We start from the raw sequence: 144,179 nt of genomic DNA on the forward strand, positions 1-144,179 counted from the left end.
GTGTAATTTTTTAAGCGGGACATACTGGTCTCAGTGGCTGACAGTCCTGAAACAGAGACGGTTCTTCCCCTGCTGTCAGATCTCCCAAATGTTCTGACAAATGTTCCCACCCACGACTTAGTGATAAAGTGTCGCCTGGAGAGGAAACTGTGGGATGGAGGAGGCAGGTGGGCACACCTGGAGCCCACGTCCTATTTTCTTACCAACTCCCTTTTTTTTTTTTTTTTTTTGCATTATTTTGCTTTGAAAGTATCAAGAGAGTGGGAAGGTTGCACTTTGGCTAAAAGGATATGTTGTCTCCGCTGACTTGTTTTCTAGACCAGGTCTCTGCTGGGAAGTATGCTTGTGCTAATTCCTGCAGAATTAACTCCTGACCACATAACCCTCCACAGTGGCCTAATGTGTAGCTGGCGTTTCCCAAACATGGACGGATTCCCCTTGGCTGCAGAGCCAAGTAAGTGATTTCTGTGACTGGAAGAAAATGAGGACTCAAAATAGGTAGGTGCCAACTGCAAGCTGCGGGGGGAAAAAAGAAGAAATGAATGAAAAAAGTGAAGGGAAGGGGAGGGGAGATGTGTGCGGACAGCAGACCCTGGGGAGCATCAATTTTTCCTTTAGAAATTTGATGGGGAAGAAAAGGCCTTGGTTGTTGACTTCATTTGCTTTTCTTTGTTCACTAGTGAATTGAAGTTTGTTTTTTGTGAAGCGTGTGTGGCATATGCTCACTGGGCAAACTTGGCCTTTTGTGACGGGCCGGTTGCATCCTCTGTTGAAAAGCACATCCGATTTTCTGATTAGTTTGTAAGGACTCTACACTCCAGCTTCTGGGCGGGTTTACAAGTTGTGATCATATTTTGTGGCTCCTCCTTTTGAGAAGCTGTGGTGGATTTGCAGGTATTTACACATTATCAGCATGGGTCACACGTCTATGGCTGGAGCCTGGTTTTCAATTTCATGCGCGAGAAAAACTCATGTCACTGGGGATGATAAATTTCCTTCCCTCTAGAGTCTGGTAGAGTGTGGCTGAGAGTGCTTTGTGGGCCCGGAGAGGTCTGTGACACCCTTGCTCTTGGGTGAGGGAAGAGGAACGGCAGACAATCATGGCGTGACACGGAGAATAATGATGCGGACTTTAGATAGTGGGACAGAAGCCTCCTGGCTTGCAGTGAGATCTTGGCAAGAGCTGGAATTTCTGCTGGAGAGGGTGTGGAGAAAAGGGAACCCTCCTACACTGTTGGCAGGAATGGAAATTTGTGCAGCCACTGTGGAAAACAGTATGGAGGTTCCCTAAAAAACTAAAAATAGAGTTACCATATGATCCAGCAATCCCACTCATGGGCATATATCCGGAGAAAACTAAAATTCAAAAAGATACATGCATCCCAATGTACATTGCAGCACTATTTACAATAGCCAGGGCATGGAAGCAACCTAGATGTCCATCGACAGATGAATGGATACAGAAGATGTGGTACATCTATACAATGGAATATTACTCAGCCATAAAAAAGAATGAAATAATGCCATTTGCAGCAACATGGATGGACCTAGAGATTGTCATATTGAGTGACGTAAGTCAGACAGAGAGGGACAAATATCATGTAGAATATCACTTATATGTGGAATCTAAAAAAAAGTGGTACAAATGAACTTATTTACAAAAGCAGAAATAGAGTTACAGATGTAGAAAACAATCTTGTGATTAGCAAGAGGGAAAGGGGGGAAGGGATAAATTGGGAGATTGGGATTGGCACATACACACTACTATATATAAAATTGATAACTAATAAGGACCTACCGTACAGCACAGGGAACTCTACTCAATATTCTGTAATGCCTATATGGGAAAAGAATCTAAAAAATAGTGGATATATGTGTATGTATAACTGTTCACTTTGCTGTACAGCAGAGGCTAACACAACATTGTAAATCAACCATACCCCAGTAAAAACTAATAAAAAAAAAAAACTATATGCCAAAAAAACCAAAAACCAAAAACCAAAAATCTGAGGTTAGAAGTCAAAGCCAAGGATACTCGGCCTCTCTTGAGGCAACAAACGGCAGCCTCTTTAATGATGAAAGAGTCACAGGATAGAGAGGAAGTACGGAGAATAATGGCATTTCAAGATATGCTGCTTCATCAAGATCAACAGATGTAATGATTCATGTGTCTCAGAGCATGTTCAGGGAATAAGCAAAAAGAGGAAAGAAATAGAATTAAGCAACCTTGGCCCTACTTTGTCTCCTAACTTCTTCAATGTGACATGACATTTGTCATGTTTGTTTAGGCCACCTTTCCTCACGGCGCTAGGAACTTCTTGATCACTCTTAAGAGTGATACTGATTTTGATTACACCTTTGAAGGGCCTGATGATACCGTAATAAGGAGAAGAACGGATCAAAATGTAAACAAATGATTCATCGTGTGGAAACCGGCAATTGGTCCAGCCCTGTTACCACTGTGTGTGCAGCGCATTTCCCACAGTCAGGGAGAAAAAACACTTTGTACCTTCATACAAAATAAAAATAATACAGCCACTCTGTCTAGTTTTGGTCTCACCAAAGAACAAAATCTCGAGCATTTCTTGTAAGCCTGGACTCTCAGCAGGGACCACGTCATCCTGGCTTTGGGGTTAATGTCTGAGACAGTAACACACGTCAGCACGAGCTGATCCTTTCCCGCCATGAACAGACAGATGTAAACATGCAGTCTTGTGGGGTTTTATAACATTAGATACTTGTTGGATTTTTTATTGGATGAGCTGGTCTTATTGAAGTCTGGCTCCCTTCCCCTTTTTGCAAGTAAAAAAATTTTTTTCATTCTGAAGTACTTTTTGCCTCTGAACCTTGCCTTGACAAACTCAATGAATTTGATCTCACAGTTTTGAAAAGCCATACATGTCTCTCTTCGTAGAGCCATGTGGAACATCTAAGGGGCCCCAGAGCCCCAGTGCCTGCTTTCCCATGGCTCCATCCCAGGGCTGGCACCCTCCTTCACGGTGAAACTGGCATCAAGGCTCAAGGGACAGAAACGGCCTCATTGGAAGCCTGGAAACGCCACGGGGCTGCCTCTCTCAGCCCACTGTGTATTCCATGCAATTGACAGCGCTCAGCTTCATCTCCTTGCGAGAGTGTTAGCCCTGGGACTGCAGGTGGGCAAGATGTTGCTGGAGGAGTTTGGTGACCTTTGAACCAAGTCCCAGGGCCATTTGTAGGCATCCATGTATTTGAAAAGAAACATGGAGATGCATGGCCTGATCCCTGGACCAGCCACAACGTGTCTGAAACCACCTCTGCCCTGCAAATCCAGGGCTGTGCTCGCCCCAACAGTGTGTCTGCTTTCCATCGGGGCTCCTGGACCCGGGAGGCTGCCCTCACTAGAGGAAGCTCTGCAGGCGGCATCTCAGCTCTGACGGAGGGAGGGCCGTCCCATCAGTGTGTCTCTAGTTCAACGTCAAAGCTCCGGGGTTCTAAGGGTCCCCATGGTCCTGTGGCAGCTGCCTGTATCACGCCTGCGCTACACGGTAACTGAAGCCTTCTTACCATAGCAGGGGGTCGCTAGCAGAGCACCTGCCCCGTCCCTGCTGTTCAGCCTCAGTGAGAGGACCTGAGCGCTGACATCCGCCGCATGCACCCTTCTGCGGGAAGAAGGAGATCGGCTGCGCGCAGACCTGGCGGAAGCGCTGCGCGCGCCGCGCAAGCGCAGGACGGGTGCTGAGACTGGCGGGTGCTTTCTGGTAGCCGTCTGTCCGCACCTTTCTGTCCTCCTGGCGACTGGCCCTCGATGCTGCCCTGCACTGTCAATCACATTGTAGTGCAACACCCCCCCCCCCAACCTCGCCAAATCGGAACCGGGCACCTGACCTGGGATCAGCTGGAAGCAGCATTTGGTCCTGGACGAGCCCGTGATCCAAATGGTCCAGTCGTCGCCCAGATTGGTCTGTGGAGTGCAGAGATGGGGGCTGCTTCTGCGGGGCCGGGGCGTGCCACATAGGGGTGGTGGTGCTGTGCGGCTAGGACCCCGCCCGGGGAGGGAGCTGGGAGACAGAGAGACAGGTGGAGGCGCTCGGATCGGGTCTGAGGACCCAGTCGTGCCCGCATCCATTCCCATCGCTTGCGTGATGGGAATTTACTTCCTTCCCACCTTTGTTTGGCTTCAGCTAGTTTGATTTGGGTTTCTGTCATTTTCAACTAAAACAGTCCTAGCTGTCCCTTGTACCCAGGCAGCTACCTAGTGGTTAAAGGCACAGATGCCCGGGTTCTGATCCTGGTTCCACATCTCCAAGTGCAGGACTCTGACGCCCCAGCCCGTTTCCCCAGGTGTGAGGTGGCCCCGGTCGCTGTTAAAGAGCCAGTTGGTCATGCCCAGGTGATAACAGGTAAGAAAGCTTCCAACACCTGCCAATCATTATGAGTGGGTCCTTTCAAGGCCTCCAACTGTTAGGTGCTCCAAAGATGAGCTTTCCTTTGGAAAGAATGTTCTTATTTTTGAGGCAGTTTTAAGTGTAACTGGATTAACCCGAAGACCTCTACTTGCTTATTATAGGGAAATGTATCCAGAGGAAAGGAACACATTCCCATTACTCCAGAGAGCTCTTCAAGAAAGGAAATCCTCCTTTACCCCAAACTTTCTGCTAAATTCCAAGGCAGAGGTGTTTTAATTAAGTGTGTAATAAATACCTATCGTGGCCAGGACAGTAGTAGGTCATGTTCGTCATCCATCTGCAGAGCCTCTTTTAAGAGCTGCAGGACATTGTTTTGTAGAGTTCTGGTTGCTTTTTGTGAAATTGCTGTAGGCTTTCATTCCCATAGTGATTTGTATGCAAATCCTTGCAGGAGGCTGAAATGCTGTTTGTTTGCTTTTTTATTGTTTTTTTGTTTGTTTTTGTACACTTTCTTGTTCCAGAAAAGGTTTATGATAATTTATACAAGATTATAAAAGATAAAATAAAAACAAATAAGTGAAGAAATTGGACCATGGAGGGTGGAAAGCTAAGATAAATCTAGGAGTAAGATTTATAGGCAGGTATAAATAAACCATAAATTTAATTCTGAGCTTAGTAGCAGTTTACACAGAGAGGGAAATACAAGGAGGTATATGTTTGTGTTAATCATGCCTTTTTTTTTAACATCTTTATTGGAGTATAATTGCTTTATGATGTAATCATGCCTTTTTATTCTGATGCTTTGACATCTTGGGGTCTTGATGACCTTGTGAAGGCCCTCCCCCCCCTCCCCACAAGGGCTGGCTAATTCCTGGAGATAGTAAACAACTGGCCTTCAAGCACCTTCCAAATGCAAACCGACCAATGCCACACCCCAACTACCTCCTCTATGGGGCTCTCACTCTGGGCCACATCCCCCTGCCCTAATCACCCAGGGCCAGGTAGCAGACACCTAGGGACAGCTCCTTTGCCCCAAAGCCCACTGAGATTATTCCAACTCAGTTACTCAAAATCAAATTAGCCAGTATTACACCTGCTTCCCCTGCCTCTTCTTGTCTTGCTTGCAGAAACTACAATAAAGGCTCCTGGCTGAATTTTCCCCACTCCCTCTGTCTTCTGGTTGACCCTGGTACTTCCCTGTATGGTCGTGACTCTTATCTCTAGGGATTTGTGGATATACAAAAATTCTTCCTTCATGACAGATATTTCCACGTCTGCGTGTCTTACCATACCTGAGTAAAACAAATCCCTGGCACATTCTACAATAGTGCTTCATGACATCCAAGGAGAAAAACAAGCCAGTTGCTCAGAAGCACAATTATTCATAAAAGTGAGGCCAGAGGTAATTGTCTCCTGTGAGTCCTCTTAAAGAGGACATTGTGCCATGGTGTAAACAAAGCCTCAAAGGCAAATCCACACAGAATGCCTTTGTATCAGTTAGGACACTTTCAGCAGCAAGTGATAGAAAACTGACTGAAAGAGGAATAGACACCAAAAGTTCAGAGGTAGGGCGGTTCCACAGAATTTACAGCTCCAGGAGAGCTTGGTTTCTTTGTGATTCTTTGGGGTTTTTTTTTTTTTTTTTTTTGCTTCCCCACTGAACACTTTCTGAGACACAGTAGATCTGTTTATCTTAATGTAGTAAGAAAATATTTTGACATATTCACTGATCATTTTTACTTTTGGTATTCCTGTCTACCCCGTGGCCTTTCTTTTTAACATTAGAGGCTAAGTCCAGAGACAAAAAAATGGAGTCAGAATCTTAGCCTTGACTCTAAATAAAATAGGCTTGTGAAAACCAGAGCAGAGGTAATGTCTTGAAAACTAAGGATTTCAACTGACAAGAACCTGGCCTTTGGGGGAGGATCAAAAGGGTCACAGTGAAGAGCTGAGTGCATGACGTTTACCTGGAAATGACAACTGGAAGAACACCTACCAGCCCATTCTCTCCACCACAGAACGAGGGGAGGAAGGCCCTTTCTGGGCTACAGGGAGGAGAGTTTCTCCAAATTTCAGAGGGTAGGATAGTAGGGAAGGCTACTGATGCTGAGAGTCTCCGAGAAGGAACTCTGTGTCAAGCACACCCAGGCCGAATGAGTCATGATAATGACCCCTCGATAAGTTGGGTGGACCCCCGAGCACTGGGGTCTGTGCCCTAAGAAGTGGCCCGCGTGGACCAGGGCTCAGAGCATCATCTAAGCAGGGTCTGTGGGTGGCCAAGGCTATGGTTCTCAGGGTAGATCAGGGAAAGGTCCTGAGACTCCAGGAGGTCCCAGAGGTGCTGAGAGAACTGGGGGAGCCTCGTGGTTCTGGTGAGGGGGTGTAGCTACTTACAGAACTGGGGATCTGGCAACCAGGACCCTAGCAAGGCTGCGGGGGATGCAGAGGCGTGGGAAGGAGGACCCAGAGGGGCTAAGTGGGCAGAGATGGACTGAGGCCAGCACCTCCTCCTCCTCACAACTGCAGCACTTACCTGGGTCCCCCAGAGCCTTGACCCATCCCTAGGGCAGAGCAGGAGAGAAACATCTGAACTTAAATCCTGAAATGGCTCCATTGTTATTAATAGAGTTTGTCTGGAAATACCAAGATTATTTTTGCTCTTGGGAGAAAATAGGGGCTCAAGACAAAAGTAAACATGATCATGGAAAAATACTGTTTCGTTTTCTCATGGTTGAGCTCACAGGTCCTAGGGAAGCAAGGTGTAAGGTATTTTGGTATTTAGTAAAATAGTTGTTTCACTCCAACTAATACCCAATTATTGGTTATTAGCTGTAGGCAGGACTCAAATGAGTCTTAATTTTTCTCTTTTATCCTTATAGGAAAATAGTTTGCCTATATTTCCTCATTTTTATTAATTTTCTATAGTGAAAATTATTGCTGTGGCATTTATTCATTCAGTAAACACTACTGAGGACTTCTAGGCACCAAAGACATCATGCATCAGTTTGGCATGAGAGACAAAATATCGGTGACTTGAATGAGATAGAAAAGTATTTCTCTTTCTTATAAAATTCTGGGAATAGACAGTCCAGGACTGGAGTTGTGGCTCCACAACTCCACAAGGCCCTCATGCACTCAGGACTCTTCTCTTGCCGTGTATGGTCTCATTTCACATAATCACTTCCTGATCTAACATGGCTGCCCAGGTCCAGTCATCACACCCATATTCTGGCTAGTGGGAAGGAGGAAAACAAAGGACATGCCTAGCTGTCTTCTATGGAAAGCTCCTGGAGGCTGCCATGTGATACTGCTATTTACATTTCCTTGGGCAAACCTTGGTCAAAATGCATTGCTTTAAGAGTGAGGCAGCAGGGGACTTCCCTGCTGGTCCAGTGGGTAAGACTTCGCCCTCCCAATGGAGGGGGCTTGGGTTCAATCCCTGGTCAGGGAGCTGATCCGCATGCATGCCGCAACTAAGAGTCCGCATGCCGCAACTAAGACCCAGCGCAGCCTAAATAAATAAATAAATAATAAAATTAAAAAAAAAAATTGGATGTCAGTAGACATTTAAAAAAAAAAAAGAGTGACGCAGCAAAGTAATTTTTATTCTGAGTGGCCATGTGCTCAAAAAAGTGGCAGTTCTATAAAGATGTAAGAAAGGGGAATGATTTAAGGGGATAACTAACAATCTCTAACAAGCACTAACAAAATCTCTTGGCATGTTTCATTTATGTCAATTTAATTCAACAAACACTGATGGAGCATTTATCACAAGCCAGAAACTGGCAAGACAGGTGCCGGCGGGCTCCTCCTCGGCTGGCCTTCCTCCCACCGTGCTGCTCTCCCTCTGATCAGGCAACTGTCTTCTCATTTCCTTCTGATCTGATTTGGCTTTGCAGAGACAGATTTCTTTAAAAAATATTTTCCGCTAGCAATGTTGCCTAATGCTGAACTTTGAGGGTAAAGAATTGGTTTACTTACCTGCCACTTTGATTCTTTATGAGGAATCACCTAGCCTACAATTACCTCTGGGCTTTGAGTGCGAATCATCAATTGATACTAAATCTCTTAGACCCAGAATCACAGAATTTTAAAGCTAGAATGGTCTCAGAGAATACTGAGCCCACCCCACTCGTATACCCGGGGAGAGATGCAGAGGCTGGCCAGCGCCAGGGGGTGCCCGGGGTTTGTGGTCCTCTCCAGGCCCTCTGCCTAGCCCTCCACAGCGGGAGTGGCAGCATCCTGCGAGAGGCCAGTGCGCAGCACAATCCCAGGCCTCTGTCACATGTCAGCAGGCAGTGCAAAGGGAGGCTGTAATTGATGCTTCATTGTGCTCTTGCATCCCCAGGTGGCTTGTCCCAATTCTGCAGATACACATTTCCGAGCCCTGCTGGAGGCAAAGCTTGCTCCTTTGCGCCCTTCTCCATCCTCCTCCCCTCTCCTCATCTGAGCCTTCCAGCCACCCACGCCACCGTCCACCCCCTCAGCACTTGTCCATCTGTCTTTCTACCCATCCCTGGGTGCAGGGGGAGGGGGCAGAACTTCCCCGCACCCGGCCCGGGCAGCATGTCCTGAGTAGGTGGGTTGCGTGTAATTTGTTGTCCTAATAGTAAAAAAAATCTGGTGGTAAGTGATTGAGTGGGTATATAAAGAGTTAAAATTACCAAGGTCATTCTTACTTGGGCTGAAGTTACAGCCAGGAGGGCTGGGGATTAGCCTGGTCCTGGCACACCTGGAGGCTGAATCAGAGATGCTCCTGGCATCTCCCCCGAGCCCTGCCCCGGTACACACAGCCTCCCGCCTTCCATCGTGTCCCCCACCTGGCCGGCCGGCCGGCGCTCCCTGCCGCCCCTTCCCCGCGGTTTCCGTCCTCGGAGCGGAGCGCATCCTCTCCTCGGCCCCTCGCGGGCACCACCGACGCTTCGCTCGAGCTTTCCGGGCACGCGCGGGAGCCAGGGTGGCCAGCGTTCTCCCCTCCTGTGCGTGAGTAACCCAGAGGTGCAGACGGGGCAGCGGGACAGTTCGGGATAGAAAAAGACTATTGGAGCATCTCACTCACTCCAACGGATGCAAGATGAGTCCCCTTCCAGTCCCACCCTCCGCGAACTGGTCGTCAGATGTCTCCTTGACCCGGATTCATCTGACTCAAGGTCCCAACTGCTTGCCACAGGGCAGGGGTCGCTCAGGGCTGTCCTTCAAAGCACTGGGGCGGGGGTGTGCGATGGGGCGTAAACGTTGATAAGTGTTGGGGGAAGGGTTGTGTCTTTTCTCCACAACGAGGTTGAGAAAGTGTTGCCTGAGACGCAGAAACTCCTTTTTTCCACATGCTTTGTTGTTCTCTGTGTGTGTGTCTCGTGCATTTCAGAATTCCCCACAGAGAATCGAACCGGAAAGGAAAAAACAAATATTCCGAGCTGAAAAAGAAAGATGCTTCCCGGAAGTTATGATGGCATCGCATCGCGTGGGAGCGCCTTCCTTCTGTGGCCAAGAAAACGGAGGGCTATTAATGGATACAGATTGTGGGTGGCCTATTTCCTTGCAAGTCATCCTAAGTGGAAGGCCTAACTGTGCTCCCTCAAGCTCTTTTCCTCGAATTCGTTTGCAAAAAATTGCTTCCAGAGCTTCCCTGCAGAGGAAGAATACACCATATTATTTTAGAGAAGGCCAAACACCGCCCGAGAATTCCTGGTCCCCTAGCCTTGTCTTCCACACCCTTGTGCATCCTTGACTTCAGGCTTGCATCTACTTGGTGCTCACTGTCGCTGGCAGGCTGGGGTGGGGGAGGGCGGCCTCCGTTTCCAGGCTCTACCACTCTTTTAGGGCACAGATGAAGGAGGGCTGAAGTGTGTTGCTAGGCCCTCCTCCTCAACACAAAGGTCCTGGTCTAGTGCATTTTGGATGTGACTTCGAGAGACACCTATGTCCACAAAAATGGGCCCAGGTCGCAGTAGCCAGAGTCCGGGAAGGCCCTAGGGCCAGAGGTCCATTTGGCCACCTTGGCATCTGTCCTTAAGGCCACAGAACTGCCTCAGCTGGGGTCCCACTGCAGCCTGTACTTGCACTTTTTCTCCTTCTAGTGCCGATTCCCTATCAGAAACCTAGTGTTTAAGGTGGGAGGACGGAGGTGGTGAGGAGGAATTAGACTTGGTCAGTGAATCTTCTGTTTAGTCTGAGAAATAAGTGAAGATCTATTTCGGGTCATCTTCTCCTAGCTTTAGACTTAACAAGACAGGCTATCCAATGCCACAGGTGGAGGAGATGTTATTCATTGAAAGTTCTCTTAGGGGAACTTCTCTTAGGTATTTACTTGGAAGCATGTGTCCACAGAATGAAATCTGAAGGGTATAATGAAACCGCAGAAGGTGATTCCCAAACTGATACAAGACCAGAGGTACTTGCTTTGCTTGGTGGCGGAATGGGGATGGCTAGGGAGAGATAGAGGGAAAGGGGCCAGTGAAAAAAATGAGCCCTCTGCATTATCCCCAATCTTCAGAAAATACACTTTACTGATGAACTCACCAAATGCTCAGAGGCTGGGGGGGAGGAGGGTAATGGGGTCACAGACATTGGGGACTTCTATTCTGATGGGCCCCAAGATTGATAGTTGGGTTGGGGATGGGTCTCAGCCAAACAAACTTAGACCTTAGGGTGTAAGGGGATGCCAGTGGACATCTGTGTTCCATCACAAATAAACAAGTGAGTTTGGAATGAAAAGCAAAATCAACCTGCACTTTCCTTTTTATGCTACTTGAGAATGTCACCCATTTCCAAGAGGCAGGCTTTGGTCTTTGAGTGTGTTTGTGCTTGACAATGAGTGTCCAACATCCCTGCTCATCTATGTGGATCACGTGACACATGCACCCCTGTCCGTGGCAGGCAGGGTACAATTCTCAATCTGCCTCCTTGACTGAGAATTCACACCCAGGGCGCGACATTGTGCCTCCAAATACCTCCAACTTTTCCGGTGGTGACTTGGGTTTCCTTTTGAATCTTGCAGGACCCCCTTTCTGCCTTTTTCTCAATTCTCCCTCCCCCACAGTTGGGTCGGTGTGTCTCAAGTTTTTGGTGCAGAGTATTGCCCGGGGGTCCTATTAAAATGCAGGTTCGAATTCAGTAGATCCGGGTGGTCTGAGATTGTATTTTTAACACACTCCAGGTGAGGCGGGATGCTGGTTTGTGGACCACAGTTTCAGTGCTGACCCTGTAGATCCCAGTTGAATTTCTCAGCCCAGTGTGGTCCTCAAGCCGTCGGCATCAGAGCCCCGGGGAGGTGGGGTGGGGGGGAGGGACCGGGATCCACACAGAATCTGGGGAGGACACCTGGCACCCATAGTCTAATAAAGTCCCAGATGACGCTTGTGCAGACAGGCGTTGGTGAGCAGTTGCTCCAGGAGAAGGAAGGCTCACAGCCGGGCCCCCCGAGCCCCCAGCCCCGCCCCAGGCAGAGCCGAGGTCGCAGAGACCCATGGGCTTGTGCTGCTGCTACGTGCACAGCCTCCTCCACCTGGGCCCCCAGGTTTTGGCCTCCCGAGTCCTGGAAGCAGGAGATCGTCTTCGTGGGATGGCTCCAATAAGTAGCACTTCAGATCTTGGCACAAAGAAGCCCTCCTCGAGGGGAATACCACATGAAAGAAAAATCACCCAGGAAAGCACTGGAGGGGGCCAGGGTGGGGAAGGACCCTCCCCCGACTTTGTTCCATGGAGCATCCCTCAGCACAGGGGAATCCCCCAAGCCATCGCTGAGGCCGTGAGGATGGTGAGCCAGGCAGGGCTGGTCGGCAGGACACTGGCTGCCAACCCAGGATGCCGCCTCGGGGCAGCACCGGCACCCTCCATGGTGGACGCAGAACCTCCCAGGAGATGCGCCTTCCCACGGGGCAGAGACAGGCATTTAGCCCAGTAGACCCTGCCCTGCCCCAGCCCCCAGCAGAGCATGTACTGGATCCCATGCTTGAAAAACGCAGGTGACAAACCATGTACAAATCTGATCACATGAGTAGATGGTGTGCCCCCTTGGCACTCATACCTGGTGGCTGCTGAAACCCTAGAAAGAGAGTGTAATTAGAGCGTAATTACACCATGCTTGCTTCATACGTTCATTTCCCTTGTCAAGTGAGACGTCTCACCCTTAACCAATGGTTTTATCTTCCCTGAAGGCTGTCTGCCTGCCCAGCGTGGACCTGCGGATGATTTCCACTTTCATTTTAACGTAGATGTAATAACGACCCTAATGTTACCACCACCTCCCATAGCAATGATGGTGCCCCTCGTGTGTGAAAGGACTTGCACTTTGAAAGCATGGTTCCCAAGCGCCAGATCCCCAGAGATTCCCAGCCGCCTCCCTACCCCCTTCCTCCGAATAGGCAGGGTGCCTGCCAGGTGCGGGCGTGGAGAAGTGCAGAGACAGACAGCCAGTTAGAACCCCTGTGATGAGTGCGATGAGGAGGGCGCAGCGGGAGGGAGGCTTCTAGAAGCCCCCCATGCCTGGACTGAGCCCTGGAGACCGAGCAGAAGTTTTATAGGGAAACACACCAAGGCTGGAAGGTCTCTCCCATTCAGGGAACCGGAAGCAGCCAGCACTGCTGGCGCTGAAGATGAGCATGGGCTGGGGCAGGTGAGGAGAGAAGGGCAGGCAGGGGCCAGATCCGGAAAAGCTTCCTGTGTCCTGCCTAAGGCTTTGCCCCCTCCTTCCCCCCCACCCCCGCAGGAGCCCCTGTAAGGCCTTACGCAGAGGAGCCTTTAGGAGCGGGTCCTGGTGGAGGCACGAGCCGGCAGTGCGCGGCTGCCCGCCTGGAGAGGATGGCCTTGGCATGCATCAGTGCTGTGCTTGCACGGGCGGAGAGATCCTTGCAGACTTTGGTGCTTGGCTTTGCATAGGTCAGTTCCCCCACGACCCTTCACGCCCCAGCTGGTGCCCTGAATGGACCTAGAGTTCGCCATATGTCTGCGATGGTGGCGGCAGGACTGAGGGAACCCAGCCATCGGGTTCATTTTCAAACAATTGGCGGGGAAAATACTTGGCACAATTAGAGAAATGGTTAATATAGTCTTACTTAAGAAAATGGAAAATTGACCTTAAAAAAAAATCCAACAGAAAAACAAGCAAAGGACATGTGTAAACAAATAATTTAAGATAATATATAGAAGCACAAAGAACATAAATAAATACATAAAATAAACAATACACATGAAAAATATTTAATACTATTAGTGACCAAAGTCATGACCATTTAATCAGAGAGTTGCCACTTTTTGTATATCAATTTGGCCATATTTATGAAGCAAACACCCAATTCAGTACTGAGAAGAGTGCTGAGGTATGCCCTCCCCAACACTGGGGGCATGGAAACTGGAAACTTTTCTGAAAGCAATTGGGGAAATTAAAACCAAAAGCCATGACAATTTCTTGTTCTGTGATTTTACTTTCAGGAATTTCTCTTAAGGGAATAATAAATGAGGCAGCAGATGTATTCTCTGGGACACTGCAGTGTTAAGTGGTGAACCTTGGAACATAGAAGCTGAATGTTTGACAAACAAAACAAAACCAAGAAACACAAAAAGTCATCTATGAGGAAGTGTCTCAGGCCATGGGACAGGCCAAAGGGGAGTGCAGGCCACGGTCCACCAGCTCACGTCTGGGAGGAGGCATTCCCCAACCTGTGTTTCCTGATGCCATCCTGGATACATGACCCTGAAGAGTTAGGGCTGGTAATGAAAACCTGCCCCAGTGACCCTGGGTGCAGTTGGGGTCAGCCCTGGGCCCCCTAAGGAGCTGACTCCTTCTAGGGTGCAGTTGGGTCTAGGTAATGTTTATTAGGTGTTTGCCGAGTCCTGGCAAACCCACGGGGCAGGGGGCTTGTCTGTTTTGCTCACGGCCATACCCCCAGTGCCTGGAAGAATATCTGCCAGAGCAAGCCCATGGTCAGCGCCAGGACCGGGGTCCCTGGGCCTGAAGCTTGCACGATTTGGGAGAGCCTCTTTAAGAAGAAGAATTCAAAATTTAAAAAAAAAAAAGGTTCAAAATAAATAATTTATTTAGCATGAGAAAACATAGCACATTCTAAGATTTTAAAAGCCTACAAAGGCCACAAATACACAAGATACAGGATAATAGTAGAATCGTATTAACTAGCTGACTGACTCATCTCTAATATGTTCACACAGACCAGCTTCTGCCACCTAGTTTTGAGGCTGTGGCTCCACATCTTCCAGGGCTGGGCTCAGTAAGGTCCACTTTGTCACAGTGCTGTCTCGGTGCCGCGTGGTAGCCTCAGGGCCCCAGTGGGTCTGCAGGGGGCAGGGTCCCGGAGCCACCCCGAGATGACTAGCAAAGATGGAGGTGACCACGTACATAAGCACCCCCTCCAACTCAAACTCAAGCGTCCCCATCTCAACATCCCACCAGCCAGGTCCCAAATTACCAGCAGCCATCCCCATCCCATATGAAGCGAAATGCACTGGAAGGAAAGTTGTGGTTAAATATCTCACTTTTGCAAATTGCACCAAAATCTATGACTTTCTAAAAGTGTCGCTAGAGTCCCTCCCAGAGCTGGTCCCAATAGGGACCAGTTCAAGTGGGGGTCCCCGAAGCGAAAGACCACTTCTGTACTTAGTAAATACATGTTGTTTTGAGTAAAGGACACTGTGATATTGTGATTTGTAATAAGAAATACTCATTTGGTCTTTGTCCCTGATTCTGGCTCACAGCTCCCAAAACCCTTGGAATTTCCTGAACAGTAAGAGCCACAGGAGCATCTTTTGTTCTACTTGGTCTCTTGTCCTCTGAGCCACAAAGGTGACATGGGTGCCTTGTTATTCACAAGCATCTTTCCACCACTACTGGGTTTATGTCAATGAGGTGGCTTTTGGAAGCACCTGTGGATGGGGGCTGGTTGCCAGGGGAACCAACCGTAAACAGAGGGGTGTAAATTTCAGTCCCACCCCCTGATTTCCTGGGAGGAGAGGGGCTGGAGACTGACTCAATCACCAGTGGCCTATGACTTAATCATGCCTATGGAGTGAAGCCTCCGTAAAAACCCAAAAGGCCGGTTCAGAGAGCTTCTGCGTTGGGGAACGCATGGAGGTGTTGGAAAGCTCCACACCTTTCCCCCATGCCTCACCCTCTGCATCTCCTCCACCTGGCTATTCCTGGGTTATATCCTTTTATAAAAAACCAGTGATCTAGTAAGTAAAGGGTTTCTCTCATTTCTGTGAGCTGCTCTAGCAAATTAATCAAACCCCAGGAGGGTATCCTTGGAACCTCCAAATTACAGGCAGTTGGTCAGAAGCACAGCTGGACTTGCAGCTGGCGTCTGAAGTGGCGGCAGTCTTGTGGGGCTGAGTCCTCAGCCTGCGGGACCTGATGCCGTCTCCGGGTGGAGAGTGGCAGAACCGAGTTGAATTGTAGGACCCCCAGCTGCTGTCAGAGCGCTGCTTGTTGGCAGTGTAGGGAAAAGCTCCCCCCACGCTGGATTCGGTCCTAGAATCGTCAGACCTGCACCTGGCCTTGGAGGAGCTCTGGTTCCAGCGCTGAGACCCAGGGCATCTGGTCCAGGTTGGACTCCTGAGTCTTCCTGGGCATCACCTGGGCAGCAGGGACCCTGGAGCTGACCTCAAAGCCATCACAGGCCTGGGGCACTCGGACGTGGAACGCTGTTCACAGAGGTACTTGGGGTCCCTCGTTGCCTTGAATCTTGCTCCAGGGCAGGTCCTCACACTTACATCTGGGAACTCAGCCTTTGAGGCTGGGGGATGCTCCTCCTGCTTCTCCAGCCCGTGTGGTGGTCGGAAGGGGAAATGGGGGGATGCAGCATGTTTGCTCAAAGGACCAGCTGAAGTCTGAAGGCTCAGGTTCCTGAACTCTGAGTGGAAACCAGAGCCCTATGGGGCCCTCAGGTTACGACCGACAGACCTGGGGAAGGTATTTTCATGGACCCCTGCGGTGGTTTTGGGAACCAAGGTCATTAAGCTGGTGACCATCACGATTTAACTGTAGTGGGAGCAGAGGGGCCGGGGTCGGGGGGCCCCAAGAGAGGAAAGCCACGCAGTTTGCTTTCACCCATGCAGTTTGGCTGGTATCCACCGGCCCAGTGTACCCAGCTGTCTGACCTGCTGGCAGGAAAGCAATCTCAGGCACTCATTTAGAAATCAACACTCTTCCTCCGGCCCCCACGAGGGAGGTGGCCCTGAAAGTCCCCACTGGATGGATACTGTTCTCTGGGGACTGCAAACCTTGCACTCACCCAGCCCGGCTCCTGCATCACCCCTCGGCAGGGTGGCCATGCCCTCCCTGGGGGCCTACAGGGGACAGTCCCGGCCTCTCCCCACCCTGCTCCGGCTCAGGTGTGCCTCGCTTCTCGCAGGACCGAGGGGCAGGCTAGAACCTGGTCTGCTGCCCACTGCAGTTGGGCCTTGGTGCATCCCACACTCTGGTCCACACCTGTGGGGCTGTGGTCAGCGATAAACAGTGATGCTGACCCAGGGTGGCGGTTCTCCGGGTTGGGGTCCACACTGAAAGCAGCCTCCAGCTGAGCACACAAGCCGGCCATGCAGCTGCTCAGTGGGCAGTCAGTCAGCATCTTTGAGGCCTTAGACCTCCTCCACGGGTGACGTGTTTCTGTTTCAGACCACGGTCCTGGGTGCTTTACGAGCTGCCTGCGTTTGTGTAGAATACTACTGGGCAAGGATTTTGGCAGTTAGGATCCATCGATTCTGCTGGCCACTCTTCAGATAAATTCCCCAGTCAAATCCACCTTTGTTTCTCCAGAGAAACCGGATCTGGATCTTCAGCCCCCGTCAGTGAGAAGGTGCTAAGTCTGCCCTCCTGGCCGAGATGCCGGAGAGGACCAGGCTGAACATAGCGTCAGATCAGAAAGCAGAGAACCGGGTTCCAGCTTCTCAAAAAAATCAAGCCGTCAGCCTCTTCGGGAGCTAAGTCTTCTTTTCAACATCTCAGTTATTACACACCCCCCACACTTAGTTCCCTAACCTCTGAGAAAACTTCCGGTCCGGTGCTGACCATTGTTGTCAAACCCCCCAAATCTAACTTCTAAAGGGAGTTGATCTGAATATCCTCGGTTCTGTATGGGCTTGGTTCAATGCTTTTATTTCATGCAAAGCAACCGCTGAAGAAGGATAGCTATTTCCTTTGTGCCCAGGGGCCCCTGGCCCCTCCAGAGATGTTTGGAGCTATTTATAAATGTGACACACAATGATGCCTGCCTTGGCAAGCGGGTCATACAGAACTTGAAGTTTGGGGAAGTCGGAACAGATACCCCAGTCTGAATCTGGCCATGATGTCATTTGCCTTCTAATTCCAGGTGGCCTGCTGCCCGGGGAAGCCATCTGAGCCCTTGAGGGAACCAGGGCCCCGCGGGAAATTTCGGTCCCTGAGGACCCCCGCTGGTAGGTTGGGAAACGTCTGGACCTGTAACAGGTCCTGGGGTGGGAAGGCTCCAGCACTCCATTTTGTCAATTTATGCCCCCAGAGAAGTTCTCATGCGTTTTAATGGAAATGTTTCCCTCTGCCTCACCATCCTCTGCCTTGTCCTTTTAGGCAACAGCACAGCCCAGGGCAGAGCAAGATGCTTTAACCACCCAGACCCCAGACTCAGATAATCTACAGCTGGGCCTTCTAAGATGCTCCTGGATGTAATTTGGAACCCTTTTTTTTTTGGCGATTTTTAAGGCATCATTGAGAATGGTAGAAATGACAAAAAGATTAGAATCAGACAAGCATTTTTTTAAGGAAAATATAATAGATCCTAAGAAACTGTATGTCTGCTTGGCATTGCTTCCCAGAAAACTCCTGGGATTGATTGTTGAACATATGGTTTGTGACTATCATGAAGAGGACACAGAGATGGCTGGGGGTCTGCGCTAGATCAGAAAGAGCAGGCCATGCCAGCCTGGCACCCCTCCTTGTTCAGACCATGCTGTTCAGTTAGTACGTCAAGTGGAGCACATAGAGAGCATTTTTCTGATTTCATAAAATATGAAATATAAAGTATGAAGTAGATCAGATCAATGAATAAAATAACAACCAAGATGAAGGTAAAGTCTGGATTTCAAATTTTAAATATGAAAAAAAGAGTGGATATATGTATAACTGATTCACTTTGCTGTACACCTGAAACTAACATAAGATTGTAAATCAACTATATTCCAATAAAGATTCAAAACAAAACAAAACAAAAATTTTAAATATGGGAGAAACATGTTGGCAATTCATGGGAAAAATAATTGGGGAGTTGTTACATAAACCACAGTGTGGTGTGATTAAAAAGCACACATAAACCTGCCCTGCCTGCCTGAGCGGCTATGGCCTCCTTGAGGGTGGGTTCTGTTCACATTGTCACATCTGTTCCTACACCAGTGCCAGTCACACTCGGGGGGCTCAGCCGTTTCTGGCAGTTCCTGCCTCAGCCCTCGTGGGCTGCAGGGAGAGGGACAGCCCTGACCCCAAGGTGGGTCCCAAAGGCTGGGAGGAGAAGCGCTCGGTGTCCCCTGTGGGAGGCAGTGCAGCAGCTGGAGGTCCGAAGGCCTGCACTGAGCTTAGGGACAAGTCGGTGCTCGCCCCGGTGACAGCAGTCGGAGGGGCTCCAGGTGGAGCCGTGCAGAGGGGCCCGTTTGCAGGTCCAGGTCGCTGACCTTGGCAGACACAGTGCTCAGCGAACACCCACGGGCTTCTCTACATTTTCCTCTGCGGTTGGTTGAGTTCATGCGACCAGATCTAAAAAGCATGTGTCACCTCATGGCCACGGATGTTACGAGCTGGTGTGTCTCCTCCATCCCTCTGAAATTATAGAATATATATATATATACACATATATAGTCTCTGTCCCTGGTTCCAGTCACAGAACTCCTAAAATCCAGGTAAATTCCCGAGTGGTAAGAACACTTGGAGCATCCTTTGTTCTAATATTGGGTCTCTGACTTCCGTTCCTGGCACAGATCTCTTAAATACTGTGGAATTTCTTGGGCGATAGGCATGTCTGCTGTTCTAACGGGGCAACTTTTGGTGGGTTCCTGGGTGGCTTCCAGATGCGGACTGGTCACGAGAAAGGTCAAGCCATTCTAATCATGCTTAGAATGTTCAGCCCTACCCCTACATCCTCCGGGAAGGACAGAGAGCTGGAGATGGAGTTAATGATTGATCTTGCCTATATGATAAAGCCTGTATAAAGACTCCCAGAGTGTGGGGTTCTAAGAGCTTCCGGGTTGATGAACACATCTACGTGCAAGAAGGTGGTGGCCCCCCCCGACTCCACAGGGACAGAAACGCCTGTGCTCGGGACCCTTCTGGACCTTGCCTTATGTGTCTCTTCATCTAGCTGTTCATTCATATCTTCTACTATCTCCCTTTTAACGGACCAGCAAATGTAAATGTTTCCCTGAGTTCTGTGAGCCATTCTAGCAAATGATCAAATCCAAGGAGGGGCTCATGGGAACCTCTGATTTGCAGCCAAGTCGGACAGAAGGTGTGGGTCACCTGGGGACCAACTATGGGTTATTGGCATCTGAAGTGGAGGCAGTCTTGTGGGACTGAGCCCTTAACCTGTGGGGTCTGATGCTAAACTTCAGGTAGACAGGGTCAGAACTGAATTGCTGGACACCCAGCTGGTGTCACAGGTTTTCTTGATGTGTGGAAAGCCTACATTTCCGGTGTCGGGAGTGTTGTGAGTGAGTGGTATCGTGAGAGTGAAGGTGAAACACGCAGGGAATGATTTTCTCCAAGGAAACCCTCCCTTCCCTTCTCCTTGTGTCCTGGAAGCTATGTGTCGCGATGGCCATGTCACAAGATGAAGGGATCTGGTATCTCTGACTCACGCTGGGAGGACAGTCCCTCTTTGTTTGAGTGAGAAATAGACTTCTATTGTTTTTAATGCTGAGACTTTTTAAATTGAAGTAGAGTTGATTTACAGTGTTGTGTTAATTTCTCTTGTACAGCAAAGTGACTCAGTTATACATATATATACATTCTTTTTCATATTCTTTTCCATTATGGTTTATCATAGAATATTGAATATAATTCCCTGTGTTATACAGTAGGGTCTTGTTTATTCATCCTGTATATAATAGTTTGCATCTGCTAATCCCAAACTCCCAATCCATCCCTCCCCCACTCCCCTCCCCCTTGGCAACCACAAGTCTGTTCCCTATGTCTGTGAGTCTGTTTCTGTTTTGTAAATAAGTTCATGCGTATCATTTTTTTAGATTCCACATGTAAGTGATATCATATGGTATTTGTCTTTCTCTGTCTGACTTACTTCACTTAGTATGATAATCTCTAGGTCCATCCATGTTGCTGCAAATGGCATTATTTCATTCTTTTTTATGGCTGAGTAGTAAATACTGAGATGTTTGAATTTGTCTGCTATAGAAGCTGGTGGTTCCTTGTTCTGTCCAATACACTGACCAAGTAGAAAGTGTTTACAGGGACTATTATCTTATCCAGATGTGATGAAAGGCAGCCTGCTCAGATTTCCCTACTTTTCTAGAGAGTGAGGATTGTCACCTTGGTTTCGTCTATCTGCTTTACTGGTTCAAGCTCCTTTGGTCAGATTGTCTTTACTAAAAGGCTTCTGCTGTTTTTTCAAAAGGCATAAAATAAATGAAATTTTCTAGCATTTATGGAGGGCTTGTGAAGCCCCCAGTGTGCATCTTGCTTTATCCTCCCAGCAACCCTATGACACAGGTGCTGTTACCAGCCCCATTTTTCAGGTTCAGAAGCTGAGGTGACAGAGGCAGGTGGCTCCCCTGGGCACAGTGGAGGTAGATGGGGAGCTGGGTTCTCAGCCCTAGTCCATCTGACTGCAGAGCCCTCTCTCCTAAAGGCTAAGTGACTCCACTGATCTCATTTATCCTCCACTAATGCTTGAGTCCCCAACAAGTGCCTTCCGTAGTCTCCCTGGTGGAGCCCTCAAACGCATTTCTGGCCCATTTTAATTTGTCAGAAAGTTCTTTATCCTGAGGTGAAATCTGAGTCCCAGACCTCCAATAAATGAATCATGAAGCATTCATGAGTCATCGTTGTCCTGCTACACTATATTCTGTATGCACCTTTCCATTTTAAGAAGACAAAGAATCTGCACAGGAAAAGGAAAGAGCTAAAGGAGGGTTTCCAACCAGCCGTCCATTGCAGAGAGAGGCATCACACAACAGAACTGATGAGTATTACGTAGTGCATTTCAAAGTCATGGTGAGGGATGAAGGGTGATGTTCACCATTGGTCTCAGGATCTTGTGCTGTGCTTTTGTTGCTATTTGAACATCCTGTACATCGAAATTATTTTTTGAAACATCTTTATCATGAACCATAGACAACAGTATTCTTCGGAATCATCTTTGGGGTTTATAGCAGGTGGTTCTCACAGAATGTAATATATTTTCTTCCACGTGAATGAGTCAAATGAAGGAGTGGATTCTGCAGCTCTGTCAGTAAAGGTATGATCTTGGGACACTCACTTACCTTCACTAGGGCCTTGTAAATGTGCTCTCAGCTTTCAAGACTAATGGGATGTGGAGTAAGGAATATCTAAGCAGCCTCTGAATTTCAGAGGACCCATGAGGGAATATTTTTTATATTTAATCCCACCTCCACCGCTCCCAAACCCCACCAACAGGGATTCTAATTTAACTTTGCAGTCTTGATCAGAAGGCTCGGATACTTTTCCTCTACTATCTATGCTTTTTAATCAAGATTTCTTGATGACCTGTGTCCGTGTGTTTAATCTCTAGTAGTGAGAGGTTAGGGAGCACAGTTGACAAGACCACCTTCCCTTTGGACACTTGAGTTTGGTAATTCTCTAGAAAGATTCACAGAACTCATTGAAAGCCGATAGACTCATGGTTACAGTTTATAACAGCAAAAGGATGTAGATTAAAATCAGATAAGTGGAGAAGCGCATGGGCGGAGTCCAGGAGGGAGGGCTCCTGACTCGGGCCTTCCCGTCTCCTCTCCCCATGGAGTCATGAACAGTGTTAATTCCTCCCAGCAATGATGTGTGACAGTATGCAGGGAATATTGCCAACCAGGGAAGTTCACCCAAGCCTTGGTGTCCAGAGCCTTTATTGGAGCTCCAGGGTCAACTGTCAGTGTGGCTGACCTCAGTCTCTAAGCCTTCTGGAGGTTGAGCTGATACTGCATGACTCAAAACCCCCCACCATCAACACATTGCTAGACACTCTGGTGCAGTCCAGAACCCCAGGTCAACAAATGCCCCACTCATCGGTAGGGCATTCCAAAGGCTTAGAGATTACCCACCAGGGGGTGAGGGCAAAGGTCAGCCCTCCTATTGGTCAATGTTAAAATTCTTACTACATATGCAGAAATGTTTTCTTATAGATAAGCTTGCAAACACCAGTTTTTTTTTCTTTTTTTTAAATCTTGTTTTCTATTTGAGACAAAACAGTCAACGGCTTCATCCACAGTAAAGGCACTTTGAACACCTGCTATTGTGCTTGGAGAATCCTGTGTTAATTGTTGACATATTTTACCTTGCCATATCTCAGCCATGTCTTCTCTATCAGCAAGTCATGGCATGTGACATGTTACATGCACCAGGAGCACAAATGGATGGAGTTGTGGAAGGGTTACCACCCCTTGACCACAGAGTGGTCAAGGCTTAACCTGGCTTCTGACCAGTACTGTTATTTTGGTCGTGGTTGCCAATTCCCAGCGTTCTGAAAAGAAGGCATGATGAGATGCAGAACAATGTCAGCAGCCTCAAAATCTGCAGTTGATTTGTCACTGTCACTCGATTCCCTTTCACATAGCCGTTTTCTCCTTCTCTCCAGGCTCAGAAAATGGGCAACACTCTGGCTCCACAAGGCTAAGACCTCTGCCTGTGTGTGAGGTCTCATTTATCCCACTTTTAGCCCCTTTCTCTCCTGGATTTTTCCCCTTCTCCAAATATGAACAAGTTACTCCTGTCTCTGATAAACATTTTTATTTGACCTAATTATATCCCAATTTTCTGTTAGAGTTATTTATTTGCTTGTTTGTTAGATTAAACACAAGCCAAAGATTTATTTAACCCATGATTGAAGGAGCCAGTGAGCTGAGAGAGCTGGTCAAGGGGTTATGGGAGATACAGAAGTATTTATAGGCACAGAAAGAATGCTGGAAGAAGATTACAAAATTCCATACAAATTGGTTAATGTTCTATAGTGGAATAATAACTTTTGGAGTTTTCTTTTCTGTAAGGTATAAATCATTTGCATCTCTACAGGACAAAATTCTTTGGATAACAATAATTTGTGAGTGATATTAGCAAAATTATTTTGTACCTATTTCTGTTAAGCCACATACAAAATATCTTTTCTGATCACAATGGAATAAAACTAGAAGTCAATAACAAAATGAAAACTGGAAAATTCACAAATATATGGAAATTAAACTATACTCTCAAACAACCAATGAGTCAAGGAAAAAATTACAAGTGAAATTAGAAAATATCTTGCAAGAAATGAAAATGAAAACAAAACATAATTATGGGAGGCCAAAACTTATGGGAGGCAGCAAACACAATGCTAAGAGGGAAATCTCTAGCTGTAAACACATTTAAAAAGGAAGATTTCAATTCAACAACCTAACTTTACAGTTGAGAAAAAGAAGAAAAAACTAAACCCAAAGCTAACAAAAGGAAGGAAGTAATAAACATTAGAGTGGAGATAAATAAGATAGAGAATAGAAAAACAGTAGAAAATAATAAGTGAAACCAAAAGTTGGTTCTTGAAAAAGATGAACAAAATTGACAAATCTTTTTTTTTCTATATAAATTTATTTATTTATTTATATTTATTTTTGGCTGTGTTGGGTCTTCGTTGCTGTGCAATAGCTTTCTTTTAGTTGCGGTGAGCCGGGGCTACTCTTTGTTGCAGTGTGCGAGCTTCTCATTGTCGTGGCTTTTCTTGTTGCAGAGCACGGGCTCTAGGTGCGTGGGCTTCAGTAGTTGTGGCTTGCGGGCTCTAGAGCTCAGGCTCAGTAGTTGTGGTGTGCGGGCTTAGCTGCTCCGCGGCATGTGGGATCTTCCGAGGCCAGGTCTCGAACCCCTGTCCCTTGCATTAGCAGGCAGATTCTTAACCACTGTGCCACCAGGGAAGCCCAAAATTGACAAATCTTTAGCTAAGTTGATTAGGAAAAAAAGGGGAGAGAAGAAAAGTCAAGTTATGAAAGTCAGAAATGAAAGTGGGGCTGTTACTACTTATTTTATAGAAATAAAAAGGATTACAAGAGAGTAGTAGGAACAATTGTATGTCAACAAATTGAATAGCCTAGGTGAAATTTACAAATTCCTAGAAACACACAACCTACTGAGACTGAATCATGATGAAATAGGACATATAAATAGACCTCTAACTAGTAAGGAGATTGTATCAGTAATCAAAAATCTCCCAACACAGAAAAGCCCTGGGTCAGATTGCTTCTCTTGTGAATTCTAACAAACATTTAAAGAGGGATTAACACCAATCCTTCTCAAACTGTGCTGAAATATTGAAGAGGAGGGAACACTTCCTAACTTGTTCTATGAAACCAGAATTTCTCTGATACCAAAGCCAGACAAAGACATTACAAGAAAAGAAAACTACACACCTTTACTTTTGAATATTATGTAAAAATTCTTAACAAAATACTAGCAAACCAAAATTAGCAGCATGTTAAAAGGATTATACACTGTGACCAAGTGGGATTGTGGGATTTATTCTCAGAATGCAAGGATGGCTCAACATATGAAAATCAATTAATGTAATACATATTAACAGAATGACGGAAACAAATTGCATGATCATCTTAATTGATTCAGAAAAAGATTTTTGACAAAATTCAACACACTTTTATGATAAAAAGACTCAATAAACTAGTAATGGAAAGAAATTTCCTCAACATAATAAAGGCCATATATGAAAACCTACAGCTAACATCATATTCAATGGTGAAAGACTGAAAGCTTTTTCACTAAGGTCAGGAACAAGAAAAGGATGCCTATTTTTTGTCATTTCTTTTCAGAATAGTGTTGGAAGTTCTAGCCAGAACAATTAAGCAAAATCAATCAATCAATAAATGACATTTAAATTAGAAAGGAAGAAGTAAAATTATCTCTGTTCACAGATACCATGATCATATATGTAGAAAACCCTAAAGATTACACAAAAAAACCTGTCAGAACTAATCAATGAATTCAGCAAAATTGCAGGACACAAAATCAACATACAAAAATCCACAGTATTTCTATACAATAATAATGACAATCCAGAAAGGAAATTAAGAAAACAATTCTGTTTACAATAGCATCAGAAATAATAAAATACTTAGGAATAAACTTAATCAAGGTGGCAAAGGACTTGTACATTGAAAATTATAAAACATTGCTTAAAGAAATTAAAGAATACACAAATGAATGGGAAGACATCCTTTGTTCACAGATTGAAAAGACTTAATACTGTAAGATGCCAATACTACCCAAAGTGATCTACAGATTCAATGCAATCCTTATCAAAATCCCAATGATATTTTTCCAGAAATAGAAAAACTCATCTTCAAATTCAAGGAACCCTGAACAGCCAAAGCAATCTGACAAAGAAAAGCAAAGTTGGAGGACTCACAATTCTGGATTTCAAAACTTATTACAAACCTACAGTAATTTTAAAAAGTGTGATACTGGCATAAAGACATATATATAAGTGGAATAGAATAGACAGCCCCCAAATAAACCCTTTCACATAAATAAACCTTGGCACAAGGGTGCCAAGACCATTCAATAAGGAAAAGACAGATTTCTCAACAAATGGTGCTGAGAAAACTGGATATCCTCATGCAGAAGAATGAAGTTGTACCCTTACCTTACACCATATACAAAAAATCAACTCAAAATGGATCAAAGAGTTAACTGTAAGAGCTAAAACTATAAAACTCCTAGAAGAAAACGGAAAAGCTTCATAACATTAGCTTTGGCAACAATTTCCTGGCTATGCCACCGAAAGCACAAGCAACAAAAGAAAACATACATAAATTGGACTTCATCAAAATTTAAAATTTTGTGCATCAAAGTACACTATTAACAGAGGGAAAAGACAACCCACAGATTGGGAGAAAATATTTGCAAACCATATATCTGATAAGGGGTTAATATCCAGAATATATAAAGAATTCCTGCAACTTAACAACAATTAAAACAACCCGATTTAAACATAGGCAAAATACTTAAATAGACATATCTCCAAATAAGATATACAAAGGCCAATAAGCACATGAAAAAATGCTCTGCAGTCTACATTAATGACTGTTAGGGAAATACAAATCAAAACCACTATGCAATACCACTTCACACCCATTAGGAGTATTGGCAAGGATGTGGAGAAATTGAAATCCTTGTGCATCGCTGGTGGGATTGTAAAATGGTGAAGCTGCTGTATAAAACACAGAATCACTATATGACCCAGCAATTCCACTTCTGGGTATACACTCAAAAGAATTGAAAGCAGGGACTTGGACAGATATTTGTACACGCATGTTCGCAGCAGCATTAGTCATAATAGCCAAAAGGTGATAACAACACAAATGTCTATTGACGGATGAATGGGTGAACAAAATGTGGTCTACAAAACGTGGAATATTATTAAGCTTTAAAAAGGAAGGAAATTCTAATACATGCTACAAAATTGATGAACTTTCAAGACATTATGTTAATTGATATGTCAGTCACAGAAGGATAAATACCCTGTGATTCCACTTATATGAGGTGGAATTTGACTTAGAATAGTCAAAAGTCATAGAGATAGAAAGCAGAATGGTGGTTGCCAGGGGCTGGGGGAGGAGGGAAAGAGGAGTTAGTGTTTAATGTGTATGGAGTTTGAGTTTGGGAAGATGAAAAAGTTCTGGAGATGAGATTCACAACAATGTGAATGCACTTAATGTCACTACAATTAAAATGGTAAATTTTGGGTTACGTGTATTTTACCACAATAAACAATTATTTGCATTTTTACAAGTTGACACCAATCCTTACACAATTAAAAAATTTTAATCAATAACTAAGCAAGATACATACCACTAGCGCAGGGTTTCCCAACCTTGGCACTACTGATATTTTGGGCCAGATGATTAATTGTTGTGGGCATTGTCTTGTATATTGTAGGGTGTTTAGCAGCATCTCTGCCCTCTTCCCACTAAATGCCACTAGCACCCTTCTCCCCTTGTGACAACCAAAAATGTCTTCAGACATTGCCAAATGCCACATCTCTATTGGTTGGGAACCACTAATAAGGGTTCTGGAAATTCTGACTTAATCTCTGATATTGAATGTTGTCTAAGCAGCATCAGCTTGGAAGTCTATAGCCATAAATTTATTCCTTGAGCTATCGATCATTAGAAGTTTCTGGTGGAGTCCTTTCCACCAACATCCTTTAGACCATCATTCTGTGCTGTAATCCAACTTCCAGAGTCTGTAGTTTAGAGCAGAGCAAGTCTCTTCTCTCTGTCTCAGAGTGCCTGGCTGATTATTCCTCTGTCGAATTCCTTTTGTCTTAATCAATCCCTTCTAGCAACGTGAGTATTAACTCTGGAGCCAGCCATAGCTGAGTTCCAGTTCTATCTCTGTTACTTACTAGCTGTGTAATCTTGGTCAAGTTATTTATTAGGTCTAGTCCTCAGTTTCCTCATCTGTGAAATGGGTGTAATAGATTCTATTTCAAAGAGTTGCTGTGAGAATTAATTGAGACAGTGTAAGGAAAATGTCTGATATATAGTGGGCATTTGATGCCAGTTCTATTAGAAAGCTAATCATATATTGTTTTTCTCTTGAATACAGGATAGGGGCTCTTGTTCTGGGATCCATAAGCCAGCACGGGGAGAGGCTGACAGGCGGGCAAATGTCTTGTGTGTACCTGTATTTTTTTCTGGGGAGAAAGCCTACAGCTTTTATTATATTCCCAAGAGAGTATGGACCTCCCCGAAAGTTGGGAACCACTGAACTTTGAGTCCGGAGGTTGAGACCGGAGTCCTTCACATGTCCTGCCCTCAGCACAGCTGGGCCACAGCAGGACCTGGGTATTTCAGGTCTCCTCCCCGGAGCGCAGCGCTGGGCACACAGAAAGCTTTCAGCAACGAGCATGGAATTGAGTTCCACTGGAATTTAGCAGCTATGTCATGGCCTGGGACAGGGAGGTCCCTGATGTTACCAGCCTGTTCTCATTCCATTCAAAGATGCCCATGGTTAAAAGATTTCCAGACCACATCTTTAGTCCAATAACAATATTTTAAAGCTGAATATCCCAAATGCTGCATTGGAAAAGGATACTGATTACATCAATCAAGCTGCACTATGACGTTTATTGCTAGCTGACTACTACATGGGTGGAGGGGATGACTGTTTGTATGGCAAGTCTCTATTATCCCTCTTTGCCCTGACTTCACTGGAGTACCTTAAAATAATAGCAGCTATCATGTAAAGAGTAGAAACACAAACTATTCATTTTAATTTTTATCCTTCTACTTGGGGTTTGTTATACCCATCCCCAATTCAAAAAGGATTCATACATACATATATATATATACACACACACACACATATATATATTTATTTTTTGAAGTATAGTTGATTTACAATGTTGTGTTAGTTTCAGGTATACAGCAAAGTGATTCATTTACGCATACATATATATGTATATGTGTGTATATATATGTAGGCATAATGAATAGATATACATATATACATATACAGGATTCACATATATTTAGCTATTGATTTCCAATTAAGGTATTTAATATATCTTATGTATCTTATATATCTATATGAGATATGTGTAGTTTTATATTACACATTTCCTGCAAGTCTCACTGAATTAAAAAGTTCACATTTTACACGAATTCTGGAAAATAAATAACAATTTTCAAACATTTAAAAAAGCATTTAAGTCAGCTTCCAAAATACACATGATACAAAAGGATCAAATCCATAAGAGGGGAAATCAGAGTGAGGAAAAGAATATAAAATAGAATAAAATCGTGGTATGTTAATGTACAAAATTGGGACACAAATTTGGCTCTATACTTTATAGCAGCTGAAGCAAAGAAAAAAACCAAAAACCAAAAAAAAAAAACCCAAAAAACCCCCAGAATTTCCAGTGTCCAAAATGTAAAAAACTAGTCAGCTTGTCAATAAAAGCCCGAGACGAATTTCTGCCATGAGTTGTCACAGGGGGTCACAGGCGAAGCGTGGACCAGGTCACCTCCCTTCATGGATCTAACAGTTCCGTCTGCCTGTTTCTGGTCCAGTGCCTCAGGGAAGCTGATGCCCTGACACTAAGTGCAATTCAGAAAAAGCAATTCTGTGAGGGGCTGGAGCAGTGCTCTTGAAGTACACTGTTTTCTAGTAAATTGGCTAGAGTGCAAGGGAAAAAAAAAATAGACTTTGGAATCCTAGAGCAATGGAGAGAGTGCATATACCTTAGCAAGCCTCCATGAAGGATATTTTCTTGCTCCCCAGCCTGGCGCTGTTCTCTAGGGGGAAAACCTGAAGCGTAGGGAGTCTGTGCTGCTCAACTAAGAATGTCATCCTCTCATGAATATTCTGAAGCCTCAGAAAATGATCAGTATCCTGATGTGCATGGTGACGGGCTGATGGAGTATGGGCAGTATGGTCGAGAATGCCTTCAGAAATGCGCACAACTAGGCAGCCCAGGGCTCAGCATTCCACCACACAGAGCAAGACAGCTGGAATTCGAGTCTGGGCACGCCCTCAAAGCAGGCGTTCCGGATGCTGCCAGAGGACACACACGTAGAAATCCGTGCTCTGATGAATTGTCATGGTAATCACACTGCTTTTCTGGATTTGATGGCTTATTATCCAGTAGTCAAGGTAATTGGGGATATTTTGGCTTCTCTGTTAGATGGGACCGAGAGTGGGAACAGCAGGGAAGGGGAGTTTTCTGGAGGGAGACAGAGGCACTGCTGGAAGTGGAGGGGGGGGAGGGAGGGGTAGGGAGGGGGAGGAGGGGGAGAGCTGGGGGGCTGTGCAGGAGATACTATAGAAGATAAGAAGCGGCAGCGGCGGAGGAAGGGCAGAGGACAAGTGTTGCTATGGTCTGAATGTCCACGTCTCCCTAAAATTCATATGTGAAGCCTACTCCCCAAGGTGATGGTATTAAGAGGTGGGGCCTTTGGGAGGTGATTCAGTGCTGAGGGTGGAGCCCTCATGAATGGGATTCCTGCTCTAAGAGAAAAAGCCCCAGAGAGCTCCCTGGCCCCTTTGCCCACCATGTGAGGGCCCAGTCTGTGAGAAGGAGGAAGCGGATTCTCCCCAGAACTCGACCATGCTGGCGGGCACCTTGATGTCAGCGCTGTCAGAAATAAATGTCTGTTGTTGATAAGCCGCCCAACTTGTGGCACTTCGTTATAGTGGCCCGATCGGACAGAGACGGGGGTCTTCACCTGAGAGCCCGTCCCAGGGTGGAGTAGCCTCTCAGGGAAGGGCTCAGCTGGTGGTCCAGGTCGGGGTCTGTGGTCAGTGGGTGCCAGCACAGAGCCTCTCTTTGCCTCTTCTCAGGAAGTGAAGGACTCCAGAAGGCCCTGAGATAAGCAGGGGTCTGGGCACTCTCACTGCTGCATAGACAGAGAGTGTGCTCTGCACTGAGGCTGGGGTTTGCTGTTTGGGAACCCTCTTCCCATGAACAGCGCTCCAGGCTATCAAGTTGGGGGTATTTCCCCCAGGCTTCTTGGTAGGAACTCAAGCTAAGTACTTCGTTGTTTTCAATGCATATTCTTGATTTTTCCTGTGGCCAGTATGGCCTTGAGACAAAAGGTTATGACCCACCAGGACTAATCCAGTTACGCAAAGGCTTTGCCCAGACCTTGTCCACATAAAAGGAACTGTTCATATGTATTTTTCTACATGATAGTCCCTGGCTACATCCACTGTAGACAAGAAGGGAAAGAGGGCAGTTAAACAGTACAGAGCTGCACTTGAGGATTTTTTGGTTTTAATATTATTTTTCTTTGCCGTCATTGAGCAGTCTGGACCAGCCTGTGGCTCTGACAGCCCCCTCTGGGGCCATGGGAGTGGCTTCCCAGCAGTCGTGCATGGGGGCGGGGCTGAGGGTGCAGTCACTAGCCGGGCCTGCTCGGGCTGCAAACCCCTTGTTTGGATCAGGTCCTCGCTCTCTGCAGGGCCGCTAAGGGGGCTTGATGCTTGTGAGCGTGCCCCCATCCCCGACCAAGGTGATAAGGGGAGGGGGGATGGACATGTGAGACACCACCTGATGGACATGATCGCCCCAGCCAGTGATTGCATGTGGGCTCAAGGATGACCCTGACATTTTGACCCTGTGACTGGGAGAATGAAAATGCCGTTAACAGAAATGGGGAAAGGAGACAAAGGGATTGGTGGGGAGAGCAAGATGGTAAATATGAACAACGAACGTGAGCTGTTGGCAAGCTATGCACCAGGGGAGAATGGCCAGTGAGCTGGACGGTGGTCTGTGGGGTGGGGGCCATGGAGGTATTGATGCCCCGGTATAGAGCAGTAATCTCTGCTATGTGGTCCCTTGTGCAGAGATGGCAGGCGGAGAGAGGTGAGGAAAGAATGAGGAATCCTTAGCTTAAGAAAGAGGAGGAGGAGGAATAAGAAGCTGCTAAGGAAACCGGAAGCCGATCAGAGAGGAGGAAGGAGTCAGGACAGACCAGTGTATCGAACGAAGTGCTCCATTGCTCTCAGAGAAATCAACTCTGCTCATTTCAGCAGAAAAGACACATATTTAAAAGTCACTTGGGCGGCTTCCAGAATCTCTGGAAGAGGTCTGGGGCTCTGAGAGGAAGAACACCAATGGAGACCAATGGGGCTTGCATCGCGGACACCATTGGCTCTGGACGCTGGCATTTCTGCAAGCACTGGGGCCACTTCTGCTCCAGGAACTCGGTTCTGAAACTGGCATTTCAGCCAAAGAGAGACCCTCCTGGTCCTTGCTTCTCTGCACCAGCAGACCCTGATTCTAAGCCTGGGGGCAGGAGTATCTGATTAGCAGAGTTTAGGTCTCAGGACTACTCTAGCTGCAAGGGAGGCTGGGGGAAATATAGCATCTGTAGCTTCCACACTGGGAGATAGGTTTATAAAAAGGGTAGAAGGGATAGGGGACTCCTGAGTCTGTTTGTGTTTGGAGAGAGAAGGGGAGGGAAAAGGCGAGGGAGAGGGAGGGAGGGAGAGAGACAGAGACAGAGACAGAGAGAGGCGAAGTCCAGAGACGAATGGGAAGACGGAGGCTGATGGAGGGAGCACTGGCTGGGAGGGGTCAGGAGAGGCAGGAGGCGAGCATATGACATGGAAAGAACAACTTGGGAGGAAGGAAGGGTGAAGTCAGGGAAGCTCTTGGAAGATGGCCTCCCTTGGCTCAGAAGGATACGGATTGACACAGGATGGGATGGCACCCTGAGGGGAGGGAGTGACAGTGCCAGGGGCGGCAGGTGGCAGGGCTCTGGAAGTAGGGAGGGCAGGAAGTTCAGCCCAGCACCCCAGAAGGAGGACAGGCTGCGGGGCTCGCCACTTTGTGAGGCTGCCATCCCAGTGCTGCCAGACTTAGTCAGTAGCAGGCTTCTTATATGGAATCTGTACGTCTATGTAGCAAATCTCTATTATCTTTCTATGATCTTTCAGGAGTCCGGCATTGACTTTCCTTTCTATTGGCTCCGACTCTCCCTCATGGAGGGGCCCGCCCAGGGTTGCCTCTCACTGAAGGCTCCTTCTACCAAAGTCCTCTCCTCTCCATGCAGGGACCCTGCTGCCCGGCCTCTGAGGTCCCTTTGGTGCCTGCCCATTTTCTACTCTCTCTGTTTCTTCTGTGAGCTCCTTAGGCCAGTCCTAAAGTTTCCCTCTTGCTTCAGAAACCAGTTGCAAGTCCACAACATTTGCCACAGTTGTGTCTTGTAATCTCTGCTCATTGGTCCTGATTCTACCTGCAGAACAAATCGATACCGTCATCCACACGGGCAGTCCTTCAGTGCCATATGAACAGAGGATTCTCTGGAGGAAAGGTTTACCTCTCCTGATATAGAAATACAACTTTGTAGTTACTGGTTATGATTGTATTCAATTTCTTAACAGCCATACTTTACTTATGGTCAAATAGATCCCAGACTTCCCCTCACAAATGCTGTCAAATTAGATCTTTCTCATCCTGTTATTCTAAACACAAAGACGAATATATAGATGGGCATATGTTGTTTTGTCTGCCTACCGCTCCTTCCTCTGGGAAGCCACTTCTTCCTTGTTCCTTGTGGTTCACCTGTCAATTTCAGCCTCCCACCCTATCCCCATTTACAGGGATGGGCACGTGACCCATGCCTGGCCGATCACATCACCTCCTACCCCTGGCAACAGCTAAGCATGTGACTGAAGAATCTGTCTCTATAATTGGAATACCAAGAAGTTCTTTTTTGCTGGTGGTCCTCAGCGAAGACAACATAAGCTTGGGGTACAAGCGGCACTTTCTCCAGCTGTGTGGAGGAAGTCCATTGCAGTGGGAGAAGAGGCCAGCCCTCCTCCCACCCTCACCCCCCAGGAAAGCAGAGGTCAAAAAACCAAGAGAAAGAAGTAGAGTCCCAGTAACATTGATGGATCCCCGGGTCTAGGTCTGCCGGAGCCAATAAATATTCTTTCTGTTTAAGCTGGTTGAATTGGGTTTTTGTCACTTCCAAGTGGATGAGCCCTGACTAATAATAACACTTTACAAAATTAGAATGAATGTAATACACTTAACTGTGCAAAATAGGGAAAAGTAAAACAAAACAAAACAAAATCATTCCTAACCCTATTTTTCAGTTATACAAAAAATGGTGTCATACCTTATATACTTTGTGTGTGTGTGGTTGTGATTGTAAGATATAGCCACACATTCCTCCATCCAGTATGCATGCCCCTTTGCAACGTAAGTTTGCTGCTGCTACTCCCGTGGAGGGGTGGAATTTCTCTCTCCCCGAATCTGGGCTAGCCTTGTGACTTATCTGAGCATTAGAATGCAGCAGAAGAGATGTATATGACCTTCAGAGGCCTTCCAACTTCTGCTATTAACCTCTTGGAAGAAAGGGCCAGGTGAAGAAGCCAGGCTAACCTCCTGGAGGATGAGACCGCAAGGAGGAGATCAAGACAGCCCAGCCCACAGCCAGCCTAGCCCACAGCCAGCCTCAGTGCCAGGTGTGTGAGTGAGGCCATCTTGAACCTTCCAGCCCAGCTCTCCCTCCAGCTGAACGCAACTGTTTAAATGAGTCTAAAGCAGCAGAGGAACTGCCCAGCTAACCCATAGAATCGTGAGAAATAATACACCTTAGTTGTTTTAAACCACAACAGGTGGTTAATTATGCAACCAAAGCTAACTGAAACAGATTGTGTTCTGAATTTTTCGTGTAACTGCACATCGTCATTTCCCCCACGTTATTAATATATTTATTAAGGTTCTTTTGTTTGCAACCATGGGAAACCAGTTTAAATAAAAGGGGGATACATTAGAAGGTTCCTGGGGTATTTCAAGCTACAGAAGATAAAGTTGGGGAGGGGAGAAGTCAGGGCCACCATGGGGGTGTCAACAGTAGGAGGTCACAAGTGTCTCTCCAGAAAACTGCCATTAACAATTAGTGTTAATGACTTCTGGACAACTAACTTCAAGTTCTCAGAACAGGCTTGGGCCGCGCGTCTACCTCTGGATCTTTTGGCTATGATGGGGGGCGGGGCAGGATGCAGAGACAGGAGACAGAATGGAAAACAGCCGTGAGTCGGTGGAAATCCAGTATGGAAGCGAGAACCGGGTAACTTATCGCGGCCCGGGCCTTTTTTTCATCTGCTAATGTTTTGATTTCCCCGAACTTCTTTTCTTTCAGATCTTTTTGTTACTAATGTATCCAGGCTCCTTTTAATAAAGGGGAAGAATCTGCATGGGGCCACGTTGGAAACTGTAACAACCAGAGCAACGTTGTATACCTAGCACGACGCAACAGAGTCGGCCAAGGTCTTCTGTGCAAACGAGCCTCTGAGAGGGTGGCTTGGCAGTTTGAATCAATAGCTTCAAAAATGTTCGGGGTGTAGACGAGAAAGGAGTTGTACCAAAGCGTTGAAAAGGGGTTAAAGCCAGAGTAACAGGTGCTGTGAACAGAGAGAAGGAAGCAAGAGCCAACGTGCGGACTTGGGGTTGTTTCTGGGAAGCGCGACCGGCGCAGGTGTCGCGAAGAGAACACAGAACGTCGCGGGCTGGGGGGGGCGGCCTCGTTCCCGGACGCGTCCTGCGGCGGCGGGGGCCCGGGCCAGCCGAGTCGCCCGCGTCCCTGCGCGCAGCGCCGAAGCCGCCGCCCACACCGAGCGGGGCGGGGGCCGGGGGCCGGGGCCCGGGGCCCGGGAGCGCGCGCGGGAGTCGTCTGCTCCCGGGACTGAGGCGGCGCCGTGCCCTCCCGCCTGCTGCAGGAGCGCGGGCCGCCGCGCCGGCGGCGACATCTTGCTCGGCAGGAAAGCGCGGGGAGAGCGGGCAGCTCCGGGCTGCTGCGCCACGCGCGCAGAGGACCGGCCGGCGCCGCGGGGCCGGGGGCGCACGGAGAAGGTAAGCGGGTCCGACCCTCCTACCCGCACGCTGCACTCGAAGGGCTCTCCTGGGACCCCGAGGCCGCCCCGCTCCCCGCGCCCACGCCTCCTTCGCCTCCCTCCTCCACCGGCCATCCGCGGGCTCCCCCGGCTTCTGGCTTCTGAGCTCCGGAGCCGCCCTCCCGGCTGACCCCCCACACGCCCCGCAGCCGCTGCCACTCGGCCCCCACCCCCGCCGGGGCCGCCCGCCCGGGTCCCCGCCCCTCCCCCTCCCCTCCCCCTCCCCTTCCCCTCCCCTCCCCGTCCCCCTCCCCCTCCCCCTCCCCGTCCCCCTCCCCCTCCCCTGGCAGGCCGCGCGCTCCCTCCGCCCCTCGCCCCGCCCACCGCCCCGGCCCGCCCCCGCCGTGCCCGCCCCCACGCCCCGCCCCCGCCCGCGCTCCAGGCCCCACGCCCCGCCCCGTGCGGGCGGGGCTCCGGGTTTAAACGTCGCGGCGGGCCGGGCGAGTGGAGGGGTGGGGCGCGCCTCTGTGTCGTGCCGCGGGTTCCGTAGGCGACAGCGCGGCGCGGAACGGCGGGCACTCGGGGCCGGCGGGCAGCACCATGTCCCCGGGGACCGGCGTGAAGAGCGAGTACATGAAGCGCTACCAGAAGCCGCGCTGGGACGAGTACGGGCCGTGCTACCGCGCGCTGCTCCACTACCGCCTGGGCCGCCGGCTGCTGGAGCAGGCGCACGCGCCCTGGCTCTGGGACGACTGGGGCCCGGCCTGCGCCTCGGACGACTCGGCGTCGTCGGCGTCCTCGGGCGCCGGGGCCCCCGCGCCCCAGTGCGCCCCGGCCTCGCCGCCGCCGCCCGTGGAGCCAGCGGCGCGCGAGGAGCCGGAGCAGCGGGCGCGCGCGGCCCCGGAGGAGGAGCGGGGCGCGGAGGCCGCGGGGGACGCGGAGGCCAGGGACGCGGAGGACGCGGAGGACTCGGCGCTGCCAGGTACCTGGCCGGGGAGGGCCCCGCTCGCGGGACTGGATTTGCTCTTGGGTCGCCTCTGAACCGCCCAGCTGTTTGTCGCAGCGCTCAGAGCAGGCGCTTCCTTGATTTTATTTAATCTAGGTATTTTGGGTAGGCGGAGAATGCGCCTCCCTTGACAAAATAAGGAAGGTGGCTGCCCCGCCTCCGCCCTCCTACCCTTTATTTCCGTAATGAGGTGGCTCTGGGTTGAGCCCAATGTGAACGCCTTTGACGTGTCCCTGGCGAAGTCCCCGGGTCTTCATCTGGTGGCCTTGGCCTCTGGACCACTGAACTGCCATCTGTTTATTTCTGAGGGCCTGTTTGTTTATGAGAGGCGCCCAGCTTTCATCAGATTCTCGAAGGTGACCGCCAGAGGTTAGGAACCACTGAGCTAAGCGCTCTGTCTTGTGAATGGGGCCGTTGTTTTCTGTGTTAACTCCCTGACCTCGCCGCGCTGTCCCTAAGGAGTATTTTGCATTTGTTTACGCAGATTGTTGCGTAACTCCCGGCTGGTGGGAGGTAATCCTTGTAAGCGCCGGGTTCCCTCCGCTTCTCGCCTCCCCTCCTCCGGCTGCTGCTCTGAGCGGGAGGAGCGGCAGCTGGAAAATGGCTCTTGGGGGCGGTGCATCTGCAGTTGCTGCCGGGGCCCCGCGCCTTCTCTCCTGCCCGGAGGAGCGCGGAGCTGGGGGGACCCTCGGCGTGTGAGGCGGGCTGGCTGGTCACTGGTGCTAAGGGCCAAGTTGAATGGATGCCCCAGATACAGCCTGGAGGAGCCCCCGCTTTCTTCCTGATACTCTAACGTGGGCCAGGCACCACCAGGCGTCGCTCAGTTTTAAAGAGGCTCTGGTGAGCAAAATAGCTAAAAGGTACTGAGAGCTTGTCATGCATCCAGGCGCTGATCTTAGAATATGTATTTTCTCATTCAACGTTCAAAACAATTCTAAGAGATAGGACCATAGCTTTTATCTCAGTTTTATAGATGAAACTCAGAATAAATGATCAGTGATTTTGGTTGCCAAATTGCAAGTGGTACTCAGTCAAACTCTCATCCTAGCTTCTCTGTGAGATGCTGAGGAGGAGAGGAAATTGAGTCTTGTTACACTGTTTTCAGCTACTCTCAGTTCATCATCTGTGGCAGAGCTGCCCCTCCATTCTCATGTTACTTGTGAATTCCCACCCATTCCTAACCTTTGCTAGAAGTTCGAATAACAGAAGGTGGAGAGGGTAAGGGGGCACTGATCTACCAGCTCAGTTATGAGATGTACTTTATCAGACTGAATGGGCTTTTCTCTCCCCGCCTCTCCCCCTTCATTGTTTGCAAAAGAGCTGTCAGTTATTTCCATGCGTATATAAATGCAGTTTTTAGACAGCACTGTAGTATGGGTGGGGTCTGTGTTTGCAAGGGTTCGTGATTATTTTGATTTCCTCAGAGACACTAAATCCTCCCAGTGGCTAAGGTAGTTACTTCTCCTCTGCTAATATTTCTGGTTTAGGCATCCAGGAGAAGAAAGGATGTTTCTGCTTTCAGGACTCCCAATCCCAGGATCTTTGCCTGTCACAGCCCCTGTCTATCCCGGTGTCTGGCAGGATTGAAAGTCCTTGTTTTTAAGTGGACGGTCTTTCTGGAATGATGGGCACGCTTTTGAGTTTCTATAAAACGTAAGCGCTTAGTCCTTGTCTTTACTGAAGCCATGTGTACGCACAGAATCGTGCAGCTCTATATGGCTGAGTACAGTACAGCAGCTCCCCTCCCCACCAACTGCCTATTCCCTAGGCGGCCACTTCCCACTCCTCTGGTTTTCCTTGATGTGTATTTCTGTTTCTCCAGGTAACATGGCTTTTATTGATACTTGATCTTTTTCAGTTTTTAGCACCATCTATTGGCTTTAATTCTTTTTAGTGATCTCCTAACCCACACACATGGCCTATCCCCACCCTCTCAGTACCGTCATCATAGAGTTTTGTTAGATTCACAGTTAGTGCCTGTGGAAAGGTGGCTCACAGCTGCCCTATATTGTTTTTGCCGTGATTCCCTTTTCTTTCTTTTGCAACACCACGGACACAGCAGGTTCACTGTCACCCTCTGCATCTTAAGACGTCCCTCCCGGGGCCTCTGACCTACTTTCATCTGGCCTGGTTGCATCTTGGGACGGCCCTTGGCCACCGCCCCAGGGACTCCCTGGCTTCTCTCTTGGGTAGGACCCTCTGTTGTGTGGCTCTCACATCGTCTTCTTTCTTGGTTTACCCTCTCCTGACAAAGATTATCTTCTAGTACCTTCCTGAGAAAGGGTGTGTGAGAGGTTTAACTTCCTGAGACCTTGCATGTCAAAAGATTCTACCCTCACTATTCAGTAGTTTGTGGCTGGGCATGAAATTCTAGGTTAGAAGTAATTGTCTCTAAAAAATCTGGAGGCGTTGCTGTCCAGTGTTGGAACTTCTGATGTTGCCATTACACTCCCGTGTCGTTCTGACTCTTAATCCTTTGTTGATAACCCGTTCCCCGCCTCGGGAAGCTTTTCAGGCCTTCTCTTCGTCCTCTGTGTTCTGAAAAGTTTCCCCGATCCAGGCCTGTTTTCCTCCAATGTGCTTTCATGGGTCCTTGCAGTCAAACTCATGTTTTGTAATTCTGGGAAGTTTTCTTGAATTGTTTTCTCATTTCTTTTCTTTCTTTTTTTTTTTTTTTTCCGTTCCTTTCTTTTTGAACTCCTTAGTTGGATGTCAGACTTCACAAATGTATCCTATGATTTTCTACCCTGGCTCCCATTCCATCTGTCTTTTTCTTCTATTTTTCTGGGCAGTATTCTCAACCTCATCTTCCAACTCTTCGATTACATTTTTCAAAATGTATTCGTATACATATTTTTTTGAATTTTGTCATATATATTTGTGTATATATATATATATCTGAATTACTTTGCTGTACACCTGAAACTAACAGAATATTGTAAATCAACTATACTTCAATTAAAAAAAAAGTTTTTAAATTTCAAAACTGGAGATTTAAAAAAGTAATTTATTTTTGTTGTTGTATCTAGCTTAATTACATGACAGTCAGAGAATACATTCTATATGATTTCAATTTTGTAAATGTATTAAGATTTGCTTTATGACCTTGCTTGGATAAGTAGATTTTTGTAAGTGTTCCACATGTGCTTGACAAGATTGTATATTCTCTGCAGTTGTTGGGTGCAGTGTTCTGTGTATACCCCTTGGGTCAAATGTGTTAATTCTGTTGTTCAGATAGTTTAAAAAACCAATCTGTTCAAGCAGACTTTCTGCGATGAGGGGCAGGTTCTCTGTCTGCACCACCCAGCGTGGCAGCCATGAGCCGCGTGTGGGAATTGAGCACTTCAACTCTGATTGGTGTAACTGAGGAGCGGAATATTTATTTTTACTTAATTTTAATTAATTTAAACTTATATTTAACAGCCACATGTGGTTAATGACTTTTGTATTGCACAGCATAGTCCTAAATCAAGACTGAGCTTATTTTTCAGTTACTGAGAAAGGGGGTATTAGAATTTTTCACAGTAACTGGTGGTGACACTGTTTTTTTTGTCTGTCTGGAAATGTCTTTATTTAAAACTTTGAATAGGATTTTGAAACATATACGGGTATACACTTATCTTGTACCAGGCACTATTTCAAGAGTTTCATAAATATTAGTTTTATAGTTATAAGTTCTGTCTCTTCTGTGTTTCCCATCTTTTGTCTCCCGCTACAGATCTTTTTGAGCTTGTATTTTTTTTTTAAGTACAGAGCGTGAACACGGTTGTTTTATGGTCAGTGATCATCCCATTATCCCAAGTCTCTCGCTCCTGCTGGGCCTTCCTTACTGTCTTGTCTCTTGTGTGCCTGGTCACCGTCCCAGGACACTCATCGTTGTGTTTGGAAGATTATCTGTAGGAATAATCTGAGGCCTAGGCTCTCCAGAGAGGATTTTAGTTTCTTGCGTTGGGTGCTTGTGGACCCTGCTGTTTTCAGTGTCAGCCCTTTAGTGCTCCGTGGTGAGGAGAGTGGGTCCACTACCTGCATTGGGCTCTCCCCACCCTTCACTCCGCAGCCTGCTGTGACCTGCTTCCCCACCCCTCCCCCCATGCTCCCCTACATCCCCCGTGAGACAGCCTGGCTGCCCAGTGCTGACTCTTTCTTTAAAAAAAAAAAAACAAACTGAATACTTTTATGTTTAATTGTGCTAAAACACACCTAACATAAAAGTTACCATCCTGTTTTTTTTGTTGTTGAGGTATAGTTGATTCACAATATTATATAAGTTTCAGGTGTACAACATAGTGATTCACAGTTTTAAAGGTTACGCTCCGTCTGTAATAGTTACGAGGTGTCGGCTGTATTCCCTGTGCTGTGCTGTGCAGTACACCCTTGCAGCCACTCATTTTTTACGCAGTAGTTGCTGCGTCATAAGCCCCTGCGCCTCGAATACCCCGTCTCTTTTCTTCTGCCTCCTCCCGCCCTCTCTGCAGTGTTTGGCCCTGTTCACCGCTCTCTCCTTTTCTGAGAGTCCTTCTCCGGCTTCTCTCCTGGAAGCTTTTCGACTTTGCTGGCTGTCCTCGCCCTGGCTCCTCCCGGGGCCGCCCTGCGCCCCCTCTCCCCTCACTCCCAGCGCCGGCTCCGCGTGCGTCCCCGCTGGGGGACCTGCTCTCCGTCTGAGCCTCGGCCCCCACCCGCCCGCTCATGACCTCCTCCCATTCCACGTTCTCTTCTCGGCCCCGGATTAAGGGTCCAGCTGCTGCCTTCTTGGTGGCTCCAGGGGCATCTCACACCCGGGGCGTCAAGCACCCTTTCCCCATCCTTTGGCGGCCTTCGACCGGAGGACGGCATGACTAGCCACTCCCAAGCCCTGAGGACGCAGACTCCCCTTTGCCTGCCAGCATCCTCGCGGTGTCCGTCGCCCGCTCCGCTGTCCACCTCGCCCTCTGCCGCTGGGCTCTCCGCGCTGCGGTCTGATCAGTGCGCAGTTCACAGGTGCCCGGGTGAGTCTGAGCACCGGCCGGGTGTGGTGGACGCTCTTCTGGTCTTTCTCACCGCTCCGCCCCTGCCATCACTGTGGGATCCCCTCCCCTCCCCGGACCCTGCTGTTTTTCCCTAGCTGTCCTTTCTGTCCCCACCTCTGTGATCTAACCCGTCCTTCACGTTCGTTGCTAGAGACCTCATTCCCGAAATGCAAATAGGACCACATCATTTTTCAGCCTAAAATCCTTCAGTGATTCTTCTTCATTTTCAGGAAAAAATAAAACTTCTGAGTTTGGCACAGAAAGTCTTTTCTCCCCACTGCTACCCGCCACCCCCCGCCCCGTGCCTTCATCCCTAGACTCTCTGTGTGCCTTTCATTTTGAACTACGTATATTCTTTCTTCTGTCCAGGCCGTTTAACAAGCCAGTCCCTCTTTCTGGAATTCACTTTCCTAACCTCTTCGTGGCTGGCGTTACCTTGTCCTTTGAACCAAATCATTATTGTCTTCTCTGGGCAGGCTCCCCACGTGGGTTAGAGGAAGAGAAGGAAGGGAAATGAATCGATGAAGATGATTTAGGTTGTTCCCCTCTCTCTCAGTGTTGTGACTACACCAGCCTCGGTCCCCCTTCTACTCTCTGTTGTCTTGGTCCTGATGGGCTCTTTCCTCTTTTCCTACATCCAGGGAAGAGAAGAGGACAAGGTGTGGACACAGCACTCAGAGGGGTGTGTGAGTGATGGGTGGATTTGGGTTCTCATGATACAGTGGAAGGCTGGCATCTCACCTCATCCCCAGGCAGCACAGGGCTGGGTTTATGGATATGGCGCATGGGGGTGCAAAGCACTGAGCCCCAGGGTTGGACGCAGGCTGTCTGCTCCCTAAAATGCTTAGTAATAAATGAAACAGTTTGGTAGATCAGGGTCATTGCTGAAGACAGAAATGACGGTGATCTGTCAGGGTTCACACGTGTGCATTTTGTGTGAGGGCCTCTACTTCCACAGGGACATGGATGTCGGCAGGGAGGGATCCACTAAAGGAGTGAGGGACCCGAGTGTGTCCTAAAAGTGATGGGGTTTGGGAATAGCAACCTGGAAAATCATCACCTAGAGCCAAATTCTGGAGCCTCGGAAACGAGGGGTTTCCCACAGAGGTGAACAAGGGGGTCCGTGAAGTGGAGCCTGGATGCACAAGGAGCTCTAATTCGGACATAAGTTTAGTCTGAGATGAAACACAGGCTCACTAGGGGTTTACACAAAGAATACAACCTTTACAAGATCATAAAGTGCTTATAAAAATAATGAATGGAAAGTTATGAAGGGTAATTAAGGGAAATAGTTACGTTTTGGAGTGTGTTCTTAGTGTCTGAGTTCACCTCAGGCGGGCAGTCTGTTCCCCACTGGAGTTTCCCCAGCCCCGCTGAGAGATTTAGGACTGTGTAGACCAGGGGCCCTGGTTCACGTCAAGAACTAGAGCCCCCTTCCCAGCTCCTCACACTGGGGGTGCCCAGCTGTGTGTGTGTGTGTGTGTGTGAGTAGCTATGGAAACCCTCCCTATTGTGATGGAGGGCTTTTGAAGATAAGGTCACTGGCCACCTCTTACAAGGAGCACAGGAGAGCTGAGAGGAGTGTTTTCCATAATCATGGAGCATCACAAGGAAATGCAGTCCTGGAACTCCAGTTGAGTAACTTGAAAACTAACCTTCTGCAGCTGTTGAATGATTGTCACAGGTCCAGATCTGCCCCTGAAGCAAGACGATAAGATGATGGGACTTATCATGGGGAAAGCCATTAGGCAGAGTTGCTTTCTAGCTTTTAGTTCTTAATTAAGATGCTTAACCTCAGAATGCGAGTGATAGTTGTTACTTTTGAATAGGCTTGGTTCAATCTTGGTGTATTTATTGTTGATGTTAAAATGGGATAGACTGAAAATTACTATACTAACGTGTTTGTCCTTCCGTTTTAAGTGAAACTTGTGAATTGAGCTATAAGTGAAAAAGTTACTGACTTCATTAAGCATTATGAATTTTTCATCCCAAATATTTAAATCATATGTAATTATATGTAAACTGGAATTTAAAGCATTCATCTTATTTTATCTCCTTTTTCAAAAAGCACTGCCAGTGAAAGACATAAAAGAAAAACCTGAACGACAGATCAGGACCAGAGAGCCTGACAAATTACCCAGCAGTACCGAACCTCAACAACCACCAAGTGCCTTACCTGCCAGAGGAAGTAGGAGAGCGGTCAAGAGTCCTCAGAGGTCATCAACTAAAATTAAAGAACATAAGCATCCGTTTGCCCTTTATGGGTGGGGAGAAAAACAGACGGATACAGGAAGCCAAAAAACTCACAACGTCTGTGCTTCTGCCTCAGTGCACGAGGTGGGTGCCAGTGAACGGGCTTCTCTGCTTTCCCCCTGGAGGATGGGGGATGGCCTCGCTTCTGTCATTGGCTGTCATATCCTGTGGTCACTGTGATGCTTTGGGACATGGTAGGTCTTAGGTGGCCCAAGGAAAGCCTAGAACTGGGCATCTGATTTGCAAACAGGATGCAGGATGTTAGCTGCCTGGAGGTCAGGGGGTTTTGCTGGTACCTGGAAGGGTTTACCGACACCGAGCCAGGTGGAGAAGTGCCAGGACTCGGGGTTCTCAAGTTCTTGGGGGGCGAGGAGGTGCAGCCGAGGGGCACGGTCAGGGCTGGCGGCTGCCCGTCTAGATTTGCCTCTGGCCTCCTGAGAGGCTCCTGCTCCATCAGCCTTGATAGCTGGTATCCATCCCCTTGACCCCTTTGTTGCTGTCTGTCTGTTAGATCACATCTCCTGCATTCCCGACATCTATCTAGACTCTCGTTTTCTCTTTGGATTAAATTAGAGTGATTGCGTTTTCCCTGCTCATCCATCCCCCGGAGGCCTGGTTCTCCTCGGACTCAGCCCCGAGGACACGCAGACGAGGGGGCCTCACGTGTGGAGCCACAGAGCAATGACTGCGTTAGCACTAACACCGTCACTCCAGCCCAAAGCAAAGAGGAAGGAAAAGAAGCAGAAGGTTCAGGCTGTTGGAATTCTGGTTAAATACCAGGATCCAGCGTTCACCGAACAGACTTCTGAGCCGTAGCAGACGGTTTTGTTTAGAGTGATACTTGAGACAACGGAAGTGTCCTGTGGCAACCCGGTGGGATTAAGTTGAACAGGGTTCATTAGACGTCTTAGCTGGTACAATCCTTTGAGATTTGTTAGTATTTTGCTGTAAGACGTTATTTATTTTTTAAGTATTTTTTTTTTTAATTTATTTTTTGGCTGCGTTGGGTCTTCGCTGCTGCGCGCGGGCTTTCTCCAGTTGCGGCGAGCGCGGGCTTCTCATTGCGGTGGCTTCTCGTTGCGGAGCACGGGCTCTAGGCACGTGGGCATCAGTAGTTGCGGTGCATGGGCTCAGTAGTTGTGGCTCGTGGGCTCTAGAGTGCAGGCTCAGTAGTTGTGGCTCACGGGCTTCGTTGCTCCGCGGCACGTGGGATCTTCCCAGACCAGGGCTCGAACCCGTGTTCCCCGCATTGGCAGGCGGATTCCTAACCACTGCGCCACCAGGGAAGTCCCTGTAAAACATTTAAATTCCTTCAATGGAATACTGATCCATGCTTAATGCTAAGCAGTTCCAATAATATTCCAGAGCCAGTTTCTCGAGGCACCTGCAGATTAGTTGCTTACCATTTATATCTGAAATTTAGTCCAGTGGACATTTTCTGTTGCCTAGTTTCTTTATTGCTGACGATGGGTAAGACAGAATCCAGGGCAGTGGCCCTTCTGGAGAAGCCTCTATACACAGAAGTCCTGAATGTGGTGAGTCTGGCTTGCCTCTGCCCTGCTCCAGGTGACGTGGGGGAAGCTTCACTGTAAATGTTCTGGAAAACTAGCGCCAAAGCCACCCGAGTGAGTGTGCGTGTATTCTGCCTCCCTTAGATTCATGAGTCGGCCCTGCGAGCCAAGAGCAGAAGGCAGGTGGAGAAGAGGCGGCTGGCGGCGCAGCGGCAGCGGGCTCACTCCGCCGCCGAGGACAGAGCCAGGCGGCTCAGGCCTGCCTCGTCGGAGAGCCCGTGGGTGACGGAGTACATGAGGTGCTACTCCGCCAGAGCTTGAGGGCCGGGACAGCTGCTCGGACAACCTCTTTTAAAAAGCGTAAATGAAAGAGAGGAAAAAACAAAACGAAAACCGTCGAAAGAAACTGGACACAGGTTTAAGAAACCAACTGATTATGCAAGATTTTTCTTAGGGAATTTCCAAAAGATTGTCTCTTTTGATGAATCCCGGTCACCTACCTCAGCAGTAGGGTGACAGCTGAAAGCCATAGACATTTGGTTATTTATGAGAATTCCCTAAATCTTTGATATTCTTATAAGGGTTTTGTTTTCAAGCATCTTAATCTTTTAAGATACTGACACCAAATGCCTTTACATGGCTTACAGATTCTTAACTTCAGTATCTTCCCTCAGTTTAGGTGGAGCCTGTGTTGCTCTGTTCTGAACGAGTTCTGAGATTCCGTAGCTGGTAAGATCACACCAGCTGCGGCAGAAGACTCATTTTCCTTATGTGTAGATTTCTTTGTGAAAGAATATCACGCTAAAAGTGAGTTTCAACGCTAGTACTGATGCCATGTATAGTGAAAGTAGAGCTTTGGTAGTTCCTAACAATTAAACCTGCTTTTGCATTTCAGTTCAGCACCACTTCATGTGGGCTGTGATATTTAAGAATTATTGGGCTGGGTGAGGGTCATCTTTTCTCTTTAAATTGTCATCTAGGCACTTATTAATAGTTTAATAGTTCAAGTGCATTCCAGTAAACGAAGTGCCAGTGCAGTGTGCTTAGAAGTAGTACTGGTTTCTTTTGAGTCAAAGACTGTCACTTTTGATTGGGAGATTTCTTAAGAACACATAATGGGGTACCGTTCATTTGCTGCGGTCTGGCCCTCTGACACACACCCACTGTGGACTTTTGCCTCCTTTCTGATAGTTTGGCGATGACATTTAGAATTTAATCGTCCTGCCCATTGGGGATGGGGACAGATTTTAAGATACCCATTAGAGATGTGGACCACCCCTACTTTCTCCTCCATAGAACTCACCAGTAACAAAGGCTTGATGATGTACATTGTTGAGACTTTTGGTTGAAATACATTCCTCCTAGGTTGCTAGCCGGAAGGTCTTGTGTAGAACCTAACGCGAGAGGATGCTGGTGTGTGCGTGGGCAGAGGTGTATGTAAATGAAGTGCTCCTTTTCTCTAGTACATTTGCTTTTGTGGTAGAAAGTGATTTTGAGGAACACTGCTTTCCATCCAGGAGAGACAGGACTCTTCAGGAAGGATGAATGGTAAACTCCTCATAGGAGAGAAGGAAGTACTTTGCCAACTTAGCACGTGCAGGCGTGTGAATGAAAATCTGGTGTTTGATGTGAGTTTGAGCATTTCCTTGACATTTTTACTCTGGGTCTTTGAAGTATTATGGTCAATTTCTAGAACACAGATGTTTTATTCCATGTAATATCTTCACACAGTATCATCTTACACAACTGTATTAAGTTTTGCAAACTCATACTGAAGAATCATGAGCTTTTTAAAAAAAAAAAACAACTTTTAAAATATTTGCATTGTTTTTAGGTGAATACATCGTGAGCTCTCCTGGTCACTGCGATGTATATTTAGTACGAAGAAGGTCTGTGTGTTGTCCAAAACCACCTCGCTAGTGATTCTGGTGAATCTTGCTGTTATTATAGTCCTTAAACATTGCAGGTACCTAAAGATGAAATTCCTGTGGCGTCGTGATGGTGGAAACTGTTTCTTTAAAATCACTTCCCGCATGTTCGGTTTCAGCCACCGGCTCTGGCATTCCATTCCCGTTGCAGCTGACAATCTTAGGAAGAGGCCAAGGGGAGTAGCTCGGGTCCCCACGGATGGACTGTCTTAGAAAGCCGACCCTTCGAGGCTCTGAGCAAGCCAGACTCTCTCCTTTAGAAAACAGACTCATATTCAATGTGCTTACTTATTACTGCAAATTCCAGATGCAGATCTGGAAGAACCTAGAGGGCAATACTGGCCAATTTTTCCCCATTTTTAAGTAGAGGACAAATGAACACAATTTTTAAAGTACTTTTAATGTGCATGAACAATGAATGAGTCAATATGAAGTACTTGTGAGTCCCCTTCCTATGTCCAGGTCATTAGTTGGTTAGGGTTTCTTTACTTTTCTTTCTCTTTAGGGATAAAGATGATCTTTTAAGCCTACAAAATTTTTTAAGTTGTAACAATTTGGTGTCCTACTTTTTCCTTCTCATTCTAGAAACTGATGTGATCATGTTCCCATTTCTTTGGACAACTTATAAGACGGCAAGGTAGTTTAAAATTACCTATCATGTTGAAAAGTCTGAAACTGAGAATCCAGTGATATTTAAAATATAGAATAAAATAATTGCTACATAGGACTCTCTTTTTAAAATTTTGGTTTTAAGTTCTTTTTTTTTTCTTTTTTTTCTTTTTTTTAAACATCTTTATTGAAGTATAATTGCTTTACAATGGTGTGTTACTTTCTGCTTTATAACAAAGTGAATCAGTTATACATATACATATGTTCCCATATCTCTTCCCTCTTGCATCTCCCTCCCTCCCACCCTCCCTATCCCACCCCTCTAGGTGGTCACAAAGCACCGAGCTGATCTCCCTGTGCTCTGCGGCTACTTCCCACTAGCTAGCTATTTTACATTTGGTAGTGTATATATGTCCATGCCACTCTCTTACCCTGTCACATCTCACCCCTCCCCCTCCCCATATCCTCAAGTCCATTCTCTAGTAGGTCTGTGTCTTTATTCCTGTCTTGCCGGTTTTAAGTTCTTAATTAAAACAATTTGCCATAAACATGTTTTCTGTGTTACTTTTATTAAAAGCAATAATAGAATATTGGGTGACACCTGAAAACCTCCACTGGGCCGAGGTGAGTGAGAACTAAATAGGAATCTGTCCGTTTTCTTTCTTTTAAAACCTAAAAGACCGCTCTCATTTAGGAGGTGTCAAAACGCTTGTACTCCCCTACGGTCAGAAAATTTCCAAGCACATATATACATTTTTTCAAGTTTACTAAAAGTAACGTAGGGCATAGGCTATCTGAATTAACTTGTAGGGTAGTACACACACATTTGTGGTGCTTCTTATGAAATAGCTTTGTCACGGATTCATCAAATGTAAATTGCTAGTAACCTGAAAGGTGTGTATACTGGGTCACATAAACTCAACCAACTAAACTGCACAAAAGAAAAGGTGGCTTTTGAGTTCTAAGGCTGTGCTGGCCGTAAACTTTATCAACGGAAGGTTAGTAATTGATAATCAATGTGTTCAAACGTATTATTGGCAAAGAGGGAGACAGGCCAAGCATATGTTAGAAGTAAAAACAGCTTTCCTTGTTGACTGCTTCAGTAGAAAATAGTGGATAGTTTTACATTTCACTGGACTAGATACAAAATGGTGCTAATATTTTACACAGTCTGATTCTGTAGTTGGTTTGGGATCAAACTGTCAATGCCTGACTCATAAGGTTCTTACTATAGTCTTGTGATCAGCTAAATAATATTTAAAAAGTGATCCTAAAAGTGTGACCTTGTATTTGAAATGGATTTTGTACAATAGGATGAATAGGGAGCTCTTCAATGTAAGGTGTGTGCTTAATACCAAATTCTGTGCAAGGAGTGACGTCTAGGTTTTGGGCCCAGATTTGCTCCCTTTTTGAAAGTCAGGACACCTGAGTGAAGACAGTAGAGGCCTCTTTTTGGATTTCTTTTATAATTAGCAAAACTGTATTTAAGAACAGTCTCCCTGTGTTGTTATTGTATATTTATTTTGAGCACTGCATTCACTTTAACATTCTGAAGAACAAAGGCTGGGCACTTATCATCACAAGGCTCAGGCAGTGGGAATTTGGGGCTGTGTTTTCTAAGAACTATGTATTGCTTTTCGCTTGTACTGAATATTGCAGTTACTTGGAAAAATGTGAATAAAATTCATTAATGTTACAGGCTGAAACTTCTGTTTTGTGGAAAATAATTCTGATTAGCACATAAATGGTTGAAGAAAGTGGATGATCACATTGACCCCTGAATGGATTTTTCATTAGATAAATGTTTAACAAGATACGTTAGATACATCCAGGAAAAGACACGTTCTGTGTATATACTTTGCGTTAAATGCCACATTTTCCCCAGTCTTTCCCTCATACCTTCTTATTGTTTTGAAAATTACAAAAGTGATAGGGCATGGGTAAAGTAACTCAAAGAGAAGTTATAGAGTAAAAAGTGCAAGTTCCTTTCAGTACCACCCCCTCACCAAAATTCTACACCCCTCCTTAGAGGAAACCAGTGTTAAGTTTGGTGTGTTTCCAGACCTTTTTTCCAGGCACTTGGAGGTACATACACACTTTTTCTTTTTTTTTTTTTGCACAAATATGGAATAATGTTATACACATTTTGTAACTCCCCAGCTTTCCCCCACCTGCTCCCCTTGTTCACACGTCCCCCTGTGGAGCTGATCCTAATTAGCCTACCAAGCACCCTTGAGACTGGCCTGGCAGACCCCTCCTCAGGTCTCAGACTGACCACAAGATGGTGTACACGTGGGGCAGGTCCAGATAGCACTGCCAAAGCTTTGAAGACTGAACTGACATTGGAACCAACACCCACAGGACTTGGGGCCTGAGCCTAAATAGGTTGATTACTTACTAAAACAAAAATACAAGCATTCTCCACAGGACTTGGTCATGTCTCATCATGTAATATTCAGATGCCTAAGATTCAATCCCAAGTTACTCAGCACATGAAAACCATGAAAATGGCTCTCACGGAAAAAGACAATCAGTAGCTGCCCTCATAGGCTTGAAGGAAGCTATTATTGAAAAGTTCAAACGAGCAATCACCCTCTTGAAATAAGCATTGAAATAGAAATTATCAGTAGAGAAACAGATGATAGGAGAACTAAATGAAAATATTAGAACTGAAAAATACTCCAACTGAAATAATTAAAAAAACCTTACTGGATAGACTCAATGGAAGATTGAAGATGACAAAATAATCAATACAAATCATCCAGTCTGAACAACAGAGAGAAAAAAGGGCTGAAGAAGAAGTTTCCGGGTTGTGTTACAGGAGTCCTAGAAGGATAAGAGGGAGAGTGTAGTGCTTTAAAAAGATGTGCAGAAATGATGGCTAAAAACCTCCCAAGTAAGCTGAGTGAAGCTGAAACAGGATAAACCCAAAGAAATCCAAGCCTAGATAAATCGAAAACTGTTGAAAACTAACAGACATCTTGAAAGCAGCCAGAGAAAAATGAAAGATGACCTACAAGGGAACAACAATTCAAATGCCTGTGCGTTTTTTCATCAGAAACTACGGAGGCCAGAAGGAAGTGGCACGTTTCTTAAAGTGCTGAAAGAAAAGAACTGTCAACTCAGAATTGTGTATCCAGTGAAATATCCCTCAGGAATGAGGGAGAAATAAGGATATACTCATATGCAGGAAGACTAAGAATTGATAGCCAGGAGACCTGCTTTAAAGGAATAGTCAAAGGATGTGCTTCAGACAGAAGAGAAGTGATACCAAAAGGAAACTGGGAACATGGGGAATGAGAACAACAGTTCTAGAACTTGGTCTTTTGTTCTCGGTTCCTGAAACAGCTCCAGAGCCAGAAAGGTGAAAGGAGTGCCTTGTCATTCATAACAAGCCCCTTCCCAACACACCTTTTGAGATGACTTTTGGCCAGACCCTAAGAACGGGGGCTGGTTGCCAGGGAAACCAACTGGGAGGAGAGGGTTGGAACTTTCAGTCCCATCCCTGACCTCTGGGGAGGACAGAGGGGCTGGAGATTGAGTCAATCACCAATGGCCAATGACTTAATCACTCACACCTATGTGATGAAGCCTCCGTAAAACCCAGAAGGACGGGGTTCGTAGAGATTCCAGGGTGGCGAACAGATGGAGATGTGAGGAAAGTGGTACCCACAGAGCATGTAAACTGCACTCTTTCTCTGTACTGTGCCCCATGCATCTCTTCCATCTGGCTGTTCTTGAGTTATATCCTCTACAATAAAGCAGTAATCCAGTAAGTAAACTGTTTTCCTGATTTCTGTGAGCTGCTCTAGCAAATTAATTGAACCCAAGGGAGGGGGTCCTGGGACCTTCCAATTTACAGCTGGTTGGTCAGAAGCACAGGCAACAACCTGGACCTGTGATTGGCGTCTGAAGTTGGGGCGGGGGGCAGTCTTGTGGGGCTGCGCCCTTAACCTGTGGGACCCACCACTGTCTCCCAGTAGACAGTGTCAGAACTGACCTGAATTGTAGGACACCCAGCTGGTGTCAAAGGATTGCTTGATGTGTGGGAAGCTCCCACTCACCTGGGGTCAGAGGTGGAAGAGTGCTGGCATGGAGGAGACACAGCAGTGGATTTTTCCTGAGAACCTAACAAGAGCTTCCAAACAGACGAGGGTCTGAGCCCACAGTGAATGAGTGTGAGCGTGTGAACATTCCTAAAACCTGGCAGGCTCCTATGGGAAGCACGGCAGACATCATCCCTACAAAATGACAGAATGCAAGAGCAACAAGGGTTCTCTGCATGCACGGGGAAAGCCGCACTACGAAAGTAAACAGAGTGGCTACGGAGGGCAGATTAAGCTGATCTTCTGGGAAAAAGGCTAAAACTACAAAGAAGACTGTCCTGAGGCAAAATACAATATATGAAGGAACATCTGACCCCCGAAAGGACAACTAGACAAATTTACAATTATAGTTAGAGACATCAACACACCTATCAGTAACAGAACTAGTAGACAAAAGATTGGTGAAGACACAGAAGAGCTAAACAACACCATTAACCAAATCACTCTGACATTTATAGAACTACCCAGCAAAAGCAGAACACAGGATTTTCACGTTCACGTGGAACATTCATCAAGACAGTTCAGATCCTGGTTATTAAAATAACCTAAAATTTAAAATCATACAAAGTATGTTTCTGACTATAATGGAATTAAACTAGAAATCAGTAAAGATAGGAAAATCTCAAATCAGTCGGAAATTAAACAACCTGCTCATAAATAAATCCACCAAAAAGATGGTCTCAAGAGGAATTAGAAGATATTTTAAATGGAAGAAAAATGAAATTACAATGTATTAAAATTTGTGGACACAGTTAAAGAAAGTAGTACTTAGAAGGAATGTATAGCATTGAGAGCTTATATTAGGAAAGCAGGCCTCAGATCAATAATCTAAGCTTCCATCTTAAGACAAAAGTAAGCCCACATCTTCCAGAATGAAGGAAAAAGCAGAAATCAATAAAATTGATAACCAAAACAAATGAAGCCAAAAGCTGGTTCTTTGAAAAGATGAGTAAAATTGATAAGCCTCTAGCAAGCTTGACAAAAAAGAACAAGCCATACGTTAGCAATATCAGGAATAAAATGTGATTATCTGAATTTGCATTTCACTATTAGTGAGGGTTACCTTCTTTTTCATGTTTATCAATCATCTATTTCTTTGATGAATGGCCTATTTATGTGCTTTGCCAAGCTTAAAATTATTTTGGGAAAACTAGAAAAGCACACTGCCTCCCCCCCCCCACCCCCAGTGGGTATCTGTTTGTTTAACTAGCTAGGATCTCTGTATTATCTATCTGACCCCAATCTTATGTCAAACGTGTTGCAAATGCTTTGTCATAGCCCGTTGCTGACTGCATGCTTTCTTTTGTATAGAAAATACTAATTTGCAGAGTCAAACCTCAAACCCTTTCTTTATGGGGTATTTTGAGTCACCTACAGAAAGATTCACCCTTTGGTCATAAAAAAATTCTTATGTTCTTCCAATGCCTTTAAAAAAGTCTTACCTTTTGCTTTTAGATCTTTAATCCAACTGGAATTAACTTTTTTGGTGAATATGAATTAGGGATCCAACCTTTTTAAAAAAAATTCAATTAAATGGGAAGAAAAAGGGCCTAACACCATCCAGTGAAGAGCCCTTACTGATATAAAATGTCACATCATACTTTTTCATAAATTGCCACAGATACAAGGGAAAGTTTCTAGATGCTGCTCTTCTGTGGATCAACTGGTCTACACCTGAGCTCACAGCATTGTTTTAACTTAATTTTGCAGTGCATTTTAGTATTTGGTATGGCAAGTCTCCCTACCCTCCCTCGTTCTTTGCTTTCCTTGGCAATTTTCTTTTTTATATGAACTTTAGAATGAGCTTGTCGATTTCTATTTTAACATTCCATTTGGGAATTTTATTAAACTGCATTGCATTTACTAATTTTGGAGGACTGACATCTTTATCATATTGACTCTTTCTATCCCCAAATAGAGTATGTCTCCATTTAAGTTGGTCTTCTTATATTTATTTCAATAAAGTTTTCATCAAAAAGGTCTTTCACGTTTCTTGCTGGACCTTTTTTCCCCCTTCCATCAAATTTTGTAAATGCTTCTTGCCTCTGCATAGGAAAGGGGCTGAACTGGGAGGAATGCTGTTACTTTTTCTAATGAATGAAGGAAGGAGACAGAAATGTGGGTGAAGACAGAAGTTGACGATGCTATCATTAATCATGTATTTTGGAATTACCTCAAAAGAACCAGGGAATTGGAAATGACCCAATTGTTTATAAGCAAGGAAGTGGTTAAAGAAAACATGGCATATTCACACAATGGACCATTATTCAGCCTTCGATAAGAAGGAGAAAGCTCTCAATGTGCCCAGACGTGCCAAGAGCTCCAAGATGCAGTACAGATGGAAAAAGACAGTGTGTGTAACGTGTTGCCTTTTGTTTAAGGAAGGGAGGAGGAATAATACCTGTATCCACATTAAGGAACTCTGCAAGGATACACTCACTAGCCAGTGGTAAAGTTACTGTAGGTGTGGGGTGAGGAGGGAGTGAGGGAGAGGCAAGGAGGCCCCAGGGTGACCTTCCATCCTGCTTTGATTTTTGACATGTAAGAATGTATTAGCTATTTTTAAAAATCCTAGAGAAAACAGGAAAAAAAAAACAAACCCAAAACTGAATACCCACTCTTTGAAGATATGTCTACCCCTGAAAACTCCAAGCTGTGTGTGGTTAAGCTAGGCTGACGGCAGAGCCAGCTAGGGGCCTGTAGGGCCAGCAATTGCAGCCCCCCTCTCCTGGGCCTGAAGCTGGCTGGAAGGGTACTTTGAACCTTCTTACCATATTCAAAACACGGAGATTTTTGGATAGTGAGGTGTAAATCCTGAATTTCCACCAAAATGACTAACCTTTCCTAGGAATAAAATTTGAACTTGATTACACCAACAATAGAAGCTTATTGAGGTTTTCAGAAGGCCCAGGGCTTGCTTAGGTGGGCCAGGCTGCTGGCTTTTCCATGTGTTCTCATTGGGACACACAGACTCTGCTCCACTTTCCTCCACAGCAGGACTGATTTCCCAGGGATGCCCGTGGTGTGCCCTTCATAACAACAGTGCTCCTGTAGCCTGTGACTGCTGTTTATAGATTAAAGGACACCTTCTTCATGACTGCTACAGTATGTATGGCAAAGGTTAAAATTTAATAAAACAAAATATAAACCTTAATTTTTTAAAAAATGGCTTTTTCTTACATACAGCATGGATTTAAGTTTGGGCCTCCTGCACTATTAGTGGGAGGGTAAATTGGTACAAGTTCTCTGGAGGGCAGTTTGGCTTTACGGCTCTTAAAAAGGAGCACATCTTTGACTTGGCAATTCTACTCCTAAGTGTTTCCCCACATACCCACGTGGGCCCAGGGAGGTGACCACAGCGCAGCGTCCCGGGCAGACGGGGCACATCCGCACGCTGCCCCCATCGGAGCGCCTACGGTGGTGGGGAATGAGGAAAGGGAAGTGCGGGCAGCCCTGAGCATCTGGAAGACCCAGCGGACGCCCTGTGCTCACGTCTGCACAGGTTCAGGAAGCCTGGTGGCCCACGGGCAGGGGACACCACGCCTGCTGCCTGGGATCTTGCTGTGAGCGTGGCTTCAACTTAAACCCAAAACACTGGCCGTGTTGGCTGTGAGCGGTAGTCTGAACCAGTTAAGAGTGACTGCTTGTGACAGCTAACATCGCCATTAACCCATCTTCTACTGGTTTTATGACCTAGGTGTTGACCAGGGCCCGAGACAGCCAGCCTGTTTCACTTGAGGGTTTCAAGGGAACCGGAGGTTCTTCTGTCTCTGTGCTGCCTTCTGCTTCTTGAGAGGAATCCTGGGGGTCAGGACCAAATGCCTGCTTCCTGCCAAGAGCCCCCTCCACCAGCCCGCCTTGCTGGGGGCCCCGGCCTGGCACCACACCCCCCTCCCTCATGGATGGTTCCCAACACTGCCCGCTATGCTTTCTACGACGTTTTCCGTGGACTCGACTCGTACCCACGCCCAGCCGAGTGCTCTGCTGTGTGGCGTCAGCCTGTGAGAACGGCTCTGACAATGGGTGAGACACCATCTCACCGGGACGTCCCCGAGGACAAACACCAGACCCGGCCTAAAGCCGAGGCCGCTACATCGAGGATCCCAAAACGTAACTACATTGGGTAAAGGTCTGAAGTCAAGGGCTAGTGCTTAAAGCCAACATTACTCCTGGAAACAAAAAGAGGAAGACAGGAAGGCCAGAATACAGTAATCGGATAGTCACAGATCAAGTAAAAAAAAATCCGAGTACCTAAAGACATTTTTCTTCTATTCTTGCTCAAGGACTCAGTCGAATAAACAGAGAAGAGAAGCAACACAGGCTAGGGCCAGCCGGGGCAGGAGTTTACTGGCAGACAGCACAGGGCGTTGCCACAGTAACAGCAGACATTAGATGCTGCCGGGCGAGGGGCGTCAGGCAGAGAGCACCCTCCTGCGGGCAAAGGGCGACAGCCACGGCACAGGCCCCCAGGCACTGCCTCACCTTCACAGAGAAATACCCGACTCACAAGCAACTTCGGTACAGCTTTAGCCACCAGATACAAAACGACAATGGCAAGCATTCAAAAACCAGTTGGCATGCATGTTCAGTCATGCATTTTTAATTGATAATATTTTCAGTGTACTGAAGGCAGGGACAAAAAGGCAAGTTATCAAGCTTGCAGGTTTTTCTTTTCTTTTTAAATCAACGCATGGTTTCACAGTGATGAAATGAACTTATTTCCCACCTCCAACAACTTGGCACTAAAGGTATGTTAAACATGGAAAATACTCTTACCAGTTAAAATAAGAACGCTTTATAGTCCTTGAAATTCCAGTAAACACGTGTGTTTGAAATTTCCATGAATTTTGAAGAAAAAAAGGTGCCAGTCAACAGAAATCCCGGTGCCTTGTCCTACCGTGCCTTGCTGTGGAGACCACAGGGCTGCCCCCCCCGGGGCCCACCGTCCACTTCCTGGGGGTGGCAGCCCTGGCCTCTGCATCTCGGGCCCCTGTACTCTGAGCCACTGCAAAGGGCTATTTTGAAGGTTAAATCAGATGTTAAATGTGAGAACACCTTTAAGTTGTAAAAAAGTGTTATGCCCCTTCGAGGCTTTACAATAGACATTTCAAATGACAGTATTAAAAATGAGGAATCTGCTAAACAAAAATTCTCCAGTAATTTCTCAATAAACTATGTTTTTTTTTTAAAAGAAGAAAAGAAAAGTGGGCATGAAATCCTATACTTTGATCGGAGACACACTGAACAACCAACGCAGCACTTGGGTACTGGATTTCTCCAAGTGCAGAAGTATATTTCTCACGGCTCAGATAGGGCTAAAGTTTGAAGAATCAGGTAAAAACATGGATAAACAACCTAAATAGAAAACCAAATTTAAAAGCTTCAGGTGAAATCATTTCATCTTAAAATTAGAGTAGGAAAACTATTATTTGCCATTCCTCTCCTACTGCTTTGAAAAGGCGGCAGTTACTGAGTTTTTATAGCTCTGGCTTCTGCTTCAATGTCAGGACCTGTCAACTGTAACAGAGTGTGTGTAATCAACAGAATTGAGAGATTCGACACATTTCACCCCAAGCATTTATGGCCCATCCTACAAGTCTTGGACAGCTGAGCAGGCCTAGGCCTGAAAGCAGACGTTTATTGACAAATCGTCTGTTCCATTGCTTCTCACAGCCTCAAGTGACTGGTCAGTGCACACGGACAGCACAGCAGTCTGGGTGCCTGCTTGCCCACAGGCTGTACCGTCAGGTACCAAGAGGCCAGCTAAGAGTGCACAGACAGCGTTCCCAAGAACTACCGATCCAAACAACAAAACCTGCAACCTAAACAGCAAAGCTCTTAACCCTAGAATGTAGAACAAGACAACTGGGTAACTAGGCACTGAAGTCAACAGTCGCAAACGAAGAGGCTGCTCTGAGAGTTACGATTTCAGACAGTTTCATTACCATGTGTCTTGGAAAGAGAGTTGTGGACTGAAACTTGGACTCCAAATGCCTCCCAAGGTTTGGGAAGTTCTCAGCCATCATTTCTTTAAACAAGCTTCCCGCCCTCCCTCCCTCTCTTCTCCTCCCGGGGCTCCAGTGATGTGTAGACTGTCTCTTAACAGTGTCTTGTAAGTCCTGGAGGCTTTTCATTCTTTTCCCCCCCTTTGCTTCTCTGTTTGAATAATTTCAAATGATATGTCTTCAAGCTCACTGCTTCTTTCTTCTGTTGCTGTTGAAGCTCTGTATTAAATTCTTCGGTTCAGTCGTTGTATTCTTCAGCTCCAAAATGTCTGTTTGGTTCTTTTTTATGTTTTCTATCTCTTTGTTGAACTTCTCATTTTGTTCTTGTATTGTTTTCCTGATTTTGTTAAGTTGTTTTATCTGTGTTCTCTTGTAGCTCTCTGAGCATTTTTGGAACAATTATTTTGAATTCTTTGTTGGCCAACTCATGCGTCCGCATTTCTTTGGGGAGAGTTACTGTAAGTTTGCCGTGTTCCTTTGGTGGTCTCACGATTCCCTGATTCTCTGTGATCCCTGAAGTCTTGCTATTAATAGGTATCTGTGCACTTGAAGAAGCAGCCATCTCTTCCAGACTTTATGGGCTGACTTTGGTATAAGGAAAGACCTTCACCTGCAGGTGGGGGCATGCTGGAGTGTGCTGTGATCCCAGGCCTAGTGGTGCAGGGTGCCAAGTTCAGGGTCAGGGGGTACTCTGGGTGGGAGGGATATTGTGCCATTGGCTCAGGCCACTGAGGGTCACAGCATCGACTGTGTGGTTCCTGGCAAGCACTGTGCGGGCTCTGCAGTGGCTGCAAGGGCCGGTGGGTTCCTCAGCGGCACCTCCAGATTCAGCTGCTCGGGCACAGGTCAGGAAGCAGTGATGGCCAGAGTTGGAGGTGTGCGCACACCTGGCTGTGGAGACCAGCTGCAGGTGCCTGTGTAGTGGCAGGGGCTGGTCGCAGACTCACATGTAGTGGTGGGGAACAGGGCCAGTCGCAAGGGCTTGGGCCAAGCGTGGGCCCACAGCAGCTGCGGGGGCCCTGGCAGGGGGTGTACTTTACTAGAGCTGCAGAATCTCCCCACAGGTGTGTACACAACAGCGGAGGTTGGTGACGGGGATCAGCCTGGGGGCGCGCAGGTGCACAGCTGGGAGGGGCTGGCCACACTGCGCACCCGGCAACGGGGGTCAGCCGCAGGGCCCTAGGCGGGCATCTCGCACCTACGTAGCTGGGCAGGCTGCCAGTGCAGATCCTGGGCCCTGGTGGGGCCGGGGAGGATGGGGAGGGACTCAGGCAGCAGGTGCCCAGGAATGGGAGTACCCATGGGGTGATAACTACTGAAGGCTGGCGGGCTCCTCTGCGGAGCAGGGCACTAGGAACCGTGGTTGTTCCAGCTGCATGGCTGACACTTCGCTCCACGTCTCAGGGTTGCTGGTCTCTAGGTGGGGTGAAACTGAACAGGTCCTGCCCCAAAAGGCTGGGGAAGCTGGTCGCTCACAGCACCCCCCCTTTCCTGGGGAGGAGAACTCTTTCTAGCTGGGGAGTTCCCTCCTGGTGCTGAGCAGTGCTGGCCTGGGGGATGGGGTGATGCAGACAAAATGAAGCTGTTCTTCCTTCCCTTTCTGTGTGATGATTTTCAGGTTTTTGTTCCACTGAGCAGCTGAAATTTCTTAAGTGGACTCCCGAGTTCTCCCAGAGCTGCTTTTCTCTGTGGATAGCTAACTGTTGATCTTTGTTGGGAGGCGGGGGGGGGGATGGAGGCCGGGGTCTCGGTGATATCATTTGAAAGTGAGCTCTAGGAGTTCTGAAACTCCCTCCCACAAAGGAAGGGACTGAGTAGGATCATATAAACACCTTTTGGGAGATTTGGCAAAACAGGCATCTTGCAGTGGATAGGCTCGATATCCAGGTACTTTAGAAGGACTTGGGGACACAGCTGACTCTGATCATCTGTCCTCTCCACAAGCACTGGAGTCCCTTCTATTTGCCAGGCCCTAGGCACACAGAAGGTGGCCCTTTCCTAGGGAAGTCTCAGCCCAGTAGAGAAGACAAAGAAAGACAATCTACGGATCGACGTGACCAATACCAAAAGCAAGGTCAGGACAGCGCAGGACTGGAGCAGCGTGTCTGCACGTGTCAGGAGTGGGAGAGGGTTACTGAAGGCTCCCAGCTGCACCCGTCAGGACAAGGGGGCTGCAGCCTGACAGACCTGGACCGCCTGCAGGGTGCGTTACAGGTGAGGGCAATGAAACAGTCCATGCAAAGGCAGAGAGGCGATGAGAAAGCAAGGGGCATTCAGAGCAACACAAGAGTGTCCTGTAAAAGCACCATTTTCCCCAGGAAATAGGCACAGCATGAGGGCATGTGACAGATGTTTATGGCCACAGAAACCAACACGGTGACTTTTCCGGAAAGGAGAATGGTGTGGTGGACTTACCCCAAATTAATCACATCACAAATTTTCCTAGTCAGTGTAAAATGATTTGACGGCTCCCCACCCAACATACAGAACTTAGCACTTTACTCTCATACAGAGTTAGTTGGCCCTTAAATATTTAGTGAACATAATTATTTCTATGGCATTTTGGAATGTGACATACTCAGAAATTTCGTGTTTGTTTTCTTAAAATGTTAGTTTTTCTTTAAAATGAAATTTACACATGACATCAAGAAGTTAGAGAAAGGAGCTGTCAGAGCACAGGCGTATTATCTATTATTCCTCCAGTTCCCACAGGTGAAGGACAACATCCTCTAGGATGAAGGAGCATGCTGACATTATTGTAAGCTCGACCCACTTCATACTTGGTTAGCGTTAACTTCCGGAGATGCATGGGTCAAGTTCAATACATCCTTCATGTAGACACGCTGAGATGATTGAATTAGGTGCGCCTCACATTACTACAGTGGCAAGGGTGATACTGAGACGGTCTAACAACCAGTTCGGTGAGGGGTCCCACCACTCTGAAGCTGTGCTGGCTGTGGGTGGCAGGCTGGCTGCCCCGTGTCCCTGCTGAAGGTACAACTGTCCCCTGGGCTCGGGGACAGAACTTCCAGTACAATTAGCCACATGTTGGGAAATGACCTCCCGTAATACTGGATTAAAGATGTGCATCTCGCTTCTTCAATACATGCCAGAAAGACAACTTTATATAATTGCAAGAAAAAAACCATAGCCATTCTTGGCTTGTAACAGTATCTTTTATGAAGTTCCCAATGGTATGTTGATTATATAAAATTAAAGAAATATATTCTTGTCGGAGATGCATACTGAACTATTTTTGGGTGAAATGACAGATGTTTTGGGTGTTTCCAAATATTACAGCATAAAAAAAGTGGGGCAAAGGTACAATAGATAAGACAAGATTGGCATAATGTGGACAATTGTGGAAGCTAGCTGATATAGTGGTTCTATGTGCTATTTTCTCCATACTTGTGTATGTCCAAAAACTCCCATAAGTCAGTTGCTAACCTTAGAGGGTGATGGCCGACAAATGACTCCTCTTCCTGAAGCTGGCAAGTTGCGTGTTCTCAGATAAATCCCTCTACAATTCTAAAAGCAACTCCTTAAAGAAGTAAATACAATCAGGAAGCAACCAAGCAACAACTGGGATAAACTCAGATTGTTTGTAGGTGCATAGGTAGACTGATTAGTAAAGAGAAATCACTTTACAACTAGCACAAAAAATTATTTTAAACTTTACAGGTGTTTTAAAGTCCCTCTAATTTTCCCCTCCAAAAAAAGCAAAAAAAAAAAAAAAAAAAAGGACAAATTTGACAGAAAATAAAGAACCATCTACTGTGTCACGGTATGAATTATAAATCATTTAAATTACTGATTTTAGCATTTTCTTCACTCTGAATAATACTGATCTGCTAGGAATCAATGTTCTTAAAGATTTCAAAAACTCTTACATAAGTCACAAGTAATATGTTTTCAAAAAACCATTATAGTATCCCAAATTGTGATGTTTTCATTTTCACTTAAATGCTGGACTGTGAAAGAATAAATTATAATCTCAAGTCCAGATGGAGTGTAGAATCTTTTTCTAGGAAGACTGAGAAAATGCTTTTCTAGATATGTAAATTAAGAGCATCCTGAAAACTTAATAAGTTGTGGGAAATACATACATAACATTTGTTACTAGATATATTTGGTCTTTATCTCTGGTTCCCGACACAAAGCTCCTAAAGCCCTTAGAATTTCCTGAGTTTTAGGGGTCCCTTGTGAGCAGAGTTTATGCTAATGAATTGACTTCAGGTGTGTCCCCTAGAGAGCCTCAGTGTGGGGCTGGTCACCAGAAAGATCGAAGGAACTTTTAGCTCCACCCACTGGCCTCAGGGAAGGGGGGTGCTGGAGAGCAAGCTCTAGAAAAATTCTTGAACAGCAAGATTTGAGGAGCTTCTGCGCTTCCGGGTTGGTGAACAGGAAGACATCCATGTGCCGCGAGGGTGGTGCACACCAAACTCCACGGGGACAGACGCTCCTGTGCTCGGTACCCTTCCAGACCTGGCCCTATGTATCTCCTCGTCTGCTGTTCATTTGTATCCTTTAATATCCTTTGCAAAAAACCAGTAATCTCATAAGGAAACTGTTTCTCTCAGTCCTGTGAGCTGCTCTAGAAGTTAATCAAACCCAAGGAGGGGGTCGTGGGAACCTCAGACTTAGTGCTGACTTAACCTCAGCACTTAACCTGTGCTGGTAGGTCAGAAGCACAGGTAACAACCTGGACCTGTGACTGGCATCTGCAGTGTGTGTCTGGGCGGGTGGTGGTGGTGGTGGTGATGCCGACTCAGCCCTTAACCTGTGGGATCTGATGCCATGTCCGGGTAGACAGGGTCAGAACAGAACCCATCTGGTGTGTGAAGAGCCAGAGGATTGGTTGGTGGTGTTGGAAAACACTCCATGGACCAAATACCACATTTTCTCCCCTCTTCATTTTTCCTAAAGGCCTTTATTAAGAACCACCATGGTTTGGTTCTCCAGCAACTTTTATTGGTCAAGGGATGTGGAATTATACGCAGTACCTGGGGTGTCATTAACAGGCTCACTTATAAATCAACTTAACATTTATCTTATTTAAAAAAATGTTTGCTTTTGAATAAACTGATGTGGTCAAACAGACATGCTCCTACCCCATGCAAAAAGCTGTTCAAAAACGAGCAGCTTGCAAACCCACTGTAAATGAGATACTGAATGAAACATTCTTCTAGCGAGGTCCAAGAAGCAGTTCAGTCTGAGAATTTGCTTCATATTCTGACTTTTCAAAATCAAATATTCAAGACATAAAAGAAGCAAAATTAAAGTACCGAAAACAGCTATATCCTGATATTTTTATCCAAGTCACTTCCCAGAGTTTGTAGTGCTGCTGTGCTCTGTTGGTTAAAACAAAACAACAAAAGCAGTAGGCAGCTTCCAACTTAAAGGTAATGAAATTTACCAGTTTGCAGCTAAAAGTCACAGTGGAAGAACACATATAAGGTGAAGAATGCTTTTAAACCTTTCAGCTTTAAATAGTACTGTATTTTAACTTTAAAGAAAAGTTCTATTATATATTTTTTGCATAAACATTTTAAAATAGTAGAACAAGTCTTTGTAATACAATATATATTAGACTTCAATATAACTCATGTGAATTAAAAACATGTTAACTCGGTAACTGTCCTAAGGCAAAAGCTGTACAGAAACTTCTTAGTGGTGTCCCTTTAAAATTAACTTGATTTAGCGGGTTGCCTTAAAATGAACACAAAACAATAAAAGACTAAAAAGGAGGCAGTGATGCTCTAATACTGAATTCCGGAAAAAGCACAGTAGCAAACGATGTGTTTCCTAACAGGAAGACAGGTGGTTCAGCAAACTGGGACCAGGTGAGCAGCCCCTGGTACGTGGTTCATCTGTTGCGCTGAGCAGATGCTGAGAGTAGATCGGTTGCCTAGGAAGTTTGGTTCAAGGCACCAGCATCTTCAGCACTGATCACAGCGCCTGAGACAGAGCAGGTGCTCAGCTCTACTTCCTGAACTGATCTGATGAAGATGCTTTAGAGTCAACAGGGTGCCGGACAGTGTAAAGTTCATGGAAAAACTCCATTTTTCATTTTATTTTGGTATGTGAGTAACTACCGATCTAGTATTTCGAGTGTGGCTCACATGACACCTTGTGGACTGTGGTAAATGGAATGAACTAAGCACTGCGTCGGCGATCAATGCCAGAGTCTCTGAATATCAGGTCATAAACATAACCAACTGTGCAATATAACCGACACAATGATCAAAGCACACCTCACAATGAACAGATTTTAGTTCAGACGATTAAAAAAAAATAAAGTTAATACTGCATTTAGTGCAACGCTCTATCAATCATACCATACGTCAGATACCATGCTGTGGAGACGCACTGGACTAGCATATATACAGTACAGAGCCAGGATTCAAACCAGGGTGAAAGGGCGGATACGGAACAGAACATTTTTACATACATGTGTACATTTAATGGTCTTGTCCACTGAATTGGATTTATTATACGTTTGCTGTGCCACATCTACTAGCTTGCATAACAACCCAAGTTATTTTTTTTGCACAAAGATCTACTTCCATATAAAGTAGAAAAAGACGGTGGTTAAAAAAAAAAAAACTTCTTCAAGCTCCAACAACTGTGTCCCAAATACCACTGTATGAACACCTAAAAAATATTAAGAACAATTTAGAAATATGCATAACTAAAAATGTACAAACATCGATTCAAGTCACAAAGGGAACTAGTGAATGAATACTTCCAATTTTTATTTAAACTTACCTAGGCATATTAGATAATGCTGACTATACAGAAAAAAGAGGAAGCTTTAGAAAGTTAAAATCTCTACTTGCAAATTTTATAAATGAGCCTTAGCTACAGGCACATTCATTTAGACTTCAATGAACCCAGGAAAAGACTCGTCACTGACATAAAGGGAGAAGAACCTCTCACTCAATCACTCCCATCAACTTTCCTTTCTCAGCAAGAGTATAAGGATTTCCCACAAATTCTTTCAAGCAGAGGATCTAAGTTTTGTTTTAATTGGTAAGGCTGGGTTTAATCTAGCATTTTGCTATTTGTTTTATATTTTCCCCATCTGTTCTTTACTTCCTTTTTTCCTCTTTTCCTGCCTTCTTTTGGATTTATTTAGATTAATTATGTATTTATTCCATTTTAATTCCCATGTTGGCTTATTAGCCAAAACTCTTCATTGTGTTGTTTCAGTGGTTGCTTTAGGATTTTTTTCTTAAGATTTTATTTTTTTAGAGCAGTTTTAGGTTCAAAGCAAAATTGAGGCGGGAAAAGTATGTAGAATTCCCAAAGCCGCCCTGCCTTCACACATACACAGCCTCCCCCGTTACCAGCGTCCCCACCAGATGGTACATTTGTGACAGCTGATAAGCCTACACTGACAATTCGTAACCACCCCAAATCCATAGTTAAATTACAGTTCACTCTTGGTGTTCTATGTTCTAGGGATTTGGACAAATAAATGATGACACGTATCCAGCACATGGTATTATACAGAGTATTTTCGCTCTCCTAAAAATCCTCTGTGTTCTGCCTATTCATCCCTCCCATCCCCAGCCCCTGATCTTTTTCCTGTCTCCATAGTCTTGCCTTTTCCAGGATGTCACATAGTTGGAATCATGCAGTATGTAGCCTTTTCAGATTGGCTTCTTTGTTTTTTTTTGGCCGCACCGCATGGCATGTGGGATCTTAGTTCCCCGACCAAGGATTGAACCTGTGCCCCCTGCAGTGGAAGCGCAGAGTCTTAACCACTGGACCACCAGGGAAATCCCCAGATTGGCTTCTTTCACTTAGTTATATGCCTTGAAGGCTTGACAGCTCATTTCTTTTTAGTGCTGAATAATATTCCATTGTCTGGATGGACCGCAGTTTACCCACTTGCCTTCCGAAGGACATCCTGTTTGCTTGCAAGCTTTGGAAATTATGAATAATGCTGCTATAAACATCCATGTGCAGGGTTTTGTGTGGACATAAGTTTTCAACTCCTTGGGTTAATAGCAAGGAGTGAGACTGCTGGATCATACAGTAAGAGTAAGTTTAGTTTCATCTATCTATCTATCTAATGGTTTTACACGTGTTATACGATTGACAGTTTAAACACTGATTATAAACATGTCTTGCTAATTTATTTATTTTTAAGCATTACTCTTTCTTTTTAAATTTAATTTTTATTTTTGGCTGCGCTGGGTCTTTGTTGCAGTACACAGGCTTCTCATTGCGGTGGCTTCTCTTGTTGCAGAGCACGGGCTCTAGGAGAACGGGCTTCAGTATTTGTAGCATTCGGGCTCAGTAGTTGTGGCACATGGGCTTAGTTGCTCCGCGGCATGTGGGATCTTCCTAGACCAGGGATCGAACCTGTGTCCCCTGCATTGGCAGGTGGATTCTTAAGCACTGTGCCACCAGGGAAGTCCTAAGGTCAGTTTTACAAGAAAATGCCAAGCTGTCTTCCAAAGTGGCTGCACCATTTTGCATTCCCACCAGCAATGAACGAGAATTCCTATTGTTCTACGTCCTCACCAGCATTTGGTGTTGTCAGCGTCTTGGATTGTGGCCATTCTAATAGGCTTGTAGTGACATCTCATTGTTTTACTTTGCTTTTTCCTTGATGGCATATGATTTGGCGTATGTTTTCGTATACTTATTGCCATCTGGATATCTTCTTTGGTGAGGTGTCTGTTAAGGTCTTTGGCCCATTTTTAAATTGGGTTGTTTGTTTTCTTACTGTTGCGTTTTAAGAGGTCTTTGTGTATTTAGGATAACAGTCCTTTATCAGGTATGTGTGTCACAAATATTTTCTCCTGGTCTATAGCTTGTCTACTAATTCTCCTGACGTCTTTTGCAGAGCAGAAGTTTTTATTTTTCATGAAGTCCAGCTTACCAATTATTTCTTTCATGGATTGTGTCTTTGGTGCTGTGTCTAAAAAGTCATCACCATACCCTAGGTCATCTACATTTTCTTTTATCTTCTAGGAGTTTTATAGTTTTGCATTTTACATTTAGGTCTATGATCCATTTTGAGTTAATTTTTGTGACGGGTACAAGGTCTGGTATGTAGATTCATTTTTTTGCATGGATGTCCAGTTGTTCTAGCACCATTTGTTGAAAAGACTATTTTTGCTCCATTGTATTGCCTTTGCTCCTTTATCAAACATCAGTATGTGGGTGTATTTCTGGGCTCTCTATTCTGTCCCATTGATCTACTTGTCTATTATTTCACCAATACCATACTATCTTGACTACTGTGGCTTTATAGTGTTTTGAAGCTGGGTAGTAACAGTCCTTCAACTTTGTTCTTCTCCCTCAATACTGTGTTGGCTATTATGGGTCTTTTGTCTCTTCTCCACATAAACTGCAGAATCAGTTTGGTTTTCCTCATACAGATGTTGTTAGAGTTCTACCTAACTATTTCCTTTTTGGGGGGATGCTAACGGAAATGGTATTGTGTTTTTCATTTCGAATTGCACTTGTTCATTGCTGGTATAGAGAAAAGTGATGGACTTTTGTATATTAACCTTGTATGTTGCAACTGTGCTATATAATCATTTATATAGAGTTTGTGGATTTTTTGGATTTTCTACACAGATTATCATCAGCCAACAAAGTTAGTTAATTTCTTCCTTCCCAGTCTGTATACCTTTTATTTCCTTTTCTTATTGCATTAGCTAGGACTTCCAGTATGATGGTGAGAGGGGACCTCCTTGCCTTGATATTAACAGGAAAGCTTCAACTTTCTCACCATTAAGCAGGATGTTAGGAGTAGGTTTTGGGTAGATTTTCTTTATTAAGTTGAGGAGATTCCCCTCTACTCCTACTTTACTGAGAGCTTTCATTGTGAATGGATATTGGATTTTGTCAAATGATTTTTCTGCATCTCTTGATGAAATCATGTGATTTTTGTTCCCTGTTGATGTGACGATTACATTAATTGATTTTGGAATGTTGAACCAGCCTTGCATACCTGGGATAAATCCCACTTGGAAGGATGTAATTCTTTTTATACATTGGTGGATTCAATCTAACATTTTGTTGAGAATTTTTGCATCTATGTTCACAGGAGATACTAGTGTGTAGTTTTCTTTTCTTGTAATGTCTTTGTCTGGTTTTGGAATTAGGGTAATGCTGGCCTCATAGAATGAGTTGGGAAGTGTTCTGTCTGCTTTTCTGTGAAAGAGACTGAAGAGAATTGGTATAGTTTCTTCCTTAAATGTTTGGTGGAATTCACCAATGAACCCGTGTGGGCCTGGTGCTTTCTGTTTTGGAAGATTATTAATTATTGGTTCAATTTCTGTAATAGATATAGGCCTATTCAGATTGTGTATTTGTTCTTGTATAAGTTTTGGCAAATTGTGTCTTTGATAGAATTGGTTTATTTCATGTAGGTTATCAAATTTGTGGGCATAGAGTTGTTCATAGCATTCCTTTATTATCCTTTTAATGTCCACAGAATCTGCAGTGATGTCCCCGCTTTCATTTCTGATATTAGTAATTTATATATATATATACATATATATATATATATATATATATTTTTTTTTTTTTTCCCCTTAGCCTGGCTAGAGTCACTGATTTTACTGGTCTTTTTCAAGGAACCAGCTTTGGTTTCGTTGATTTTTCTCTACTGATTTCCTGCTCTAATTTTTATTATTTCTTTTCTTCTGCCGACTCTGGCTTTAATTTGCTCTTCTTTTTCTGGTTTTCTATGGTGGACACTTATATGATGGTATTTAGACCTTTCTTCTTTTCTAATACATGCATTTAATGCTATAAATTTCACTCTAAGTACTGTTTGTGTTGAATCTTCCCAAATTTTGATAAGTTGTGTTTTTTCATTTAGTTCAAAATATTCTTAAATTTCTCTTGAGATTTCTTCTTTCGCTCATGTGTTATTTAGAAGTGTGCTGTTTAATCCCCGCGTATTTTGGATTTTCCAGTTATCTTTCTGTTACTGATTTCTAGTTTAATTCCACTGTGGTCTGAGAGCAGACACTGGATGATTTCTATTCTTTTAAATGTGTTCAGGTGTGTGTTATGGTCCAGGATGTGGTCTGTTTTGGTGAGTGTTCCACGTGAGCTTGAGAGGAATGTGTGAGCAGAGGTTCTCACTGCTGAGAATCTCTAACTTTGAAATATGCAATCCCCTCTCCTTTTCATAACGTAGCTGCAAAAAGCAGTGAGAGCCTCCACCTCTGAGCCTGCACGGGGCTCTGGGTAGCAAACCAGGGGCGAGGCCGAGGGCGGTGGGGCCGCCACGACGCAGGCACCTACCTGTGTACCCGCGCTGCTTCAGCAGCCACACTCCTGCGCGCTCGGGGCCTGTGCGCGGCGTGGAGACCGCAGCTGTCTCAAGGCAGCATCTCCATACTGAATCCCTGAGCCCATTCTTTCTGGGTCCAGCTCACCTGAGGACCAAGCAAGTCTTTAGAAAAAGTTTTCATGCTTCTGTGATCCCCACAATATATTAAGTGAAAAAAGCAAAGTGCAGAACACAGTGCATATACAACACAATTTTGAATAAAGAGGAAAAAATACGCACGTTTGCTTGTATGGGCATAAAAACCTCTTTGGACGGATACATGAAGAACTGGTAATAATGGTTGACTTCAAGAAAGAGCTCTAGATAGCTAGGGGACAGGAGACGGGGTAACAGAGGGTGACTCACTGTATCTTCTTCTGCACTTTCTGAATTTGGAATTATGTGAATATATTATGTCTACAAAGATTTAACTTAAAATTAAACCACAAAGATACCATTTTTCACTTATGAGACTGGTAAAAACCCACGTATGATAACACACCCTGTGGGTGTGGCTTTAGTGAAATAAACACCTTCATTCACTACTAGTGGGATGATAAACTGCTACAACCCCGATGGAGGAATTTGACAGCCTCTACCTAAATTCCAAATGCTTGTGTTCTTTGACGCAGCAAATCCACTTCTGGGAATTTATCCTATACATACACTCACACACATGTGAAATGATATACAAAAGGTTATTTACTGCAACATGTTTTGTTACAGCTAAATACTGGCAACAACTCAAATGTCCAAAGTAGACTGGTTAAATAAATTATGGCAATACACAAAATTGAACACTACACACACACACGCACTATGTGTGTATACGTACATTAGCATATATATGTATATGGAAGTCTCTAAATACTGATTTGTCATCACCGGTAGGTATAGTAAGTGCAGAGTTCATAGTACGCTAACTTTTGTGTAAAAAGGAGGGGAGAAAATAATGGTTTTTGAACCATACGAATGTACTGCCTCTTTAGAAAACTAAAATTAAAAAGTACTGCTGAAATGGATAAACAACAAGGTCCTACTGGGGGACAGGGAACTATATTCAATATCCTGTGACAAACCATAATGGAAAAGAATATGAAAATACATATATATATGTATAACTGAATCACTTTGCTGTACAGCAGAAATTAACACAACATTGTAAATCAACTATACTTCAATAAAATCTAAAAAAAAAAAAGTACTGCTGGAGAATTCTAACACATCCTTATTGTTTTTCATCTGATGTAACTATGATTTGGATGATCTCAGAAGAAAAAGATCCTGAAAGCTTTATATGAATTAACTCACACACACTGTATTCATGGGTGGATACCAAAGGGGGAAGGTAATCTAAATAAAAGCTCATGTTGGGCTTGCTAATACTCAACATCACACCAATTTTAATGATAAGTATTTATGCTCTCGTCTTTAAAAATAACAGTTCTGTACCAGGTTGAGTAACTTTTTTTTGCTGTTTTCAGATCAAAAGACCACAGAAGGGTGAAGCGGCCCTCTTCCTGCTGAGACCAGCCCTCGGTCTGGGACCCTGACGCTCTCCCACTACCTCACCCGCCCCTACCTTCTCCGTCCGCTCCCCTCCACCTTCCTCTCTTCTCTCGCGTCATTTACAGGTGCTAAGACTTCTTCTGTTGCTGAAACCTCTCATTAAATTAACCCTCCTCCAGGGAGGCGCCCAGGCTCTGCTTCCTCTCCTCCTCTCTGTGCTCAGATGCTCCCTGTCTTCTCCCTTTGTCATTCTGCTGGTAAAGATGACCGGTGACTTCCTACTGCCCGCCCCACGGGATACTTTTCAGCTCAAGTCTTAGCTTATGAGACTTTCCTTTGATGCATTTGATAATGAACAACCCTTTGGCTGAACCTCGGCTAAAGTGATACCCACGTTCCCGGGTCTCTTCATATACCTCTGCCTTTTCCCCTCCTTCTCTTGCTCATCCTCTGGTCTCCAGGGCTTCGCTCTGGGCCACTGCCCTGCCCACTCTCCACCGATCGCTGAATGATCTCGTTCCTTCCAGAGTTGCCACTGCTCCTGCAGATGGATGGCTCCCAAGCAGACGCTGCCAGCCAGGAATTCTCGCCACAGCTTCCTGGATGCCTCCTCCTGTTAGTTCCAGTGACGCTGCCCAGTGAACACTCCACAACAGAACCATCTTGCTTCCCTTGAACCGGCTTACCCTCTGGCTCTGCCATGACCCTCTGGGTCACCGAGTTACCCGGCTGTGACGTCGAGTTACCCTCGGCTCCCCCTCCCTTCCTGACCCCACCTCTTCAGCCCCCTCCCCAGAGTCAATGGCCCTGCCCTGCTATTTAGCATCTGAGTCACGACGCCACTGCCAAAACGTTTCTTGGATTCACCTATGTCTCTTCATCTCCGCTTCCACATCCTCGATAAAGCTTTAATCAGGCATCTTTTTTTCGGATTACTCAAACATGCCTTAGTTGCTATCCTGGCCATCGGCCCTGGGCTCCCTTCAGTATGTCCCTGATGTGACCACCCACACACACAGGATTTGCCTCCAGCCGCAATCTGACCACATCATTCACTGCCCCCGCCCCTGAATGGCCACTCACTCCTACCGCAGTGGTCCTCAATCTTGGACGAACATCAGAATTAATCACACGAGAGAGCTTTTTAAAACCTGATGCTGAGGGCTTAATTCAGCATCTCTAGAGGTGGGTCTTGGGATTCAAACTTTTATGCATCCCAGGAGACTCTAGCATACAGGCAGGGTGGAGACTCGGTCACCACAGGGTAAAGTTCTAGATCCCGGATCACGATCCCTGGGCTGGCTGCTGCCTCTCCTCAGCCTTCTCTCCTGCCATTCCCCGCTGTGGTCCTTCTGTTCTAGTAACTTCAACTTCTCCCCCAGTCTCCACTCGTGCTGTCCCTGCTGGCCTCCCCTCCTCCCCACTCCCCTGCCCGCCTCCTCCTCCTCACATTTGACAGCCTGAGCTCAGTCGGCACCTCCTCCTGGAAGCCCCTCCTGATATCACCTCCTAAACAGGTAGGTTCTCCTTCTTCGTGTGCCCCAAGATCCTGTGTGCTTCTCAGTTACTGTATCGACCACACCGTATTATAATTATCTTTTGACTGCTTCCCATGAAAGACAGTTTCTTGAGGGCAAGGGTTGTGATTAATTTATTTCTGTATCCTAGCACCTGACAAAGAATAGGCATTCAGATATTTGAATGAATCAATTAAAAACTGAATGTCCACATATAATTTTGGTGATATTTAAATAAAAAGTAACTCTAATAAATGGCAACTACATATTAGTTTGTCAGCTGCCTAAATTAGGGGTCTTGTAAATTTATTTTCACTGAAGCGACAAACAGAACAATGATGAGACAGGTTACTACTGAGGCACGCTCAGTGAGCTTCGGGAGTAAATTCTCCCCGATGCCTGATCTCAACCAGCGGCACCCCGCGAGGTGCCCATAAATCACGTCAAGCCACACGGCTGGTGCCTCTCCACCACACATGACCGCTGGCCCAGCAGAGTCCGAGGTGCTGACGGAGCGCGGACAAAGGTCCGTTCTTCCTGAAGTGATGGCTCCAACAAAGGCTGTGGTTCTAAAAGCAAACACGCCCTGACACCCTGACTCTGTCCCTTCCATCACTGGGGCCAAGGAGGTGGCTGTGAAGGAGGCGTGGGCTCCCACCTCAGCCGCGGACAAGACCTTCAAGCCCGTGAGTGGCGACTGCAGGTCGGCAGGGGGAGAGAGGCCACTCTGACCAAATCACTCCTGGAAGTACTGAAAAGTGACACTATTGAGCTAGAGAGGAAACTATGCTAAAGGAAAGTTTATTAATGGAAAGCCTTTTACCTGATTCAATTTTGTTAAGTATTTTTCTCGCACACTGTACAAAGGCCTCTTCCACGTTCTCCCCGGTTAGTGCGCTCGTTTCCAGAAACATCAGTTCTAAAATCGACATCAAACAAAACACGAAGCCATATTTAGAAGACAATCACAATGATTCAATTCATAACTGCCAGCTTAGTACACTCTTAGAATAGCAGACGAAATAGAATTTAGTACTTAAAGCCAGGTATTTCTGCAAATATGAAATCAATAAATGTCAAGATATTTTTTTAAATATTAGAAGAAATCTAACTTTTTATGAAAAGTAACTAGTATTTTGTGCTAGCACTTAAATGTGTTGAAGAAACTAAGCAAGCAGGATGCTGGTAAGGAAGCAGGCTGGCTGAAGGCACCCAGCTGTTCATATAAGACAAAGTAGCAATTGCCTTTCCGATAGTCTTCACGTCACCACAAATACAACCTACAAGTGCTGACATTTGGTGTGCCGCCCTGACAGTGGGGGGATCTTACACGAACGAGCCCTCTTCTCATTCACAGCTGGTGACTCATGCGGCAGAAGGGTGCTCTCCTTGCTTCTGTGAGCAAACCACAACCTCTCCAGACCCTTGTTTCCTTCCTTGTAAAGATGAGTTTCATTTAAATGACAGATAAATTCCTTTTGAGCTTTAACATTCTAAGCGTGCATATTTCTAAACAGCTTCTTTACAAACTCATGAAGGCGTATGTTTTTATCGCATGTTTATTTTCTTAGCAGAAAACCTGTTCGTTTGTGAGAGTGTAAGTTGGTAGTCCTGGAGTCCAACTGGAAGTTGATATTAGGATATTTTAGTTATTGATTGCTTCTAAAAATTAAAGTTATTTTAAAATGTCTGAATTCTTCTCATTCAGCCGTCTATAAGCAACCGTTAATTTTATGTGTCATCCTTATGTATTCTATATGGAAATTCAGAGAAGTTTCAAAGGCATCTTTAGCCAAATGACTTAAATTTAATGTAAGTGAAATAAGGCCAATTAGTCCAGTATGTCTTCTACTGCTTCCCTTTCTATTTACATCTAATATTTCACTAACTTAGCTTCAAATTACATTTTATAAAAGATGACATCATCTGATTAGGGACTTTAAAGACTGTTATAAATTTCACTTTAAACCAAGACCTGTGATATTCAAAGATCCTAGACTGAAAAGTCACCACAGAATGCTAAGAGATTAGCTTTTATCATCATAGTAACCTTTTTTTTTTTTTTTGGCCACACCACGGGGCATGCGGGATCTCAGTTCCCCGACCAGGGATCGAACCTGCGCCCCCTGCAGTGGAAGCACAGAGTCTGAACCGCTGGACCACCAGGGAAGTCCCTCATCATAGTAACCTTCGTAGGCAGAATGCAGTAGGGTGAAACCATGCTAAATGAGTCTAATGTACAGTAAAAACAATAGGAAGTTCCACACTTCCTAACTACAGCTGCATCTGAAACCTCCAGCAGGTGTGACAGGTGAAAGGCCACTTGCCATTTTCCTGAGCAAAGCGGGAGGCTTCTAGGAAGGTGACCTCCCGATCGGCGTCCAGGTCCTTCTTGTTCCCACAGAGAATGATGACGATGCTCTGACTCGCGAGCATTCTGGCATCTGTTAACCAATTAGTAAGCGCATTGTAGGTTTCTCGGCTGCGTAATATAAGATTGTGAAAACAGTACATGTATTTTATAAAGCTAGCAACTCTTTCCAGTCACTCACACCACTCACAGCGCTTCGACACACACAGGGCAATGCCCACAACCTTTAAGGTAACTCAGATGACCTGGATGCCCCAGGTGTACACCACACCCACAGGGTGCATTTCATCTTGTTTCCATGAAAATGAGGCAGCAAGTCAGACAGCTTGCTGTCTGTTGTTTGCCCAAGCAGGGTGCAGTATTTACTGGGCTCTTGGTTCATGCAACACGTGAGCAAGACCTAAGGCTAACTGCTGCCACTCAATGGATCCGTGTGACACGCTGGTACTTTGCTTCACGGGAATTTAACACACTGATTCTAAGGACTCTGTGACACAGACTCTTTATCTCCTGTTTCCACAAGAAACCTGAGGCCCAGAGAGACTAAGTTGTCCAAAGTCACACAAGCAGCCAGTGGCAGGGCCGGGACTTGATCAGGTGCATCCACCTTCAGGACTGTTTTCAGCCCTCATCTATCTAAGGATAAAATCCTCGTATATTCTAAGGACTGAGCAAGGAACTGAATTTTAAATTTAATTGTGATACCTGGGTGATAGCTACACGCAGGACAGTGCACTCAGATCCTTATGATGGGCCAAGAGCTCTGTATGAACCAAATCAACCACCAAACAACCTCGCGAGTATTACGTGGTCATGACTCCATGGAACAGACAAGGAAACTAAAGTCCAGACGGTGGAGCACCTCGCCGGAGGACTCAGACCGCTGGTGATGGGAACTGGGATTTGAACCCAGGCCATCCCAGCCTAGAGCCTGTGCTTGATGGAGGTCCGTTACTTCTAATAATTTACCACACGCAAAGCTTCACTTTGCAAACCTTAAGAAAAGTATCAAAACATCATGTTAAGAAACATAATGACACTGGGGATGCTTATCTATCTGAAGCTTGGGAACACGCTGCTTTACATGGTAAAGTGGTGGAAGGGGCTGCTTCGAAAACCCCCAAGACCCCCAGGGAAAGGGCTGAGGGGCTTCCCGACCCACAGCCCTGCCACCGATGTGCCCAGCACACCCGCGGGGAGGCTCGGACCTCGGGGAGCACAGGCCGGGGAGGGGTGTCATTACCTGGTGATGTCATAGACGAGCAGCGCCCCTGCCGCACCCCTGTAGTAGCTTCTCGTCACAGACCTGGAAGAGTTACAGGCTTTCACTTTCCACCACGCAGAGCCCGTACCCCTGAGCACCATCTTCCCACACAAAACACCCATTTTTGCCTTGGAAACCACAACATGGGGACAGAGGTGGCTTTACAGAGAAATGATTCAAAGTTATCTGAACATGGGCACGAAGGGCTGTCCTGCCTGAAATCGTGTCACAGGAGCGACGGGGAGGTGGGGACACGAGGCTGGGATGAGTGTGATCCTCCCTGCAGGGCGTGAGGCTGCCCCGCACAACTGAGGGTGCCTTTGAGAACGTCGGGGGAGGGGCAGAAAGGGGGCATCACAGAGTCACAGGGCACGGAGCCCCCGGCAGCCCCTCTGCTTGCTCGGGGCCCGTGCCTTCCTGTGGACGCGGGGCAGCGCGCGGCTGCGCCCCCGACGCCCGGCCGCGCTGCCCGCGCTCGCGCCCCCGCGGCCTCACCTGTCTTCAGTGAGCCCCCACCCTAGCGCCTCTCGCCCGTCCCCACAAGCTCCAGGATTTCTCCTGCAGTAACACACTTCCCCTCCTGCATCTCGACTCTCTCCCCGTGTGGCAGATTTTCCCACTAGCAGAATACAGTGTGCTCCTCCGGCACCTCCCGTCCTGGACGAGAACCAGGCTCCCGCTACCGTCCCATCGTGGGCTCCTCCCGCACCCAAACTTCCCAGGAGCTGCTTCGCCAGCACCGCCTCCTCCTGCTCCGTGGACACAGCAGCTCCACCGACCCCGCGGCACCTGCCCTCCCCGGCTGCCTGGACCCCTCCCCCTCCCCCCAGGCCGCAGCCCCACTCCCTCCCGTCTCCTCTCACACCAGCTACTCTGGACCATTCCTCTGAATCTGCCCCGTTGGTCCTGGAGCTCCTTCCCCAAGGCTGGGTCCTGGGCTCTCTTTTCTACCAACACTCTCAACTCTGGTTTAATCCTCAGCTCAGACTTCTTCCGTAAGAGCCATGCGCTAGCCCAGCAACTCCGTGTGACCACGATGCACGCGTCACAGTCAACATGTCAGGCAGAACTCTTCGGCTCCCGGCCTACAGGCCCCTCCTGGAGGGGGCCCCACCACCCACTCCGTTTACACAGCCAGAAATCTCTCCACCCACTCTGTGCCCATCACAAAGTGGTGTGACGCAACGTGTCCCACAGTGGACGCATCAGTCAGGACCCGTCTCACCAACCGGTCAGGTCCTGTACCGTGCACGTCTCTACACCTTCACCAGCACCGTCCTGATCCGAACCACCAGCTCTGCCTGGACCCCTGCCACGTGGTCCCCTCTGTCACCCGTGTCCCTCAGTCCATCCTCCAGGTCCTCCTCGAGGCCTACAAGGCCCTGGTGCTCAGGGACGGGGGCTCAAGTTCAACCCCCAATGGTCAGTGATCTAATCGATCGTGCCTACAGACTGGAACCTCCCGAAGGAGCCCTAAGAAACGGGGCTCAGACAGCTCCCGCCACCTCCCTGTTCCCCAGGCTGGGGCCCCGGTGGCTCCACCTTCCTCTCTTGGTTCCTCCCTTGTGCTGGTGAAGTATATCCTCCTGAAGTTTCTAAGAGAGAATATATGAAAGACAACCTTTGTTTCCCTCCATGCTTGTATAACTGAAGGTATTTTGATTTTATTCTCACACTTAATGGATAGTTTGGCTGAGTTTAGAATTTTAGGTTGGAAAAAACATTTTTCACGTTGAGTTCTGAAGGCAAGGATTTAATTACCTTCTAGCTTCCAAGCGTTGCTGCTGGATAGTCCAGTGCAATTCTCATTTTCGATTCTTGATATGTGATTTGCTTTCCCCTCTTGGAACCTTTTGGTATCTTCACTTCATCCCTGGTGTTCTGAAATTTTACGTGGCAGACCCTGGTCTGGATTTTCCCCCCTCATCTGTGTTTGGTGTTAGGTGGAATCTTACAGAGTCTCATTCCCCTAGTGGAAAATTTTCTTCAATTGTTTCTTTTACTGTTTCTGTCTTCGGGAAGGCTTAACTGGTCAGGCCTTAAGCTTCCTGGACTAACTCTGTATGATTTTTTATGTTGTCTCTTCCCTTTCTCATCTCAAGTTTACTGTTTAACTTTCTGGAAGAGCACTACTCTATTTAATATATTAATTGCTCTTTTTAAATTATAATTTTGTTCTTATTCCCTGAATGCAATATCTACTCTTATTTGTGAGGATACTGTAGTTTTAGTTTTTGTCTATTCCCTGAAACTTTCTATTTTCTTTATTTTGGGCTCTTTCTCTTATCTTAAAAACCTTCATCAAGTGTCTGGTGATTCTTGGTTGATCATTTATATTCAAGAACAAGGAATGCCAAACTCTAAAAGATGCTCTTTATGTGTGGGCTATTCACTGTGAGGCAGCTGGACAGAAATTGGGCTATTTCATTGGGGAAACCAAAATGTTAGTATCTTTAAGCCTTTTCTTTGGGGCTATTTTTCTGCAGATAAGAATCGTTTCTCCTGCCTGAGACATACACACCTGGCTGCCAGCAGCTAAGGAAGAGGTGGGGGAAGAGGGTGAGGGTCAGCAGACTTTCACTTAATTTCTGTCTTTCCAGTCCTTGCCTCACTCATCCCTGCCCTCGGCTGGGCCTCTTTTAGTTTTTAGAGGAACCTCCATACTGTTCTCCATAGTGGCTGCATCAACTTACATTCTCACCAACAGCATAGGAGGGGTTCCCTTTTCTCCACACCCTCTACAGCATTTATTGTTTGTGGACTTTTTGATGTTGGCCATTCTGACCAGTGTGAGGTGGTACCTCACTGTAGTTCTGATTTATTTGATTGGGTTGTTTGTTTTTTTTTGATATGGAGCTGTATGAGCTGTTTGTATATTTTGGAGATTAATCCTTTGTCAGTTGGTTCGTTTGCAAATATTTTCTCCCATTCTGAGGGTGGTCTTTTTGTCTTGTTTATGGTTTCCTTTGCTGCGCAAAAGCTTTTAAGTTTAATTAGGTCTCATTTGTTTATTTTTGCTTTTATTTTCATTATTCAAGGAGACAGATCAAAATAGATATTGCTGCGATTTATGTCAATGAGCGTTCTGCCTCTGCTTTTCCTGCAGGAGTTTTACAGTACCTGGTCTTACATTTAGGTCTTCAATCCATTTTGAGTTCATTTTTGTGTATGGCGTTAGGGAGTGTTCTAATTTCATTCTTTTACATGTAGCTGTCCAGTTTTCCCAGCACCACTTATCGAAGAGACTCTCTTTTCTCCATTGTATATTCTTGCCTCCTCTGTGGAAGATTAATTGACCATCGGTGTGTGGGTTTATTTCTGGGCTCTCTATTCTGTTCCACTCACCCATATGTCCATTTTTCTGCCAGTACCACGCTGTATTTTTTTTTTAAATAAGAAAGTTCTTCTAAGTCTGTCCAAGGTACTTTCTTTTTTTTTAAAAATAAATTTATATATTTATTTATTTTTGGCTGCGTTGGGTCTTCGTTGCTGCACGTGGGCCTTCTGTAGTTGCGGCAAGCGGGGGCTACTCTTCGTTGTGGTGTGCGGGCTTCTCATTGCAGTGGCTTCTCTTGTGGCAGAACACAGGCTCTAGGCGTGCAGGCTTCAGGAGTTGCAGCACGTGGGCTCAGTAGTTGTGGCTCGCAGGCTCTAGAACACAGGCTCAGTAGTTGGTGGCGCATGGGCTTAGTTGCTCCGCAGCATATGGGATCTTGCCAGACCAGGGATCGAACCCATGTCCCCCGCATTGGCAGGCAGATTCTTAACCACTGCGCCACCAGGGAAGTCATACCACGATGTTCTGATTACTACAGCTTTATAGTAATATTGTCTGAAGTCTAGTTATGATACTTTCGAAGCAAACAATTATTCAGCATTTAAAATATTATACCTGACTTTAAGTGAAATGCTTGCACTGGGACTGAGTTTTATTTAACTGAATTTTGAAACTGTGAATATCTGTTCTGTTTGACTTTCTGTATCTATTCAAAAAAACATAACTAAAATATTAATCTACTTTCCTGCTTTAGTAGTTACAGAATATCAAACATGGAACCTATCTGCTGTGGACTTCGGTCATCATTCTAAACGTCGATTATGACTTCAGTGTAATGCAAGTGCTGAGTAGAGAATATTCTGTGGAATGTTTTAATGTAAAGCAAAACCAACCCCCAAAGAGGTTTTAAAAAATTCTCCTTTTAAAGTGAAATATAGAGAAAAATTGTCTGTGCTACTACTTTGCCTTGGTTTTAATCTAAAAGTAAATTGTGGAATATGCAATGCCACGACCTCCTAAATGTACCACTAGGTCCCAAAGAATAAATTAGCCTCCAAATTAGGCCGTGTGCACTCGGAAGAGATTCTAATGTATTCTTTTGTAAATCAATGCTGTGTGGAGAAAAACTGACTTTTAGCTTGTCTTAAAGCTTCCAGAGGTGAACTTTCTAAAATCTGTGAGGGTGGGGGAGGGAGGAGGGGACCACGTACATTAAGAGAATATAATTGATTATTTCAAACCCAATTTTCAAATATTTTTATTAAGTTAGAGAAAAAGCTACCTGAATCGTTCTTGGCCTGCTGTGTCCCATATCTGTAACTTTACATATTTACCACCAACATTTATTATCTTTGAGCCAAATTCCACTCCTATTGTGTGATTTGAGTCATCTTTGACTGAAAAAGAAAAAGAAATTTAATTTTAGAACATTAGGGAAACAGGCTTATAGATTTATACAAGTAACATTAAAATCAAGAGTTCTTTCTGTCAATGGAAAATGTAATTTACTGTCGCCATTCATTTCCCCAACAGTCAGATGATAATAAGCACTCACTGTTTTAAACAGAATACACACAGTTCCTGTTCTCAAAGAGACAATAAAGCTTTTTCTCAAAACACCTAAACAAGCCATATATTTAAAGCTGAGGCTTGGTGGCCACGCCATATAAGACCATATCTACCTGACCACCGCTAAGGTTCTCATGACTGGCAACTGCACAAAATACTGGGTACCATCTTGGAGGGCTTACTGCCCAGTGACAGACTGCAACTTGGCCAACGATAGTTTCAACTATTCGGACAAACATTCTAAAGAAATAAAAGTAAAGGGAAGGAAAAGCACCGTAGCCCAAGAAAGAAACTTGATGCTCACCAAAGATTAAGGGAAAAAGAGGAAAAGATAGAGTAAAAAACTCAGAACAAACACACCCCAAACCAAGACCTCTATGCATGTTACAGCTGTTGAGTTTCATGAACTCGAGTATTGTGTGTGGCAATCATTTGGAATGAATTTGCTGGAGAAATCAATACTGTCTGAATGGGCAGGGAGGTTGGCAAAGTAAGTAGTTTGCTAAACCCAACTGGAATAAGCTGTCTTATAAAAGAAAATTTCTGTGATGTGAAAGGAAAAGAAAAAACAAATATCCTGGCTACACAGTCCATTGACTGGTTTATATTTTATAACTGTAGGATAAAATTTAATTGTACCAGAAACCAGGGCGCCATCCGACAGCTGTGTTCATTGCTCCCTGGGGGCCTGGGGGAGGAAAGGGTCTGATTCCAGCAGCTTGTCTCGGGCCCAGACAGTGCAGACCGGCGTGGACATCCGCTGGTGTCCAGCTACTGGGCCAGCCTGGCAGGAAAAGCCTTCAAAGGCAGTAACGAAAGGCCAAGGGCATCCTGATTAAGACACAGCTACGAGAGCAATACAGTGAAGCCTCGTTACATCATTACTGTGGTCGTGAGGCGTGAGGGGAGGATGTGAAGGGAGAGCGTCCGCTGAGGCCGGGCACCTGGCCCAGCGTCCCCTCTTCTGAGATGGAACAATGCAAAGTCTGGGTAACTCATACAGAACCCCAGGCCGCCCAGCGGGTGAACGCCTGTCAAATTCAAGAGGGACTGAGCCACGCTGGGTCCGTGTCACTACATGAAGGTTCCAACAAGCTCCTGGTCGATGGAAATGGAAGCAGCAGAAAACACTTCTAGAATCTTATTCTTCAGAGCTCTTTCCCAGGACACCCTTTGCTGCCTCTGTCTCCACCGCCCGCCACCTAATGCATCTCACGCATTCTTACTTAAGAGGCACTTCATTAAGTGAGATTAATTTTCTGTGTTCGGGCCTTCACCTGACTACCTCTAGATAGACAGGTAGGTCATTCTCCACAATCCTTTCCATTACTATATAAGCACGGCTTATTTTAAGGGCCTTTCAAACCTACCGTCTTTTACAGTAGCTTGGAATACAAAATTCAACCTCTCTCACCAACACAGGGCGAGTCAACGGCACAAGATATTTTCTGTGGTCGAAAGGCCTGGGTTTGAGTCTAACATGCACCGTTACTAGGTGACCATCCCGAGTGCACACACCAAGTCCTGTAAACCTCTGTTTATTTACCTGTAAAACAGGACTGATGACAATAGCTGCCTTAAGCACAATACAAGGCCGCTGGGGACCAAATGCTATCTTATCCAAAATGCACAACTAGGGTTCTCGGGCCACTCCTGCCAGGAAACAGAATTCCACAGCACCATACTGTATTTTAGTATCTGGAAAATGTACAGGACAATTCACTACATAATGAACAATGACCCACTACGAAACTGAAACGCTAAATAAAAAATCAGATTACTAAACGTTTAATAACATAAACATTTTATGTCCTTTAAAAATATTTTTAAACTATGACATTTTCCCTGAAAACATATTCGGAAGTTTTGTCCTAAACAAATCTGCACAAGAGCGCGCCCTCGGGAGAAGACGTGCAGGAAGCGCCGACCATGTGACGTCACTTACATTTTTTTTCAATAAACTGATGAAGCAAGCAAGACTTGCCGGTGCCTGCGTTCCCAATAACCAAGAATTTAAACAAAAAATCTGAAAGACAAAAAGAGACTGTGAAACATAACTTCAGAACAGGTGCTGTGAACTTAGACTACAATCATAAAATTTAATGAAATCTCAGTTAATGTAAAAGAAAAAAGAGGTAACTGAATATTTTGTGAAAATGGCAATAAACACACTGACTTACCTTTCCACCTTTTCGATATATGGCTTATATGCTAACCCAATGCCTTTTCAAACTGCTCTGGGGACAATTTCTTTTGATACTGGAAGTTTGAAAACTCCTCTTGTAATGACTGAACTCTCTTTGCTATTCAAATAAATACACACGCAGTGACAAGCAAAAATCGCCTAGAAATTGCAATTTTTCTGTACAAAAGAAAAAACCTGGTAGGCTTATAGGCTTTGAGAAGTCCACTCCTTTCTTCTTTCAAAAACAGGTGTAAGTTCTCCCTGCACTTGGCAGACTTCTGTGGCCTTGCCTTTATTCCTGTGTCTATGACCTTTGGGAAGGCCGGCCTAAGCCCAGGGGTTTGGGTCAGTACTCCGCGTGTGATATTTGTCCCATTCAATATAAAGAGAGCTCTTCACTTCTTCTTTACACAGGGGAATAGATTTAATTTGGGATCCTACTTTCCATAAACTGGAAATAGAGGCTTTCTACAATGCAATCTGTGAATCGGAATGATGGGGCATCGGTAGCCTGACACTGACTTGGTGATTCCTGTTGCTTTTTCTGGTGGCGAAGAACTCTAGTTCTGTTCAGCCTAGCGCTGCAGGCACCAAGCCCCTCTCCACCCTCACACTTTGACCCTGACCCACATTTGCTGACCCCCGGCTGCCAGGCTCATCCTGTGGCCCTGAAGGGCCTGCTCCACATTCCTGGTTCTGTCGGGGGCACCTCTGAAGGCATCACCTCCACACTCCTGTTTCAGACCCGACCACGCACTCCCAGCCCTGGCTCCTTCTCCCCCCGCCCACCCAGTGAAGCACAAACGGTCAATTTCTTTGCTGGTGCTTGGTCCAGCCCTGTTCCTAAGAACTACATTCCTTATCACCCAAAGGTCAAGCCTATTCAACCTCTCATGCTTTTCAAATAGTTACAGGCAATTAAACTTGTAGGATAGTGCTATTAACAATTGTTAGCATTTAAAAATACCTACAGTTTTATGCATCTCACTGCCTGTTTTAAAAGCATGCCACACCAGTGTTCATAACAGCACTAGTCACGGTCGCCAGAAGATGGAAGCAACCCAAATATCCATTGATGGATAAACGATAAACAAAATGTGGTACATACATACATTGGAATATTATTCAGCCTTAAAAAGGAAGGAAATTCTGATACATGCTACAACATGGATGAACTCTGTGCTAAGTGAACTAAGCCAGTCACTAAAGGAGAAATACCACAAGATTCCATTTATATGAGGTACCCAGCGTGGTCAAACTCACAGAGACAGAAAGTAGAAGGCTGGTTGCGAGGAGGCTGGGAGAGGGGAAATGGGGAGTTAGGGTTCAATGGATATGAATATCGGTTTAAGAAGATGAAAAAGTTCTGGAGATGGATGGTGGTGATAGTTGTACAACAATGTGAATGTACTTAAAGCCACTGAACTGTTGATTTTAAAATGACAAATCTCATGCTATGTATATTTTACCACACATACAAAATAAAATACGCAAGTCTCATCATTGTCATTGAACAGCTTTTACAGCCCAAGAAATTAAGGTTGTCAGGTTAAAATGAAAATACTGAAATTTCTCAATCTTGTTCAATATCCTCTTCTATTTAAGAAATAAAGCCCAATACATTACATACATTACATAGGTTGTAAACATTGGAAGATGAGAACCAGGTAAAGATGCTGCCAATATATAGGCAAAAGTAAGCCTTGAGAGCAAAAATAATTTATATATACAAATGCGAATGTTTCTCATGTTTTATATGCACATAGTAAAAGGAGTTTCACAAATCCATCTAATCCTGAAACAAAAACTCATAGATCTAAGCACAGACTTTGGCTTAATGCTTGTTCCATTATTATTTTCTGCTTTGGAAGTTTTGCTTAAATGGACTCTATTATGGTAATCGCTTTCCAGATTATACCACAACCTCAACAGGTAAAAGGGTAACATATCAACTGACTTGCACCTTGCTGGACAAAAGACAAGTAAGATGTGTAATTTCCATATGTAAAAATATTTAATTCCTCCAAAAAACTCTTCACACTCTGAATCTTGTAGCTCCAAGAGGTAAGTTTTCATACTTAAATAGAAAACCCTTTTTTTGAAAACCCTCTTGGGTTAAACAACTAGAAATGCTGGAAAAAATATATCATATTAAAAATAAATACATAGTTGACCTTTCAGGAAAGAAAAGGAAATCTCTAGATGCTTGGAATTGGAAAAAGCAGTAGGGGCCCCAGATGGAGGGTTGTCAGTATTGAGTTTTAACATCTGTGGGACAGGATTCAAGAGCCTGTGCCCACGTGAAGGAAGGAGTAGAGAGCTGAATCTGAACAAGTGAAGGACAACCTGGAAAAATCCTCTCACCAGCTCAGGAGGACAAGGAACCTTCTCTGACTCTGCCCGACCTCTCAGCAGGATCAGCAGGAAAACATTACCCTCTGAAGATTTATTATGGGCTGGCTCCACAGGTGAGTGTGAAATTCAAACTTAAAAAACATGTTGACAATGAACCTCCAAGTCAAGAAATTTAAAACAATAAAAATGGCCTTAGAAAGTGATATCAACAGGATGCGTGGAAGATGCAAATGCAGATCACTCTGGAAGGACACATCCTCAAACCGGGATACACAGGAGTCCCATGCTTACAGCTCCTCGAAGATGAGCAATCCTCACAATCTAAAATTACAAAACACTCAAACAATCCATCATGAGTGAGTCAGCAATCCAAAGACATTACAATTTCAAGAATTTGATAAAAAAAAGAACCTGACAAAGTATACTCAGGATGATTAATACCATAAAAAAGGAACTGAATCCATAAGAAAAGATTAATCCATAAAAAATGATATAAAAGAAAAGGTAGATTTCCAGAATGTGTCTGTCTAGAAATAAAAACTGCAGTCATTAAAAATAAATAGTCAATGGATGAATTAAAGAGTAGAATCAACAAAACTAAGGGGAAAATTAGTGAACTGCAATCCAGACTGGAGAAAATTACTAGGAGGCAGAACAAAGAAATGAAGAGAGAGAAAATATGAGAGTTTAAGAAAAATGCAGAATTGAAGGAAAAGGGCCAACATATAGGTCTAGTACATATTCTGGAATGGAAAAAAAACCAAAACAAAACAGAGAATGAGGTAGAGTCAATATTAAACTGTAAAAGCAATCAGCAAGAAAGGAAAAACTCCCTATTAAGGAACGAGGTTCCTTAACCCCAAAGGTCACCATCTTCACAGTGTTGGGGCAGGAGCACAAAAATAAGGAACTGTCTAATGTAGAATTCGATGTGCAAAAAATGATCCTTAACACCAAGGTGGACTTCTGCTTCCAAGAAGATGGAGTAGAAGTACTTTTCCCCATTCTGCCTGCTCAGGACAACTTAGAACCCTAGACACTACATACAAAAGAAACATAAGAAGACTTTGAAAAGTGTAGAGAAGGTGGCAAACTGGCCAGGGATCTTGGGGCCTGAGGAATGACACAGCGATGAGTCCCTTGGGTTTTTCCTTTTCCCTCGTATTTCCCAGACTTGGAGCTGAACAAGCTGGCAGCCTGGAAATGCCAATGGAGGCAGATTTTAAGAAGCCCCAACAAAAGCCTGCTCTCTCAAGTCATCGAACCAGGAAAGGGCTACCTAGCAAGAGAGAAACCTTTTACACAAAACTGCTCTACTCCAGACAAACACTACAGGAAAAACTGTGGCCTCATGCCACCAATGCCAGCAAAGGCTGAGTGGGGAGCCTGGACCACCACCCTTCCGAGGCTGCAGTGAGGTTCCCTGACGCCCCCAGCAGGGTGGTGTCCCAAGGCCAGGTATGGAGCCACAGTGACCGTGGGGACATGTGGTCATGGGGTGTGGGAGGCCGGACACTGGGGCTCTCACTCCGGCCCAGCAGTACAAGGAACAGCCCTGGCCCTGGGTGTCCATGGGAGCTCGGTGGGCAGCCTGGGCTTCCACCTCACCCAGCAGTCACGGAGCGGCGCCCAAGAGCAGAGACGAGTTAAACAAGAGATTTAAATAAAAATCTAAGGTCTCATAACATAATGCAACAATGCCCAGGATTCAAACGGAAATCCTTCATTATATCAAGAACCACGAAGATTTCAAACAGAAAGAAAAAATATTATCAACAGATTCCAGTGCCAAGATGATAGAGACGTCTGAAATATCTGACAAAGATTGTAAAGCAGCCATCATGAATGCTTCAACAAGCAATACCAACATGACTGAAACAAATGAAAAGGAGAAATCTTCAGCAAAAAGAAAGGCTTAATAAAGAAGAAGAAGATATAAAGAAGAACAAAATGGACGTTTTGGAATTGAAAAATACAATAACTGATGTATGTAGCTCAGTGGATGGGCTCAAAACAAAATGGGACACAGGAAACAATCAGTGAACTGGACTTCAAAATGATAGAAAATATCTAATCTGAACAACAAACAGAAAACAGCCTGAAAATATATTAATAGAGCCTCATGAAGTTTTGAGATTATAAAAAAAAAAAAAAAATCTAACTTTCATGAGTCGCAGAAGGAGAGAAAAAAGAGGATGGGTTTGAAAAAGTATTCAAAGAAATAATGGCTGAAAACTTCCTAAATTTGGCAAGACACATAAATCCAGATTCGCAAAGCTTACTGAATTCAAACAGCTAGATTCTTCCGAACAAAAGTCCAAATACATCCATGCCAAAATACATAATTAAATTTCTAAAAACTAAAAACAAATAAACAAAAAAAATCTTGAAAGCAGCCAGAGAGAAATGATACCTTACCTACAGGAAAAAAACAATCCAAATGACAACAGATTTCTCATCAGAAACCACTGAGGCCAGAAGTGGCACCAATATTTTTCAAGGGCTGAAAGAAAAGAACTCTCAATACAGAATCTTATATCCTAAAAATATCCTAGAATGAAGGAGAGATCAAGACATTCTTAGAGGAAAAAAAGAACTAACGAATTTGTCACCAACAGATCTACCCTAAAAGATGGCTAAAGGAAGCTCTCTAAATCAAAAGGAAAGGAGTTCCCTGGTGGTCCAGTGGTTAGGATTCCGGCCTTTCACTGCTGGGGCCCGGGTTCAACCCCTAGTTGGGGAACTAAGATCCTGCAAGCTGTGCAGCGTGGCAAAAAACAAACAAACAAAAAAACCTGAAAGGAAATGATAAAAGGAATCATGGAACATCATGAAGGAAGGAAGAACATGGTAAATAAAAATATGGGTAATTACAATAGGCTTTTCTTCTTCTCTTCTTGAGTATTCTAAAGTATGTTTGGGTGTTTAAGCAAAAAGGGTAACACTGCTTGATGTGACTAAATATAAGAGAAGGAAATATTTAAGATGATTATATTTAAGATGATTATATTACAAGTGGGGTCTACCTGTGGGGTAGCACAGGTCTACCCCAGAGATACTGCGGGTTCAGTTCCAGACCACTGCAATAAAGCAAAAATCACAATAAAGTGAGTGACACAACTGTTTTGGTTTCCCAGTGCATATAAAGTTATGTTTACACTATCTTGTAGTCTATTAAGTGTGCAATAGCATTCTGTCTAAAAAAAAATGTACATACTTTAATTTAAAAAATACTTTGTTGGTAAAAACCACTAACCATCATCTGAACCTTCAGCAAGTCATAGTCTTTTTGCCACAGGAACATCAAAGATCACTGATCACCATAACAAATATAATAATAATGAAAAAGTCTAAAATATTCTGATTATTACCAAAACGTGACCCAGAGACAAAGTGAACAAATGCTGTTGGAAAAACGATACCAACAGACTTGCTCAGTGTAGAGTTGCCACAAACTTCAATTTGTAAAAAACGCAGTCTCTGAGGAAGCACAGTAAAACAAGGTATGCCTGTAAGAGAAGGCAAGGTTTTTATATTTCATTCGAACGTAAAATGATGACACCAGTAGACTGTGATATGTATATATAATGTGATACCTAGAGCAACCACTAAAAAAGCAATGCAAAGAGATATACTCAAAAACATTATAGGTAAATCAAATGGAATTCTAAAAAATGTTCACATAAACCACAGAAGGACTAGAAAAAGAAAAAAGGAAAATGAAAAACAGAACAGAAAGCAAAAATACAAAATGGCAAAAATAAATTCTAATAGATCAATTATATTAAATGTAAACTATATAAATATATCAAGTAAAAGACAGATTGGCAGATTAGTTGAAAAAATATGACCCAACTATAAGCGGCCTACAAGAAACTCCCTTCAATTATGATGTTCAGGCAGGGTGAAAGTGAAAGGATGGAAAAAGGTATATCACACAAATATTAATCAAAGTAAATCATTATCATTATCAGCTAAAACAGTCTTCAGGGCAAAGGAAATGACCCGAGAAAGAAAGTGTCACTATATAATGAAAAAAGGGTATTCCACCAATAAGACATAGGAAGCCTCAATGTGTGCACCAGAAAACAGAGCTACAAAATACATCAAACTAAAGCTTGATAGAACTGAAAGGAGAAACAAACCCACGATTATGGCTGAGACTTCAACACCCCTCTCTCAACACTGATAGAACAGCTAGACAGAAAATCAGCAAAGACACAGAAGAACTCAGCTTAGTCAACCAAGAGGATGGAGTCAACATTTACAGAACACTCTGCCAACAAGAGTGGGACACATATTCTTTCCAAGGGACGACGGGACGCAAATCAAGATGGACTATACCCGTGGCCATAAAACAAACCTCAGCAAATTTAAAAGAACTGAAATCATATAAAGTGTGTTCTCCAACCACAAGGGAATCAAACTAGAAATTCAAAATATAAAGACAATAGGAAAATCTCCAAATACTTGGATACTAACCAATCCATGTCTAAATAACCCATGATTTAAAGATGAAGTCTCCTGGGAAACAGAAAAATACACTGAGCTGAATGGAAATGAAAATATAGCTTATCAAGATTTGTGGGTTACAACTAAAGCAATGCTGAAAGGAAAATTCAGAGCACTAAATGCATATATTAGAAAAGAGGAAAAGTCTCAATCAATTATCTAAGCTCCTACTCTCAAGAACACAGAAAAAGAAGAGCAAAATAAATAAAGCAAGCAGAAGGAAGGAAAAAAAGAGCAGACATCAATGAAACTGAAAACAGAAAAAGAAAGAAAATCCATAAAACAAAGAACTGGTTCCTTGAAAAGATCATTAAAATTGATAAACCTCTAGCAAAACTGGTGAGTTCAAGGTCTGGGGGCAGATCAAGGAAAAAGACAGGACCTTGAGATGGTCACAGCACACACCACCTTCGTTTGGGTAGCACTTTGGCTGGCTGCATGGGAGGGAAGCCAGACAGCACCAGCTAGAGGCCTGTCACAGCCCCAGAGTGTGTCTAAGCAAAAGTCTGCAGATGAGAGTGCGGCTTCACAGGGTATTCAAAGCAGGCAGCCTCTAAATGGCTAAAAATATGCGTATCGGGGCTATATTTAAAAAAACTGAGTGGGTAAGAATGGAGTTTGGTGCTGGCAAGGCTTCGAACTAACGTCTCAGCTTGCTGTGAAGAAGAACACCACAGAGAGGCCAACATGCAGGGCCATCTTTAACTCATTTATGTAACAAAGACTCACAACAATAACAACAACAAAGGGAGGACACACATAGTCAATTTCAGGTCACAGCACTACAGACCCAGCAGGGTAACAAAGGAGTATCAAGAACAGCTCCACATACTTTAATTTGACAACTTAGATGAGATGGACCAATTCTTCAAAAACACAAAGTAGTACAACTCACCCAATAAAATAGATAACTTAAATAGCCATGTAACTTAAGGAAACTGAATCTGTAATTTTAAAACTAACGAAAAAGAAACATTTAGGACGGATGGTTTTACTAGAGAATTCTATGAACATTTAAAAAAAGAATCAACACCAACTCTATATAACATCTTTGAGAAAACTGAAGAGGAGGGAACCCTTCCCTAGTTATTTTATGAAGCTAGTATTTCCCTGATACCAAAGCCAGAAAAAGACAGCCTTAAAACAACACAAATGACAGAGCAGTATCTCTTATGAACATTAACAAAATATTAGCAAAAAGAATTCAGTTTTACATATATAAAAATTATACACTATGACCAAGTGGGCTTTGTTTCAGGGACGAAAGGCTGTTCAATATTTGAAAATCAATCAATGTAATTTCTCTACTAACAGGCTAAAAGGAAAAATCACACGATTATTATCAACTGATGCAGCAGAAGCATTTCGTCAAAGTCAACATTCATTCATGATAAAAACACTCAAAAAACAAAAAAAGACAGCAACCCAGAGAGGAACTCCCTCAACTGATAAAGAGCATTTAAAAATTTCTACAGCTAACCTTATACTGAACAGAGAAAGACCGCTTTCCCGCTAAGATCAGGAACAAAGTAAGAATGTCCGCTCTCACCACTCTATTCAATATCATACAGGAAGTTCTAGCCAGTGCAGTGAGGCATAAGGAATCAAAGGCACACAGATCAAAAAGGAAAAAATAAAATTGTTCCTATTGGCAGATGATATGATTGTCTACATAGAAAATCCAAGGAATCAAAAAAAAAAACAAAAAAATAAAAAAACCCCCAAAACCCTCCTATAACTGATAAGTGAGTTCAGCAAGGTCCAGATTGTAGGATATAAAAATCAATCGTATCTCTACATACTAATGATAAACACATGAGCGTCAAAATTTAAAATATAACAGCACTTGCAATCACTGAAAAAAAAACCTCTGGCATAAGTCTAACAAAAACATGTAAAGGGTTTCTATGATAAAAAATACTGCACGATGCTAATAAAAGAAACAAAGGGCAATCTAAACAAATAGGGAGACATACTGTGTTCATGGATTAAAAACTAGACAAAGTAAAGACGCCAATTCATTCCTATTTCTAGCAAGACTTTTTGGTACATATAGACAAGATTATTCTAAAATTTATATGGAAAGACAAAGGAGCTGGCATAGCAAAAACAATTTTGAAAAAGAAAAACAAAGTGGAAGCAATCACCTTACCTGAGTTATTATGTAGCTACAGCAATCACACTGTGAGGGACTGATGGGGGAGACACACAGATCAATGGAACAGACCAGAACTAAGAAGTAGACCTACATTAATACGTCCAACTGCTTTTGAAAGTGCAAAAATCATTTCACAGAAGAAAGTGAGCCTTTTCAACAAATGATGCTGAAGCAACTGGACATCCATGGGGGGGAAAAAAGAACTTTGACCTAAGCTTCATATCTTATGCAAAATTAACTGAAAATAGATCACAGACTTAAAAGGTAAAACATTACTATGAAACTTTTAGGAAAAAATAGAGAAGAGCTTCAAGATCTATGGCTAAGCAAAGAGCTCTTAGACTGGACACCAAAAAAAAAAAAAATCCAGAAAAGGAAAAACTGATAAATCTGACTTCACCAAAATTGAAAACTTTTGCTTTGTAGAAAACCTTGCTAAGAGAATAAAAAGACAAGCTACAGACTGGATGAAAAGATCTGCAAAATATCCAACAAAGGACCAACATCTAGAACATATTCATCAATTAAAAAAAAAACCCTCTCAAAACTCCACAGTAGGGCTTCCCTGGTGGTGCAGTGGTTGAGAATACGCCTGCTAATGCAGGGGACACGGGTTCGAGCCCTGGTTTGGGAAGATCCCACATGCCGTGGAGCAACTGGGCCCGTGAGCCACAACTACTGAGCCTGTGCGTCTGGAGCCTGTGCTCCGCAACAAGAGAGGCCGCGATAGTGAGAGGCCCGCGCATCGCGATGAAGAGTGGCCCCCGCTTGCCGCAACTAGAGAAAGCCCTCGCACAGAAACGAAGACCCAACACAGCCAAAAATAAATAAATTAAAAAAAAAAAAAAAACTTCACAGTAAAAAAATTCAAACAACTCACCATTAGAACTAATAAATGAATTCAGTAAGGTAGCAAGATACAAGATTAATATACATAAATCTGTTGCATTTCTTTACACTAACGATGAAATATCAGAAAGAGAAAGTAAAAAAAAAAATCCCACTTAAAATTTCATCAAAAAAATATCTAGGAATAAACTTAACCAAGGGGGTGAAAAACCTATACACTGAAAAATATAAAACATTGATAAAGGAAATTGAAGATGATTCAAAGAAATGAAAAGATATCCCATGCTCTTGGATTGGAAGAATTAATATTGTCAAAATGTCCATACTACCCAAAGCAATCTACAAATTTAGTGCAATCCCTATCAAATACCCGTGACATTTTTCACAGGACAAGAACAACAATCCTGAGATTTATATGGAACCAAAAAAGACCCATAATTGCCAAAGCAACCCTGAGGAAAAAGAACAAAGCTGGAGGCATAACCCTTCCGGACGTCAGACTATACTATAAAGCTATAGTAATCAAAACTGTGCTATTGGCACAAAAACAGACATATAGCCCAATGGAATAGAACAGAGAGCCCAGAAATAAACCCACAGTCAATAAATCTATGACAAAGGAGACAAGATAATGCAGTAGAGAAAACACAGTGTCTTCAACAAGTGGGGTTGAGAAAGCTGGACAACTACATGTAAATGAAATCAGAACACTCTCTCACACCATATACAAAAATAAACTCAAAATGGTTTAAAAACCTAAATATAAAACATGACACCATAAAACTCCTAGACGAGAACATAGGCAAGACATTCTTGGACATAAATGGTTGCAATATTTTCTTAGAAATAAGAAATAAAAGCAAAAACAAATGGGACCTAATCTATCTTAAAAGCTTTTGCACAGCAAAGGAAACCATCAATGAAATGAAAAGATAACCTACAGACTGAGAGAAAATATTTGCAAACGATGAGACCAACAAGGGGTTAATCTCTAAAATATACAAACAGCTCATGCAGCTTAATATCAAAAAAATAAAAACCCCAATCAAAAAATGGGTGGAAGATCTAGATAGACGTTTCTCCAAAGAAGACATACAGATGGCCAACAGGCACATGCAAAGATGCTCAGCATCACTGATCATCAGGAAAATACAAATCAAAACCACAATGAGGTACCACCTCACACTGGTCAGAATGGCCATCATCAAAAAGTCTACAGGAGGAGCTTCAAGATGGCAGAAGAGTAAGACGTGGAGATCACCTTCCTCCCAACAAATACATCAGAAATACATCTACATGTGGAACAACTCCTACAGAACACCTACTGAACGCTGGCAGAAGACCTCAGACCTCCCACAAGGCAAGAAACTCCCCACGTACCTGGGTAGGGCAAAAGAAAAAAGAAATAACAGAGACAAAAGAATAGGGACGGGACCTGCACCAGCGGGAGGGAGCTGTGAAGGAGGAAAGGTTTCCACACACTAGGAAGCCCCTTCGCGGGCGGAGACTGCGGGGGGCGGAGGGGGGAAGCTTCGCAGCCGCGGAGGAGAGCGCAGCAACAGGGGTGCGGAGGGCAAAGCGGAGAGATTCCCGCACAGAGGATCGGCGCCGAGCAGCACTCACCAGCCCGAGAGGCTTGTCTGCTCACCCGCCGGGGCGGGCGGGGCTGGGAGCTGAGGCTCGGGCTTTGGTCGGATCGCAGGGAGAGGACTGGGGTTGGCGGCGTGAACACAGCCTGAAGGGGCTAGTGCGCCACGGCTAGCCGGGAGGGAGTCCGGGAAAAAGTCTGGACCTGCCGAACAGGCAAAAGACCACTGTTTCCGGGTGCGCGAGGAGAGGGTATCAGAGCGCCCCCTAAATGAGCTCCAGAGACGGACGTGAGCCGCGGCTATCAGCGCGGACCCCAGAGACGGGCATGAGACGCTGAGACTGCTGCTGCCGCCACCAAGAAGCCTGTGTGCGAGCACAGGTCACTATCCACACCTCCCCTCCCGGGAGCCGGTGCAGCCCGCCACTGCCAGGGTCCTGTGATCCAGGGACAACTTCCCCGGGAGAGCGCACGGCGCGCCTCGGGCTGGTGCGACGTCACGCCGGCTTCTGCCGCCGCAGGCTCGCCCCGCATCCGTACCCCTCCCTCCCCCCAGCCTGAGCGAGCCAGAGCCCCCGAAGCAGCTGCTCCTTTAACCCCGTCCTGTGTGCGTGAAGAACAGACACCCTCAGGCGACCTACACGCAGAGGCGGGTCCAAATCCAAAGCTGAAACCCGGGAGCTGTGCGAACAAAGAAGAGAAAGGGAAATCTCTCCCAGCAGCCTCAGGAGCAGCGGATTAAAGCTCCACAAACAACTTGATGTACCTGCATCTGTGGAATACCTGAATAGACAACGAATCATCCCACATTGAGGAGGTGGCCTTTGGGAGCAAGATATATTATTTTTTCCCCTTTTCCTCTTTTTGTGAGTGTGTATGTGTATGCTTCTGTGTGAGATTTTGTCTGTATAGTTTTGCTTTTACCATTTATCTGAGGGTTCTGTCCGTCCATTTTTTTTTATTACTTAAAAAAATTTTTTTTTCTTAATAGTTATATTTTATTTTAATAACTATTTTATTTTATTTTACTTAATTTTACTTTATTTTATCCTCTTTCTTTTTTTCCTCCCTTTTATTCTGAGCCGTGTGGAGGACAGGCTCTTGGTGCTCCAGCCAGGTGTCAGGGCTGAGCCTCTGAGGTGGGAGAGCCAAGTTCAGGACATTGGTCCACCAGAGACCTCCCAGCTCCATGTAATACCAAACGACGAAAATCTCCCAGAGCTCTCCATCTCAATGCCAAGACCCAGCTCCACTCAATGACCAGCAAGCTACAGTGCTGGACACCCCATGCCAAACAACTAGCAAGACAGGAACACAACCCCATCCATTAGCAGAGCGGCTGCCTAAAATCATAATAAGGCCACAGACACCCTAAAACACACCACCAGACGTGGACCTGCCCACCAGAAAGACAAGATCCAGCCCCATCCACCAGAACACAGGCACTAGTCCCCTCCACCAGGAAGCCTACACAACCCACTGAACCAACCTTAGCCACTGGGGACAGACACCAAAAACAACGGACACTACGAACCTGCAGCCTGCAAAAAGGAGACCCCCAAACACAGTAAGTTAAGCAAAATGAGAAGACAGAGAAACACAGCAGATGAAGGAGCAAGGCAAAAACCCACCAGACCTAACAAATGAAGAGGAAATAGGCAGTCTACCTGAAAAAGAATTCAGAATAATGATAGTAAAGAGGATCCAAAATCTTGGAAATAGAATGGAGAAAATACGAGAAACGTTTAACAAGGACCTAGAAGAACTAAAGAGCAAACAAACAGTGATGAACAACACACTAATGAAATTAAAAATTCTCTAGAAGGGATCAATAGCAGAATAACTGAGGCAGAAGAACGGATAAGTGACCTGGAAGATAAAATAGTGGAAATAACTACTGCAGAGCAGAATAAAGAAAGAAGAATGAAAAGAACTGAGGACAGTCTCAGACACCTCTGGGACAACATTAAACCCACCAACATTCGAATTATAGGGGTCCCAGAAGAAGAAGAGAAAAAGAAAGGGACTGAGAAAATATTTGAAGAGATTATAGTTGAAAACTTCCCTAATATGGGAAAGGAAATAGTTAATCAAGTCCAGGAAGCACAGAGAGTCCCATACAGGATAAATCCAAGGAGAAACACGCCAAGACACATATTAATCAAACTATCAAAAATTAAATACAAAGAACAAATATTAAAAGCAGCAAGGGAAAAACAACACATAACACGTAAGGGAATCCCCATAAGGTTAACAGCTGATCTTTCAGCAGAAACCCTGCAAGCCAGAAGGGAGTGGCAGGACATATTTAAAGTGACGAAGGAGAAAAACCTACAACCAAGATTACTCTACCCAGCAAGGATCTCATTCAGATTTGACAGAGAAATTAAAACCTTTACAGACAAGCAAAAGCTAAGAGAATTCAGCACCACCAAACCAGCTTTACAACAAATGCTAAAGGAACTTCTCTAGGCAGGAAACACAGGAGAAGGAAAAGACCTACAATAATAAACCCAAAACAATTAAGAAAATGGTAATAGGAACATACATATCGATAATTACCTTAAATGTAAAAGGATTAAATGCTCCAACCAAAAGACATAGACTGGCTGAATGGACACAGAAACAAGACCCGTATATATGCTGTCTACAAGAGACCCACTTCAGACCTAGGGACACACACAGACTGAAAGTGAGGGGATGGAAAAAGATATTCCACGCAAATGGAGATCAAAAGAAAGCTGGAGTAGCAATTCTCATATCAGACAAAATAGTCTTTAAAACAAAGCCTAGAATAAAAAAATTCAAACAACTCACCATCACTCTGATACCAAAACCAGACAAAGATGTCACAAAGAAAGAAAACTACAGACCAATATCACTGACGAACATAGATGCAAAAATCCTCAACAAACAGGAGACAAAAAAGGACACTACATAATGATCAAGGGATCAATCCAAGAAGAAGATATAACAATTGTAAATATTTATGCACCCAACATAGGAGCACCTCAATACATAAGGCAAATACTAACAGCCATAAAGGGGGAAATCGACAGTAACACAATCACAGTAGGGGACTTTAACACCCCACTTTCACCAATGGACACATCATCCAAAATGAAAATAAATAAGGAAACACAAGCTTTAAAGGATACATTAAACAAGATGGACTTAATTGATGTTTATAGGACATTCCATCCAAAAACAACAGAATACACATTCTTCTCAAGTGCTCATGGAACGTTCTCCAGGATAGATCATATCTTGGGTCACAAATCAAGCCTTGGTAAATTTAAGAAAATTGAAATCGTATCAAGCATCTTTTCCGAGCACAACGCTATGAGATTAGATATCAATTACAGGGAAAAATCTGTAAGAAATACAAACACATGGAGGCTAAACAACACACTACTCAATAACCAAGAGATCACTGAAGCAATCAAAGAGGAAATCAAAAAATACCTAGAAACAAATGACAATGAAAACACAACGACCCAAAACCTATGGGATGCAGCAAAAGCAGTTCTAAGAGGGAAGTTTATAGCAATACAATCCTACCTTAAGAAACAAGAAACATCTCAAATAAACAACCTAATCTTACACCTAAAGCAATTAGAGAAAGAAGAACAAAAAAACCCCAAAGTTAGCAGAAGGAAAGAAATCATGAAGATCAGATCAGAAATAAATGAAAAAGAAATGAAGGAAACAATAGCAAAAATCAATGAAACTAAAAGCTGGTTCTTTGAGAAGATAAACAAAATTGATAAACCATTAGCCAGACTCATCAAGAGAAAAACGGAGAAGACTCAAATCAATAGAATTAGAAATGAAAAAGGAGAAGTAACCACTGACACTGCAGAAATACAAACGATCATGAGAGATTACTACAAGCAACTATATATGCCAATAAAATGGACAACCTGGAAGAAATGGACAAATTCTTAGAAATGCACAACCTTCCGAGACTGAACCAGGAAGAAATAGAAAATATGAACAGACCAATCACAAGCACTGAAACTGAAACTGTGATTTAAAATCTTCCAACAAACAAAAGCCCAGGACCAGATGGCTTCACAGGCGAATTCTATGAAACATTTAGAGAAGAGCTAACACCTATCCTTCTCAAACTCTTCCAAAATATAGCAGAGGAAGGAACACTCCCAAACTCATTCTACGAGGCCACCACCACTCTGATACCAAAACCAGACAAAGATGTCACAAAGAAAGAAAACTACAGACCAATATCATTGATGAACATAGATGCAAAAATCCTCAACAAAATACTAGCAAACAGAATCCAACAGCACATTAAAAGGATCATACACTATGATCAAGGGGGGTTTATCCCAGGAATGCAAGGATTCTTCAATATACGCAAATCAATCAACGTGATACACCATATTAACAAATTGATGAATAAAAACCATACGATCATCTCAATAGATGCAGAGAAAGCTTTTGACAAAATTCAACACCCATTCATAATAAAAACCCTCCAGAAAGCAGACATAGAGGGAACTTTCCTCAACATAATAAAGGCCATATATGACAAACCCACAGTCAACATCATCCTCAATGGTGAAAAACTGAAACCATTTCCACTAAGATCAGGAACAAGACAAGGTTGCCCGCTCTCACCACTATTATTCAACATAGTTTTGGAAGTTTTAGCCACAGCAATCAGAGAAGAAAAAGAAATAAAAGGAATCCAAATTGGAAAAGAAGAAGTAAAGCTGTCACTGTTTGCAGATGACATGATAGTATACATAGAGAATCCTAAAGATGCTACCAGAAAACTACTAGAGCTAATCAATGAATCTGGTAAAGTAGCAGGATACAAAATCAATGCACAGAAATCTCTTGCATTCCTATACACTAATGATGAAAAATCTGAAAGTGAAATTAAGAAAACACTCCCATTTACCACTGCAACAAAAAGAATAAAATATCTAGGAATAAATCTACCTAAGGAGACAAAAGACCTGTATGCAGAAAATTATAAGACACTGATGAAAGAAATTAAAGATGATACAAATAGGTGGAGAGATATACCATGTTCTTGGATTGGAAGAATCAACATTGTGAAAATGACTCTACTACCCAAAGCAATCTACAGATTCAATGCACTCCCTACCAAACTACCACTGGCATTTTTCACAGAACTAGAACAAAAAATTTCACAATTTGTACAGAAACACAAAAGACCCTGAATAGCCAAAGCAATCTTGAGAAAGAAAAATGGAGCTGGAGGAATCAGGCTCCCTGACTTCAGACTATACTACAAAGCTGCAGTAATCAAGACAGTATGGTACTGGCACAAAAACAGAAATATAGATCAATGGAACAGGATAGAAAGCCCAGAGATAAACCTACACACATATGGTCACCTTATCTTTGATAAAGGAGGCAAGAATATACAGTGGAGAAAAGATAGCCTCTTCAATAAGTGGTGCTGGGAAAACTGGACAGCTACATGTAAAAGAATGAAATTAGAACACTCCCTGACACCATACACAAAAATAAACTCAAAATGGATTAAAGACCTAAATGTAAGGCCAGACACCATCAAACTCTTAGAGGAAAACATAGGCAGAACACTCTATGACATAAATCACAGCAAGATCCTTTTTGACCCAGCTCCTAGAGAAATGGAAATAAAAACAAAAATAAACAAATGGGACCTAATGAAACTTAAAAGCTTTTGCACAGCAAAGGAAACCATAAACAAGACGAAAAGACAACCCTGAGAATGGGAGAAAATATTTGCAAATGAAGCAACTGACAAAGGATTAACCTCCAAAACATACAAGCAACTCATGCAGCTCAATATCAAAAAAACAAACAACTGAATCAAAAAATGGGCAGAAGACCTAAATAGACATTTCTCCAAAGAAGATATACAGATGGCCAACAAACGCATGAAAGAATGCTCAACATCATTAATCATTAGAAAAATGCAAATCAAAAGTACAATGAGATATCATCTCATACCGGTCAGAATGGCCATCATCAAAAAATCTACAAACAATAAATGCTGGAGAGGGTGTGGAGAAAAGGGAACCCTCCTGCACTGTTGGCGGGAATGTAAATTGATACAGCCACTATCGAGAACAGTATGGAGGTTCCTTAAAAAACTAAAAATAGAACTACCATATGACCCAGCAATCCCACTACTGCGCATATACCCTGAGAAAACCATAATTCAAATAGAGTCATGTACCAAAATGTTCATTGCAGCTCTTTTTACAATAGCCAGGACATGGAAGCAACCAAAGTGTCCATCAACAGATGAATGGATAAAGAAGATGTGGCACATATATACAATGGAATATTACTCAGCCATAAAAAGGAACGAAACTGAGTTATTTGTAATGAGGTGGATGGACTTAGAGACTGTCACACAGAGTGAAGTAAGTCAGAAAGAGAAAAACAAATACCATATGGTAACACATATATATGCAATCTAAAAAAGAAAAGAAAAGAAAAATGGTCAGAACAACCTAGGGGCAAGACGGGAATAAAGATGCAGACCTACTAGAGAATGGACTTGAGGATACGGGGGGGGGGGAAGGGTAAGCTGGGACAAAGTGAGAGAGTGGCATGGACATATATACACTACCAAATGTAAAATAGATAGCTAGTGGGAAGCAACCGCATAGCACAGGGAGATCAGCTCGGTGCTTTGTGACCACCTAGAGGGGTGGGATAGGGAGGGTGGGAGGGAGGGAGATGCAAGAGGGAAGAGATATGGGAACATATGTATATGTATAACTGATTCACTTTGTTATAAAGCAGAAACACACCATTGTAAAGCAACTATACTCCAATAAAGATGTTAAAAAAAAAAGTCTACAAATAACAAATACTGGAGAGGGTGTGGAGAAAATGGAACCCTCCTACACTGTTGATGGGAATGTAAATCTGTGCAGCCACTATGGAAAAAAGTATGGGGGTTCCTCAAAAACTAAAAATAGGGCTACCATATGATCCAGCAATCCCACTCCTGGGTATATATCCAGAAAAGACGAAAAAACTCTAATTTGAAAAGATACATGCACCCCAATGTTCATGGAAGCATTATGTACAATAGCCGTGATATGGAAGCAACCCAAGTGCCCATCAACAGACAACTGGATTAAGAAGATGTGGTATATATGTACAATAGAATATGCCTCAGCCATAAAAAAGAATGAAATATTGCCATTTGCAGCAACATAGAGAATATTACACTTAGTGAAGTAAATCAGACAAAGACAAATATTATTGTGATATCACTTGGATGTGGAACCTAAAGAACATTACAAATGAATCTATATATACAAAACAGAAACAGACTCACAGACATAGGAAACAAACTTATGGTTACCAAAGGGGAAAGGGGATGGGAAGGATAAATTAGGAGGTTGGGCTTAACAGATACAAACTACTATACGTAAAATAGATAAGCCACAAGGATTTACTCTATAGCACAGGGAACTATATTCAATATCTTGTAATAACATATAATGGAAAAGAATCTGAAAAAATATATCAATGAATCACTTTTCTATACACCTGAAACTAATACAATATTGTAAATCAACTATAATTCAATAATTAATTAATTAATTAAATAATTCAATAATTAATTAATTAAATATAATTAAATATAATTCAATAATTCAATATAATTAAATATAATTCAATAATTAATTAATTAAAAAATCAAACAACCCAATTAGAAAAGGGCATAAGACATGAAGAGGCATTTCACTGAAAAGGATATACACATGGCAAATAAACACATGAAAATATGTTTGTCATTAGCCAATAATTAGAAAAATGTAAATAAAATCATAATAAGGTATCACTACACATTAACAGAAAGGCTAAAATAAAAAGTAGTGACAACACCAAATGCTGGCCAGGAATGTGCAGAAACTAGATCACTCATACATTGCTGGTAGAAATATAAAATGGTACAGTGAACTGGAAAATAGCTTGACAGTTTCTCAAAAAAACTAAACAAGCAACCACCAGATGACTCAGCAACTGCACTTCCAGGCATTTATCCCAGAAAAATGAAGACTTATGCTCACACAAAACCTTGTACATGAATGTTTGTAGCAGCTTTATTTGTAATCGCTAAAAACTGGAAAGAACCCAGATGTTCTTCAACAGGTGACTGGTTAAACAAATTAGTACATTCAGACCAAGGAACAGTACTCAGCGATAAAAAGGAGTGAACCGTTCACACATGCGATAAGCTGGATGGATCTCCAGAGAATTATGCTGTGTGAAAAAGTCAATCCCAGAAGATTACACACTGCATGATGCCACTTCCAGAACACTCCTGAAACAGAGGAACAGATGAGCGGCTGCCAGGGCCTAGGGAGGGGTGGGAGCAAGGAGGAAGAGTATGTGTCTTTAAAGGGTGCAGGAGAGATCTTTGTGCTGATAGAAGTGATCTGTATCGGTAGCCAAGGCAACATCAAAATGCTGGTTATCTTACGACCGTTTTGCAATGTTCCCACTGCGGGCAACAGGGGAAAGGGTCCGTGAGATCTCTATTTTTTCTTAAACCTATGAATCTATCATGATCTCAAAATAAAAAGTTCTATAAAAAAATAAAAGAATAGGTGGTATTATCAGACAGAGACTCTGTAAGTTGACTCTGCACATCCCACACTGAAAGGACCACTGAAGGGTGTGCTTCAAGGAGGACGTGGTACCCAGGGGGAGGGACCGGCAGGTGAGATGCGAGGCTCTGTGTCCTGTTATTTTCCGTCTGGAGATACATGTGTTTGGTTGACACAAACACGACCAAGCACCACAACCGGCAATGACTTATTCCCTGTAGGTGACAAGGATCCAACTTACGAAGAGTTTCTGTTAAACTCCTCCTGTTGATGAGGGGATCTGGATTTCACAGGCTTCCTCGGAGCTGATTGGCATCATCTACAAAACCTGGCACTCTCTCCTCGGGGCGTGAGGTTGGCTGGTTTTTCACAGCAGTGAGGCTTTCACTCACGAGGCCCATATCCATGGGTTTGGTAGAAAGTGCGCTCGCTGGCTTGACTGATTTCTTTTGTTTTTATGATCTGTGTTTTGTTTTTTTTTTTCTCCTCTTTCCTTGCTGGAAGTTGGATGACATACACATTGCATATCATGTATGTTTTATATGACAAGTGTACAGTGCTTAACAGCTACAAAAAAGGCTTACCAGGAGCAGGTAACTAGGCATGTTACAGAGTAATTTATGGAGGGATGTGTAGGGCACATTGTTAGGTTGTATAAGATAACTAATTGTGAGCTAAATAATTATGTCTACTTCAATTGGATTTGATGTCGTTTTATTACAGTGGATGTCACTTTGCTCAAAATCACAAAGAAATTTTTTGCATCCAACGTATGATCACTATGAGGGTTTCCTCAGGATGAGCTTAGCTTGAGGGTGGGGGAAAGACCATATCCCAAAATAGAAAACCTAAAAGGGATATACGCTACTAATGTATTTTTAATTTTGCATGAGAAATGTTAAATGAGATAACAGGAAAGGTATTGAATAATCAGAAACCAGTCTTGGGCAAAAGTCAGTCATTGAGGAACATGGACAAAATTGGATCAGGAAAAAATGGCCTCCACTGAAGCAGCTAACACAAAGCCAAAGGATTAGCTCCACAGGGGAAACCTCATTTGGAACCTACTGACTTGTTTTTACACTCATTTCAAGCAACCTCCAACTTCCCGGACCGCAGCAGATCGGTAGCACATGCTACAGTGTGACTGTGGCTACAGGCACAGTAACAAGTGACGGGGAACCGGGCACCAGGCCAGAAAGCGGCACTAAGAGCGCCGCACATCTGCTCCAGCACTGACCTTCAGCCTTCAAGAAAAGTAAGTCACGCTGGGTAGACCAGATGACCTCCGCCTTCCTCGTTTCGCCAAGCACTGGTTCTGCTTTTAAGGTTTCCAGAGGTCAGAAAGGAAGCAAAGGTGGATGATGGCCTTGACTGCAGGATTCATTCCATGTATTCCACTTCCTGGCAGAAAAGGCGCTGGGACAGTGGGTCATCTGAGAAGGGGTCCTGGGTTTCCGGCTTAGGGACCAGCTGGTCAGTGATACCAACAACTGAGGTAAGAAAGCCTGAAGGTTCTGAGGACGTATCCATGTTGTAGGTGCAGATCCAGAGATCACATTTCAAATGCCCATGACCGTGGAGGAGATCTGGGGAGGTGGTTCCTCTAAGTGCTGACTGTGAAAGGAAGCTCGGTAAGGTCAACCCCCAGCACCCCGAGGTGAACCAGGTCACTGGAGCTGGGGGTGAGGGTGGGCTGCTGAAGGACGGGGGATGTGAGAGGCTGCAGATAAAAAGCCCTGGCAGCTCTGGCCAGAAGCTTGGCTGGGATGGAAAGAAGGGCCAGGTCAGTGAGCGGAGAGTGCAGTGCAGATGCCAGCAGGTGGGAAGTGACCAGTAGAAAAGGGATGACTGGTGACACACGTCCCTAAGACTTGAGAGATGAGGTGTGAGGCAGAAGGCAGGGCTCAGTCTCCGCGGCGACAGAGACCTCTGTTCTTGAGACAGCAGGACCAGGGCTAAGGTGAGGCGTGGAGGTGAAGACAGGCTGGAGAAGGGGCGGGAGGGCAGGGAGTCTCCTTAGCACGGCACCTTTCCCTTCCTGTCACCTAGTGGAGGTGAGCTTAGGGCTTGAGATCAATGAAGGTCTAAAACAGCAGATGCAGAGGAAAAGCGAGCCGGCCAGGAGAGAGGGAAGCGTGGCCAGGCGCCCCACGCACCCAGCCGGACGCAGAGGCCATCCGTCTACAGAGATCTCGGTCGGAGAAGAGCTTTGTCCGCAGGGCGGGCAGCGGGCAGGGCGGACGGTGGGGAGCCAGGGCCGGGGTCACAGGGCGAGCGCAGCTGAGGAAGGAAGAGGCGAAGGAAAGGCCGTGCGCGGCACAGCTGGAGAAGGAGCCCCTCATCGCCCGAACAGAAGGGGCTGGAGGGGCCGGGCGCCCAGAGCTCCTGAGGGGATGAGCGGGGAAGGGTGATCGGGACAGGGCATGCGGCCACGTCCAGAGAGCAGCCGGGACGGGAGGGCCTCAGAGTGGGGGCAGAAGAGGAGGAGAAGGGGACAGGCAACGACATCGAGGCACTGAGAATCCAAGTGGGGACCCTGCCGTCGCCCAGCGTGGGCGAGGAGCTGTAGGAGAGAGCGGGACCCCAGCCCAGCCCCGAGGACACCAGGGAACAGCAACAGGGAGGACACAGTACCGCGCAGAACACCAGGTGACATGTAGTACTTCCAAAAATAAAAGTTCTGCTTTACTGGGCAGGGGGAATCAAGCAGCAAAACCCTTGGTGGAGCGCTGGCTTAGGCGAGGTGGCCGGGCTGGGTGGCAGGAGAGCGGTGACCTACGGATGGCGGCGGGACAGACGGTGAGCAGCCTGGCTGCTGGCAGTGGCGCTGGGGCTTCGCCTGAGCCTGAGTTGAATGATGGCAGATAGGAGCTGTGACATCGTGGGTTTAACATTCCCGGCACAGGCCCCAAGGGCTGCTCAAGGTCACGGACAGGCTCTGAGACTGTGCGGACACGCTCGTGTGGGTCAGACCCACTGGGGGCCTGAGCTTCCTCAGCAGGTGAGTGAGCCTGGCCAGCGAGCCAGCATCAAAACCGCAAGTTCTTAGGTGATACCTATTTGATGTAATAATATGAAAAAAAGAAAAGAAGGGGAATTCTTCTCCTAAAGTAGAAACTGCCCAGAAAAGGAAGTTGGCGGCCAGTGAAGCGGACAGAAATGAAGAGAACTAATAAAAAAACAATGATCCTTAACCAGGAAACAAGTTTGGATACTTTAAAGAGTAGAATGTTAAATCTGATTGAGGTATACGAGAGGATAAAATTATATGAAGAAATAAGGGCAAGTTGTTTGCCAAAATGTTTCAGAGAACACTCCAACTAGGGTAATAAAAAGAGAAAAGTTGAACAGTTATTTTTGTATTTGAGGATTCATACAGAAAATGTGTCTTTCTGAACTACAACTTTGGAGCAAGCCTCGAGTACCATAATAGTATCTGCAATTTTAGAGATAACACAGAAATGAAAGCACCCCATGTGAACGGGAAAGGTCTCCGGCATTAGTTGAGAAGGTACAGGCTTCAGCGCCCACCTCCCAATTGTGTCCTGAGTTAGAGAGAGATTCTGACTCGTATCAAACATCCAGTGTTTGTCTAGCACATGCACTAGAGCAATGAGATCCAGGGGGTCATCACTGATCAGAGACTATGTGGATAAGAAAGATTTCTGTTCGGGAAAGGAAAGGAGAGTAAGGACTTGATTACCCTTGAGAATGAGCTCAAATGCCAGCCCCACCACCCTAGCTCCGGGACCCTGAGCAGACACCTAGCCTCTCAGGGACTTTCTTCATCCGGAAGTGCGTCCCAGTGTTTACCTTACCCTGTCCTGGTGAGGATTAGACACTGGATACAAAGCACCTTGTGTAGATTATTCTAACTTCACCCTTCATCTAGAGATTAGGGTTATAATTCAGGCTGACATACCGATGGTTTCTCAATAAGGAAAGATTTTCTGGTACAATGGAAACAGAATAATAGGTCAATACCAAAAGAATCTCATTTAAGGATATTGAGATTAGGGTTATAATTCAGAGATTAGGGTGATAATTCAGGCTGACACACCAATGGTTTCTCAGTAAGGAAAGATTTCCTGGTACAATGGAAACAGAGTAATAGGTCAATACTAGAAGAATCTCATTCAAGGATATTGACCTGAAAGCATCTTTAGTCATGTAACAGCTAGAAATAATAGTCACATAACAGCTAGAAATAACACTGTTCTTGGGAAATGTAACTAGGGAAAATTAACTTTGTTACTAAATGATACACACCAGAAGAAATACAGAGAAGGTCACTTTTAACTCATAATGCTTTTGTAGTTGTGAACATTTATTGAACTTATTTATGTAATAACAGAACACACTTTAATATCAATTTTACCAACAAAGTTTTATCAATGTCTAGACTATGAAGGTCCCTATGGATTTTAATATTAAAAAGACAATCCAAAGTAAGGACTTCATTCTTACAAAGGTATGTGACAGGTGTAGTATCCTAGTTTATGTACCAATTTATGACAAAATTACTCAAGGTGCTAATTTATGAAAAGTGGGGAAATAGCAATGGCCACCAAATAATTGACTTCCATTCCCCGCCCCCCCCAAAGAATTAGTGCAGTCAAAGTGGTTCTGAAGGTAAATGTTAGTCTTCAAAACACCAAATATTTTTATCAGCTTCACAAAGACAATGAGAACTAAAGTCAAAGGCAAGTATATTGTGTCTGCAAAATAACAAGAGAAATTTCGCTCTTCCTAAGATCAGGGATTCCCATCTGTGCTCGCCCACGGTGGAGGTCCGTGCTCTTTCCACAACTCTGCTGCGTCCTCCCCATTGGAGAAGGGACATCTAAGTCTGTCCTCTACTTCAGGAAGATCGCTAACTGGAAGAAACAAGTTCAAACTGAACCGCGGCTGACACTTTTTGGAGACCAGGAGGCACTGCTGTGGTAGATGTTGTCCGCCTAACAGCCTTCCCCCAAGGAGCCACAGTAACCTCGGGAAACAGGACCCCAGAACTCCAGGACAGGCGCTGTTTTTATAAACTGATTCCCAGGCCCCTCCTCCCTTCCTGAGACTGGATTAGAAACACAGGTTTCAGCTAAAGAGAGCAAGGCATTACCCTGCCTGTAACTGGTCCAGGGCAGGCACTTGACCTAACTTGGCCCAATCAGTTGGGGATGATGGACTTTATTTCATAAACATGGGAAAGCACTCCTCTCTTCTATGGATGTAAACAAGGAAGGGTACCCAGATTACAAAGAGTAGCCGTTTTATGACTCAGGGGATGAGGATAATACAGCCGGAAGAGAGAGATGTTAAAAATTTAGGTCCTTGCTGACATGGCTGAGCTTCTGAATCAACCAGCCCTGAAACCTCATCTATAGCTATTTTCAAAAGTACATGTTCAAACTCAACAAGAAGAGTGCACTAGAATGAATTCCGACAGACCAATACTTGAATAAAGTACTCTAAAATGAAAAAAAAAAACATTTTCATATTACCTATGCCACTTGCAGTTGGAAACCTTCCACCTGAGAAAATGACCAAAAGAGCTAACAATCTATTATCTATTGAACAGAAATTTTCTTTTAAGCATAATTTCTAAAAAATTTTATTTTTGATCACGTAGAGTCAATTTATAATCAGAAGGTGGTTCAGTAAACATGGATTTAGAACCAGGTGAGTGCATTCCACGAATGTATTTAGTAACTACCAACTGCCGGGCATTTGAATGTTTGGTGAACACAGATTCCAGTCACCTGGTGTCTGTCCCCAGGGTGGGGAGAAGTCTGCCTGGGTGCCCCAGGCCCCAGGGCAGGGTGCCACCCTCCCTGAAGTGCCTGATGGACACACTAAGGCCTGCCTCTGGGCTCTCGTACCTGCAGGCCAGCCAGCTGCCATATGACCATCATGTTCTCTCTGCAGGTGCAGTTACGTTCAACTGGGCAGCGGTCAAGGGCTGCTGCCCCAGAAGCAAAGCAATGGTGCCTCTGCAGCCCTCAGCTCCAACCGCTGGGAGCTGATTTCAGATGTGACTTCCCAAGGGAAGTCCATTCTCAAAAAAGGATGCCTGTGTGACCTCTTTGGAGAGGTTTTAATTAGAATTGCATTTATATTACATACAATGTAAAAAACTGGTAGACTTCTACCATAAAGAAAAGAATTAAACGACATCTTCCAGTCAGCTTTTCTATTCATCCTGGCGTTTTGTTTCACATCCTGTAACTGAGAGGAAAATATACCACCTCCCCAGTGGAATCAAAGTGAAGGCTCATTCAGCGTTCCCTGACGGCTGTCCAGGGGCTGGTCACAGCATGGGGGACAGAAAGTCATGCAAGCAGTGCCCTGCTTTCAAAGAGCTTACGGTCTAGTCTTGAAAGAGATGTGCTTTGCCACCATCAAGAGTTGACTGAGTTGCAAAACAGATCTGCGAGTCCCCACAGGCAGCGAAGCTGGGTGTTTATTGTATGAGGACTCCTATCATAACCCATGTAAGCAAGTGAACCAGAGAAATTTCTGTAACGAAGCGAACACGTGGCACGTAACAATATTTTAAATTACAACAAAGGAGAGAAAGATGCTGTGTTTTTAAGTCCTCAGTCTCTTCTGGAAGATTAAAAATTCACATTTGAAAAATGATAAACCTCCCTCTAAAACACATCGTCTCATTCATAAAGTATCAGCACTTTATGAATGGTGTCCCTCCCCACCATTTCTAAATATTAGCTGCTTTTTAAGACTTCTTAACTGCCCAAAACACAGCATATAAGAGAAACAGAAAGAATTAGAAGGCCAAGGTAACTAAGTGTTGTCATATAAGCAGTTACTGTTCTGAGTAGTGTAGGGTTGCATCTAGCTGTGGCAGAGCAATCAAGCATGATTCCCCCAGGTATCACATCCGTCATCATCAGGGATTTATTTATTGGCCAAATCTCTCTCAAAGTAAACTTATTTTTGTTGAGAAAGCTTGGTGGGGATTACAAAGGAAGACAATTTGTAGACAGACGGTGTTTGTTTGACTTATGTGTTGTGCTGTAGTACCCTATCCTTTACATCTGCCTTGCTTGATCCGCCTTTAAACAATAGTATCCTGCACATCAGTTTAGCTTTTGGTTCATATTTACAGCTACAGAGAAGCAAAAGTCTTCTTTAAACACATGGAACTCAGTCCATTACCAAGATGAGACTGGCAGAGAAAGCTGTGACGTCCAAAGACAAGTGTTACAGGACACAGAGGAATCAAAGGTTTTCCCTCAAACTATTTCCACTGGCGAGTATTCTAATGGATTTGTTAGAAATGGGGGAAAAAAAATCTATTACAACAGTCTGAGCAATCTCTAACGGATGGTTGAGGAGAAAAAAAAAAATCAAAGAAACTTCAGGTTTCTTCTCATTCCAAAAAAAATATTCAGAGCAAAGATCATCTCTTAGGCAAATGGGTACCTGGGGAATAGCAACGGGTAATTAGTTGGGTTTGGGACATGGGGTAGGCTACCTCTAGGCCATCCACATGCAATAGGTAGGTAGGGAGTTGAAAACAAGATATTTAGCTTGAGGGACTGATGTGGCTAGAAATATTTAGGAGACTTCAGAGAAAGGCAAATGACAGGCAAGGTTTGGAATGCTTTATAGTTCAAACGACCATGAAAAAGTCTCATAAACTTCTGATTTTCCAAAGAACAATGTTTTCAAAGTTCTAGGGCCTGGAGGCATTGTAGAGAATAGTGTCCTGATACGCAGTTGTGGTCCTTGGACCACAGCCTGGGAGCTGGGCAGGTGCAGAAGTGAATATGCAAAACCAGAATCTACATCTTAACACACCAGGGGGCTCAGGGCACATGCAGTTGAGAACCACGGTTGTAGTGTTTCCCAAACGCTGGTTCTTGTTCACCAATTTTCAATGGTGAGAAAAAGAAAAATACAAACATTTAAAATGATAAATGTATTCAATTTAGAGAAATGTCCTTTATTCTGATGTTATATGCTTCCTTTGTTGACATTTTTTACACGCCCTGTCTAGCAAACTACAGTCATGGCAATTTAGGTAATTTCCCTAACAGCAAGTTTTTTCATACTTCATTGGAACCAGATGACTCTGAAGACGTTACTTCCTTTGCCTAGAATGTTCTCCTCACTCCACTTTGCTTTATCAAGCCTGAATTTCTCCCTGAATCATATTTTGACTACCAGTGCCTATGTATTAGTTTCCTATGGCTGCTATAACAAAATGCCACAAACTGGATGGCTTATTTGGTAGTCTCGTAGTTCTAGGTTAGAAGTCCAAAGTCAAGGTGCTGGCAGAGCCAGGCTCTCTCTGAGGATGCCAGGGAAGGACCCCTCCTTGCCTCTTCCTAGCTTCTGGTGGCTGCCGGCCATTCTTGGTGGTCCTGGGCTTGTAGTCACATCACTTCGACTTCAGCCTGTCTTTACATCACATTTTCCCTCCATGTGTCTATGTCAAATTCCTCTCAACTTATAAGGATGCCAGTCATTGAATGAGAGCTCACCCTAATCCAACATGACCTCATCTGAACCTGATTACATCAGTAAAGACCCTATTTTCAAATAAGGTCACATCCACAGGTTGCGTGGGCTTAGGACCTGAACATACCTTTTAGGGGACACAATTCAACCCACAGCAGCCTATAGTGTTAACATTTTAAAAAGAACATGTCCTGATAATTCTCAAAGTTATATGTCAAATGCTGTAATACTTTCAAAATAAAGCACAAAATAAAAATATTGAGTATACTGTATCAATAATAAAACTAGTATATGACCAACAATTTGTGTTCTGGCTTCATAAATTGTTGTCACTGTAGAATGCATAAAGTCCAGTGTGTATAGAGATTTGGCTTAGACTTTTCCTCACTCTCAAACTGCCTCAGCCCTTAATTTTTTTTTTTTTTCCTTAAATTTCTAGCATCTTCTACACCAGGGGTCCCCAACCCCAGGGCTGCGGACCGTTACCGTCCGTGGCCTGTTGGGAACTGGGCCGCACAGCAGGAAGTGAGCGGCGGCAAGCAAACAAAGCTTCATCCGCCGCTGCCCATCGCTCCCCGTCACTGGCATTACCGCCTGAACCATCCCCGCCCCCTCGTCCATGGAAAAATCGTCTTCCACAAAACCGGTCCCTGGTGCCAAAAAGGTTGGGGACCGCTGTTCTACACCACTTACGCTTCTCAGCTTCTTTCTGAACATCACTGCTTGATACTACCTGTTTGATTCATTAGTTTTGTCTCACAAATCTTGGTATCAGAAATTAAAGCCAATTTGTGATCAGCCAATCTGGAGCTCCTTGGGAAGCCCCAAGCCATACTAAGCGGCCAGAGCGTTAAGAATGCTGTGGATCTAACAATGTCTGGGAAACACTGTTTCGGTTTAGGGATATTCAGAGGGAGGATTTCAATCAGAAACCTATGTGTTAGAGATTTCAATGTTGTATTACAAGATTAAGTAAAGTATGACATAACATATGTTATTCATGTGGTTGGTGCTTTCAGAGCAGCAAAATACTGAACACTATCAGTCACTGGCGAGTGAAATACTGCTTTAATAAGCTAAAAGGCGGGTAGACAGAGCTCATTAACAGTTTACTGGTAAGCAGTGGTTCTTCATTTTTCATCATATACTTGTCAAGCTACAGAGACTCCTTTTCCAGAAGAGAGAAAATGAGCACCCAGTACAAAGGAGTTTAAAGACTAGGCAAACATTCCTTTACCAGCTACCTAACAGGCAAACGTCCAGAAGCAGGGAACCAATGCTGTGCCAATCTACCAATGATAAGTGAAGGTGACAGCTTAGGACTTGGTTTTGGGTGACTTTTATTTTGGGTTGGCACTTTCAAGTGCCACACTTGCTCTTCCTAAAACTAATTTTCTACGAGTTTCTTCTATTAGAGGGAAGGATTAAATTCAGTTAGTTAAAAGTAAAAAACAAATTTGGAAGGTACCATGAAATAAGAACACTTAAAGGTCAAAGCCTGATGAACAGAATCTGATCAGTTAACCTGGGATGCTTGATGAGCTCTGTCTGAAGTGGAGGTGCCAGATTTTACCAAGGTTATTGTTTCATATGAGACAACTGAATAATAAAATCTCTATCTTCCCATATTCCTCCTAACTCATAACCCCACTTGGTTTCTTACTTGGACTTTCCACCCCTCCCATGTGCTCCTTCTCCGGGTCAGAGGAAAAAACAAAGTGTGGGGTAAGGAGCACTTGAAAATAAAGCAAAAGCATAACCAAAACTTGCTGGAGAAATGGCTTTTCTTTAGGAAATCTGACTGTGGTTCTCTACAGACAGAGGCAGACCACGTGGATGTGACAGGTGCTGTAGCATCAGAAGCTCCCACGACACTGGGAGCTTACAAGCCAGGGACGTCCTGTCGGACTTCCTACGCCTTCTAGGAACAGCCATCCTGCTCCCGGTGTTACCAAGAACAGGGCAGATTCCAGTCACAGGAGTGGCTGAAGGTGGAGCAAATGCCCAGGGGCCAACGGGCCTCAACCACACTCCTCTTATAGGGACCCTGGATCCCTCAGGGCCTGGGTACTTGCGCACTGGTTAACGCCTCCCTGGCCTCCGTCTGGCTCAGGTTTCTTTCTAACATACCTTCAGAGACCACATTCCTTCAGAACTCCTGCCTGAAGTTTTCAACATTCATTAGTATCATACCTGGATTAACACTGTATCCCCCCCTGGACTGTAAACCCCCTGAGGGCAGAGCAGTGCCCGTGGGTACCCTGTAGTGTTGGAAACCACGCCGGCCCATAAAGCCGGCCCACGCCTATCTGTTGATGGGAAAGGGGGCAGCATGCCAGGACACACGGAGGAGATATGACTGATTTGCCTAGAAGTAATGGTTCTGAACTTGAGCCCCTCCCTGGGGCTGTAAAATCCAAATCAGACTTAATCTGAGAATGCACACATCTGAGAGTGATTCCAGACTCGTGAACACCTCATGAACCTTGATACAAAGCAGAAGTGTACTATGTTGTTTATTTTTACCACGCAGGACAAAAACACACAGTTTATGAATTGGGAAGGCTTTCGTTTATTAAAAAAAAAAAATCTCTGTTGGGTGCCTTCAGGTGTGGGTGCTACAGAGGAAGCAAAGATCAAGCAGACTGGGCTGTGCTTCGGAGGTGTTTATGGTCTTAAAAAGACACATTTATAAATAGCCATCACGCAGCCTGAAAAGTCTCTGGAAGAAGAAATGGATGAACTTGCCTATCGATAAGTCCTTGTAATTTCAGTGCAAAGGAAGGACTTCCAATCTAGGAAAGCTCAAAGTGCAATAGCCGAGAAGCACACTCAACTGCAGGCGTCGCCTCAAGTCCTTCACATCCCTTGCTAGGGACAATATCGCAGATGAACCGAGTCTCCAACTGGCTTCCCAAACCCTGACTACTGATATCAGACTGAGAAAGGGAAACCCTACCGGCGTGAACGCGGAGAACCGCAAGAGGACCCTCGGAGAAGCAGATCACGTAGACTGGTTACCCTCGCCCGGCCGGCGCCCCGGCACTCGGATCGGCGCCCCGCCGCCCGCGCCCACCCCACCCCGGCCCGCAAGCCCGGGCCCCCGGCACCCCAGCCCGCCCCGCCCGCGCCCCCGGCGCCCCGGCCCGCGCCCCCGCCTCGTACCGTAGGTCTCGGACATGGCCGTCTGCGACATCTTGGGAGCGGCTCCGCCTCTCGCGGGGCACCGTCTGCAGCTCCGCCGGGCCGGCGGCAGGGAAGCCGGGGCGTCGGCCGCGCCTCGGTGGGGAACGCCAGGGGCAGAGGACCGGAGGAGGGAGGGGCCCGCGGTCCCCACGGCAACTGCCCGCCACCCCGCGGCTGCGGCCCCCCCCAGACTGTCCGCTCCGCGCAGGCGCACGGCCCCGCCCCCCCACCGGAGGAGGGGGCAGGGGAGGAGGGAAGGGGGCGCGAGGCCCGACCCCCGCCGTGGTCGCGCGTGCGCGCGGGGAGGGCGGGGCAGGGATGGCCGATGGGCGCAGAGGAGCCGGGTCTGCGCGCGGGGAGGGCGGGGCGCGGGGGGGGCGGGGCGCGGGGGGGGCGGGGGGTGGCGAGGGGCGGGCGGTCTGCAGGCCTGGGGGTGACGGGGTGGGCGCAGGGGCTGGGACCGCGGGGTCCTTTCTCGCGCAGAGGAGGCAAAGTGCCCGCACTGGCGAGGAAGGCAGCCCTTTGCCAGGTTGGCCGCCTCGGTAAAGGCTTGGGCGTCGTCATCTGGGGCGCTCGGCCGGGGAAGGACTTCCTCCGCGCTGGAGGAATGATCAACCCGGAGACGGGGTGAATGTGTAACTAGGAGGCCGTGCGTGGCCCCGGGTGTCCAGCTGGAGGCCAGCCCCGCGGGCGGGGAGGCAGGCTGACCTTCCGGGGCCGCCGCTGCTGGGGCCGAGCTGGCGTCTGGAGGAAACTGACAGAAGCTTAAGACGTACTGGTTCCAAAAAGTCCCCGGAAGACTGTAGGCGTTGGCCCCTCTGCACCTCACTTTGGGGAATGTGGCCTTTGGGCAGGAAGCATATCTGGACTCTCAGCCGCAGACGCATTTCTACGGGTAGGAGTCGTTGGTCGACTATTTTGATTTAAGGAGCACAAATGAATTCAGAATCCCCTTCTGTTGGAAATGCAGCGATAAACATTTACTGGGAAGAGATTCTTGGTTGGGATTTTGCTCCTTCGGAGCGTGATCAGGGCCACGTGGTATCTCATAAGACCCAACCTTGTTCAAAAGACACAGTAGAATACTAAAAATATGCCCTGGCTAAGCTCCCAAGTGACTTGGATGGTGGGGAAAATGCCAGGAAATGCATTTTATTCAAGCCCATTTGACTCTGTCCTCCAAATTGGCATCAGACCTTCCCTGAGATCTTCCCCTCCTCTCCAAAGGCTATCTGGCTCCGCATTTTACTCTTCTCTCTGATGCTAGCAGAAAATAGATATCCTTGCTTCTAAATCACAGAGGAGGCCCCATGCTGAAATGTGGTGAGAACTGCAATTTCCTGGAATTATTTTGTATATATCCCTTGTTCAGTGGCTGGGACACTTTGTTGTTTTCTCATTTGGCTTTCTGCAGGTTAGGTTTGATTTACACTCCTGAGTATAGCAGACTGACTCTGATTAGAGCTATTTCAGAAGAAAGACAGTGATCCCATTCTTTACATCTGTCAGGAACTTCTGTGGATAATAAGAAAAGAATCACTGAGTTATTGAAACTGGACCTCATGATTTGTGAAACCTGGACAGGGTGATAGAAACAGAAATTAAGTGACTGCTTCAAAGCTGAGAGCAGTTTTCTTTACTGTGAAAAAAGAATGTTTAGATAGGCCTGTGGAAAAGACTATTTGTTTTGGAAAAACCACCCAGAGAAGCCATTTTTGTTTTAGTTTGCAAATATAAAGCCAAAATATCACAACTTGAAAGGGAAGTACTCAAGAACTGAGGTTGGAAGGAGCCAAACTTCCTTGAATAATAATGTGAAAGATGATTTGCATCTCAGCAACGTTGGATCTTTGAGAGAAAATACATTTCTCCTAAATATTCTTGGAGACTGCTTTGATTCTGAGGTACTGTTGATTGTGTGGAAGGGAAACTTACTGCAAAATTAATTTGTGTTCTCTCCAGTTATTTTCTCCTTTCTCTTCAGGGGAGCCTTCCAAAATCCTAGGCACATGGGAAATTTGTCTAATGGAAATGAAGGGAGAAGGATTTCTTCCAAAATAGGTCTTGCCCACTCCTCCTCAGGTCAGTGGGGCCTGGAAGCACCTGGTACTTTCCTGTTTGCTCCCTGGCAGTGTGTCACATTTAACGAGCGATTAGGAGCTTCAGGGGCTGCCAGCCTCACAAGGAGTCCTGTTCCCCAGGACTGGCAGAGGCCCACATGGGTAGGGGCAGTGGTATCTCTGGAGGAACCAGTGGGGACAGATGGGCTCCTAGACACAGGGTCAGACCTAGAACGGCGGCCTGGTCCCCTGGAGGGGAGCCTTAGAAAGGGCTCGGGATGAGAATCCAGCATGACCCTGACATTCTGGGGAGCGGTGACACTGGGAACAAAGGGACGTGGCATCCTTGGCAGAGCCAGTCTTGGCGGGGGGCACTGGTCACAGTCTCTGTGTCACTGTGATTTTCCTTGGTAACTGAAGGAGGTGAAGAACAGGAGGCAACTTGTGTGTGAGTATTTGGGGACTCAGAAATGTCTGGGTGACACTGTGAGAAGGCATCAAGTTCTGCACAGGTCGGTGGAGGCTTGAAAAGGTACCTTAGTTAGACACCCAGGCTGCTGACACTTGTGACGTGTAACTCATGTCTTCAAGGTGGAAGAGACCTCGGAGGCCACTGGACAGGTTTGCCTTCTAGTGCCAAACAAAACTTCCACTGTAATGGGACCTGTGTGGTGTCGGGGGGTGTTCAGTCAGGATGGGCTAAGTTAGCTGTAGTAACAAAGGTGTCCCAACATACCCATGCAGTTTATCTCTCACTCAGACTGCCTGCTGCACTCATGCTGGCAGAGGCTCAGCTCCACGTGGCATTGGTAGACCCAGGGTGCCCCAAGGGTCAGCTGCACACATGCTCCTACTGTCTCTTGGGCAGGGGGAAGACACGGCACCACGTGCATTAGCTCGTGAGGACCCCTTCAGGAACTGATAGAATCACTTTCATTGACATTTTGCAGGACAGAGCAAGTGATGTGGCCACACCTAATGTCAGAGCGCACAATGTCGTTACTGCTGCAGAAGGAGAGAAGGGGTTACGTGGAGAGATGTGACATCCCCCCCCGCCCAGGAGGTCTCGCCTGTGCAAGCAGCTCATCCTGCTTTTATTTTAAACAACTTTGTTGAAGTATAACTGACATTTAAAGCACACGCTTTGATAATTTCTGGTATCTGTGTACACCTGTGGTCACTACTCCTGGGATGTCACTGCTTCCAGGCCTTTAAGGTGGACAGACACATTTTTTTTTTTATGATTCTATTTTACCTGCTGTTTGCTTATTAGGAATAACTGCTCGTGAGGTTATTTGAGTGGTTGTTTTAGGGTTTATAATAGGGTCTTCACCTCATCACTGTCTACCTTCCATTCCTAGCAGCTCACCACCATTCTCCCCACCCATGGTGCTGTGGATCTTCTGCCCCCATATTTCTCATACGCCCCATATATGCTGTTATTATTTTTGCTTTAAGCAGGCAATTCCCTCTGTTTTTAAAATTGTGGTAAAATACACATAAAACTGACCATCTCAACCGTCTGACTTGAAGAGTACAGTTCAGAGGCATTCAGTCCCTTGGTATCCGTGGGGGATTGGTCCCAGCAGCCCCTGCAGATACCAAAATCCATGGATGCTCAAGTCCCTTAGATAGGATGGTATGGTGCAGTTGGCCCTCTGTTTCTGTAGTTCCACAGCCACAGATTCAACCAACCACAGAGAGAAATTTCAATCCATGTTTGGCTGAATCTGTGGATGCGAAACCCATGAATATGGAGAGTCCACTGTGTATTTATGGGAAAAAATCCATGTATAAGTAGACCCACGCAGTTGAAACCTGCACTGTTCAAGGGTCACCTGTATTCACATCGTACAACCATCACCACCCTCCGTCCACAGAACTCTTTCCATCTTGCAGAAATGTAACTCTGCACCCTCCACCCCCATTCCCCTCACCCCCTGCCCCCTACAACCACCATTCCATTTCTCGGTCTGTAAATTTGACTGCTCTGGGGACCTCATGTGAATGCAATCACATGGTTGTCCTTGGTGACTGGCTTACTTCACGGAGCATCACATCCTTCAGATTCAGCCATGTTGTAGCATGTGTCAGAATCTCCTTCCTGTATATTTCACTGTGTGTTTTTACCACATTTTCCAGCAAATTCCCTTTTCAACAGGTTTGAACAGTAAGACCCAACATCTCATATTGGGCCCATAGGTAGCATATCTAGGACTTCTCAGCCCTTGGTGTGAATGCATGTCTCCACTTGCTGTCATTTCCCTTTTGCCTGAAGGACTTCCCTCAGCAGATCTTGAAGCACAGGTCTGTGGGTGATGAATTCTTTCAGCTTTTGTATATCTAAAAAAATGTTTTTTTATCTCTGTTTTTGAATGATATTTTTGCTAAGTTTCGATTTCTAAATTAATGTGTGTTTTTTCCCCCCTAATAAAATGTTTTCTGGCTTATGTTGTTTTTGATCAGAAGTCTGCTGTCATTCTTATCTTTATTCCTTTGTATGCACGGTGTCTTTTTATCACTGCCTGCTCTTAAGAGTTTATCTTTATCTCTGATTTAAGCAGTTTGATTATGATGTGCTATGATGTGCCTTGGTGTGGTTTTCTTCATGGTTTTGTCCTCCAGTTTCATTACATTTCTTTGTTTTGTTTTTATGTGTGTGTGTGTGTGTGTGTGAGTTTATAGTTTTTATCAGATTTGGAATTTTTTCAGCCATTATTTCTTCAGATAGTCTTTCTGCCCCTCCCCTCTCTTCTGCCTTGGTAACTGCATCACACATGTATCAGGCACTTGAATTTGTCCACAGTTAACGGCTACTCTGTTTCATTTCTGGCCAGTCTTTCTTTCAGTGTTTCATTTTGGATAACTTCTCTTGCCCGGCCTTTAAAGTCACTAATCTTTCCTGCAGTATTTCATCCGCTGTTAACCTCATCCAGTGTATTTTCCATTTCACATATTGTAGTTTCATCTCTAGAAGTTCACCTTGGGTGTGTGTGTACCATGTTCAGTGCTTGGTCTCACCTCTGGCATCTTGAACCTACGGAATATATTCTAATAATGGTACTCATGTCATTTTCTACTAATTTTATCACCTGAGTCACTTCTGAAGCAGTTTCTATTGACTGGCCTTTCTCCTTGCTGTGAGTAATGTTTTCCATGCCAGGTAATTTTTGATTGGATGCCAGACATTGAGAAGTTTACTTTGTTTATACATGTAAGTATTGTTGCACTTTGTTCTGGGATACAGTTAAGCTATTTGGAAAGAGTTTGATGCTTTCAGGTCCTGTTTTTAAGCTTTTGTGGGGGCCCCAGAGCAGCATTTTGCCCCATTACTGAGGCCAACCCCTCCTGACGACTCCACCCAGTGTCCTTGAACTTGAGGACCCATTGTGCTTCTGGACTTAGGCGCTCTCCTGGGCCCTGGCTGGGTGCTGGGGATTCTCCCCTCCACTCTCCGCAGGTGACCCTTCCCCGGCCCCGGTAGCTTCCTCGCAGGCCTGTGCGGGTCCATAGATGAAGGCGTGAAGGGACCCCTGGAGGCTCTGACCCCCTCGCTGCACGGTTCTGCTCCCTCCTCACTGGGCCCCGAGGACTCCCACTCTGTCTGCCCAGCTCAGGGGTGCTGCTTTCCTCACTCATTTCCTCATTATTGATCTCATCCAGTTGCAGGGCTTTAAATATCTGGTAAAGTTGAGGCTGCCAGATCTCCTTCTTGCCTGGGCTTCTGTATACAATCGCTTACTTGATATCTCTTACTTGAACGCCTCTTAGGTTTCTTAATACTCACAAAATAAAACCCAAACATCCAAAGTTCTCAACAAACCTGTGCCCTCCGCAGGCTCTCCTATCTCAGCAAATGGCAGTTTGCTCAGGACAAAACCTTGGCGTCCTCAGCTCCGCTCTGTCACTCGTGCCCGTGTTTGGCCCTCAGCAAGTCCCCCTGGCTCCACCTTCAGAATCACCTTTGCCCACTGTGCTGTCCCCTCACCCACGTGCCCCTAACTGGCCTCCCTGCATCTGTCCTGGCCTCCCTGCTGTCTGCTCTCCCACAGCTGCTGGAGCGAACCTATTAAAATGTAGATTAAAAACAAAAAGAACAATCCTTTAAAGCAGCCAGGGATGGGGGTGGTGGGTGGCCATGCTCTGCTCAGAACCCTTCCTCTCATCACTTCCTAGGGCTCTATCTCTCCTCTGATGCTCTCCTCCCCCTGACCCCCCCACTAGTCTCATGGCTCTGATCACATAGGCCCTCTTGTTGTGTCTTGGACACACCAAGCAGGCTCTGGCCTCAGGGACTTTGCACGTGTTCTTTCCCCTGCCTGGAATGCTCTTGCCCAGATGTCTACGTGGCTTGTACCCCCAGAGCCTTCATGTTTTCTGCTTATACGTCACCTCATCCGTGAGGCCCTCCCTTTCAGACATAAAATAGTGATCCTCTCCTCCCCAGCCCTTCACACACTTCCTCCTTTGGTCCCCCCAGCATCTACCCCGTACATCATTTGTTAGTATATCATCGGCTCCCCTCTAGGCTGTAGGCTCTGTAAGGAAAGGGGATGTATCTATCTGTCTTATTCCCTGCTCTGACCTCATGCCTAAAGTAGTACTGGGCACATAGAAAACCCTCAATAATTAAGTAGCTGTTGAATGAGGAATGAATGAAATAAAACTCAGCAGCTCTTTATTAATTTGGATTTAGTTTAATATAATAAACTTAATTTTAAACTTGTTGATTTATGGGAAATTTAAAAGTCAGTAGTTTCATATGCCACCATGTAATTGTGGAAAGGCTGTAATAAAACCATTTAAAAGTATCATCTAATACTATTTACTGAGGACTTAATTAAAGACTAGGTATAGTGCTAAGTGCTTTACATGTGTTATAAAACCCTAGTCCTCACAACAAACTCATAAGGTAGGTATTATCTCATTTTGTAGATTAGGAAACAAAGGTCTAGATGGATTACATATTTTGCCCCAGTTCTCACTGCTAGTATGTATCAATGTTGGGATTTTTCTCTAAAGCCAAACTAAACTACGCATGTCTCCTTTTTATCTATAATATGTAAGAGAAAAAAAAATGCAGTATGAAAACATCCAAAACACAGAGGTGTGACTTGAAAAGGCATTAAACTGTTTAAAGTAGGGGAACCTAAGAAAACCGATGGCCTGTCTGGGTGCTTTCTGTCCCTTCCCTTGACCCTCACAACACCTGCCCAGGTAGCTCCCCTCACCCTCCTTTACAGCTGAGGATGCACCAAACCCGGGTTCTCTCGGGCATCACGATGCTGAATGTACAGAGATGTGAGTGGCAGCACTTCCGGTTGTGAGATGATAGAAAACAACACTGCATTAACGTCCTGTTCTCCATGACCAAGCTCAAGGCTTTGGACCTCCTCTAAAAGCACATGGACTTGTTTACGTGACGGGAACATACCGCAAATGCTCTATGTGAGTACACAGTGTATGGTGTTCAGTCGAGGCTGGAGCTATGGGTACACTTCAGTGATGTGGTCATTCCCCCCCTTCATATTTTAATTTGAAACTTACCAGTGAACCGTCCATTAGTTCTAATAGGAACGCTCCTCTGCTTATTTCTACATTTACCAGCATTTGTATTCAGGGATTACTCACGAGTTCTTTGAATTTTTGTTCTTTATTCAGAAGAAGAAGATTGGGGCTTCCCTGGTGGCGCAGTGGTTGAGAATCCGCCTGCCAATCCAGGAGACACGGGTTAGAGCCCTGGTCCAGGAAGATCCCACATGCCGCAGAGCAACTAAGCCCGTGCGCCACAACTACTGAGCCTGCGCTCTACAGCCCGTACTCTGCAACAAGAGAAGCCACCGCAATAAGCCCGCTCACTGCAATGAAGAGTAGCCCCTGCTCGCCGCAACTAGAGAAAGCCCGTGTGTAGCAACGAAGACCCAATGCAGCCAAAAATAAATAAATTAATTAATTAATTTTTTAAAAAAGGAGAAGATTTTCTAGTTTTTGTTTTCTTTTTATTATATTTTCCATATCAGATTAACTATCTGCCTGAGGATATTAAAATACATGTGTTTTCATTTTCTGATAAAAATGCTATAGAATTATCTTTCTTCTATTTTTCTATTTCTTTTCCACACTGTTTCAAATCAAGTGGCCTATTTTTAGCCTAGTTTCTTGTTTAAAAGATGGTTTGCAAAAACAAGTGGTTTTTTTTTTTTTTTTTCTTTTCTTCTTGGATTTTCTCTCTAATCACCACCAAACAAAATTAACCAGAAATTTCTTTCCTGGGCTGATTTTTCACTTTAATCAGTTTTACTGAGTTATCATTTACATGCCACAAAATTCATCAATTTTGTGTACCATTCAATGAGTTTTGACAAATTTTACACAGTCGTGTAACAACCACAACCATCATGATATAGAACTTTCATGTCACCCCAAAAGCTCTTTCATGCTCTTTCTAAATCTTCTCTAGGCTAATTTTTAAGAAGTTCTGATAGAAGATGACTGGCTTTCCCATGGGAAAATATAATATGTTCCATGAGATTGGGGTGGGTTTTTCTACTGTGAGGACACCCACCATCTCCTCTGTTTCCAGCCTGCTTTCCCTCCTCCAAACTCTGTCCTTTCTGTTGGTCTCCACATCTTTATTTGGGCCCAAACTGTAGCCAATACCATTTCTATTGTAACAAAGGACCACAGAGCGGGGGGCTTAGACAGCAGACATTTACTGTCCCCCAGTCTTGGAGGCAACTCGACCAAGATCCAGGTGTGGGCAGGGTTGGCGCCCTCTGAGGCTGTGAAAGGGGATCCGTTCCCTCTGCTGTCAGCTTCTGGTGGTCACTGGCACCCCCGTGATCTCTGCCTTCATGTTCACGTGGTCTTCTCCCTTTGTCTGTCTCTGTGTTTTAATTTCCCCTTTTTATAAGGACACCAGTCACCTTGGATTAAGTCCTAATGATCCTAACGACCTCATCTTAACCAATTACATCTGCAACAGTCCTGATCCTAAATAAAAGGTCAGTTTCTGAGGACCTGGGCGTTAGGACTTCAACATATGAGTGTGGGGTGCGGACACCATTCAACCCATAAATAACACTCTTCGTCACCCAAATGCTCCACAGAGCTGTAAATACAGTACAGCAAGGCTGTGTGTCGGTACAGGTCCTGCTCTCTGCTCCGAAGTGAAGACCAGGCTTCTGCAGAGTCTGTGAACACCTGGGAGACTGGCCGAAGCACAGACTCTGGATCCCACCTCCAGAGGGTCTGACTCACCGATCCTGGGTCAGGGCCCAGGGATCTGCATCTTTTTAACAAGCATCTCAGGTTTCTGATACACGTGGTCCCCACACGTGGGGAATCCTGATGTGGGCTGGGGTGGGTGGCACTTCATTGCTAAAGGACTCAGGCACTGACTGTCTCTGGGGCATGGAATGGAGGGCAGCAGAGGCTGAGGGGAATGTCAGATGCGGTGGGTGTCGGGGCCTTTGTGTCTGGCGGTGAGGACGTCTTGCTGGGAGCTAGTTCTCTGGTTAGAGGTATAGACAGGTTGGAAATACACCATGGGCTAAAGTTCAAGCTATCCATGTTGGGGGCTGCTCCCTCCCTTTCAGGGCTCCCCACTACTGCCCCGGTCAGCAGAGCTTCTCTCCAGGGATGCAGCCAACACCAGCCGTCAAAGCTGGGGGGACCGGGTGGGTTGCAGGGCCCCCTCCTCACTCTCTCATCTTTCTCAGGAGGCTCTTGACTCGGGACTTTCCCTGATCCCCTCTGTTGAGATGGTCCATTTCCTTCTTAAAGCCCAATCTCTTCGGTTTCTTTCTTTCTTTTACTCTCCTGACCTCATGATTGAGCGATGGCTCAGTGTCAGCCTGGCAGGGAGTCTGGAGCCTCTGACCCAGTCAGAGCACTGGAGCACTTTTCAGATGCCCCCAAATATGTGTGGGATGAGTGAATGGATGAGTGGAAGCTGGTACCACCTGTGTGGAAACAGTAACGATGGCCACGGAGATGATGATGAGCCTTTAAACCGTCCCAGGGGAGCCCACAGTCTGTGCCGAGGCTGCACACCAGCATCCCCAGGATGGGCGAGCCACCCAGGCCCAGGACTCAGGGGTGCTTATCCTGAGGCTGCTTCTGTGGGTTTCCTCCTGCCCCTTCTCCGTCAGCTTACGAGTTTCACTTTGCATGTGAGTAAAGAGGGACCTTTCATAACTAATGATCCTCCGGGAACTGGAGATTTTGTTTGTGAGAGATGTGGTCTTGGAACTTGAGGGCTCTTTGGGAACCAATGTGCAGTGAGTTTGGGGGCAAGTTTGTGGGACATGAGTCTGAGCAGGAAGGAGGATAGAGAGATGGGGCCCATGGGGAAGTGGTGGCCAAAACAACTTCTCTTGGGCAACTTTGCTGAGAGTTGAAATTACCTTAGCGAGACAGGAGCTTGAGCCAGTCCTGGAGGGACAGCCACCCTACTCCTCCATGTATTTTTCTGTTCACTTGAATCTCAGAATCAGTGGGGGCTCCTGGCTCCTCTAACTGAGCTTATCCCAAAGGAGTGCCCAGTTTAAGGACCGAGGAGACCCACTGTCTGCCTGAAGAACCTACCAGCGCAGGGTGGCTCCAAGTCCATGGCTACAAGCGTGGGTGCAATGAGTTTCAAAGCTGCCCAGAAATCTGTGATTGGAAAACCAGTAAATCCTGGAATCTCTCTGGCCCAGCAAATTTGAAGATCATAATTTAAGAAATATAATTGAGAAACAATTCATGAAGAAATTTAATAAACCCATAGGTATTTTGGAGCTATTGTCTGGTCAAGTGGTGCCCCCTGGTGGGCACACTGTGGTCTCTCCCAGGCTGCTTGAGCCCCAGGCTGCACTTCCGGGCCAAGCAAGGACAATCCCAGGAATTCCCAGTTTAGGCCCAGTTGGATGATTGTCTATGGATTGTCTACTGGGGAAGAATGTAATTTATGAAGGTTTTCTGGGTTAATCTGTGTCCCCCCAAAAGATATGATGAAGACCTAACTCCTGGTACCTGTGAATGGGACCTTATTTGAACACAGGATCTTTGCAGATGTAGCTAAAAAGTAAGTTAAGATCAGGCCTTCAGGGTGGGCTCTTAATCCAATAACATTGCTGCCCTCATAAGAAGAGGAGAGAGACACACCAGGAGAGAAGGCCACATGAGGATGGCGGCAGAGATTAGATGGTGCAGCCACAAACAAGGGGACTTGTGGTCAAGACTGCCACCAACACCAGCAGCTGGGGGAGGGTGTGGAGCACATCTTCCCTCAGGGCCTCCAGAAGGACTGTGCTGACGCCTTGATTTTGGACTTCCAGCCTCTGGATCTGTGAGCAAATACAGTTCTACTGTTTTAAGTCAGTCCATTTGCCCTATTTTGTTATGGCAGCCCCAGCAAACTAATAGAGAGAGGCAGGGATTTGGAGTCAGAAGACCTATTTGGAATTCCAGCTACCACGCACTACCTCTGTGACCTTGGGCAAATCAGTTCAGTTTCTTTGAGCCTCATTATTTTCAACTACAAAATGGAGAAATGCAAAAGTGTTTCCTTACCCCAAGGTTCCCATGAGGATGAAGTGTGATCCTGCATTTTGTAAGCTGTAGAGCTCTGTGCAAGTGTTACACTATTATGCAAGGGAAGCTGGGATGTCGTGCAGTGCAGAGGCTAAGAGCTAGGCTCTGATGTCAGTTTGCCTTGGTCCATGTAGGGAACTATCATAAAGGAGAATATCATGGAAACTGGATTATCAAGTGAGCCAAAGGCAGTGATGCCCAGGAGAGTTGGAGAAAGTTAAAGGAATCTGTCTTTTATTGCTCTGTGACAAATTACACCAGAACTAGGGTCTGAATACAATAACTGTGTATTACTGCATACCGTTTCTGTGGCTCAGGAACCCGGAGCAGTTTAACCAGGTGCTTCTGGTCTGGGGTCTCTTGTGAGGCTGTACCATCTGAAGTTTAGACTGGGGTTGTGGGCGCACTTCCAGGATGGTGCCCTCACGCGGCTGCTGGCCAGAGGCCTCAGGTCCTCACTATGGTCCTCTCCGGAGGTCTGCGTGAATGTTTTCATGACATGGCACCTCCTCATCCCTCCCACTGCCCCTTCCTGCCTACCTCACCACCTTCTTCCCTTCCCAGTGGTTCTTGACCTTTATGGGCCTGCAGACTCACTGAGACCTAAAGAGACCTGTGGACCCTCCCTCCAGTGAGGTACATAATCCATGTACACAGAATGTCCTAGAGGGAGTCTCAGGAGGCTTCAAGGTCCACAGAGAGCTCTGTGAAACACAAATCTAACTGTGTAACTCCCTGTTTAAAATCCTCTCATGACTCCCAGTGCCCCAGGATAAAAACCCCTCAGCACATCCTAATCTGACCCCAATTTACTTTTAACAACAGCAAGAATGCTAACATCATACTGAGTGTCTTCTGTGTGGCAGGGACTTTCATACTCTTTCTCATCCTTCAAAGGCCCCTGCAAGGACCGGGTTTTAGTATCCCCATTTTGGAGAAAAGGGAAATCTCGGAGCTGAGATGTGGCTGGTCCAAGGCCACATCTTAGAAAGAAGTCAGTTTGGGTTGTGCTGTCCAGTAAAAAAAAAAAAAAAGTCTGCGCTAAGGAGGCAGACACAAAGGTGGGCTCCTCTGCTTCACTCACATCTGTGCTGACAGCGCCCTTTGCTGCTGGTTCTGTTCATTCACCTGGTTAGCAAACATCCGCCGTAGGCCCACCAATTCCGGGCTCCGTTCTGTTCCTGGGGCTGCAGCAGTGGACAAAGCCACGTTCCTGCCTCCTGTCTCCAGACAGAACTTGAGGGAATTAATAAGTAAATGTGGAATATGCCAGGAGTGATATGTCCAGTGGAAGAAAGGAGGGTGGCCCCGCGTGCTGGAGAACGGGGGCTATTGCCACTGTCCCCTGAGATGATGGCGGCTTGGGGGTGGGGCAATGAAGTCATGGGAAGTGGATGGACTCTGGGTGTATTTTGAAGGTAGAATCGACTGGATCTGGATCTGAGACGTGAGAAGTGAGCCAACGGTGCATCTGGTACTGGCCTGAGCTGTGGGGTAAAGGACGGTTCTATTATCTGAGAAAGGGAGCCTGCGGGGGGGGGGGGGCAGGTTGGAGGTTCCAGCTGTCTATCACTGAGGGACAGACCATCCCAAAGTCAGTTCTGCTCACAGGTCTGCCGTGTGGGCAGAGCTCAGAGGGGACCTAGTGGTCGCGGCGTCTCACACGCTGGCTGGACCATCTGAGGCTCTGTGCACGTGCCTGTTGTTGATGCTGGCTGTCGACAGGACCCTCAGCTTGGACCTTCGGCCAGAAACCCCACATCTCACCTCCCTCACAGCCTGGGGGCCGGGCTCCAAGACTGAGGCTCCCCAGACAAGGTGGAAGCACATGGCATGTTAGGCCCCAGCCCCGGAAGCCCCTCAGCTCATTTCTACCATCCCCTATTGCTTGAGGGAGTCACAAAGGTCGGCCAGGTTCAAGGGGAGGGGACACGGACCCGGCTCTCCGTGGGAGGGTGTCAGCATCCCATTGGAGAGGAGCGTATGGAATGGGGAATACCCTGGCGCTTATCTTTGGGAAATAGAATCTGCCACATGAGGGATGCGGAGACCAGGATCTGTCAAGTGTGAGTGGGGATGCCGAGTAGGTAGCTGGATGCACGAGTCAAGTGAGGTCAAGTCAGAGAAATACAATGTGGAGGCTGCCGTATACAGCTGGTGTTACAGCCGACGGGGATGAGCGGAGAGAGGGAGAGGAAGGGGGTTGTGAAGCGTGGCATTACTTACTGTGCATTGAGTGGATGTATAGACTCTGCATCGTGGGGGACACATTGTGGAGACCATGCAGCTGGGCTCCCTGCTGATATTAGCGTCGATTTCAGCTCAGTTTCTGACTCTGCACTTTTATCTCCCTCCCAGCTGCCCCTGGTGCCAGAGCCCCGCGGTCAGATCTAACACAGCTCCTTTTGTCCCCAGGAAACTGGCCTCTCTGCTGTGTTTTGCAGTGCCTTTGGGCTTCCCCTGCATAACAATAGCCATGAGTATTCAGATTTGTATAAAACCTTTAACCTTCACTAGAGGTTAAAAAAATGAAAAATGAAAGAAAAGAAATGAGTGAAGAAAGCCACTTTTCATCCTTAAGAGAACAGATGAAGCTTAGAAGCAAAGCTCTAGTGAAGCATCAGGAGATCTTTATTTTGTGATCAGACTAAATGCCAGACTATCAAAAAAGGGTGAAACACAAGCTTCTTAGCATGGTGCATAAAATTGTCATAATCTGGCCCTTCCCTTTCCCTCCTCATGTGATAGCAACCCCCATTATGTTCTGGTTACTCCACTCAAATCCCCAAACCTGCCACACCTGCTCACCTCTCCAGGGCTTTGCTGCCCTTTTCTATTCCTGGCAAACTCCTATGCATCCCTCAAAGTCCAGCTTGAATGTCCTCTGCCCTACAAAACAGGCGTCCCTAGTCTTTGGTAGCCCTGTAATGCTTATCCCAGGCAGAGAGTCAGTTCCTTCAGGGCTGTAATCCAGGGTACTCTTTTCTGAAGCTCTGGCACCCAGCAATGCCAGACACAGAATAGATAATCGCTATACTTTTTGCTTTTGGAATGGATACACTAAAACTTTAATGGTGCACTTTGGTGAAGAAAAGCACTTCGTTTCCCCTCTAATTTCTTGGTGTTCCTTCTAGACTTAGGGCCTGAGTGGCTGCTGAGGGAGGTCTGACCCCACTGCTGAGGTCCCTCATCTGTAAGGCAGCCCCACAGCCTGGACAGGAGGACAGTGTTGGCCCCAAACTCGGCTTGATTTCTGCCTGCTTCACAGATGGGGGTGAGGGAGCCCTACAAACTCACCAATTTCCAGGTTACTTGGCAGGATGGCTCTTATCCTGAGCTGCCATAGCCCAATGTCTGTTGACTCCTGTTCATAAAACCAGAACTCTCAGGAATCGATGGGCTTAACAAATCATTTTGACTAACTAAATGCATGGGCTACAGAAGCTGGTCCTAATGTAGTTTTAAGAAGCTTGAAGAAAAAGGGCAGAGGGATGTATACTGTAGTACTTTGTGAAAGTGACATGGCTGTTAGAACACATGGCCTTGCCTATAGGAAGCTCTGTTTGTTCTAAAGTTTTTTGATTTATAATTTTGTGTTAAGTTCTGCTGTACAGCAAAGTGATTTGGTTATACATATTATGTATACATTCTTTTTTTATATTCGTTTCCATTGTGGTTTATCACAGGATATTGAATATAGTTCCCTGTGCTATACAGTAGGACCTCGTTGTTTATCTGTTCTCTCTATAATAGTTTGCATCTGCTAATCCCAAACTCCCAATCCTTCCCTCTCCCACCCTCCCTCCCCCTTGGCAACCACAAGTCTGTTCTCTATGTCTGTGAGTCTGTTTCTCTTTCATAGATAAGTTCATGTCATATTTTAGATTCCACATATAAGTGATATCATGTGGTATTTGTCTTTCTCTTTCTGACTTAACCTCACTTAATATGATCATCTCTAGGTCCATTCATGTTTCTGGAAAAGGCATTATTTCATTCTTTTTTATGGCTGAGTAATATTCCATTGTATGTATGTACCACGTCTTCTGTATCCATTGATCTGTTAATGGACATTTAAGTTGTTTCCACATCTTGGCTATTGTGAGTAGTGCTGCTATGAACATTAAGGTGCATATAACTTTTTGATAGGAAGCTCCATTTATCATAAGGGATGATGGCAGAAATCCCTGCGTGACAGTTACTGCAGACAGTTACTAGGACTTCCAAATAATATCCTCTGGTTGTGCATGGGTGGCAAGAGCTGTCTCCAGGAGACTGAAGATTTGTGGGAGGGAGCAGGTGTGCCAGAGACTTCCCTTCCTGTGTCTCTCAATGTCTGTCACTACTAAGAAATAAAGAGATGCTTCTCTTATCCGAAGAGCAACAAGGAGTTCCCCTCCTCTGTCGTTGTCTTACAACATCAGTGAAGGGCTGTCTGAGGTACACAGACCCCTTTACAGCAATGCCAACATTTCTGGTCTCCACCCATGGGTCCTGGCGTGGGTGACGAGATCAGCTCTCACGGTTCAGAAGATACTGCATCCCCACCTGCTCATCCCCTGGGCTCTCAGGCAACCTCGAGATCCTCCCTGGAACCCTGGGGGCCCTCCATCCTCTGGGGTGTACGGCTCCCTGGTGGGGAGTTGCCAACCAACACGCCGGGAGATGCGGCAGCCCACGTGATTGGTGAGGAGTCGGGTGAGCACGTACTCCTAGGACGTACAGAACTAGGAAACCAAGGGCCACGTGCAAGTGGGGAAGGAACTGGGGAGAGGCTGGAGGGAGAGAGTGAAGGGAGCAGGGTGATGGGGGTAGACTTGGAACCAGCGAGGCCAGAGCCGGTGGGAGAAGCTGGGGCCGGACATGAGGCTGCCCAGCATTTGCTCAGCAAGACTTAGCCTTGTCTTGGCACTGATCTGATGCTAACGGGCAGAGGGGGTGGCCTGGCTTCTGGTGCCAGGCGAGCAGTCGTGTCCTGTCACGTCCCCGCCAGCGTTTGGGCTCAGCATCCTCTTCACTCCCTGGCAGCACGCTGAACTGGAGCACACAGGGATAGGTGTGTGGACCCGAGCGGGGCTGGGGAGGGGTCTCTTCTCCAGGAGATGAGCGGCTGGGCCTGTGTGGACCCCAGGGTGCTGTGGTGGGGAGAGGGAGCAGCCAGCAGCCCGCGTGCTGGGTTGTTTCCTGCTGGTTCCTCCCATGAAGCCCTTGGACATGTCTCTGCCTCCGAAGATACTGTGCTCAAGTCCTGATCCAGAAAATAAAACACACTCGCCCTTCTACTGCTGTGGAGCCCTGTCTGAACCAGGAGGCAGCCAGCAGCTGAGACGCCCATCCTTACATCTGGAACAGCATCCCAGTCTGTGGATGGTTGCGTGCTTATGACTAGACACGGGAGAGGCCTGGGACTTCACGCGCTGGCCTGGAAATGTCACGAGAGGCCCTGGGTCTGCTGTTCTTCCTGTATCTCCAGGGGACAGCTTGGCACCGGCTGCCCTGTACTCAGTACACGCTACTGAATGAATGAATGACCTCCCTACCCCGACAGCCTCAAATGTTAGGACCTGGGCTCCTGTTTCCAGCAGGTGGGGCTCGTGATTGTGTTGAGACGCGTCCCCCAGGCCTCCCTACCTCGGTTCACTGAGTTTCTTTCTCCCCTTCAGTCTTGTCCCTGAGCACAGGCAAGGTGCTGGGAGGTGAGGGGAGGAAGCGAATCTGAAGTCAAGACAGAAGAAAATAATCCCCACCTGCAGCCCTCATGCTGTCTCCCTTCTTTCTCTTGCATTAGTCATCTTGCTGTGCAACAATTTACCCCAGGATATAACAGTTTGAAACGACAAATATTATCTCACACAGTTTCCAAGGGTTTGTTTTATTATTATTCTTTGGTGGTTTCTTTAGGGTCTACAATAAGAATCATACAGCAGTCCATTTCTGCCTTCCATCCTTTCTGCTATTACTGCTATGTATTTTATGTCCACATATGTTATAAATCCCATAATCCTTTGGAGTTTTTTTGCTTTAGACCAGGGTTGGCAAACTTTTTCTGTAAAGAGCCAGATAGTAAATATTTTAGGCTTTGAGGGCTGTATAGTCTCTATTGCAACTATCTAACCCTGCCATTGTAGCACAAAAGCAACCGTAAGAAGTAAATAAATGAGCATGACTGTTTTCCAATAAAACTTTATGTATAAAAACAGGCAGCAGACAGGCTTTGACCTGTGGGCTATAGTTTGTAACCCCTGCTTTAAATAGTCAAAACTTATGTCTTAAAGAAGAAGATTAAAAAAAATTACCCACATATTTACCTTATCTGTCACTCTTCTTACTTTTTTTTTTTTTCCTTGAGATCCCAAATTTCCTTTGGTATCATTTTCCTTCTGCCTGAAGAAATTCAGCATTTCTTGTACAGCAGGTATGCCAATAATACACCATCTCAGCCTTTGTTTATCTGAAAAAAATCTTTAATTTGCCTTCATTTTTGAAAGACATTTTTGCTTGGTATAGAATTCTAGGTTGACAAGCTTTTTCCTTCATTCTTGTAAAGATGTATTTCATCTTGTTACCAAGTCCAAGTTCACTCTGCTTGTTGCACGACAGGCGAGGTGGTAAAGCAAGGAAGATGACTTTATTCAGAAAGCCGGCAGACCGAGAAGATGGAGGACTAGTGTCCCCAATAACCATCTTATTGGGGTCTGGATGCCAGTTTCTCTTATAGAACAGAGAGGGGGAGGAGGTGAGGAAGTAAAGTAAAAAGGCCATTAGTCTTGCAAGATATCTCCTTGCTTGGCCCGCATCAGGGAGGGGATGTGTTAATTTCTTCTTTTCTGCAGCCATTCACAGGTGGGCTGGGTTCCTTGTGGCAGGCCATTACGTATGCTTACAGCTATAGACAGCATCCTTTTAGTGATTATAATAACAAAAGCAATAAAAAGCAAAGGTTAAAGTAAAAGAAACAGATCCAACATGGAGTCAGATTTTGCCCTTCCCTGTTACACTTTGTCTTCTGGCTTCCATGGTTTCTCAGGAAGGCAGCTGTAATTTTTATCATTTCTTACCTTATATAAGTAATTTTTTTCCCTAGCTGCCTTCACGATTTTGTTCTTTATCTTTGAATTTTTGTTACCAAATGCAAGTTCATGTGCCTGATGCACAGTGAGGCCAAAAAACTGAAACATCAGAGTTTGGAGCAGAGAAAGGTTTACTGCAGGGCTGACGAAGGTGAATGGGTGGCTCGTACTCAAAAAAACCTGAGCTCCCTGATGCTTTTTGGAGACAAGTTTTTATAGGCAGAATTTGGGGTGAAGGCTGTAGGGTATGTGACTTTCTTCTGATTGGTTGTTAATGAGGTAACAGGGTGGGGCTCCAGGAATCTTGTGCTCAGCCTGAAGTTACCATCCTTCACGTGGGTGAGGGCCTTAGTTCCTGCAGAAGAACTCAAAGATATTGTTATGTATATTCCTTGAAGAGGAACCAGGATCCTGCTTTAATTGCTGCACTATTGTTTCTTGACTGTTCCTCCTTTGTTTCTGCTTCCCCTTAAATCCTTGATGAGCAGCTGTTTGAATCTGCCTTTTGGTATTCAGGGAGGTCTAGGAGTCTGAAGCCTTTTTCCTGCAAATAAGAAACAGGGGACACAGAAAAGCTTGGTTTCATTTTCAGCAGTTTGACTATGATGTGTCAGGTGTATTCTTCTTTGTGTTGATCCTGCCTGGGGTTTTCTGAGCTTCTTGGATCTGTGGTTCTTCAATCATTTTAGAAATTCTTGGGCATCATGTCTTTAGATATTTCTTCCGTCTTATTCTTTCTATTCACTCCTTCTGGAACTCCAGCTGCATGTATGTTAGACTGTTTCAAATTATCCATCACCAGCACCATCACCTCTACCACCTCCATCACCACCATCATCACCTCTACCACCTCTACCACCATCACCTCTACCACCTCCATCACCACCTCCATCACCTTTACCACCTCCACCACCATCACCTCTACCACCTCCATCACCACCTCCATCACCTTTACCACCTCCATCACCATCACCTCTACCACCTCTACCACCATCACCTCTACCACCTCCATCACCACCACCATCACCTCCTCTACCACCTCCACCACCATCACCTCTACCACCTCCATCACCACCTCTATCACCTTTACTACATCTATCACCATCACCTCTACCACCTCCATCACCACCACCTTTACCACCTCTGCCACCTCCACCTTCACCTCCACTTATACAATGCTTACTATGAGGCAGGTATTATTCTAAGCATTTTACATATATTAACTCTTTTAGTCATCACATCAACTCCATAATATAATTATATACACATTACTATTATCCTGATTTTACAGGACTTGGGAGAGTTATCTGGACTAATGTAGAGGAAAATAGTACAAGTTGTGGAGGCTTCTGAAGCCTTGGTGCATGACTACAAATGCTGTTCCAATATTGAACCTGGTAATTCTGTTGCTTAAGTCCCTTTCAAGGAAATACATTCAACCAATCATTCATTCATCAAACATTTATGGGATGTCTCCTGTGTGACAGGAAGAGATACAAAGATAAATAGCCAACAAAGGCTGGTACCACCCCACCCCCAAGAATATAAGCTTGCAGCTGTGGACCTGCCCCCTTCCTCGCCCCCCTGCTGGATTTCAGAGTGCCTCTGGCTAACAGATATTGCTTCCCCTCCCCGGCCTCCCCCGCTTTCCTCCTCAGAAGTCTTCCTGCTTTGGAAGTTCCAGTGCCAAGTTGATGGGCTAATTGCTTTGTGGCCCCAGGCCTGGAACTGGGCAGCTCAGACATTTCCTAGGATTCTGGGCCTGTGAGGTTTCTGAATAACCACCTCTTTTTTCTGTTTTCTACATTCCAAAGTCCTAAGAAATTGGTTGGTGGTATTTGACTTGCTGAAAATCATATACACTGAAGTTTCCTCATTCCAGTTTCTCTCTGGACTACAGTTTTTTAAGTGAGAATAATTGTGTGCTGGGGACAGTTCTGGTTTACATCTGTTGCCTGAATGTAATCATTCATTATACCCCCATTCACTCACAAAAAGGCTTATTAAATGAAAAACTATATGGTCACCTGAAGTTAAGAAACCTCAAATCCAATTTTGTTGTAGCTTAATCTGCTTTCTCATCTGTTGGACGAAGTCTAACAGCTCTCGTATATGCTGTGACTGTGGATGAAAGAGTAGAAGGCAGTGTTCTGAACTTGCTACAAGGAGTCACTCTAGAAACTAAGGTGGCTTGTTATTCTTACTATAATCTTTATGATGCCTGCTGGCTTGTAACAGATGTACTCGATTTAGGTCCTGGTGAAAACTTTACAGTAGGATCATAATTTTGTACATCTAATTATATATGCTTATGAATTTATGTAATTTTTTGAGATGCCTTCTCTTTTACTGAAGATCTTCAATTGTCCTTGGCTCTCTCACACTTGTTTCTCCCCTAAACTGATGTGGGTGCTGGGACGGCTCTTTGGGGACTGTGCCCGGGGCAAAGGATGGCTCCACTGCCTAGAGCAGGGGTTGGCACACTTTTTCTGTAAAGGGCCATGCAGTAAATATTTTAGACTTTGCAGGCTGCATGGCCTCTGTCTTTGTAGCACTTAACTCTGCCTTTGTAGCACGTAAAGCAGCCATAGACAATGGCCAACAAATGAGGGCGTCTGTGTGTTGATAAACTTTATTTACAAAGAGGGCCTTGGGCCATAGTTTGCCTGCTCCGTGGTCTGGAGGCCTGTTCCTGGGCCCTGATTTGACCTGGGCTCTCCTCTTCATGAGTCCTTGTCAACCAGGTGTGGGAGACATGTTCACACCTAGGGGGACCTCAGGGATTCCTTCTTCAGGAATCGAATAATTACTCCCTTCCTTCTTTGGAGAAAATGGGGTTTTCTTAGGATAATGATGGGTAGGTATAGGTTTATTCATTCTCAAACAATGACAGAAATTAAGATCGAGGTTTGATCAGCTAACTAACAGTCAACTGGGAAGAATACAACCTATGTGGTGAAGGCACAGGGCCAGGCCAGACACTTGCAGCGAGCAGAGCCTCCCACTCACAGACCTCTGGTCTCCGGCCCTTTTCACTTCACACCGCTATCCACCTTTCCTTTCCACATTCACCTTCTTTGGAGAAAAAAGAAAAATTTCATTGTTTTCATGTGGGTGAGTGGTCCTGCAGGAGCCCCTCGGGGGAGGTGGGGGGGGTCTCAGAGAGCTGCAGTTGGAGGTGAATGTCACAGCCCTGCAGGTGGGCAGAGGTGGGCGGGGATTCGGATCCCCTGCTCCCTGACAGGCGGTGACCTTAGGGCAGGCTTTGCTGGCCAGGGCACAAGCCCTCCCGAGACAGCAGCCCCGAAGGGGTCACGTGACGTCATCATTGTTGCAATAAGTTGTTTCCATCGAGGTGGAGATGAGGGCAGAGTTAACAGACCCCCACGTAACGCAGCGTGGATCTACTTTACAGCCACGGGGCCAGTAGCAAGAGGTGGTCAGGGGCAGTGGAACCTTTGAGGGCAGCTCTCCTCCAGGAATCCTGAATCCCAAATTGCCAAAAGTCGTAAATGGGCAGTTCCCAATTTACATGTATGTTAGCTGTCAAAAGTTGCTAATAAGTCAGTTTTTTTGGAACCTGGAATATATTTCATAGCAACTTTTGTGTTATGGTGATAAGGTGGCTGCCAGCTCACTTACACCTATTCAACCCACAGTAAACTCATCTATTAATACTGCAAAGACTGACGGGTGTGTAGTGAGCATTGGGGGCTCAGGAGACACTGGGGGCTCATCCCCCCACTCCCCGCCCAGGAGCATCAGAAGCTCCCTCCCTTCCCCCGCCAATGCCTCATAGAGACTGGCTGTGGCTTTCAAGGCCCCAGAAGCCCAGGGGCAGGAGGAAGTGGGTGGGTGGGAGCTGGTGTGGGACAGGGTCCTGCCCAGGAACCACCAGGCTGCATCCAGTTCTCAGTTGAGTCCTTGATATTATTAAACGTAATAACGTTGGTTTATTGTTTTCCTTAATCCAGCTGTCATGAGAATTCATTTTAGAAAACTTACAAAATATAGATAAACAGAAGGAAGGACAATTAAATATCCCATATTTGGTATACAGACTTCCAGTGTGCGTCTATGTATGTGTCTATGCATGTATTTACATATAGGTTCATAAACTTTGCCAATGATATATTGTGAATATTTTCGTGTCATTAAATATTTCAAAATGGATAGATATACCATAATTTATTTAACCAGCTTCCTATGGTTGGACTATTAGGTTTTTCTATCAGAAATAACCCTGTGATTTGCATGATTTGCACTCTCATTTCCTGGATGATTCAAAAAGGGGACAAGGCGTGTGTGTGAGTTCAGGTATTTAATGACTTATTACCGACACATCTTTGGCTCCCCCCGTGTGAGAAGGCTTACCTCCACCTTTACCAACACTTGATATTAAAACCTTTAAAAACTCTTTGCTAAATTGATAAGCAAAAAATGGTACCAGGTTTTGTTGCATTTTTTTTTTTTGAGTATTGATGAGCTTGGACATTTTAATATGTTTATTAGCCCTTTTGTGAATTGCTTCCTTCTTTAAATCAAAACACCGGTGTCCCTGGGTTGCTATAGCCCTTTGGAATGGAAGTGAGTGTATCCAGGTTTTATTACTCTTTGAAATGTAAGCACAGGCAAACCTTCCCAGGGCAATGAATTTTCTGTCTCTGACTCCCAAGCCTTTTAAAAATTTTTATTGGAATATAGTTGATTTACAATGTTGTGTTACTTTCTGCTGTACAGCAAAGTGACTCAGTTATACATGTACATCTATCCACTCTTTTTTAGTTTCTTTTCCCATGTAGGTCATTACAGAGTATTGAGTGGAGTTCCCTGTGCTATAGCGTAGGTTCTTATTAGTTATCTATTTTGGATATAGTAGTGTGATTCCCAAGTCTTGTTCTCTATCCTTCATCCTCTGACCCGGGCTGCCCTGACTGCACAAGTCCCAAAGTATTCATGCCGTTTCCCTACCATACCAAGTGCGGGTCTGGTATTGAGGTACTTTGCCTTTTTGGAACTGTGAGCTTTTAAGTAAAAGGAACGGAGGATAAAGTTGGATCAGTAAAACAGTAGGAAATCATGGACGACCTTAAAGCCAAGAGATTGGATATATCCACCTACTGAAGCATTTGTGTTGTGTCCAGTTATTGGCCATCGTAAATAGAGTTGCCATGAGTGCCCAGGTGTTTGGCAGACACACGCACTTGCTTTGTGTTGGGTATTTACCTGGGAGTGGAATTATTGGGCCAGAGAGTAGGTGTATGTTTAGCTTTAGTAGATAATGTTAAACAGTTTTCAAAAAAGCCCAGTTTAACCTCCAACCAAGCAGTGTCTGAGAGCTCAGCTGCTTTAGACCTTTACTGACCTTTGGTATTTTCAGTCCTCGAATTTTAAGCATTCCGGTAGGTTTCATATATCTTTTAAGAAGCTAATTTGATGCCACATATAATATTTTTACTTTTTCCATTCTCATTTAGTTTATTTTTATTATTATTATTTTTTTCTTTTGTTTTTTGTTTTTCTTCTTTTTTCTTTTTTTTTATACAGCAGGTTCTTATTAGTTATCTATTTTATACATATTAGTGTATATATGTCCATCCCAATCTCCCAATTCATTCCCCCCCTGCCCCCGCTTTCCCCCCTTGGTGTCCATACATTTGTTCTCTACATCTGTGTCTCTATTTCTGCCTTCCAAACCAGTTCATCTGTACCATTTTTCTAGGTTCCACATATATGCATTAATATACAATATTTATTTTTCTCTTTCTGACTTACTTCACTCTGTATGACAGTCTCTAGGTCCATCCACATCTCTACAAATGACGCAATTTCGTTCCTTTTTATGGCTGAATAATATTCCATTGTATATATGTACCACATCTTCTTGATCCAATCATCTATCGATGGGCATTTAGGTTGCTTCCATGACTTGGCTATAATAAATAGTGCTGCAATGAACATTGGGGTGCATATATCTTTTTGAATTATGGTTTTCTCTGGGTATATGCCCAGTAGTGGGATTGCTGGGACATATGATAGCTCTATTTTTAGTTTTTTAAGGAACCTCCATACTGTTCTCCATAGTGGCTGTATCAATTTACATTCCCACCAACAGCGCAAGAGGGTTCCCTTTTCTCCACACCCTCTCCAGCTAGTTTAGTTTTAAAATAGATATTTTAATCTTTTTAATCTATAGCTATTACATTTTATGGAAACACTGTATGTTCAAGATTTTGTACAACACTTTCTAATAAAAAATTCTGGGTATAGTCCCTTTATGATGATTTTCACCCTTTTCTACTACCTATAAAGAATTCTTCTTCGTGTCTATGCTGCACATTTCTTTTTGACAGTGTTTTTTTTTTTTTTTTTACCACTTCCCATTCATCCTACAAAATGGTATCCAATACCTCACTCTTAAGTTTTGTCTTATTCTGCTCTATTAAAATGACATGGCATCAATATTAAGCTGAAATAAATTCAGCATGGATTGTTCTTAAACCTCCTTTCTTCAGATGTAAGTTACAGTGTGAAGACTGACTTGGGCTCATATCTCGCCCACACAGCTTACTAGCTGTGTGACCTTGGGTGAGTGACTTAAACTCTCAGAGCTTCAGGCTCCCCATCTGTAGAGTAGGAATAACAAAACCCAACCCTTATGATATATAAAGTGTCCTAAATGCACTACGTACTCTATAAATATTAGTTTCCTTCTGTGCTGGAAGCAAAGGCATCAGCTGCCTCTTTGTTACATTTGCCTCATTAGTTCACGAAACTATTAAAAGTGGGCATGCCTTCACTTCTCTGCTAACCGTACCTCGCTGGCTGGCAGGAAACCCAAACTGTTAAGCATCGCCTGGACTTCATTTACTACTGGTTTACCCTGCACCCCCTGTAAATCTAAACATCCTGTGTGACATTCCTGGTCTTGCTCCAGGACAGAAATTATTCAATATAAAACTTTATCCTTTGATGTGCAGAGTGTCCCCAGACAAAATAGTGCTCTTACAGTTGTGATTGTGAGAGCCTTCCGCAGATGTGTGGGTTGGAACACTGCCTCCGTCCCCCCCTTTGGCCACATTTGCCACATTTCTTCAGCACTTGACATTTACATCTGTCTTCCAGAGGGGTGGGCTGCTGGCTCCCTAGTTTAGAACTTTGCCAAGCAGCCTGGAACAGGGGACCACTTTATATTCTGGAGCCAACTTTATTCCTACCGGCCAGAGATCCATCTCTGCCACCAGGTAAAGGGGCTGGCACCCATCCACTTGACCCCGATCCTACTTATGGACGCAAACACTTTAAAAATGGACGACTGAGCAGTGGGGGATGAAACACTCCGGATGCTTAAAAATGCTGGCAACTGCCAAAGAAAAGGCAGCTGGCACTGCGGTAGGTGGCTTGAAAATTCTCAGTGCTTTTGTTCTTCTTGTCTTTGCCTCTCCTCCCCACCAGGGTGCACACATGCAACAAGGGACTGGCATCAAGAAAGTGCCAGCTTGCTTAGTAACGAGAAGTCATTGTCAATCAAGGGTTCAAATACAGACCTTTTTTTCCCCAAGGTTAATCACCAGTGCCACTGGGAATAAGCAACACCAACAGAGAGTGGGATTTACAGAGTCATTTTGGAGACAATCTAGGAACTTGTCCACAGTACTGTGAGCCCGCTGGACAGGCCCAGATAAGGCCCATCTCTCAGTCCCAGGGAGGGCATTCCTGGTCTCTGCCATCATGACTGTCACCTGGGTCTTCAAACCCATCCTCTCCCCTGAGCTCCAGGGTCTGTTCTCTAAATGGAGGAGTCGTGCCCCTCGGGAGGCTCATGAGAACATCCCCACGAGAGATGTGGAGAAAAGCGAACCCTCCTACACTGGTGGTGGGAATGTAAATGGTGCAGCCACTGTGGAGAACAGTATGGCGGTTGCTTAAAAAACTAAAAATAGAGTTGCCATGTGCTGCAGCAATCCCACTCCTGGGCATATATCCAGAAAAGACGAAAACTAATTAGAGAAGATACGTGCACACCAATGTTCATAGCAGCACTATTCACAGTAGCTGAGACATGGAAACAACCTAAAGGTCCATGGACAGATGAATGGGTAAAGAAGATGTGGTACATATATACAATGGAATATTACTCAGCTATAAAAAAGAATGAAATAATGCCATTTGCAGCAACATGGATAGACGTAGAGATGATCATACTAAGTGAAGTAACACAGAGAAAGACAAATATCATATGATATCACTTATATGTGGAATCTAAAATATGATACAAATGAACTTATTTACAAAACATAGACTTGCAAACATAGAAAACAAACTTATGGTTACCAAAGGTGCAGTGGGGGGAGGGATAAATTAGGAGTTTGGGATTAACATGTATACACTACTATACATAAAATAGATAAACAACAAGGACCTACTGTATAGCACAGGAAACTATACTCAATGTCTTGTAATAAACTATAAGGGAAAAAATATGAAAAAGAATATATGTATAACTGAATCACTTTGCTGTACACCAGAAACTAACACAACATTGTAACTCAACTCTACTTCAATAAAACAAACAAACAAACAAACAAACAACATCCCCACATGAATTAATCATCTCACTTGACTTGCTGACCCCTCCTCATTCCTCTTGTTTCTGTTAATGGTTCCATCATTTTCTTGGAACCATTCTTTCCACACTGCTCAAAAAGGTCTGGTTTATTACTTTAGGTGAAGTGCTTTTGTAACAGACACTGCAGGCAACCCCCCAACAGCCATCCGTTCCTTCTTTCACAGTGATGGGATTTTCACCTGGGCTGCCCTGGACCCCGACTCCACCTTCCAGTTCCCTGCCCCTGGGTGTGGCAACACACTGGGCTCTGGCCAAAGGGCTGTGAGTGAGATTATTAGGTGCAACTTCTAGGTCATTTCCTTAAAAGGAAGGGGTGCTCTCTCCTTCCGTCCCTTCTTCCATCCTGCCGCCCAGACCATGGAGGGGGGGAGCAGTGAGTTTGGGGAACGCCAACAAGGGAACATCATAGGGATGGCAGAGCGACTGGGGAGGCAGGGCCTGGTCTGAGACGTGGGTGGCTGCCGTACCGGCCATGGGCCGTCACATGGGGACCGTCACATGTGGACGATAACAGGAGAGAGAAATCCGTGTCTACCTTGAATCCTGATTGTTTGGGGTCTCTGTGAGAACACTTGAAATTTTTCCTAATGAAAACAGCCCCCAGAGAGGCCCCTACTTGCAGGATCAGACTCTGATTTGAAGGCAGAATTTGGATGTGACAATGGTGACAGCTAGAGAAGCTTCGATGGAAGTGCTACCGAGTTAGCTGGAAACACAGAGCTCACCCTCTCCACGTGTCTCCATCACCCCTCTGCCTTCCGTGGTCACCTGAACCCTGAGTCTTGCCTTTTCTGTTGTCCAGGGGCCCTTACCTTACTGTACGGGCTTCCTAGAGACTTCCTCTGTCTCTCTTCTGTCTTTTCTCCTATCCTTTCTACCCTTTGATACCGGATGAATCTTTGTAAAAGACTGATTTCAATATCTTGATTCCCACTCATAGGTCCCCAATGACCCCTGTACGACTGATGACCTCATCCTCCGTCTCCTCCTCCAGTGAACGTTCCCTGCCTGCTGGGCGGATCACACATCCTCAGAAACCTGTTGGTTTCATGTTCATTTCCCGTCTTTGCCCATGGTGCCATGACAGTGATGTCTTTGCCTTTTCTTGTCTGAAATCAGCCCAGTCCCCCCAGCAAGAAGGCCAAGCTCATCCCTGCCCGCTCTGACCCCTGCTTCATCTGGGTCCCATGCTGTCTGTAGTTGCTCATCTCACTATTCTTGGGATGATGTGTCTCTTATTCATTCCAATAGCTAGTAGAATCATAGAATTTTGGAGTTTGTCAATGACTCAGATGTGTTTTTCGCCAGCTGGAATATAAATTCAGAGAGTCCTAATCAGAGCCCCATTTTACAATGTCCCCCTTTCCAATCACCGCTTTGATCATAAGAGAATAAAACTCAAAAACCAAACTCCCCAGGCGGCTATCAGGGGCTGCGCACTTAGAACCTTTCCTCAAGCAGTGCGTTTTACGGGCGGTGTTGGCGCCCACTGTACCCTTTGAAGGAAATCACAGCCCTCACCTCCTGTTTGGAGGTTTGGAGAAAACAGTGATGTGACAGTCCATCGAACATAAAGCAAGTTGGGGGTAGCGGGGTGTGTCCCGGGCTCCTGAGCGTCTCACTTGAGTTGAATTGATGGATCACAGCGCATTCCCGGCCTCCCTGTGTCAGAAAGAGAATCTCTTCTGTTGTAAGAAGCAGGACAGGAAAGGCTCCATGGGCAT

General features: G+C 45.2%; 2 protein-coding genes across 4 annotated transcripts; one reads left to right on the forward strand and one right to left on the reverse strand.

Annotated features, from left to right (window-relative positions):
- Nucleotides 1-24,199: 24,199 nt before the first annotated feature.
- Nucleotides 24,200-115,391, reverse strand: RAB4A (RAB4A, member RAS oncogene family). Of its 3 annotated transcripts, none has more exons than XM_061182874.1 (8): nt 115,097-115,391; nt 83,125-83,205; nt 80,893-81,007; nt 76,313-76,375; nt 75,026-75,180; nt 73,522-73,617; nt 69,645-69,778; nt 24,200-24,512 (listed from the first exon to the last, which is right to left on the reverse strand). In XM_061182874.1, exons 1-7 carry the CDS (start codon nt 115,125-115,127, stop codon nt 69,663-69,665), a joined length of 657 nt encoding a protein of 218 aa, XP_061038857.1. In that variant the 5' UTR covers nt 115,128-115,391; the 3' UTR covers nt 24,200-24,512; nt 69,645-69,662. The 3 variants fall into 3 exon arrangements, with proteins under 3 accessions (XP_061038857.1, XP_061038866.1, XP_061038847.1); XM_061182864.1 differs by lacking the exon at nt 24,200-24,512 and adding an exon at nt 63,934-65,015; XM_061182883.1 differs by lacking the exons at nt 24,200-24,512; nt 83,125-83,205; nt 115,097-115,391 and adding an exon at nt 63,932-65,015 and having other exon boundaries at nt 75,026-75,142; nt 80,893-80,980.
- On the forward strand, nt 35,878-46,688 carry CCSAP (centriole, cilia and spindle associated protein). Its single transcript, XM_061182895.1, has 4 exons — nt 35,878-35,956; nt 36,488-36,919; nt 44,018-44,286; nt 45,858-46,688. Exons 2-4 carry the CDS (start codon nt 36,538-36,540, stop codon nt 46,032-46,034), a joined length of 828 nt encoding a protein of 275 aa, XP_061038878.1. The 5' UTR covers nt 35,878-35,956; nt 36,488-36,537; the 3' UTR covers nt 46,035-46,688.
- Nucleotides 115,392-144,179: the final 28,788 nt, after the last annotated feature.

The sequence above is a fragment of the Eubalaena glacialis genome, chromosome 1 (genome assembly GCF_028564815.1).
Source record: "Eubalaena glacialis isolate mEubGla1 chromosome 1, mEubGla1.1.hap2.+ XY, whole genome shotgun sequence".
In the NCBI taxonomy this organism is placed as follows: domain Eukaryota; kingdom Metazoa; phylum Chordata; class Mammalia; order Artiodactyla; family Balaenidae; genus Eubalaena; species Eubalaena glacialis.

Excerpts from the sequence above, each read along its gene's own strand:
- CCSAP (XM_061182895.1), top strand. The coding sequence starts at position 36,538 with ATGTCCCCGGGGACCGGCGTGAAGAGCGAGTACATGAAGCGCTACCAG. Across the intron at positions 36,920-44,017 it reads GGAGGACTCGGCGCTGCCAG|CACTGCCAGTGAAAGACATA; the intron begins GTACCTGGCCGG and ends TTTTTCAAAAAG. Across the intron at positions 44,287-45,857 it reads CTTCTGCCTCAGTGCACGAG|ATTCATGAGTCGGCCCTGCG; the intron begins GTGGGTGCCAGT and ends TGCCTCCCTTAG.
- RAB4A (XM_061182874.1), bottom strand. The coding sequence starts at position 115,127 with ATGTCGCAGACGGCCATGTCCGAGACCTACG. Across the intron at positions 81,008-83,124 it reads TCAGTTTATTGAAAAAAAAT|TCAAAGATGACTCAAATCAC; the intron begins GTAAGTGACGTC and ends TTTCTTTTTCAG. Across the intron at positions 75,181-76,312 it reads CTCGTCTATGACATCACCAG|CCGAGAAACCTACAATGCGC; the intron begins GTAATGACACCC and ends TATATTACGCAG.